The sequence below is a fragment of the Dermacentor andersoni genome, chromosome 8, assembly GCF_023375885.2.
Source record: "Dermacentor andersoni chromosome 8, qqDerAnde1_hic_scaffold, whole genome shotgun sequence".
In the NCBI taxonomy this organism is placed as follows: domain Eukaryota; kingdom Metazoa; phylum Arthropoda; class Arachnida; order Ixodida; family Ixodidae; genus Dermacentor; species Dermacentor andersoni.
This window is the reverse complement of record NC_092821.1, coordinates 105,712,540-105,856,718: the sequence shown is the minus strand read 5'-3', so window position 1 is coordinate 105,856,718 and position 144,179 is coordinate 105,712,540. Positions and strand designations below refer to the sequence as shown.

At 46.2% G+C, this 144,179-nt stretch overlaps 1 long non-coding RNA gene across 1 annotated transcript; it reads left to right on the top strand.

Moving 5' to 3' along the window:
• The first annotated feature begins 55,462 nt into the window (after nt 1-55,462).
• On the top strand, nt 55,463-137,415 carry LOC140212932 (uncharacterized). Its single transcript, XR_011889921.1, has 2 exons — nt 55,463-55,759; nt 137,222-137,415. It is a non-coding gene; the product is annotated as an uncharacterized lncRNA (long non-coding RNA).
• The last annotated feature ends 6,764 nt before the right edge of the window (nt 137,416-144,179 follow it).

Genomic DNA, 144,179 nt, shown 5'->3' with positions numbered 1-144,179 from the left:
TCGCTTAGTCTTCTTATGTAGTGTTCTTGCAATGTGCTTCACGGTGACAATCTCGTGGGCTTGAGCAACCCATGCTGGGTCGTTAACCAAGTACCCTCTCTGCCGCAAACGGGAAGGCAAGAAAATTTTATCGCCCCACTGCAGCCTAGGCTGATGGCCACTGTCGCGAGGCCGTTTCGACAATCGTCGCGAGAATTGCCGCTCCCGCGCTTTTAAAAAAGTAGCAGTTATTCATTCTCATTCGCTCGTAGCAGTTAGAGCGCGCATCGTCAGCGAAACGAGAGGCAGACAAAATAAGAATAAAAAAAACACGAACACGCTAATTTGTGAACGTGGTAGAAATTGCAAGAAAGTACTGCGGAATCAGCGATACTTCATTAGAGGCAGAAACTAAAAGAAAATGAGCGCCTAATTTTGGAAAGCAATGTGTGTCGTGAGGCTAGGGAGGGAACCAGAACCTTTTTTTTATGTCTGGGGAGCACGGACCTCTCTGCCTTTTCTGTAGATAAAATCTCTCCCTCTCAGTTTTATGACTTTACTAGATAAAAAATTAGAAAAATGAGACGAAAAAAACTTTGGATTTTTTTTTACCTCAGGAATTGTGAAGAGAAATAAATTTATCAAGAAAATGGATCTCCCAAGCAGAAGCTAAAGAGAAGTTCGACATGAAACGACTTTCGTTCGATGAGTCGTTGGCTCATGAAGAGGATAGTTTTTTTTTTTTTTGTGCATGTGTGTGGTGCGTTCCTTTCTCTTGGCAGGAACCTTTTTTCTTTCTTTTCTTTTCTGCTGATGGCTCATGAAGAGTATATATAATTTACACCACTTAGTTCTTTTTCTTTGCTGAAAGGCACCTAGGCTAAGGTCCCAAGTTTTTTTTCTCGAACGAAGGTACAATTCATCGCGTTTTTCTGGGTGCTTATCAAGATTTTTCATCTCATTTCATTTCATTTATTGAAGCCTTAAAGGCCCGGAGGCATTACATAAGGCGAGGGCAAACAAAGTGTGAGGAACTCTTCATCACGCTAAGGAGGCAAAAGAGGAAGGAGAGATCGTCGAAGAATAGAAATGGAAACAACGCTGAGGGGGGAACCGAGCAAGCGGTACTATCATCAATATCACTGTAAAGAAACCATAAAATACAACAAAATACATACTACGTAAATACTACTAAATAAATACTATGCATGAGAACGAATCACTATCAAATAATTACTTAAAAGGGGTCAAGTAGCAAATGCATTTTTAACAAACCATTCTAGGTGCAGTGGATTGTTAGTTACTCACGGAAAGTCGTGTGGTCGGCGGAAGAGACAATACAGTCGGGCAGAGTGTTCCACAGCGCTATTGCATTTGGAAAAAGAGAATCCTTTATCGAAGACGTATGGCAGGAAAGCGTGATCACAGGAAAGCGTGCTCAGTTTCACATTTGGCTTCATTTGGGGATAAAGTCGCGCCCGTTGCGTTATGGCGGTGCTGTGCTCGCGATATTTCGTAAAAGTTGAGCGTAATACATCGACATTCATAACGTGCTCAACTGTCGATTATTCGGGTTACGCTCCCGAAGCAGCTGCGACTGAAGGCCACGTTCTAGGAGGAAACGTTAACTCATTGCGAAACAACTAGAGGGTTTACAATAACAGCAAACTGGTGGACTTGCTGTCGGTTGACTTTGGCAAATAAAAAGGCTCACAGAACGTGAGACAGCGCTTAACAATGGAAGGAAGGACACTTGCGTGAAGTACAACTAAGCGTTTACTCGATGCACGGAAGGTATAAACGGAACGTACAAATGTTGAAAATGAAAAAAAATGGTTGTCCAGCCTAAATGTACCATAAAGCTACCAAGCAAACCCTATACGGGTTTCTCAGAAAGAAAACCTTGCCGTTGAACAAAAATTCGTCCTGGCCCGGGGTTTGTCCCTTTCGTAGGCATTCTTATTTTTACGTTTCGGGCTTCTGCAGTACTTATTTGCCATACTAAAATTGCATGCTTAGGACAGCCGAGAACTCCTTGTTCTTTAAAGGATAGATAAGAATCGCGAAAAGATAACCAGAAATCAGTCAAGTTTTCACAAGTGCGCAGCAGCTAAATTCACCATCCTGCACAACGACATTGGCATGATTCACGCACGAGTTTCCCAGGCAGACCTTAGGGATTTGCATCGGTTGCGGACGCAGTGTGCGGAGCCTCCATGTTACTCTTCTTGTTCAGTATTAAGGCGACAGACTTAAGTGGTTCCTAGCCCCGTTGGCCTTAAAGAACGCGTCATTCGGTCCAATGGTACAAAAACTATCATCATCAGCGATGGGTTATACCCCCTAAGCAAGCAAAAATGCGACGACTTATTCTTCTCGTAACGTAGAGGCTACGAGCACTCACTGAAGCGATGCGTTCAGTGCACACATTCATTGGAGTCACGCCTACAACGCACAGAAACGCGGCGTCTGGTCAAACGGCACAAAAACTGTCATCATCATCAGCGATGGCTGATACCCCCCTAAGCAAGCAAAAATGCGACGACTCATCCTTCTCGTAACGTAGAGGCTACGAGCACTCACTGAAGCGATGCGTTCAGTGCACACATTCATTGGAGTCACGCCTACAACGTACAGAAACGCGGCGTCTGGTCAAACGGCACAAAAACTGTCATCATCATCAGCGATGGCTGATACCCCCCTAAGCAAGCAAAAATGCGATGGCTCATCCTTCTCGTAACGTAGAGGCTACGGGCACTCACTGAAGCGATGCGTTCAGTGCACACATTCATTGGAGTTACGCCTACAACGTACAGAAACGCGGCGTCTGGTCAAACGGCACAAAAACTGTCATCATCATCAGCGATGGCTGATACCCCCCTAAGCAAGCAAAAATGCGATGGCTCATCCTTCTCGTAACGTAGAGGCTACGGGCACTCACTGAAGCGATGCGTTCAGTGCACACATTCATTGGAGTCACGCCTACAACGTACAGAAACGCGGCGTCTGGTCAAACGGCACAAAAACTGTCATCATCATCAGCGATGGCTGATACCCCCTAAGCAAGCAAAAATGCGATGGCTCATCCTTCTCGTAACGTAGAGGCTACGAGCACTCACTGAAGCGATGCGTTCAGTGCACACATTCATTGGAGTCACGCCTACAACGTACAGAAACGCGGCGTCTGGTCAAACGGCACAAAAACTGTCATCATCATCAGCGATGGCTGATACCCCCCTAAGCAAGCAAAAATGCGATGACTCATCCTTCTCGTAACGTAGAGGCTACGGGCACTCACTGAAGCGATGCGTTCAGTGCACACATTCATTGGAGTCACGCCTACAACGTACAGAAACGCGGCTTCTAATTACTGCGACCGACTCGAGATCCAGCGACTCAACCGCAGGATTTATCCTCCGCCTCACAGAAAGCTCAGCACTGAAGATGCCGTAGCTCTCCGACTTATTCAGACAAACACATTTCCTAACCTACACAAATACAGTAAAATGTTCCCACATACATATCGCGGCATCTGCCCCTGGTGCGGCGACACACGCCCTACACTCTTCCACATCTCGTGGGGGTGCGGGGGCAAACCTCAACACTTAAAGACGCCTAGCACGTCATTTGAGCGGTGGGAGGTACTGCTGACCGGCGATACCCTGGCGGGACAAGAAGCTCTCGTCCAGCAAGTACGTCGAGCAGCCATGGCCAGTGGAGTCCTGGAATGAGGACACCACCCACTCGACCTCATTGCAACCACCTCGATGGTTCGAATAAATGTTTTTTCTCTCTCTAGTCGAACGGTACAAAAACTGTCATCATCATCAGCGACGGCTGATCCCCCCTAAGCAAGCAAAAATGCGATGGCTCATCCTTCTCTTAACGTAGAGGCTACGAGCACTCACTGAAGCGATGCGTTCAGTGCACACATTCATTGGAGTCACGCCTACAACATACAGAAACGCGGTGTATAGTTGAGTAGTACAAAAAAATTATGTGACTTCTCAATGGCCCGTACTCATGTAAGCACGCAAAGAATGCAATGGCTCATATGCCCCCTCTCATAAAGCTGAGGCTACAAGCGCTCAGCAAAGCGAAGCGAACAGTGAATTGATTCATTGAAATCACCCATATAACAAACAGAACAGCGTACATTTCAATCCCCTGTAGCGAGGATGCAGCGTAAACTCAAAGAGAAGCATCACTGACGCGAGTCTGACCCCGCTCGACAAGCGCGCAGCCGCAGCTAAGCATCGAAAAGCAGCCGAAGAGAGCCGAACTTTGAAAACAGCAACGCGATGATGCGAACACGCATTACCACGTGTGCAGCAGGCTTTCGACTTCACGCGTTACAAGAGGGTGACATGCTGCCGAACTTTTTTTTTTGAGTGCTAAGCCTGTTATGATAAATCTCAAAAAGAAATGAAAGAAGGATGGCGATTAAGTCCAGCGGTGTCGTTCGGTAAGTTACTTGTGATGCCGAATATCTGGCTCGGGGAGCAATAGTGGTACGAGCAGGACTTCCGTGAGCAAGTCCATCCTTGGCGCACCGACAAGTACAAGTGGGAAGAGAGGGAAGGGAGCCAGTGCTTAGGCCGAGGTCGGAGTGTGGCACCTCCTATCTGAAGGCAAATCACTGCTCCTGCGCGCGTGGATAAATAATACTAACTCGCTCGCTCCTGTTCCGATATGTTGTCTGTAAATTTCTTTTTTTTTTACTCATTAGTGTGAAAATATGCGGGCGCCTTAAGAGATGTATAACCGTGTGCCGTTAGAAGGACGAATGCCCCGTATGCTTCTCGAATTTTTATTAACCGCTGCTCTCATAGACTCACTCTGTGTTAACCGTCCCACCGAAGAATGATGCGACGCGCCGTTTCAGAGTGCCAGCCGTCAACCCATCTCTGTCGTTAGATGATGCAGGATATTGAGTGTAGTCATTTCAAAGTTTTGTCGTCACGGCAAGAAGGGTGCATAAGTGCGAGGCCACGACAGTACCACTTTCTACGGGCACTGGTGACCGCGGATTCGTGCTCTACGAGCCGTCGGGCCGTCTTCGTACCTTATGTTTGTCGCAAATTTGTTATCGTGTCGCCGTCGTGCCACTGTCATCTTGCTTTCGTCCTCATCAAAGGCTATGGCTCCAATAGTGTGCCCACACGCCCCCAACCTCTTTATTTTGCCCGATATTGTTAACCCTGGCGAGAGACGCGAGATTCCTTACGCCGCCGTCTTGTCGACATTGTGCCGTCATCAACGTCGTAGAGGGCGTAAGTAAACTTCACTTACCCTACGGGAGGAAAAAGAAAACAACGTGGAAGAGAAATGGGAAGGGCGGTGGGGCTCGAGCAACCTGAGTCCTTTATTAAGTTTCCTAGCTTGGCACCATTTGTTCAGCACACGTCAGTTACATATCGGCGTGGCCACTATGCCACCCACCTAGGATGGCAAGGGGGCCACGGCGTGGCCCCCTTGCCATCCTAGGTGGGTGGCGGGTTCACTGAGGGATTAGCCGGGATGGGACGATGGCTTAAGAGTGGAAGATGCGTTTTCTTTTTTTTTTTTGCTTCCATTTGTTCCTTCGCCTATATCAATGTCGGAAGATGAGGGGAAATTTCGGCCCGGATACGCGAACACGCGACGCTCTTGTACACACGTTGGGAGTATTTCTTCGAGAGCTGTCTGATGTTTAGCGAAGGATACGTTAATGACGCGTCGAACAATGCTTATTGTGATCCACCGCTCACTGATTGCTCACGATTGCTCACTTATTGTGAGCAATCGCGACTGTTGTTTTATTTTCTTGATTATATATAGGCAGACGTTCTCGTAGCGTTGTCGGATGGTTGTTGTGCAAGGTGTCCTCCATCCCGTCTTCGATGATCGGTGAGTTCCTGGACGGATTAGCGCGCACGGTACGATGGCTTCGAGAGAAATGGCTTTTGTTTCTGTTTATTCCATTGCGCGCAGTAATGTCCTGGCTTGAGGGATATTTCCGTTCCGGATATGTCAAAATGCGGCACTTTTGTTCCCTTGGTGTTTGTACTTCTTCCAGAGCCCTCTCATGTTGTGCAGAGGATGTGGTAATGGGGCACTCAACTACGCACCTTTTTTGTGATCCAAAAGAATTCACAAATAATGGTTCGCTTATCGAATATTCGAAGAGGGATTTCCACCGGGGGATGGAGCCGGCTACTTCGTGTCGGGGGAAAAAATGAGAAAAATATGACAGGTGTTCACAAACAGTCATTGAGAAGGTGTACGCCACCAACAAAACCTTGCCGATGACTTGCAATTGTAGGATCGTAAATTAAAGCGAAACAACAACAACAACAACAATGACAACAAGGAAATATAATGAACTACGGTACAAATGGCGTGCCGCTAAAGAGAAATAAACGAAATCCGGCCTCACTGCTTCAAAACACGCAAAAACCCAGTGTGGTCCTGACCTGGCAATAACGTGACATTCAGTCTCTATCTTAATACCCTTCGACAGTATGAGCGTCCTCAACAAATTGTCTTATAACATCAAGTGCGGGCATTTGAAGAACATTTCTTAGTCTGCAGCCCCACAGCTTCTCCGTGCCCATACGTGTGAGACCAAGCCTCGCTAGCTTCAAATTGCATTCGGCTTCCCGGCTCATCCCGTTACCGGCACTGCAAAAGAATATTTTGCGTGTCCCCAGTTAAGTTGCCGCATTCAGAGTGAATCATTCCAAGTCGGCGTGTGCGATCTGGAAACTATTTAGGGCACGCGATAACCCTCTCACAAACGGCAAATCGCGCGTTCTGAAATGTCCGTTAAACTATCTCTAAATCAGGAATTCAATAACCCGGTAAATGTAATGGAAACCACAAGTATCCAGCCGCACAGCGATATGCGTAGCACAGTTCTTGGATCTACTGTACCATGACGATGAAGCAATTCAAAACACCTGAAGTGCGTCTAAACAAAATAAGTGTACACGACAAAGGCTCTGTGCGGAGAAGAAGGGTTAACACTCGTAAAGGGCCCTGCGGCTCATCATCTGTCCTGGAGCATGCCCACTTACATCGTTTCAGCAGCTAAACAAATGCCGGGTTTTTGTGCGAGAGGCCCACGCCCTCCTCCCGAACATCCAACCGCGGACTACTCAGTGACACAGAGAGGGGGGGGAAATGGTTAGTTACATACAATCCGATCTCCCTGAAAGCGCATGAAGTACGCTAAGAGTGCTCGCGCATAAGAAGACAACAGCGCCGCAGATGGGAGCTGTATCCGCATCTACATCAATACATAAGAACACGCGGTGCTTTATCAATTACGCTACTGCGGTATGCATCCTCCCGTCCAGTTTCTTGCGTATACTCGTGTACGCGTGCAAGATTATTTCCGATGATGATGTTATTTATTGGCATCCTCTTTGAAACGAGGCGGCTCAAATAGTCAGCTACCCTGCTTTTATTTGGGTTGTCATCTATTTTCGCTATATTTATCGCCATCGAGACTTTTTTGCCTAGCTGATGTCCTTCTTAACTGTCGTATTCCAGCCCTCTGTCACTATATTCTACCGTTACATACGCTTGCAGCGACTCCGGTCTGTAAGCTTCTTCCCTGCCTTTCTGCCACCAACACTCTAACCGCCTCTTATGTCGACTGCTCACTAGTTAATTCTTCCACCATCTTTGAATCCCAATGTTTCTGAAAAGTTAGTTCCCTGCGGGCCTCGCTTGGTGAATATTTTGGAATTCCATTATAATGTGCTGAGTCAATTCCAGGTTGTTGTTTTTTTCCTTGCGGTACAGGCATACCTCCTCCTGTGACGCATACTATCTTCGCGGTATGTCTTTGTCCTCCGGCAGCCAGCTAGCTTGGGGCTCAAGTGGCAAGCCGCTGGCCTGTGTCTTGTCATACAAACGTTCCCTCCTGATTTCTTTGATCCATTTTCGGAACCATTCATTTTCTTTTCGTTTCTATCGTTTGCTTCTAATATACTGTTTGTTTCTTTCACTTTGTTTTTGGTGACTCTCGGTTGTCTATTTAGACTTTCAATAATGCCGGACTTGGTTGTCAACTTTGTCGAACTCTTCGTACATTCCGTGTCCACGCTATTGAGATACAGATATTTGTGCGCTTATCGAGCCATTCTTTTGACCTGTGTTTTTTAGTCTTCTTTCGAAGCTAATTCGGTACGCACTTCTCGAAATTCAGACGAAGCTCAACTCATATCACCTTGCACTGCCTCGTCTGTGGCAAAGCCAGTTGGCCCACCGAGCTCTTGTCAATCTCCGACCCCGACAATATTTCTAATTCAAAGTACAGAATTGCACTTTCGAACGTTAGCCCTGGCACCATTACACTTTTCGGGATTCCTCGCACCACTTTGTATTTGTCCTAGCGCGCTGCTAGTGCTAGCCACCGACAACCACGGCCAAGGCGGCGTATGTGGAACATCCTCTTAACCGCACCTGTCACGTGGTACGTGAGCTTAAGGGTAGGCAAATGGCCGGCGAACGGAATAAGCTGTGCGGCTATTTCACTGCACATTTCACTTCCTTAGGTGGAGCTTAGGACACAGGTCCCAGACAGGATTATGTTTGAAGCTGCACGCATTAAAGGGATACCGTGGTAGGTGACGACCTAGAAATTGAATGCGACCACCACCGACAAGACCGAACTACGCCTGTCCTCTGTGCCTGCGTGCGCTCTGAAAAGTAGTTCCCAAGAGACGCCGATATCAAAAATTCGCCTCCACCATGACGTAATGGAAATAAGAAGAGGTGGTTGGCTGGCACATCTATGCAAATTACCTTAGGGTGTTGTATTTGCCACTGGATGCATAAAGTGCTATCTACTTTACAAAAAAAAAATGAAGACAGAAACACTTGAGGGCCGCAGACTACATTTCCAAATCTTTATTATAATAGTGAGGTTTACTGAAGAAAGCCGCGCATGCGCCATAAGTATGGTGGAGTCGCTCTGTCACCGGCAGTGCTTACAAAGTTATAGGAGAGTTATAGCTTGACGGGCAAACGTCTTACTATTTATGGATTACTGGACCCGTGGGTGGCAGCAGCAAACTCCGGTAGTGCCATCTTGTGACACTTTGTTCAACTGCAATGCGTTGGAAACATTTTTGCGTTGCGTGGGTGTTCTCGTCGAAGGGAAAAATATAAAGTACTGCGCGTCAACCATGATGCCGCTAACAACATTTGCACAAGCACTTAGGTGCAATGTGGTGACAGGTCTCAGCAGCACCAACTTTCTTTTGCTCTCTCTTGTTAAATTCAGCAACATAAGGTGTCGCAATTAGCGTTGTTACTCTCGCAGGGAAGTGAGAAGGTGGCGGGGTTTTAAACGAGACGGGATCCGCTTCAGTTACAGGCTTGCAGGAAAAGTGGGCTGGCGACTTGCAGGTCGCGCTGTTGCTTTTTTAGGGGGCCCAGGGGCGCTCAGGAGGCCAGAGTAGGTAGGAATGAAGAAGGTCCCCTAAGGGAACCTCGGTACAGCATCGCCGTCAATAACAGGAAAAAGGAGGAGAGAAAGAAAGAGAGCTCGCCATGCAATAGGCTACATAAACATGCAGGGCGACAGAAGAAAGGAAAAGTGGGCAGAGATCGAGGAGCAGTTAAATAGAGAACAAATCGGGGGTGTAGGTGGTTACAGAAACGCATCTTAGAGGATCGGAAGAGCCGCCAATGATTGAGAAAAATGTTTTGGAAGGGTGCAACAGAGCTAATTCGACAAGAAAGGGAGGGGGAGTTGGAATGCTCATCCATCAGGGAGCCAAATGGAAAAGAATAAATTCAAAATGTGAAGAGCATCTTTGGTTATCAGGTACAATGAGTGGGAAGAAAACTTGGCTGGGCGTTACGTATTTGTGGAGCGGAAATAATTTCACAGAGAAGAATAAAGGGTTAGTGGAATGCATAAGTGCTTGTATTAAGGGTTTCGGGAATGGTGCTGAAATTATCCTATTAGGTGACATGAATACCCACATACAGGATTTACATGGCTATACCGACAACAACGGGAAGTCAATGCTAGACCTTTGTGAGCAACAAAACCTCGTTATCGTGAATACAAGGCCTAAGTGTGAAGGGAAGATCACGTGGGAAGTGGGAAACCGGCAATCGACCATTGATTACTGTCTGATGACACAAGGAATTCATGATAAGTTGAGAGAAGTGGTCATTGATGAGGAAGGGCATAGCAGCATAGGGAGGGACAATAAACGCATCATTTTGAAAATGGCATATGTAGTTAGGAAAGAGAAAAGGAGTGCAAAATGGCCAGTCCTAATTTGAGCGCTCAACAAATTACAAATATAGTCACTAGAGTCGAGGAAGAACTTGGAAAATGGCCAAATAAAGAGTGGGAATATAGTGAGCTTCTAAGTGTAATAACGACAGAAATACGGAAAGAGAGACTACATGTTCGTCGGAAAGGAAAAAAGAAACCGAAAAGCTGGTGGAACAGGGAGATACGAGAAGCGATCGCCGAACGACAGAAAGCATCCCATGAGCACAGGCAGGCAAAGATGGCGCAGTTACCGCAGGATGAAGTAGCCAGTAAACGGGAAATATACAAGGAGAAAATGCCTATGGTTCAAGTACTGGTGCAAGCAAAGATAAAAGGTGAATTTGAACGTTGGTTGTCAGAAATACGTGAGAAAAAGATAGCCGCACCTAGAATATTTTGGAACCACATAAGATTATTAGGCAGGAAGTCAACAACAATACAACAACATCGCCTAGACGAAGATGGAAACAAACTGGAAGGGGAAGCGACAATAAATTACATTGTTTACTGCTTTTGAAAGGTATTCACCTAGAAAATACTGTTTGCGTTGAATATGAAGTGATGAGGAGCGAGGATAAAGGTGATATCAACAAGGGACTGAGGCAGGGGTGCCCTTTATCCACGTTGCTGTTTATTACGTACATTGTGAAGATGGAGAGGGCGCTAGAAGGAAGCAATATCGGGTTTAATCTACCATGCAAACATGCGGGTACAGTAGTAGAGCAGCAGCTTCCAGGTTTATTTTATGCGGACGACATTGTGCTGCTAGCTAACAAGCAAAGTGATTTGCAACGTCTGGCTAATATCTGTGGACAGGAAGGCAACAACATAGGTTTGAAATTTAGTGTTAGAAAATCAGGTGTTATGGCATTCAATGAAAACAGTGAACAGACAGTGGCGATACAGGGCCAGGAAATACTTCGGGTAACAGAATATAAATTGCTTGGTATATGGATAAACGGAGGCAATAGATATATGTAAACACAGGAAAAAATAATAACAGTGAAGAGGAAGAGAAATGCAGCCATAATGATGCACAGAGCGCTATGAGGATACAAGAGGTATGAGGTGCTCCGGGGTATGTGGGAAGGTGTAGTGGTTCCAGGAGTTACTTTTGGAAATGCGGTTGTTTGCTTTAAATCAGGGGGACATTTAGGACTCGATGGGAACCAAAGGTCCGTGGGACGCCTCGCATTGGGCGCTCCCGGGAAGACTACAAATGAAGCTGTGCAGGGTGATATGTGCTGGACTGGTTTTGAAGTGAGGAAAGCTCGCAGTAAAATTGATTATGAATAACGACTGAGGAATATGGAAGAAAGAAATGGGCTGGTAGAGTGTTGACGTATCTGTACAGGAAAAACATTGATTCACCGTGGAGGAAAAGAACTGTGAAGCTTACCAGCAAGTATGCGCCCTGTAGGGGGGGCAACACAGCAACAAACAACGTAAAGCGGAAAGTCAGAGAGGCTGAAATATTCTCATGGGTGGGGACAATGTTAAAGGAACCTGCGATGAATAACTACTTAAGAGGAAAAAGAGAAATCAGGAATGAAACAATTCAGGATAACTCAAAGGGAAGCTCATTACTTTTCGAAGCAAGATCGGTATGCCTTAGAACACGCACCTATAAAGCGAGATATAAGAAGGAAGAAGAAGCATGTGCTTTCTGCGGTAAAGCTGGGGAAACTATGGAGCATGTTTTATTAGAATGTGAAGACGTCTGCCAGGCGGTAGATTTAGGCACCACTGGCCTCCTTGAAGCCCTTGATTCAGCGAGAGCAGTGGAAAAGAATACATGTCCGCAATAGAGATTAGTAAGAGGCGTTAGGAAGATTGGTGGATGAAAAGTAGGGAAACGACAAAAAACGTAGACGTACAAAATCAAAGTTCGCAATAGCGGCTCAGAAAATTTGGTTGTGGGAGTTCATAGGTTTTCTTTTTTCTTTTTTTTTTTTATCCTAGGTAGGACATTAGGCAGTATAATAGCAAGAGCTTAGTGGTGCAACCCACGGCCCCGCTCCAAAGGGGACGCTCATGACACACGTCCATCCATCCCTTCCCGTAACGCGAACCGCTGTAGGTTTGCAGACAAGCTAAAACTATCTATCTATTAGGAACGTTAGCGACGCTGACTAAGTAACTGTAAGCGACGGCAGGCAATGTTAAGTTGGCTTTAAGCAATTTATCCACGCTACCACCTCCTCCTCCTACGCTCAGAGCCGGCGCCTGTCTCTTTCAGCTCACCTCGACACGGGGCGTAGGAGACAATACGGTCTGGCCATCGGGAGAAGGTCGCGGCTGAGCAAAGTGACAGGATGGCGCGTACGAAGGGGTTCAGGTGGAATTGCGAGGAAGCGGGGCGGAAGATTGCTTTAGCAGATGTGGCGCTTAAAAAAGATAAATAAAATCCACGAAGGCCCAATCCGGTTGCAGAGATTGCCGCAAGGGAAGAGAGCAGCTGCTCTCACTCCTGTTCGTTGTTGTCCTGGAGTCCGTGATTTATGGCTGCCGCTCGGGTCGCGGCCCTTCTTTACAAGTTGCGCGAAAGGGAGACGGAAATGAAAAAAAAAAGGAAATAGAAAAGCTTCACGGCCCTTTACACGACGGAGTCTGCAAACATTGCTTTATGAAGCCTCTTCGTCGCGTTCGAGAAATGAGTTTAAAAAAAAAAAAACAAGTTGCAAGAGCACCAACCGTTTCGTCACAAAACCACCTTCCCGTGATAGAAAACAAAAACGAAACAGAAGTGAAGTAAGGGTCACACGGTGAAAGAAGGTTAAAAAAAAAAAGAAGTTGGAAAGCTGTACGGTTTCCGGATCCATTCTCTGCCCGCGTCTACTCTTGGCACCTCGTTGGATATCCATGCGGCTTTTTCTCTTTCTCGTCTGTTTTTTGACGTGTCGCCGAAATCCCCCTCCGCCGACGCAACAGCCTGCGTGGTTTGTTTACTAGAGGGGCCACATACATGGCATTCAAGATAGTGTGGGGAGTGTTCTTATAGAGAACGCAGCAAGCAGCCAGGGCCGTCAGGAATCGCGGAGGCGAAAGTCGGAGTGCCAGAAAAGTTTTTATTTTTCTCTCCGGTGGCAACGACGATGGAAGCTACGAGGCACGAACCAAAATTCCAACTTCGAGATCGACGATACGAAAGGAAATGGCGCGCGAGCTCGATGTGGAGAAAGCAGGGGGGGGGGGGGGGGTCTAACCCGCAGCAGCCGGGCATCTGAGCGAAACGCTGCCACCAGTCGCTGCGCGCCGAATGGAGGACTAGCAATATCCAGGGAATCTCAGTGCATTCACAGATCCCGCTGCCCACACCTTTGATATCTGTTTTTCTGGCGTCGGCGCGAACGCCATTCACGTCTTCAGAGTCTCGTATACGTGAAATGCGAGTGACGTCAGCTTCGACCAGTTTTATTTTTATTCCTCCCCCGGTGGTGGGGGGACGAGCAGGAAATCGATAATTTTCTCTCCGCATGCGCGTTAGACATGGAGTTGGCGTCGTTAAGGTTTTCGTTAGTGTGGGAAGGAAAAGAATCGCGAGAATTCTGGAGCCCACCGATCACATCGCTCATTCAATTCAAGCGTGCTTGCGGTCGATGCTCGTCAGCAGGTGTATGTGCGTTCATTCGTTCTAAGTTCGCTCCATTGTCCGCGTCGTTTCTGCATACTCACTAGAGAATCAAATGCGAAAAAGGCAGCGACTAAAGTTTCCAGCATTTTCGATGCTACGAAATAAATCGAATCAACGGAATAGCTTTCGCCCCTTTCTTTTGTTTTGTTTTTTGAGGCGGTGATTCGGGTTAGTAAATATAGGAGACTGAGTTTGATGCGGACGATTTTGTATCTTCGAGATTCGCGGCGGTGCCTTGATCGGTGACATTTAAGCCCATTGATCGCTCTTTGCGGTGAAGCGCGGATGTTCTGTATACAGACGCAATCGAAAACAGTGCACTAGTGATGGTGAAGCGCCACGTTTAGCCCGCTAATTCACCACACTGCCGGCGCCAACGGGTTAACTATAGCACAAACTTTGCAGTTGTGTTTCTGACGTTTTCAGCGTTTTATCCTACGCTTAGCGCTTTATCCTACGTTATAGTTGCGCTTCTTCAAGATGGATAGGATCAATTCTGTCCAATTTCTTTATTTTTTAGAATCATGCGTTCCTGTAGTAGTTGCCTTGAAAGAGTAGGCCTAAAAACTGTAAATAGAACTAAAGCTCACATTTGCTTCGTAGCTTTCTTTTTATTCAACGGTGGTAAAATACGGGATATTTCAAGCTGAAGCCAAGGTTTTGACGAGGGTACTTGTCTGAAATTCTAACTGAAATTAAATTCCGGGGTGTTACGTACAAAAATTGAGGAACCATTCCACTCTCTGGTAGTGAATGACCAGCGAAGCTGTAGCATATCACACGCCACACATTACAAGGGCAAATGTATTTATTTTCATCCTTCGGTAATGGAAGTCACGATAGCTTTCTTATTACTGTGATAAACACTGATTGGTACGGTTACAGCCTAATACAGAATCTTGATCAAAGTCAAATCTATACACGGTCGTTGTTGACTAGTTGAGTGACTTGGATTGGTGTGGCACTTCGAACCAAACTTTTCTAGCACGAATTGAGTGAACCATTTCGTGTCCGGTTTTGAAATGCCCACGTTGAAGTTTCCAACGATGATCACAGGGGTGCTGTCACCACGGCTAACCCATGCAAAGTGCGCGGTCACGAACTTCTCGATATCAAACTTGGGTGTACCTGGAGATGAATGCACACTGGATATCGCAATTCCTTCTCTCCTTTGTAAGGCACAGGCATCCATCTCCAAAGTCGCTGGCACTGTCCTCCCGCTAGCCAAGAGCACACTTGTACGTACATTTTGTAGCCATGAACCTTACGGGGGTATGAGCCATTGCTTCCGGGGGTAGGAGCCATTGATGACGGCAGTTTTTGATATGTTGTTGTGTATGTTGTATGTGCGGGATTAGAAACAATGTAAGCACTGTTCGCTTCGCTTTGTTGAGTGCTTGTAGCCTCTGCCCTACGGGGCTACGAGCCATCGATGATGACAGTTTTGTTGACGCTCACGAACGATACGTGGAACCCTAGCCATTATGAAGCTTCGCTGTAAGAGAATTGTTCGCGCTGTCAGTGTTCCCGATGATTCGGCCTGTCTGGCCGGTACCATGATTTAATGAGCGCGTAAAGAAAAAGAAAAAAAAGAAATTCGTTTTCATTCGCAGAACCTGACGTTCGGTGCCATCTTTCCGGACACGTCGCTGCTCAGCCAGCAGCGCAAGTACCAGCAGAAGCTGCGCGACGGCGTCTCCTCCATGACCCGCGGTGGCCGGGGTGGCCTGCCCTTCAAGCAGCTGTTCTCCGTGCACGCCAAGGTGGTCCGCATGCCACTGCAGCCGACGCCTAAGTGAGTGCTGCTGATTGGCTGCAAAGTTGGAAGGGCGAAAGAGGAGGAAGCATTACCGAAGAGCGAGAGAGAGAAAGGTGCTAAGTGGACCGGGAAGGTATGTCTCTATAGCCAGCTGCTCTTCGTGGTGTTAAGGAAAATCATCCCTGAGGATTTCCGAAAGGTCGAGGGAGGTCCTTGAAAGGAAAAGATCGACTGTATATATAAGCGCGAAGTTACAAATGAAACTCACGCGGGTTTCTCAGAGACAAAGTTTTGTAGTTGAAGAAAAAGTCTTCCTTGTCCGGGATCTGAACCCCAAGGCCAACGCCTTTACGTGGCGGTCGCTGCACCGTCTGAGCTAACCAGGAGGCTACGAGATCGCAGCGCGAGTGGGCGAGTTAATCGACAACTCGAAGCGCTAAGGACAACAAACACGGCTAATCCTGCGAAATACCGCATGGTGTGCATGAAAGTCAAGATTGATGATTATTTGGCAAATACATACATACACACACGCACAACACGCATGCATATATATATATATATATATATATATATATATATATATATATATATATATATATTGTACTGAAGAAGAATGAGCAGTAGGCACTGCTTAGAGAAAGACAGACGACGACGACGAGTGCTTGTCAAGTTTTCACCCGTTTGCTGAGCGCGACTACGCAAGCGTTGTTCTGCGCGAAGCTTGCGCATAGCAGGGCGACCGAAGACTTCTTTGAAAGAATGGGTAAATGCTGTCCAGGTGGAGAGGTCGGATTCGTGATTCCGGAACCAGAGATTAGCGACTCCAGAAAGATAGAAGATGACGTTAGTCAGTTTAGCTTTGTCATCCCATTTGTTATGCGCACTCACGCGATCGTATGACGACAGCCAATCCTCCACGTCATGGTCGTCGTTGCCGCTGAAGACCGGAGGATCTCGTTGGCGTAGAGCACCGGAGCAGACGACAGGCGATGCCAGGGGAGGATCGGGCTGCGCGGCGTCCTGAGGCATGGCAGAAACGATAGGGAGCGTGTGGCTTTGCTGGCCACGTGGCACAGTTCTGCCGCCGGCGGGGTTGGTATCTTCCTGATACTGCGAGACGTCAAGGGAATACTACTGATTCCCAGTCCCGCTATTCGCCACCAGTTCCGCACTTCGCTCCTTCATTTCCTGTTCCCCGAAGCTTCAACACACGTCGGTCTCCATCTCCCCGTCGACGTTCCCTCTCTCCCATCGTCCGCCGCCCTCCAGCTGTGGAGGAAAACTAAAGGGCGCAGTTCCGGAGGCAAGAACGGCGATCTCTTCGAACTGCTCAAGCCCTCGTTTATTTCCTACGAACATCATTGAAGTTTTTGCCGAAGGTGTCGCCGTTCACGCGCTTGTCGACACGGGTGCCGCAGTGTCCGTGATTGCCGACCAGCTTCGCCGTATGCTCCGAAAAGTCGCGACGCCGTTTTCTGTCATTTCGCTACGTACAGCAAGCGGTGAGCCCATTGAGCCCTTACGAACATGTACCATCCGTGTCGCCATACAAGACAGTCTACACCACATTGAGTTCGTTGTTCTTTCCCGCTGCTCTCATGCCATCATTCTAGGATGGGACTTCCTCTTATCACATCACGCTGTTATTGATTGTGCCCGTGCGGAACTTGCGCTGACTCCATTTTGCGGCAGTCCTTCTGAAGATTTGCCTCCACCTTCTGCTCCGGTGTTCGTCACCACCGACGCTGATATCCCGCCTTTCTCTGCCGCCCTTGTACCCGTTTCCTGTGCTGCTTTCTGCGATTCCACAGTTCTTTTCACGCCATCTCAACTTGCTGCATGCCGTCATCCCTTCTTGCTTCCCTTTGCCCTCCTTCCCTTTCGCCACGGCTCCAGCGCACTATACGTTTCGAATCCGTTTTCGTGTCCATCAAGCTTACATCGTGGCGAGTGCCTCGGCTTTGCTGACACGAGCTCTGTGTACGACGTGCCTGATGACTCGACTCCTCTTCACGTTAACGCTATGGCTTTCCCTGCCTCTGCGCCTGCGCCTGCATGTGACCGAACATTTGCTCCATTTATTGATCCTAACCTCACTCCGAGTCCGCGCACGCAGATCGTTGACCTCCTTAACCAATTTCGAACTTCTTTCGACCTCTAAAAACAATGTTTAGGACGTACCTCTCCAGTCGTTCATCACATCGACACCGGCAGCCACGCACCGCTACGCCAACGTCCATACCGTGTGTCCGCGACGGAGCGCCGCGTCATCGATGAGCACGTAGGAGACATGCTTCGACGCGGCGTCATACAGCCATCACACAATCCCTGGGCTTTCCCGGTAGTGCTGGTCAAAAAGAAAGATGGGACTATTCGTTTTTGTGTGGACTATCGGCGTCTAAATAAGATAACCCGGAAAGATGTCTATCCTCTTCCCCGTATCGACGACGCACTGGACTGCCTCCAAGGCGCTGAATTCTTTTCGTCCTTAGATCTACGATCCGGTTATTGGCAGGTCCCCGTGGCTGACGCAGACCGCCCGAAAACAGCATTTGTTACGCCTGATGGCCTATATGAATTTACCGTGATGCCCTTTGGCCTCTGTAGTGCGCCTGCAACATTTGAAAGAATGATGGATAACATCCTCAGGGGCCTCAAATGGCAGACATGCCTTTGTTATCTCGATGAGATTGTCATCTTTTCCCCCGACTTTTCTTCTCACCTGTTCCGCCTCAAACGCGTGCTCACTTGCCTTGCCGATGCTGGACTCCAGCTCAACTTGAAGAAGTGTCGCTTCGCCGCCCGGCAGCTAGTCATCCTTGGTCACGTTGTTTCGAAAGATGGTGCGCTCCCAGATCCAACCAAACTCCAAGCCGTTGCCGAATTCCCACGACCAAAGACCACAAAAGAACTCCGCAGCTTCATCGGATTATGCTCCTATTTTTGTCGTTTCATCCGCAACTTCGCCACCATAATAGCGCCTTTGACGCAGCTTCTCGCGGGTAACCACGACCTCTTGGCCTGGCCGCCAGTTTGCGATGCCGCATTCACGACGCTGCGCCGTCTTCTAACCTCACCCCCCATACTCCGACATTTTGACCCAAGCGCACCGACAGAAATACACACGGATGCCAGTGGCGTCGGCATTGGCGCTGTTCTTGCACAACGAAAGACTGGCTTCGATGAATACGTTGTTGCCTTCGCTAGCCGCGCACTCACAAAAGCGGAAGCAAACTATTCCGTTACAGAAAAAGAATGCCTGGCTATCATTTGGGCCATAACCAAGTTTCGTCCTTACCTCTACGGCCGCCCATTCGACGTCATCACGGACCACCATGCGCTCTGCTGGCTGTCGTCCTTGAAAGATCCCTCAGGCCGTCTCGCTCGATGGGCGCTTTGCCTCCAAGAGTATGATATTCGAGTGCTGTACCGCTCTGGCCGCAAACACTCGGACGCGGATGCCTTGTCTCGCTCCCCAGCGTCAGGCCAGCCCAATCATCAGAAAGTACAAATATGCGAGTCCTCCCTCACCGCCACGGATATGCTTTCGGAGCAGCGGAAGGATCTATGGATTGTTGCCATGCTGGCTTTTCTGTCAGACCCATCAGGGCCTTCTACTGACCGTGCATTGCGTCGCCAAGCACACCACTTTGCTGTTACTGACGGGCTCCTATACTGCCGTAACTACTTCTCGGATGGGCGCAAATGGTTACTCGTGGTTCCTCGGCATCTACGTTCAGATATATGTGCAGCGTTTCACGGCGACCCGCAATGCGCACATGCAGGAGTACTCAAAACATACGCGCGCCTGCGAATTCGTTATTACTGGCGCGGGATGTACCGATTCGTCCCCCAATATGTCCGCTCCTGCCTCGCTTGCCAATGACGCAAGAATACCCCTCATGCCTTAGCTGCTCCACTGCAACCATTGCCTTGTCCAGGACGGGCCTTTGACAGAGTCGGAGTTGATCTTTATGGGCCCCTTCCGAGTACTTCAGATGGAAACCGCTGGGTAATAGTGGCGATTGACCATCTCACACGCTACGCCGAAACTTCGCCTCTGCCCAACGCATCTGCGCGGGATGTTGCCTGGTTCCTTCTGCGTAACATCATACTTCGCCATGGAGCCTCCAGAGAGTTGCTGAGCGACAGAGGCCGCGTTTTTCTGTCTGATTTTATAGAAGCCTTGCTCAAGGAATGCAACGTAATTCACCGTACCTCTACTGCATACCACCCGCAAACCAATGGCATGACTGAGCGCTTTAACCGCACTCTTGGCGATATGTTAGCCATGTACGTCGCACCTGACCAAACCAATTGGGACCGAATTCTCCCCTTCGTGACGTACGCTTATAATACCGCCACACAGACCACTACAGGATTTTCCCCGTTCTTTCTTTTTTACGGACGCGAGCCTTCCTGCACAATGGACACCATCCTTCCGTATCGCCCTGACACAACGGAGGCTACTACCCTGTCCGAGGCTGCTGCACACGCGGAAGAGTGCCGGAAGCTCGCCCGCACATTTACTTCGGAAGATCAGCAGCGACAGAAGCACCTTCGGGATATTCCCTCTTCTCCGGCACCCTATGCCCCTGACTCACTAGTCTGGCTTTGGGTTCCCGCTACCAGCCCTGGACTTTCACCCAAGCTTGTGTCCAAGTACCAGGGTCCCTACCGTGTCATCAGTCAAACGTCTCCTGTGAACTATATGGTAGAACCCCTTCAGCCGCCTTCCGATAAGCGCCGCCGAGGGCGCGAAATCGTGCACGTTCAGCGACTCAAGCCGTACTTTGACCCACCTGTGCTATCTTGCCCGTAGGTCGCCGAGACGGCTCCTCTTCCCCGGGGAGGCAATTGTACCGAAGAAGAATGAGCAGTAGGCACTGCTTAGAGAAAGACAGACGACGACGACGAGTGCCTGGAAGCCTTGTGCCTGTGTCGCCGAAGCTCTGTGTCGTCTCGCTGTGGTGCTCTGCTATCTGAGCGTTTTAGCAATCGAACCATAACGCCACTTCACATTATATATATATATATATATATATATATATATATATATATATATATATATATATATAAGCGCCGCGGTAGCTCAATTGGTAGAGCATCGCACGCGAAATGCGAAGGTTGTGGGTTCGGTTCCCACCTGCGGCAAGCTGTTTTTTCATCCACTTTAATTTCCATTAATTTATCGTTTCCTTATTTCATTTATTAAACACAAGTAATTTCCCCTATGTTGTCCTTGGTGTCAGTGTTTGTTGGCTTCTTATGATATGACTAATAAAAATCGGGACCCTCGGTTAACCCCCTCTCTTCTCGTTTATATATATATATAAATATATATATATATATATATATATATATATATATTCATGGATAGCAGGGTTCAAGGGGCACGACAATTAAAGTGTACAACAAAATGAGTGCTTACACACAATAACACGCACACACACTAAGCTAAGCTTCTCATCCCGTCTCTGTCTCTCCCACGACGTGACCGGCTTCCCACGCTTCAGACATATACACGCGTTTTTATGCTAGCGAATAAAAAAAGGCACTTGTAACCGAATGCTTCCCAACCTCTCTCTGTGGCTGCAGATGCATTCTGCGCCGGTTGTACGAGGACCTGCTGCCAAATAACGTTGTGGCCGTTCTGTACCTCACCTACCCTGCCGTGTTTGGAAGGAATGCTGCGTGGTGCAGTACGTGCTTCAGCTTCTCGGGTATCTCGGCGTTCCCGTCATAGCCTGGAACGTCGACAACATCGCTCTCGACCAGGTACGCTGGGAACGTTGGTGCTCAAAGAGGGTGAGGAGGAGGAATCTTGCTCAGCAGTGGCTTTTAGTGTGCTTCGCCTTGACGGCTTAGACTTTGCATGCACGTGGGCCGCCGTAGGCATTTAGAATAAAGCCTTCTCTAAGGATTCTATCTTATACGATCTGTTCTTCGCGTAGCGTTTTTTCTTGGGGCCTGTGCCTGCGGTCTTCACCTTCCAGCGTATAAAATCGCGTAGAAAGATTTTAGGGCCACATGTAATGTGTCCCATTCCTCAAATGTGACGTCCCACTATTCCCACTATTCTCAATAGGAAGTGTAAAGGCGGGCACGTTGTTTTTGCGATTTTTTGTTTTACAACGCTTGCAGAACGTGCTCAAAGAAGTAGCCTTTTACTGCCGCGTACGTATGTTTGACATAAATTTTGTGTTGTTTAGCTTGTATGTCTGTTCCAAGTGAGCTAAGCGACAAATTCAAACGTGAGAAGTGCTCCGTTTTTTCCGCGTCTTCCCAATGTAGTTCAAAGGGTGGGCTCCCGTTATTAAACAGTTGATAGTAGCAATCGTTCTAGTTATGTGTTGTATACGTGTCTCTGCATTTCTTTGCGCTAAGTTGCCACAGTCTAAACCGTGTTGCTGTGCTCTAGATTATATTACCAGCACGCGAATGTCGCCGAATCGTGCCCCCTGCGGGCAAGTCATTATGGTGCAGTCCCCTGGAACATTTAGGACATTATCCTTTTAGGACATTTAAGTTGCATGGCACTGCACTACGTTCTTCCATCTGCAATGTCCCCTTAAGCCATTCTACGAATAGAACTATAGGAGGACCCAGTACAGCAATTGACTTGAAATTTATCTGTGCAAATACTTTCAAATTTATTTTGTGGCCAGAAACGAACGTCTGTCAATATGAACTTCTTGTCATCCCGAGATGACTTGCAGCTATCAAAAAAAAAAAAAGAATTGAAAAAAGTGTCCGTGGATCATGGGGCTATGTATATAGCGACGACAGAAAATGCGAGCAGGAAACAGTGACGATGTATGAGAACGAGGCTCTGCCTCTTGAAAAACAAGCAACATGTTTTTTTTTTTTTTATCGAGAAAGCGAAACGCTGCTTTGAGCTTAAGGGCTTTACCAAGAAACTCCAGGTGCTCGAATTCTTTAAAAGCCTGTGTTTTTCTTTTTCATTTGAAAACCGTTGTTTACGGTTCCAGAAGCACGATACCGGGGCTCTATTGGTGGCGTTCTGTCACGTGTGAACAGTCCCAACCCTGGCATGACTGCAAACCATTAGTTCTCCGGGATGCCTTGCTTATGGTAGGGGGTGGCGGTGCCGGGGAAACCCCTTTGGTGCATCCATTTCTCAGCAAGCTATGACGGTGTGCGCGGGAAGACGGTAATCCATTATTTAGAACTGCCTGGGGGTGTCGAGTGAATCTGTCGTTCGTGCTGCCCCAGTGTGGAAACAACACGAACATGAATAAGTAGCCAATCGAAAGGGGGGCTGTCCTTACCGATGGGTCTGTTCGAAATCTGTCGACATTTTATACGGCGTGGTAACGTGAATAACTCGCACTGCATCATACTACAGCTGAGTGATTGTAAAACAATCGCGTCGTGGCGTCTTATCGTTCAATCGTTATATGCCGACGTCGCTTTATTGGATTCACCGATATACGTAACATTGTGCTGTTATGGGGAGCATTGGGCAATCAAGCTGCATAAACTCCGTACCACCAGTTACTCTAATCGAACTCAGGACTATCTGATAAGCGAACACAAAAACTGCTTAAATTCAGTATTTTTGTTGGAAGAGAAGCTAGACCTACAAGAAAAAAATAGGTGAAAAATGTAATCCCAGTAACTTCTTTTTCCGTTAACGTAGTGCTATTTTTCAATTCAATTCAATTCAGCTTTATTCAACATCTGCCAGATGGTTGGAGCACGGACAAAACGCCTGAAAAGGCTTGACTGGGTCCGTTTACGGATTGGGATTCGCGGATTGAATATTGGGAGGAACGCAGCCTGTCTCTCGCATAATTCAAATACACTTTGCGTGATCGGCATCTTGGAGTGCTAATTTTTGTAGTCTTGCAGCAAAATTCAGTCATCATTGATTAGGGTTCACACAGTTGGCGCGTAAAAACTTTTCTGGCAATCGGTTACGTGTCCGTGAGGTCGATTATTTGACAAACACGTTGGCAAATGTGTTCCCTATAGTACACAATATTCTCAAACGAACATAGAAGGGTGAATGTATGCCCAATTTAGTGTTCAACCAAGTGCGAGTAGTAAATTCCTTCAAGTACAGGCATTTTGCAAAAGCGTGCAAAAAATGTGCAATAGTAAATCCAACCAAAAAACATTCTTTCTTTTCGTCGTGGATATTCTCCCGCATGCAATAAGCATCAAAATGGTAGGCTTATTTGGAAGCAAATGATAGTTTGAGTGTCATTATTCCAAGTCCCAGCGTTATTCGGAAAGTTGTACAGAAGGACATTTTCTGTAATTGAATACGTAACATTTTCTTACGTTAGAATGATGACTTGCACGCGGTAATTTACCCACTCGGTTTTCAGAAAAGCACATGACCAAGTAGACAGCGATTAAATGGAAGTTATGACGATGATTTGTGTTGGCGTCCCCTTCGAAACGGGGCGGCTACAAATAGCCGCCTATAGCTTGCTTGAGCGAATCAGATATCGCCTACGTGCATAGCTCTCTAGAATTGGACCTCCCTCTCCTTGACATTTTCTCTCTTTATTGGAACCACTATTTCTATTTAAATCCACATAAAATAAGCCCCATTCGTTACAGCGCCATTGATAGACAACTAGAAAATATTGCCGCAAAATAGTATGTGCAGCCTATTGTAGTGCAATTGTTTTGTACGCATTCCTCCAAGGCTGTGGGCCATATGCACAGGCGACAGTGCTTTCCTTTTTGTCCCCCATCCAGCCTTTGAACACCGAACTACGAGCGTCATCAACGAAATATGCACAAGCCTAACTGTGCCCAAGTATCTACCACCGATGCTTTTACATGCGAAAAGCAATCTGAACGCAATCCCAATTTCTGGGTGTTGCTTCTGCCGTTAGTAGTACATGCCATTACTAAGACACGAAATGACAGACGGTAAAGTTTACCGCGGAGACGGTTGCGACGGTACTGATTAACACACCGGTCTTTGTTGATTTCTCCAAGCTTTGTGACAGATAAAGACTCCAGATTGGTAAAGCGATACAAATGGTGTATCGCTCATTCCGATGCACTGTAGCCGTCGGTCATGCCGGGCTGAATATGCGGTTCTGGACAGATCGGCGGATCCAGCCGCGTTCGGTCCGTTTCCAGCACTGGTGGCGCCCTGTTGGTTCGAAATATAATTCAGCCATCCTCCTCCACCTTGAGCGAGACTCGGTGCCTGTTGAACGACAAGTTGTCCTCATCGTCGTCGTCGCCCCCTCTTCCCCCCTCACCCCAAGCTTATAAAATTGCGATTCTTTACCGGAGCTAAATAAACGAGCCTTTTGTGATTGTCTCTTTCCGTCTCGTCCTATTGCGCCACATGTTACGTATTTAAATTTTAGCCGATTGTTGCTGTCTAAAAGCAGCAGACAAGTGAGACCCCAGGCTATGCTACAGCCGTCTATCCGAGGGAAGAGTTAGGAAGTCGCAATAACCCATCTCACTTTCAACACGCGCGCACATACCTCAAACACGAGAACACAATAACTTCACAAAAACGTTAATGTAATCGAGGCGAAAAAAATAAATGTGCAGGAGCGTGTATAAGCGCCCGCGCTATTTAACAGAAGTTTATGCGTACATTGTACAGTAAGAACACTAGTAATGGGAAGTAGAGATAGATAGATAGATAGATAGATAGATAGATAGATAGATAGATAGATAGATAGATAGATAGATAGATAGATAGATAGATAGATAGATAGATAGATAGATAGATAGATAGATAGATAGATAGATAGATAGATAGATAGATAGATAGATAGAGAAAGCAAAGACAGGGAGGTTAACAAGAGATAATTTCCGGTTGGCTATTCTGTACCGGGGAGGGAAAATGGATGCGAAAGATGAAACAAAAATGGTACGAAAATAAAAGAAAAGAGAAAACGAACCCCCCCCCCCCCCCCCTACACACACACGCACACACACAGACGTGCGCATACCATACAGAACTGTTTCTGTGGGCGCTGTCGCGCAGTCCGCGACGGCGTTACATACTGTTACGCAGTGTCAACGTCCCACTAATATATTCTACGTCACACAGTGTACAGTCACAATTTCTCACAAAGTCCGGCGTATATGGGAAATACCACTCTTCAAAGAGTCTTCACATCCAACACTCAAATGCGTAGAGTTTGCGACCATTTACAACTCGAATAAAATTTATTACCTGGCTTTCTTCATAAAAGTCCTGCAGGGGTGTCAAAGCACACTTCTGCCTGGCGGGGCATAACCATAGAGCAAGTATTTTTAACAAATAAAAATCACAATACATTACTATCGTTCATAGTATACCGAAAAAGTGGCTCCCTGTGTGGACCTCTGTGTCTTGTGGATGGATCGTGAAAGCGATTCACGCTGCAGGGTTGCCTGTGTCGTTGTTTGTTGTTTGCGGTTGTGGCTATGCTGAAGACATAGTCGGCCTGCTGTGCGTAGTCGTAGTCATAGCGCAGCTGCACGCGTTTCTGCTACGTGGCTTGCCTTGCTTGTGGCTTAAGAGAGCTGTTTTTCATGCTACCCGCTATGGACTGCCGCCGCTGCTGCTGATGATGAATTCTGGCTTGGTTGGCCTTCGTCCAGACGCAGGTACTACGTGCGCTACGCTTGGCTACATTCGGGGCTTGTATTGGCTACAAAACTGGGCTTGACCCGTAACCTTTGTTCTCGTCTAATATGCTGCACGATGAAGACATTGAAACGTTTGCTGATGCCTGCATGCGAAGCAAGGAGATAACAGAGAGGAAGTGGACACGTACCGACAGGCTTGTAACTGGCATGAGTACCGGGTGCACGCAATACAAACTGTCAGTGTCACGTTTTGGTGTATACTTCAGCGAGGCTCGTTGTATGGATAATGCCCGCTCCTGAATAAAATTTATTCCGGGTGTTTGCGGATGAAAACATAAAGTTTAAGGGAAGTAGTGTAGAATACAATTATGTTAGTCACTGTTGAAAACATACAATCGAGAACTTGCTTTAAGAGCACGCATAGTAGGCCTGCTCCTATGTGACTGTAACATCCTGGCTTCCAAAAAGCAACAGCAAGAACTAGCATATGATTCATTGAAAGCGGTAGCTCACTGATATAAAATAACGCAAATTCGTGCAGCCCGAAGAAGACCATTATGAACAGCTTAGTTCTGATTGGCGGAACAGTTATATTCAGTGACTTAATACGAATCTCAGCCTTCAATCTTTTAGAAGGAATGAATTTAGCTCAATGGGGATAGTAACTATTGGTTCAAAACTTTGTATCTCGAACGTTTTCAAGGTTGGCAAGACGGACGTTCCGGGAACATTGCGAGCACGCGGAAACTAAAGAGAAGTGAAAATTTGCATGGTTGCATGAGCCTTGTCACTTAGTTGAGCTTGTGAAATTTACTTGTGCTTGTTCTAGAACCCGCCAAGGACAACGACATAACGGTATCATGCGCTGCCATGGCGAAATCGAAAAGGCGTCATTTCCTTCGCGCCATGCAGCTACCGCTCACAGACGCGCATGTTTCGCCTCCCCCTCTTCCTTTTCCATCTGCTTCTTTCCCGCGTGTCGAATGAGGGCATCCCAGGCGCGAGTCTTTCAGCTGGCGCCATCTGTAGTTCGCCAAGTGGCGGCCATCTTCGCCACCCTGGAGCGCTGCTCGTGGTACCAGTTCGCCGTCATCACCACCAATCTTGGAGGACACGAGGACTTCGTTCGCGCAGTCCGGGACCGGCAGTTGAAAAGCAGTAGCTTCAGGGCAAAATACGGACGTCGCATATCTTAGAGGTATACCAAAGCGAAATGTATCTCAAGCTGTACTACTACGCTAACCTTGAACGATACTGTAAAAAAGCTAATCTTACACTGAGAAGAGACCTAATTGGTAAGCAAGAAAAGGTGCATAAAGGAAAGCCACCTGGCTACACCCCTTTAAAGATTCCACAGCAGTTCACCTGACTTTAAGGTTTTTTGGTGTCTCTGCTTGCGTGTAGCTAATACTACGTCAGTAAGGGTAGGCTACATTGTATTCTGAAAGAACCAAAAGCTAAACTTCAAAAGCCTTTACTGAGTCACAGTGGCCAAAATACGAAAAATATTATCTCAAAATTTGTGTCGTCGCACTGGCGTACTGGCCCTGAGGTTCTGGTGCGAAATTATAGGAGAAATGAAAGTTTGACCTTCATTTCCTCTTCTAATACTGGACCTATTATGGGGAAAAGGGCGGAGTTATAATGTTGAAAGAATATTTTATTACTATAAACTGATTTTGGTGTTTCGTTTCAGTGGCCCTTTAAAGGTACTGATATATATATTTGTGAAGTTGTCGAAGCTCTACAAGAAACTTCTCGTACATTTCTAGTAAGGTTCACCCCAAGTACGAATGCCGTGAAACACTTGTTGGATATTTTATTTGGTAATAAATATATTTTTATTGCGATACACACAAGGGGTTGCCCAGGCATCATCTGCATTACCGTGACCTCATTACATTTAGTAAAGCAATGGGCGGGGCTAGTTGATGGACGTTCATGATTGTATTGCGCTTAGTGTTACACTGACGGAAGAACTAATGGACGAACATAGAGGGAAAAAAATGTAGACGTACGTGGCACAATACGTACGACCCCATTTTGTTCTTTTATATCGGTTCATTAGTGCTTATGTAAGTGCAACCACCTGTCGCAATAAAAACATGAACGTAATTACACACTGGCAAAATTCGTTGACGTTGTGTCGCAGTAATGCTAAGTAGGACAGTATTGTTCAGCGAAGAATAAACTTTCTTGTGTCTCCGGCTCGCGTGTGGCAGTGGCAGTGATCGCAGTAACGGAGTGACCCAATGTATTGTGACGTCATGACGCATCCAGTTACTGCTATCATAACCGAGTCTGGTGCATAATAACAAGTAATATATTAAATTATGGCGCTCTCAAGCTCGTCAGCATGCTTTTTTTTTTTTGAAGAAGAAGCCGTCGTCTTTGTTGACTTCACGCGGATTTGACGTATCTGTGAATCTTGTAACCACCTAAAAAAACGAACTTTTGCGCCTACAGTGCGTCATAGCTAGTATCAAAGGCATCAAAATGTTGATCTCAACTAGACCAGGAGCGAGGACTTATCGCAGACTAAGCAAAATTATAGATACGGGCACAATTAGCGCCAATGTAGTCGAAAGTTAATCACATTGCACCATAGTTGTAAGTTGATGAATGCATCATTTACCACTCCATTAATTCCATGGATGATCATCTCGCCCTCCAAAGTGACCTTAACCTAATTTCCAGTTGGTGTAATAAATGGCAAATGACACTTCACTCGAATAAATGCAAGGTTATCTCTTTCAGCCGCAAGCATACCAATTCTAACTTCTCGTATCTCATAGATAGCATGGTATTGTCTCAGGCATCATCATATAAGTATTTAGGTATTCACCTCACGCATAATATTTCATGGGCCAGGCATGTCAACACGATTTGTGCTAAAGCTTCAAGGACACTGGGGTACCTGCCCAGGAACCTGCGGAATTCTCCTAACAATGTTCGAAAACTGGCCTATCTAACACTTGTGCGGCCACACCTAGAATATGCAGCATCCATTTGGTCCCCACATCAAAACTACTTAATAAACTTACTAGAATCCATACAAAATAGAGCCGCTCGCTTCATTACACGTAACTACAGTCCCCTTTCGAGCGTAACACAGATAAAACTTGATATCTCTCTTGAGCCATTACATATTCGTCGTTCAATCGCTCTTTTATGCTCATTTAATAAATATCGCCACTGCACCAGGCAATCTGCGTTACCGCTAGAAGCGCCGTCACGCATTTCAAGCCGTTTACATTATCAGTACAGCATCAAGCGCATATATGGAAGAACACAAGCCTTCAATTCATCAGCCCTTCCATGTGCCATGGTTCTTTGGAATGATCTTCCCGATAATATTGCATCCTTATGCAACCATCAATCATTCCATAATCAGCTGCGCGAATATTTTCAAGTGACATCGTGACGTTAAACCTTCTCTTGTGTAAAATATCGCACTTTTTGGCTATTGTGTTTTTGTAAACTCCTGCTTTATTATTTTTTTTTCTTGAGCCATGTGTCAGACATTTGTGCTGTATTGGTATACTTCAATTATTTTTTCTACTTTGCACTTATGTTTGTTGCTGCTTTTTTTGTACTAGCCCTGTGCAATGCTTTCCCTTTCCCTTGTTTGACCTGTATATTTTGCATTTCTTATAATATCCTTGTTCGTCCCCTTTACTCAATGGCCTCTGGGCCCTGTAAGGTATTGTGAATAAGTTTGCATTGTATCCGGGATCAGTTCACCTGGCTTCTCGGTCAACAAGAAGAAGAAGAAAAAGAAGAAACTTCATTAATGAATGGTTCGGTGGTTTTTGTACTGGAGCCTCAGGTGGCAGCTCGAAGTCCTTGGACTCGGGCGGCATCTTCGGCTTGCCGGACGGCCCAGAGCTGATCTGCCAGCTCTGTACTTTTGAGAGCCGCCTTCCAGAGGTGAAAAATAAAAAAAAAGAATGGTCAACCAAGTGTCGACATTAAAAAAGACGTCGACGTATTGAACGGGAAATACGATAATACGATACGAAATAAGAAACGGAGTGACTGAATATTGAACGTGAAGAAGAGACGAGAACAAACAGAAAAGAGAGATTTATTTGGTCTTCCATGTACGTCGACCTTGTCTTCTCTAGCCTCGAGACTTGGTTTACCTCTATTATCATTTGTGTCTGGTTTAGATAGTTTAGGCGTTCATGTGAGCACTTGTTTGAACATGGCATCAGTATTGCTTTAAAGGCTTTACACAGAATCTTTACACAATATCTCCTATATAAATGTATGGGAACGCAGAAATTTATTTTCTTAGCAACAAATTCCTTGAAACTGGCTAAGGTTGAAGACTGGGCGTGTTAGTGTAGGGTACTAGATGCTTGAATGCGGCGAGCCTAATTAGGTTTTTTGGTAGTTAAAGGCAAAGGTCAAAATCGGCGGACTGTAGGGGGAAGATTCTTGATTTAGGTGATAAATTATTTAACAAGTAGTCTTGAATATAGCAAAATGTAAATAAACGGAACAATCAGGATGCACCTCCGTAACTTAGTTATAAATGTAGAAGCACGGTTCTGTGAGAAGCAGCTCTTGAGACATGTAAAGTGGTCAAAATATAGGTATTATACACCGCACCGAATTATACCACCAATGTGTCTGTATGGCTGATGCAAAAAAAAAAAAAGAAACATTCAAAGCCATGCAAGAAATTTAGGTAAGCTGCAAGCTTACATACGTATATAGCATTTGTTAACTTTAGATGCTCTAACAAATGCAGCAAACAGAATGGCGAGGTCTGGTTTTGGGGCCGAGGGGGCGATTTGCAAACACTGTGATTCAAATAAAAAAGAAAGAGAGAAAGCAGACCCACGTTCGGAAATGTCGAAAAGAATTGAAGCACTAAATCAAAATTTCTCTTAAAGAAGTTAGTAGCATTTTGATTTATCAAATAAATTCCACGAACGTTATTAAAATTGATTGAGGGGTTGTTTCTAATGAGAACGTTCTCGTGCGTTTTTTATTTTTAATAAAGAAAGCGTAGTTGGCCGCGAGGCAGACATATTTGCATACCGACAGCCTTCATTTAGGGAAAGCACGTCCGGTTTTCCCGTTCAGCCACAAACAACGCGCAGATACTCGGTGCTGGAGATTCGCACCATTCGCGGCCTGACGCGCCAGGAGTTCCGCTGCCAGCTGGAACCCATCGCGGCGGGCGAGGCCCGCGTGATCCTGCTCTTCGCCAGCAAGGATGACTCGCGCGAGCTGTTCGCGGCCGCCCTGCAGCTGGAGATGACCGGCAACAACTACGTCTGGATCGTCACCCAGTCCGTCATCGGAGCCCACCCGGGAATCGCACCACCCGAGTACCCCGCAGGTCTGCTCGGTGAGTACGCGAACGAAGAGGCATCTCAAGAGTATACTTCTCGCTGGTTGCGCAAATTCGTGCGACAGTTGGGCAAGTTTAAACAGCGTGCGAATAGACCAAGGAAAGGTATTCTGTAAGAGTCCATCTAGTGGACACGTTCGTTTCGTCGGCTGTTGAAGTTCTGATTGGCTGAGCTGGTCTGCGCGTCCGTAGCCACGAGGCACAACAGCCAATAAGCACCTCAGCAGCAGACGACACGCCCTCTAGGTGGCCTATTACAGAATACCTCACGAGGATGAAGAACGCTTAGACACAGGACAGCGCTGGTCTGGTGTGTTAAGCCTTATTTTTATCCTCGTGTGTTCGCAGCGTGTAACACTTGCGGCATCTCGAAATGCGAAACTCAAATTGTTGTACAACTTCTCTTGACTTCTTGATACCTTCGGTGAACTTTCTCTTGGGCTGTACCTGAGTACCATGCATGATGTTTTATAGGAAACGTGCCAGGGAGTGCGGGAATATGATAAACGTAGTACATCGAGAGCTCTTGCCAATTATTGGTTCGCTTGAAATTGCCTCTAGACATTCTTAAATCTCGTATTTATCAATTTGATTAAATGACCTGCAATGCCTGATGATATGCATCAAGGCAGGTTCACACGACAGAGAATACACAACAAGAACGTGTGCGCATATATAGACAGATGAAATAGCAGTGGGAAGGCATGATAAACACGCAGCAAAACTGGTAAATAAGTTGGGATGATGCAACACTTATCAAATATTGAAAAAAAGCAGTATACTTAAACGCTTGTTAGGACTGGTTTAGGGCGTTGCAGAAGTACTAAATACCAGACGGCAGCTCCTTAAAAGCCGCTTAATTCCTTGCCTAACTATTGTTAACTGAGTCGTCAGAGCGCAATCCGTCATCCATCTACCAGCGAAAGTTATAATCGAATTGAATCGAACACGAGTAGACGGTAGCGTAGATTTCATTAGAACGTTTTCGATGCGAAGCTTTGTTTTACTTTATCGCCGAACGTCTTGCGGGCGGGCAAAAGCATCGCAGAGAGTAAAGAACAAAACATTCAGCCTAACCGCTTAGGTCGACTGCTGCTGTGAAGCAGGCCCTAAATTTATTCGTGTGCCCTTGATATGGGCAGCGATTGCAGCTTTCACTTCGCTTTAGGATGCGTTGGCTCACTCATCTCAACTTGACTGTACACCTCCTAGCCCTTTCCAGAAGAACACAGAGATAAAAAAAGTGCTTCGACACATCGTGAAAGAGTACTACATTGATGTGATCGGAAATAACGCGCGGCTACATAACAAAGCGATTGATAAATGTTCATTCTAGGTTTTGAACTTATTGAAGAATGAAAATTTTGGTCGGGCTCCCTAAATCTCATTCCTTGCTTTCTTTTTTTTTTCTCTGGAACGCGAGGGTTAGCCCATATTACATCTCGACATGGCTCGTTTCTTGATCCGCGGACGCATCGTCTGACTCCAGACACGTGTACCGCGGTCGAGTAGAATCTTGTCCTACCCCGTTCCACGCAAAGTACGTCTCCTTCATCTTTTGGCGCCCCACATTCTCGCGCTCCACTTCGCCTTTCGTTCCTCTCGTCACTTTTTTTACACCTTTTGATCCCCGACAGTAAACGCTTGAACCTTCTTGGCTTTCTTCTTTTGTTCCACTTCAACCCGCGGCGTTAAGGCCAACCGTGCCCAACGGCGGTGACGGCGACATTCCAGAGCCTTCGCGAGGACAATATTGAAGAACGTGATGGAGAATCATGGCTCGGCGAGTTGGTGGGAACTTCAGCACGAAATGACTGCTTAATGCTTGAAGAACAATTACAGCCTGGGATTTTACGTGCGGAAACGATGATACGATTATGAGGTACACAGTAGTGGCGAACTCCGGATCAATTCGGGCCACATGGATTCCTTTAAGATGCACCTAATGCATGCATGGTTACCGAGCGTTTTTACGCTCCTTCCCCATCGTAATGCTGCCACACTGCCGAATAATTTAAACGTATAAAAGCGGAAAAGGGAGTGAATTAGCCCAACTGTAAATGTAATTTCTTTTTATTGCCATGAAATCCAGTTTTCATGACGTGAGAGGGTCAGGCAGAGCGACACCACTTATTGAACCCGTGCAAGTTAGTTTAGCTTGTAAAGCAAGAGTATTGTTGATACACCGCCGAGAAAAGAGAGAGGAATTACCAGATGAACGATCACCTATCAGCGAACTTTGTAGTTCTTTAAGCATCGCATTAACCGGAACGGTGCTAAAAGAAGGAACGAATGAATAGCAGTGCCACCAAGAGCCATAATACAGCGAGGAGCCAAAGAGCGCCCAGTTCACGCGCGCATTGCGCTTCTCTTCTTCAGTCCTTTGGCATTGTGTTCTGCACTACACAGAAGGCACATGAAGGGACCACACGACCACACCTCTAGATCGTATCCTATCTTATGCTGTTCGTTTTCATAAAGTTCATGCAATTCAAGCGCTAAATCGCTTTATCGCTTTATCAAGCGATAAAGTTCAAGCGCAATTAAAGCAATACCAGAACAAATTAAATCCATGTAGCATCCGAAATGATTGCCTTGTTACACCAATATGACCTTTACAGTTCCCCTAAACCACTTTAATTATTGCAAAAAAAAAAAAAAACAACGACAACAGCAACGTGCTCCTCTTCTTCCTGGCTTTTTTCCGTTCCCGCTCTTCACACGTCGAGACGCCAACAGGGTCATCCATGTGACGTCACCAGGGCGAGAACTGTCGATTGGTCCATACATAAGAAAAAACAGCTACGATTGGTCTGGTAGCCCGGCTTTCTCATGCAAATACATGCCCACTCATCTTTGAGGTCTCGCTTTCCTGCCTTGTGTAACCAGCTGTTTTCACCTCGGTGCATTTGGCTGCAACTTCGCGTAGCCGATAAACGCGGAGTCGTGGTAAAAGGAAGCTGGTGGCGTTCTGAAACAAATAAATAGCTCCAACGTGACTTTCGGTATGGCCGTGTTGTTCACGTCTCTTTTGGAGAAGCACCCGGCTAGGAGAAGAGTTAGAATAGCAGCTTTGGTTTGTTGGTATTCCATCCTGGTGTTAAGAGCACAAAACGTAGAATGGACACGAGACGAGAAAACAACACCACAAGCGCTGTTTTGCGCTGTTAACACCAGGTTAGAGGAGAGATCGCCAGTGGGGAGGGTAGCGAAGGGGAGAGAGAAATGGCTCACTTGCGATGGAACGCACACAGTAGCTTAGGGGGCCCTTATGGGAGTGCGAAGTTGTTCACAAGCCCTCCAAAACTCGAACGACATTGTGCGTAATTCGTGCGCCTGTGAGAACTTCGGACCTATTACACTGCATGAATGGAGGAAAATGCGCGCATTGTTAAAGATGGTGATAAGTGATAAGATGGTGATAGGTGATAAGCAAGGATTGTGCACCGCAGGGTCTTTGTTGCATGGATTATTGTTCTAAGGTCTAAGCGAGTTTCCATCGTTTGCAGGTCGGACGCTGGACACAAAGATGCATCGATATCAAGGACGTCGTCTGGCCAGGAGAAGATCTGGTTTCACCAAAAGGAGTCCCGCAGAAATTTAATCTAAGGGTACGGCTCGTTTCGCAACCTCGTCGAGAATATAACGGACGAAGATGTTGAGTCGGAAAGCTCTAATGGACTCTTTTCATGAGGCGATGCTTGCGTCATAGCTACGACTAAGTTTACACGGGGCACCCTGGCGCCGCTTCCACTCAAAAATAAAATTGGTTCAGGAATTGAAACTCTGCGTCAGAATTCTTCGGCGCGTCACTGCCTCAACAGTTTGAGTTGCTTCGTTACGAATGAGATGTAGTTCCGAAAATATCACTCTTAATCGAACTGTTATCTTGGCTAACCGAATTCTACACATCTAGGAACATAAGCGCGAAAAACTAGTGGCGTGTTGTCGTTACCCCTTTGGTTTATTTATTTGTTTTTTATTTATTATTGGCACGTCCTTAGTGAATCCCTAGCTTTATCTTTTGGTCTCTATTTCTCTCTCATTTGCTCAAGCTTTTATTCCGAGATGGATTTAGGAATGCGAGATGCGACTATTAACTTAGCAATTCTCTCACCGACCTGCTTTTGAGGATCACGCCACATTTGTGAAATCGTAGCATTAGCCTGACGTCCTTGCCACTTTTTTTTTCGAGCAAGCTGGAGATGATTACGGATTGAGCTCTGCAGCACGTCACTTTCAAGGACGCTTTAAAGGAGTGCTGACATGGCGTTTCTGACTTTTCATTTTCTGTATCAGGTCTCATTTTTCACTTTACTACATCATATTTTTTGCGAACCAGTCCTGTTTTTACTTCCCAGGAGGTGCATGTGTCCTCACGCGAAGACGCAGAAGGCGGTGATGTAAAAGCACAACATCGTGACGTTGTAGAGTAGAAACAGACAGGGGGATGTTCTACCAGGATGGGTTTACTTTTCAAAATGCATGCTGGCAACATCAAAGCTGCGCTACGCACTCGAAGATATATTACGTGAAAAAAAAGTATATATATATATATATATATATATATATATATATATATACACGCACAAGTGAGACAGTTTTCCACTTGCACAGAATCAACACCTCAATATAGAAGCGCCGATAGAAATCTGTTGGCGCGAGCATTGTATGCGCGCGATTGATACATTTAGCACTCACTCCGGCTTGCTCAGCAGTCTGCGAGCCTGCTAGTCATTCGGCTGCATCATAACAGAAAACTGAATCCCGTGACCAAAGGTTTTTCTTTTCTTGCCCCCACGTGATCACCTTCTACGTCCTGAGGTCACACTCAAGTTCAACTTCTGTGAAATGAAACAGAAGCAGTTTGCGCAGAAGCTCAGAGAAAGTTATTCAGGGCGCCATTAGGTTTGCCATTATTCTCACCACGCAACGAAAATTGTAACAGATCTCTACGATTTTACACGTTACTGTATGGATAATATTTTTCTAGGATGTGGAGTTCCAGCACGTTTCTTTAAAGGAAAAAAAGGGGGGAAAGCAAGCTGAAAATGTAATCACATAAAATAAATTACTGATAAATCAACCATGCTTTGTATTTCAATTTAGCTTAGAAGTTTATGCTCTGAGTGATTGACTGAGGTACTGTTAGAGTCAGCGCATCTTGGGTCTATCATAGAAGCAGAGAACGTGTACTAAAATTGAACTACATACGGAAGAAATTCAAATGCCCACGCTGCACATATGAACATAGAAAATGTAATGATGTGCTCTAAATTACGTTAGTCAAATATTACGAATGAGAATTGCTTTGCACCCCTATTAATAATGTGCCTATTAATAAGGTGTTATAATCACGCACATCGATGAATGTGCTCATCAATGTCATGCATGCAGCATTTGCAGCAGGTAACTGCAACATCATGCAAACAAACATAGCTCGATCAATCTGTTATAGTTGGGGCAGTATTAAATTCGCTGCTGGTCACCGTCAGTTGAGGCAGAGAGCACGTCCTCGGCACAACGCTGACGTCACAGGTGACGTTCATGGAGGAGCGGCCTTTCCTGAACATCGGCCAGCCGGACAACGAGACGGGCGAATGCGAGAGCGGCCGAGCCGTCAAGTGCTGTGTCGTGCCAGAGGCAATGCTACAAGGGTTAGATGACAAGGTTAGATGGGTTAGATGACTACAAGGGTTAGATGCGCTTCCTCTAGCAGGCGCCACTGATTTTTGAGGCTAGGGTTTCACTGTACAGTTTCTTACAAAAGATTATGGATGAGGAACTCTGCCATTGGAGTCCAAGGGAGCTAAAAGCACGAAGGTCCAGCTCACGTGAGAATGATGGGCCGTACCTATAGATTTGCCTGAAACTCAGTTCCGTATGACTTGAGGTGGCTTATGGACGGCGTTATCGCCCGTGGACTTTGCACGGAACATCACGGCGACGGCGAAAATGCGGCTGGAGCGCCCATATAATTGCTGTCACAATAAAAATTGAAGAGGCAAGCACGCAATCTCGAACGTGAAAATAAAACTGCAAGTAAAGGGGTAATGAGATGTCAACGCGTCACACAACGACATAATATGTTGTTGATAGAACCTCGCAAAATAAAGCGGTAGTAGGGAATCATCACATCGTTAGCAGATACCATTTCCTTTTAGTTTCTTTTTTTTAAGATCCCCGACCCGTGAGGTTGCTCGTTTACTTAACTGGAAAAAATGTAATTAATCAAGTATGGCCATTGAGCGGTTCAGTGATCTTCGAAAGCAAACCACATCAGCAAGAGAAAGCTGTATGGCAAAAAAGGGTGAGTGCGTAGCACAGAGCCATATTTACGCAACAACCGAGAGTGTTGAACGCGAGCAGCATTTCCATCGCTCTTTTGAGCAAGGATATAAGCTACTCCTCGCTCAACAGAGCAATGTAAGACGAGATCAGTATGAATGCGTTTTCTTGTTTAGGCTGACAATGGAGAGCACGTCATTGAAGTGAATCCAGAATTAGTATATAAACTAAATCTTATATGTCGTCGCAGAATAACCATTTTTACTTAAGCATTATCTCTGTTTATGAGAAAGTAAAACATAACGGAGACCAAACTGACCCTTACTGAGGAAGCTATCGCAAAATTAACCTTTCCGGCTTGCTCAAATGAGGTTCTTGCTTATTATGTTTGCTGTGGAAGGTTTAATCACCTATGAATTTTACCAGTTTTACGTTGCTAAGTATCGTAATATCGCGGCCCATATTGCTTTGGGACGTGAAATTATGTGCTACGAGAAGTTTGATTTCACGCATGTGGGCGGCGCACGTGTTTCGGCTAGCTGACACGTTTTCAAACCAAGAGCACTATTGGGGTCAGTGCGACTGCCGATACGATAGGAGCAGCGAAAAATATCTGCACCAAATACAAGTAATGTCTTCTGTGACAGCGCTCCTTGCTACGGCTAGTATTTTTTACTTGCCCTTGAAATTGGCAAGAACGAGAGTGAGCGCCAAAACCACGGCGAGGCATAAGAAAGCCGAGCAGGCCAAACGCAACGTGTAGGTAAGAACGCACCGTACTTTTTGCTCTGATGGCTCTTACTTGGAAGTTAAACAGGATGCTTTTTATTCCATGTTGTTTATCACGATAAGGATTTAACGCCGGGCGATGTGAGAGTCTTCTCTGGGCACCACTTCTGCCACTTTGCCCGCTTTGACGCCCAACGTCAGCCTCTTCCGAGCGCGCTCGACGAACTGGACACTCAGCCCTTTACAGCGGCAAGCATACTTGGTGCATGATCTCACTCATCATTAGTGTGGAAAGCTGCGTGCGCTACAATGGACTCCCCAAAGCCGGCGATCCTGAAAGGGTGCATATAAGCATCATGTGTCTACTTTTGTACACGTGAGCTCTCTTTCTCTTTGCCTTTTCCTTCTCTAGCGTTATTTTAAATCTGTCACCTCCTCTCCCCCGTACAGGGTGGCAAAGCGAAAATCCGTCTGGTTCAGTTCGCTCTACTTTCTTGTTTTCCCTCTATCTACTTGATAACTGCTTGTGAACTCGCGCAAAGGTCCAAGCAACAGAGCAACAATATCGAGGTGGGGGCGGTTGTCATGAATGATTAAGGTGTCTGGTTGTGGACACGATAAACCATAAGACCGTTGAAAAGCCGTGAAAAGCCAAGAAATGGGCCGACCGGGAAAGAAAAAAACAAACAAACATGCTGATGGCTGGTCTCCGCGAAGTAATCGAATTCGCCTGTCCGCTTCGCTGTTGCGGGGCCGTTTTTCAGGCTAAGCACGCCAAGGGAGCCTGCTACCGAGAATGTCGCCGGCGTCGATTAAGTGGCGTCTTTCTTCCTAGCGCTTTGTGCCTTTCTTGTCGGCACTGCTGTGAAGGGAACGGAGACTTTACGGGAGCTTCAAGAACATGAAGAAACGGACCGCTGGTCGCCCTATACAGGCGCGCCCAGGGTGGGCCTCTGCCGCGGTTCTTTCAGCATCCTACTTGCCGCTCGGTGCTTTCGACCAATACGTTGTTCTTTAACCGTGAGCTCATGAAATATTCATGAACTGTGGTGCGCCTTCAATGGAGCCCTCTCGCTACCTGTCATTCAGTGCCTTCCAGCTCTTTGGGCGTGTGCTGGAAAAGTAGGGTGCATCTGTAGGTCTTTGTTTTCCGGATGAACGGGGACAGAAAGGATGCTGACAACCAGAAAACTACATCTTGCTGTGGAAAGATACGTACGTCGCTGCGAGGCTCAGACAGTTTCCACCTGATTTTGTGGTTTCGTTGTTCTTAAGTGGACAGGCGTGTTTGCAAACCTCGCTCCCTTGGTAGTTAGTAAAAGCCAGTTGGTAAACAACCTAAATACTGCTTTTAAACATTGCGCTGATCAATTCTTCGTTTTTGTATTTAGCATACAGGTTTCATGTGGTATGACTGTGTTTCTCATGTTTGCGGCATTGCAGAAACACGCCTGTAAGTTGCAGCGTTTCGCTTTAGTGAAAAGAAAGGGTGATAATATTGTCAAGCTTGCTCTCAATGTTCTCAAATATTTCCTAGAAGTTTGTAAGAGCTGTCTTAAACGATATCGCTGCACAAGGTTATGCAGCCCTGACGGTACGTTGTGCATAACGCATGTTTCTTATTTTGATTTCCTGGGACAACAAGCTTTAGTGAGAATCTGTAAATAGCATAAATATGTACGTGGGAAACTGTGCGTTCTTACCTTAGTTTTGTCTTGCTGTTTTGTGCTATTGCCTACCATTAGCTGGAGGGGACAGCGTAATCATTCAGGGTATCATATGTAGTTTCTCATGATAGGAACACCAACGTAAATGATGGGGTTAAGCTGCATCATTAGGTTCACTTCTGTAATATCTAAGATGTGGGCCTTCGTTTTACCAGAGGCTTCGTAAGCCATGAGAGGCACAAAAAAAAAAACGCATGTGCGCTGTGAAGCAACCTCAAGATTCACTGCTGGTGACACCATGGGTTTTGAAAGCATCTGCTCAGACGTGCTTAACTGTTTATCAATGAATCAGTGTCGTATGGCAGTCGAAAGAAGGCTTGGACACGCTCTGGAACGTTTTAATAGCTTTTGCCCCACGAAAGCGACCCCAAAAACGCGGAAGTAGCTTAACATATGTGACGTCACACTGTCGTACTGGTGCCGCATTGCATGCGCGAAGGCTAAAAGAACGGGTCTACTAAAGCGATACTTTCCTTGAAAGAGCCCTCAACGACCTTCCTTACCTGTCTTGCCGAATTCCTCACACTTAAACATGAAATAGAAACACGTGCCCGATGGTAGTATCGACTGTCTGTCCCGTCCTGGGAGCCCGATGCTCAAACGATTAGGCCGCAGTCGCACGTGTACTACTATCCTTGCCAAAGTAAACTAGTTCTTTGAGATGATCGTCGCCAGCGTCACATCGCGTAGCAGGGCCACGTGATAGCGCATGCGCGCGTGCCATGTTCGTTTACACCAAGCACGCATGAATCAAATGGGAAGGAAATTTAAAGCGTTTCATTACCCCTTCATGAAAGCTTCGCTTCGCGTTGATTCTAAGATGTGCATTGGATCTGCACAATTTTCTTGGTCCTCCCTCTTTTTTGTTCGCATCAGTGATGAACCTGCTCCTGGCAAATAGATGCAGATGGAGTCCAAAAGGATCTTCACAATTTTCTTGGATTGGATTGGATAAACCTTATTAGAGGCCCTGCAAGACGCACGTCAGCGCGCAGTTGGCGTCTTTCACGCAGGAGCCGACAGCAAGTACTTGCTTCACCCTCCCTTTTTTTTTTTTGTACTAGTGATGAACTTGCTCCTGGAAAATAGATGCAGAAGAAGCCCAAAAGGATCTGTACAATTTTTTGGGCCCTCCCGTTTTTCGTGCGCATTAGTGATAAACCTCTCCTGGCAAATAGATGCAGACGGAACCTATATATATATAAATGCATATCTCATCGGTCCAAATAGATTTAGCCTTCTCGTTTACAGTGTATCTCCAAACCCAGACTCCTTTTTCTCTCTGTCCTCGCCAACTCCACTTTGCTGCCATTGATTGAGAGGCATACGTACACGGCGCGTCGCGGTGAGACAAGGCACAAGGCAAGGCAAAATTTACTTCGTACTCGCCAAGCCGAGGGGCCCATCTGACGGTAGAGCGCTCGTTCGTGTAGCCGGCTAAAGGAAGATGACGAAGAAACCGAGCCGCACTCGGGCCTCATGATGAAATAAGTGAGCGCGATGGCGCAGCCCTGTGTGGCCACTTTGCGCTAATGGCGCTGCCATGTTGTACGCTTCTTTTGGCCAATTAGGCGCCGTAGTGGCTGATTTTCACCGTTTCTTTTAACTTTTTTCATTGTGTTCTATGCATCGTTGGCACTGCGCTGTGGAGCAGCTGTGTCACTTTCCCGTTTCCCGCGCCCTACTTAGTTGAGCCCTGGTTATTGCTTTTCTTTTCCCAGTTATTTAATGGTTGAAGATTACACCTACCCAGCATTTCGCCAGCACCGAACATGCCATAAGCATCAGCACCGTGATTATTTTCTGCACTCCTTTCAGTTCGAAAGCCTCTCCAGCGGTCTTTATTTACCCGTGTCTTGCGTTAGATGACTTTATTCAATAGCCTCCGCACTGCAAAATTTTATCAAACTCCCGTCCTCCACTGCGCTTCCTTTTTCTGAAGCTCTCATAGACCGCCTGCTATCTGCTTTACGCATTACACGGCTGGATCGACTCCATTTCCTCCTCATAACCTTAAATAAAATTTCGGCTTCCTCTCTCCCTTTCTTCCTCTTTCTATTCCCCTTTCCCCCACCCCCAGTGTAGGGTAGCAAACCGGATGCTGTTCTGGTTGACCTCCCTGCCTTTCCTACCATTGTTTTCTCTCTCTCTCTCTCTCTCGGCTACCTCGTTTGCTCGTTTATTCCCACCAATGTGTTCCTGTTTCTTAAAGTTGTATATATAAGCAAAAAAAATTTCGCTTCCATTACTTGACAGGCTATAAGAGTACGGGAAGTGAAAAGCGAAGGTGTTTGGCTGAACAGGTAAAGGCCAACTTGGAGCCTCGATTTTTTGATGACACGTGTGGTTAGTAGGATAACCTGGCTGCGATCTCTTCATCGTTTTCAGAAAAAAATCGGCTGCAAGGACATTTGCTTTCGACTTTCACCAAATCCTGATTCGATGGATGGATGCACATGCGTGAGTATTCTTGGAAGCCTTGTCCCTTTCGTAGTCGGACACTGCTTTCGTCATCGCAGCTTCGGTTGTTCTCCTGTAGAAAACCAGCTATTCAGTGTGCTACTAATCTCACTATCTTGTTTCTTCTTTCTTTTTTGGTCCTGCAGTTTTTGAAGTATTACCTAGGCTGCGCTACAAAAGAGTTCATCATTTGTCAGACAGTGCTATAGCATTCATGCGTCGGGCAACTTTTGTGACAGTGACGAAACCACAGTACATGTCCCCATCTACTACCCTTCTTTCCACGACGAAGGACAGACTTTGCGTGCCGCTTCAAACAAACAGGAGGACAGAGCATTCATTGTAGAATAGGGGCCATAGATCCGACCCTCGCGCGCTTAGAAAGCCACCAGACACCTTCTACACTCTTCGAGCAGGACAGTGCTCAGCGGGCGCCTTCGTACGGTGCACGCCGTTATGTCTGCGCAGGCATCACTTCTAAGCCTTTAATGTTGTGCCTGCCCGTTTTAAAAGCGAATAGCCTTCTTTGGCTCTTTTACCAATTTCGTAGATGGTGGTAGGTAGACGGTGGTCGGAGGTTGGTGTTTGGAGGTTGGTGGTCAGTGGTTGGTGGTCGGAGGATGGTAGTCAGCTGTTATTGGTCGGACCTTGAAGGTCAGTGGCTGGTGGTGAGTGGTTGGTGGTAGGAGGTTGTTGGTCAGTGGTTGGTAGTACGAGGTTGGTGGTCAGTGTTGCTGGTAGGAGGTTGGTGGTCAGTGGGTGGTGGCCAGTGGTTGGTAGTAGGAAGTTGGTGGTTAGTAGTTGGTGGTCGGAGGTTGGTGGCTGGTGGTTAGTGGTCGGAGGTTGGTGGTTGAAGCTTGGTTCTGAATGATTGGCGGTCGGAGGTTGCTGGTCGCTGATTCGTGGCCGAAGGTTGGTGGCCGGAGGTTAATGGTCAGTGGTTGGTGGTCGGAGGTTGTTGGGAAGTGGTTGGTGGTCAGAGGTTGGTGTTCGAAGTTTGTTGGTTAGTGGTTGGTGGTTGAAAGTCGGTGGTCGGAGGTTGATGGTCGGAAGTTGCACTTTCACCGACATTAGAAAGGCGCCTATGTGATCAACTGTTGTGTGGCGCGTTCGCTGTAGAACGCCAACTATTTTAGCGGATTGAGACACATGTGCTGTCCATCTGTACTACCACTGTGGATGTTCTGGTTAAAAGTTCTGTTCTCTACGTAATGGCACAATTAAACAACAGACCTAGCTAACTATCCTCACTGCATCCAATATACACCGTCAAGCAAACCATTTCCCTTAAAGAAAGGGAGAAGCTCTTCTTAAGCATTCGCTTGTTTGCTTGCATTGACAATCATTGTCTATGGTAGTTCAACAACTTTCTTTTCTTCTCGCATCACCGTTCACCAGTTTATAGGCCAGAAAAGCAGGTGGAACCTAGTTAACCTCTCGGCCTTTCCATTTATTACTCTCGCTTTCTCTCTTGCGTATGTCGATTCCTTTGTCTGTGTTTCACGTGCCTTTGTTCTTTTCAATGTCGAAGAAACTACGCCAAGTTCACACGTCGATGCGAAGGGAATGCTAACGTGACTGTCAGCGTTCACAATGCATGTACTGATATAGAAACCGAACGCGTCCCTAGCTGGGCACATGGAAGCAACTATTGAATGGCCTAACGCGTACAGCTTCAGAAAAAAAAAAAAACGCTATTGAGCTAAATTTTGTTGCCAAATTTTTTAAAGCAATAAGAGGAATTCCGAAGCCTGCATAACTTTCTTATCCGTATTTTAGTTAGTGTGGAAATACAATGGTGTTTATTGACTCTTTATACAAAAGGCAAAAAGTATTGCAAGGAAGTTCGTTCGCAATCTTACAACAGGAACTGGTTTCAGATCTCGTCTGACAAGATAGCCACCTGGTAATTTGGCATTGCGTCCATTAGCATATTGACGGGATGTTGTTCCTGACAACATAAATAAGTCATTAAGGATCTTGCCATTTTTATGCGGCTTTTACTGCCCACAATAAGCATTCAGTAAGGCGAAATAAGGTTATAAAGCAAACTTGTTTTCTTCGCGAGATAGAAGATGACGAGGAGGACAGTTGTTTCATCGGTGGGGCCTTGCACACTGTTAAAGTTTAATTTCAACAAGTCAAAAAGGACTTTCACGGAATATCTTTAATGGGAACAGTTAAAATAATTTTCGTTTATTCTGAGACTAGACCCGTAATGAAATTGTTCTTCACTGGAAATATGAAAACGGTTAAACAAATTTTCCAGTTTTACGTGCCTAAAGCAAAATATGAGATACGCCGTAGTAGTGGACTCTGACATGTGTTTGACTACCTTGTTTTTTTAGCCTACACCCAAACAAAACATAAGTGCTTTTGCACATCGTGCCCATAGAAATGCGGTTGCCGCTGCCAAGATACCATCCCCAACTTCGACCTCTGTAGCCAAGGGGCTACTTCGATGGGCCTGAAAATGCGATGCCATTGATGTTCGTGTAACTGATATTATATTCCTTATGGAGTAGGGTACGTACGTCCGGCATATAGACTGAGCGACCCCGCTCGACAAACCAGTTTTTTCGAGAAGAAGCTGCTCCAAATCATAGTGTGGTTATCACATTTGATCCCGTTACTGAGTGGCCTAGTTTACAGATGCTTGTGTTTGCCAGAGCTTCGATTTAATTTGGGCTCTTGAGCATAGTGGGGAGCTTTCTTGTGCTTCAGTGCGTATATGTGGGAATGTACTGCAAATGACGTTAACACTGCATTGATGGCACTATATTTCCATTCAGTAGTAAAACACGTCGGCAACCGGACGTTTTCTTTTAGAGAGAAAAATCAACAGTGTTTTCTTAACTGCTAAAGGCGTCATCCTGTTTGGGTTGGGATGTTCTTCAGTAAACTGTAAACAAGACTTCAATATCAATACTTGTTTTGTCATATCCGGTGAATAACTTTTCTCACGATCTGCTTACTGAATTACTTCTTTGTGTCGCTGAAAAATATAATAAAAATAAAAATGGCGCAATAATATATATATATATATATATATATATATATATATATATATATATATATATATATATATATATATATATATATATATAGACGTATAAGGCTGAAGTGTGAGGGTTTGCGAGCAGCTGGCACTACCTACAGTCCAAGAGATGAATGCGGGCTGATGCGAGCATTGCTCCATTCGCTTCGAAGGGATTCGCGCAATATTTTGTTCACATCGCGAAATCATGGACAGGCCCTGTTTAGGCGTGCACGTACGCATGGTGTTTCGAGAACAACGCCATCGCCAAGTGAATAGAAATGTCACCTGGATTGTAGAAACGTTGGAAAAAGCAGCGGCGCCGTCAACATGATCTACGAGAAAAAAATGGTAAGTTTCCCGTGTGTTTTGTTTGATATACTGCTGCTTCGCTTTTACTTTCCCACTACAGCCTCCGTCGCGGCTGTTTGGAAGGGGGGAGCACTGCGCTGGATGGATGAATGGATGGATGTTATGTGCGTCCCCTTTGGAACAGGGCGGTGGGTTGCGCCACCAAGATGTTGCTTGGTGGCGCTTTTCGGTGCCCTTGGCGCCGCCTAGCGGAGGACTGACGTAACGGCTTCTGAGAGTGCGCAGCCAAGTGGGCAGTCTCTCGCTACTGATGGCCATCGCCATGTTTATTGCGCAGTTGCGCTTTTTAGAGCGCAGCTCTTTGGCGTCCGTTCCTGGGTTTCGCGTCGTCGTCGGCGTTGTCGTCGGCCTCGTAACCAGCTCCGCCCCCCTTTCATCCCCCCAGCGCTAGCAGCGACCGACTGATACCGCTGGATGCCGCTGACGCCGCTAGAGAGTCAAGATAACGTGACTGCATAGAACACCGTCGCCGCCATGCAGAAAGAGGAGGAAAGGGTTCTTGTGTGGCGGATAGGGTGCTCTTCAGTTGCCGACGCGCCGGTTATTTCACGTAGGCCCCGGCACGTCGACGAATACGTGACCACCTTCCCACGGCTAGACCTGGTTCTTAGCGCTGCGGAAGCGAGGGTATCATATTGTTTGTGTCGGCATCGGCGGCGTTGTCCCTGAAACCAACTCCGCAGCTGGGGTTGACTCACTATCGGCGTCAGCGGCATCAGTCAGTCGCTGCTATCTCTTCCCTCCTCCCTTTATCGTGTTGTCCGCTTGCTGCGCGCGCTTCTGCCCCCATCGTTTGCCGCTGGGTGTACACGCCGCCCCCCTCCCCCCTCTTCCTGCGAGTCTCCGGTTGTCAAAGCGCCGGCTCGAACTTAATTCCTTTCTTCGCTCCTCCTCCAATGCAACCCCTGTGCGGTGGCAATCAGAGAGCCAGATCGGTGGCGGCGGATGTGTATATGTGCACCGCCCGAGCCGAAATTGCCGCTGCCGTTCGCCCTGTGCGGTGGCAATCAGAGAGCCAGATCGGTGGCGGCGGATCTGTATATGTGCACCGCCCGAGCCGAAATTGCCGCTGCCGTTCGCCACTGCGAAATTATCTTGCTGGTAGTAGCTGCCTACTTCGCCCCTACCGCACTCACGAAAGACGTCGTGCACTTCCTGCAACTCGCATTAACCGTCCATCGATCCACACCGATGTTAGTAGTGGGGGACTTTTATGTTGACATAAAGACAAACAGCAATTTCCTAACACTTATGCGGGAGAACATCCCGTTCCTCTCGCTCGTAACGCGTCCCACGGCTGTGACAACCTCGCGAGGCACTTGTATAGATCTCGTCTTTGAGAATCAAGCATTGGTGTACCAAGTCGAACATATATCAGTCTATTTCTCCGACCACAAAGCTTCCTTCATGACTGTCAAAAACTGTTAGTGGAGTCTTTGTTAAAGGAATACGTGTGAAAAATAAAAAAAAAAATTCTGTGATAGCGCATACATGTGTTGCTCGATTTCTTTGCCTCAATCTATCGAAAAGGTGAAACAGCTTATTTGCTGCGCTCAAATTTCGCATTAGGAAGTAACGTAATCGTCGGTAGTTTTTTTTTCTGATTCAGCCCGAAGATAGGGCTAACATGGTACCCATTTGGGAGGTTTTCATTTCGGCTGAGAGAACCAACTTGCTTGGTTTTCCCTGAGGTTATTCGCTCTGGCCTTGACATTGCTCGTTGCAGTAGTGGGAACATGAAGAGCGTATGAATTCTTTACCGCACCGCCACAGAGAGAGAAAGAAGTTCGCATCGCCAAACTTTTCTTCGTCTGATTGGTTTCTTCTTTTTAAATAAACCTTTCTCTTGCGAACCGCCGTACACTTTCCTAATTGTAACTGCTGTCTCGTCGAATATATTTGTGATTATATAGACAAAGGTTATATGAAAGTACCCACGAAGTGGCTTGTATCGACCTTTATGCTGATCCCGTATGTGCCCCCCCAGCTCTCTTCTGTCTCAGAAAAAAAGTAACTTCCCACATAAAAAGAAGTGCACATTCATTCTCGGCTCATAGACATCTCTAAGTACACCGTTAGTTGAATGGTTATTTATATCTAAGAAAGGTGTTGCTTTACTTTTTTTGATTTAGTTATTTGGTATGTGTCACTTGGGGAACGGTTGTTCTTTGCCAACCTTCCGCAGATACGTACGTGCCACTGTGACACAAGAGGTACAGGATGCCTCAATGCTGCTTGATAGTTGTGCATACATTACTGTACACACACCTGTAATCACCAAATTATACGCATCGCTGTTTAGTGTAAAGCACTTCATTAGTCGCTTTACTGAAGTTTGGCTTCGCATAGGCTCCAGCACGTGCGTTGGATATGCGTAAGTTCTTCTTTCTTTTTTTTTTTTTTTTTGAAGCTCTCAAGTGGTAAGCCACCTAGCATCGTACCCTGGTATGGGCCCAGCGGATTATCGTTCTGAAGGTTTCACTTTGTAAACCTTTATTGGTTGTGTTAAATGTTTACATTCAAATTTATTCCAGAATTAAAGCTGGCTTTTTTTTGCATGGTAGCGAAAATATTTCGTTCTTCAAGGGTCAACTCTCGGCGTGGTACCTATCAATATACATATGAACGAGAGAGCAGCCGACAAAGTAAGACCAGTGCCAGTGTTCACGTAACTCCATGCTTGCTAATATGTGATCATCTCTTCGCGTACAAGTTCTTCTGCGATACAGCTTGGTTCGTTGCGGCGACAGTGGTTTACGCGACTTGCATCGACATGTCCGAATAACGTTAGCTTTATTGCGATAACAATTATATGGACAGTACTCCAAGCGCATTTCTGCCGTCGCCGTCGCCGTGAGGTTCAATATGAGCGAAAGCGTGTACTGTTAGCCGGCGAACGCTGTTCAATCTCGTGTGCGCGAGTGATGAACGCGGCCCGGATGCGCGCCTTCTCCTGTGGTGCGCGAGGCAGTGGGATCAGGGGGGGTATTCTGTAAGGGTCCACCTAGGGCACTGTCAATTTCGGCCGCTGCTGATTGGCTAGGGTCACTCGTCTCCCCCTCTCTCGTACAGCGGCATCCAATCAGCAGCGGCCAAAATGGACAGTCCACTAGGTGGGCTCTTACAGAATACCCCCCCCCAGGTGAGGGAAGAGGGGCGTTCTTCTCCAGCGGCGGCTAAAGTGCCCCGATGTCCTCCTCGCCCGCCGCTCCGTACAGAGTGGAGACAACCGCGGCGTCGGCTATGCGAATCGTGGACGCCGCCATATACGCCTTCGGCGAACGCCATAGGGACGTGTTGCCGGCGCTCGTGTGTCTTGAAAGTGGTCTGCGAAATGGCTAAAGTATGCGCCCTGTTGGGGTCTCGGTGCTGGCGCCCGTTATTGCGAATGGGTCGCAAGCCCCAAGGGTAGCGTTGGCCTGGCGGCCTGGGGCACTGGAAGCATCCGAAGGTCCCGGCAAAGCATGAGAAGACTGGTAACAGAACAACTTGTTTATTCTAACATAGCAAAAGAGCGGCCGGTCAGGTCGACCGAAGTGGAGAGACGGGAGAGCACGTAACTCAACAGTACAAATCGGAGCCTCTCTCCTGGCGTCCGGGGGCAGCTGCTCTTATACTCTCGGCGTCGCGGGCCAGAAGGAAGGTCACGGGATGAGCCCACGCGACGGCGGAGCATGAGCCCACGACGGCGCGCACGGTCGAGCCGAGAGACATGGTGAGCCGAGTGTAGTGACGCATCGCCAACCCGCCGACGGACAGACCTCCTGGCACCTCACTTGGGGAGCTCCGCTCCCCGGCTGCCGCGCTTTGACAAGCGTGGGCACACACACACACACGCACATACGAAGACACGTGGCACTGAAACACGCCTGGACACGCTTGGCGGGGAGGCGTTGCGGCGGCGTCGAACGGGCCAAAATGTCCGCCGCTTTGAACGAAGCCCCGGCGTCCGTTGCATCCGCGCCGGCATTACCGCGCGTTGTAGGCGAAACGTAACAGACCGCCCCGCCGGGGGAAGGAGATCCCGATGGTCAGGGGACTGCATCCGCTGTCCGGAGGGATGTCGCTCGATGATGCTCATAACCGAAGTCGGGCGTCCTTGGGCGTTTCTTGAGCGCAGCGCACAGAGAAGGCCTCGTTCTCACGTTCAGGTGCACACAGGACACTGCAAAGTGACTTCGGGAGAGTTGACATTTTTGTTCTCGTTTCCGGCAAGCGTTAGAACTACGCCGAAAGTCAACCGCTCAGTCAGCAAGCACGGCACAACCCTCACTAAGCCCTGCCAGGCTCTTTCCCCTTTTATACTGCTGCCTAGTTCCTTACAGTAGTTTAGCAGCACTCAGAACGCGTCCACAAATCGGAAAATTGCACTAGAAAGCACATCATCACTTTGAAACACTACACGAAAGCAATAGGTTAAAAATCCTGCCTCAGGAAGAAAAACATCAGTAACAAGCAATTTTGAGGCTGATTCCCACGTTAGGGGCTTCGACTTAAGCCATCGGCGTTACCGTTGAGACTCCCCTTTTTGTAACGTACCTCAAAGGAATATTGTTGCAAAGCGAGGCTCCAGCGCAGGAGGCGGCCATTTTTGGGAGAGATGGTCTGCAGCCATTGGAGAGGGCAGTGATCCGTCTCAATGATAAACCTCGAGCCAGCTAGGTAACATGACAATTTCTGAACGGCCCACACGATACACGCACACTCTTTCTCGGTGGCGCTATACGCCTGCTCACGACTCGTCAGCTTACGACTAGCATACAGGACGGGGTGTTCTACTTCTCCATTTTCCCGTTGGCACAGTACAACGCCCATGCCTCGCTCACTAGCATCACACTGAACAACGAACCCTTTTGAGTAGTCGGGCGATCGTAGCACAGGCTGGCTTGTTAGGGCGCTCTTTAGGGCGCTAAAAGCTCTTTCCTTTGTCTCATCCCAGACGACTGTTTGCGGCTCTGTCTTTCTTAGAGCATCCGTTAGGGGAGACGCGATATCAGAGTACCTGGGGATGTACCTCTGATAGTAGCCGGCGACACCTAAGAACGACCGAATATCGGTCTTCGTGCGCGGTTGCGGGAAGTCTCGCACAGCGGCCACCTTTATTTCAGAGGGGCGGCGACGACCCCGACAAATCACGTGTCCGAGGTAGACAACCTCGGCCTGTGCTAACTGGCACTTGGGAGCCTTGACTGTCAAGCCCGCATCGCGCAGGCGGGTTAGCACTGCCCGCAAGTGCGCCATATGCTCAGGCCAGGAGGCGGAGAATATCGCTACGTCGTCTAGATACGGTAAAGCGAATTCTTGCTGTCCCCGCAACACTTTATCCATGAGGCTTGAAAAGCAGTATGGCGCGTTCTTCAAACCAAAACTCAAAACTTTAGGACGGAATGTCCCCATTGGTGAAATGAACGCCGCATACCTACTAGCCTCTTCTGTAAGTGGAACCTGCCAATAACCCCTGACAAGATCTAGAGTGGAAATAAACTGAGCGCTACTCACTCTCTCAAGGCGCTCCTCGATGTTAGGGATCGGATAAATTTGATCCTTAGTGATGGAATTAAGCCTGCGGTAGTCGACGCAAGGACGAGGTTCCTTGCCCGGTACCTCAACTAAAATCAAAGGGGAGGTATAATCACTCTCACCCGCCTCAATAACACCGAGCTGTAGCATTTTCTTTACCTCAGCCTCCATAATATCGCTCTGGCGGGGTGACACCCGGTACGCCTTGGATCGTACTGGCTCTGGGGAGGTAAGTTCTATGTCATGAGTAAGGACAGAAGTCCTACCAGGCCTCTCAGAGAACAGACCTTGAAACTCTTGTAAGAGCTGGTGTAGTTCGGTTTTCTGCTCAGGCGACAGCGATGCTTTACTTATTAAGTCACTAATGACTTGATCGGTGTCTTTCCTGTTCGTCACTGAGCCTAGTCCCGGAAGCTCGACCGGAAGCTCTTCTAACTTTCCCGCATCGGAAATTTCCTCTCCAGTATCTGGTGCCTTTAACGCTATAGGCTCAATTTTATTCAGTTCGGGCGTGCTCTGAATACCAGCTTGCTGCGCCTCTGACCCTTTCTCATCGTTCAACAACGTCGGCCCCGCAACTACCGCCTTTGCAGCGAGCTCCCGAACCTTCGATCTGGTTAAGGCCTGAACGCTAGCCTCACCAAACAAAAGCCCCTTCTCGCGCAGGAGGTGATCGGACCTGTTCGAAAATAGGTACGGGTACTGGGGGGGCAGCATAGATGACACTGCGGCCTCCGTCTCAAGTGCTCCGAAAGGTCCTTCAATAAGCACTTTTGCTACCGGCAGACACACGCTATGAGCTTCCACTGCTTGCTTGATCCATGCGCACTCGCCCGTGAACATATCGGGTTCTACGTAAGAGGGGTGAACTACATCCATTGTAGCTGCGGTATCGCGAAGCACTCGGCACTCTTTCCCGTTCACGAGGAGGTCTCGCATGTAAGGCTCGAGAAGCTTGATGTTCTCGTCAGTGCTGCATAATGACAAAAACACGACTTTTGGTTTTGTTTCTGGACACTGCGCCGAAAAGTGACCCGGCTTCTGACACGTATAACACACGCGCACTTGCCTCATCTCGAACCGCTTTCTGCGTTCGGCTTCGGTTGCCGCCGTCTCCTTACGTTCGGTCGGACTGCTTTCACTCGCATCCGAACTACGTGTGTCCCCCTTTGCTCTCATGGGCGTGAACTTTGGCCTCTCAAACTTGGAGCCAAATTCACCCTTTTGACCGTCCTTAGCTCCACGAGCCCGACGCGTCACAAACTCCTCGGCTAGCTCAGCGGCTCGAGCCACCGTACTAACGTCTGGCCTATCCAAGACCCAGTACCGCACGTTCTCAGGTAACCGACTATAAAACTGTTCTAGCCCGAAACACTGCAGAACTTTCTCGTGGTCACCAAACGCTTTCTCTTCTTTGAGCCACTCCTGCATGTTTGACATAAGCCTGTACGCAAACTCTGTATATGACTCACTTCTGCCTTTCTCGTTTTCCCGAAACTTCCGACGGAACGCCTCCGCTGACAGCCGGTACTTTTTTAGCAGACTCGATTTCACTTTGTCGAAATCCTCTGCCTCCTCTCTCTCCAAGCGAGCGACTACGTCGGCCGCCTCGCCGGGTAACAAAGTGAGCAAGCGCTGTGGCCACGTTTCCCGAGAGAACCCCTGCTTCTCGCACGTTCGCTCAAAGTTAACCAGGAACAAACCAATGTCCTCTCCAAGCTTAAACGGCCGCATCAGGTCAGTCATTTTGAACAATACTCGTTCTCCTGCACCGTGTGCCTGACTTCCATTACGAGCGCGTTCCATCTCTAACTCGAGACGCTTCATTTCCAAAGCGTGTTGACGGTCGCGCTCTTCTTTTTCTTTCTCTTTTTGTTCTTTTCGTTCGCGCTCCTGTTTCTCTTTCTGTTCTTTAAGTTCGCGCTCCTGTATTTTTGCCGTCTCCCTCTCCTCAATGGTCTCAAGGCATTCCGACAGCTCGTCATCCTCAGCTTCTAACTCAAGAATAGCCCTTAGCAGTTCTGGTTTTCTGAGTTTGTCTGAGACATCCAGACCCAACTCTCTTGCAAGCTCCAGCAATTTCGGTTTGCGCAACGACTTCAAATCCATGGCTGCTCTGAATGCTGCTTTCTCTACTGCCTACTATTGTCTTGCCGCAAACTAACCCGGCAGCAACGACAACCACAATTACCAGCTCTGTTTCTGACACTAACAAAAGCCTGGCAAAACTCAGAAGAAGAAAGTCCCGCACTCACCAAACCTCGCAGCCAAGAATTCAGCGCAGTCGTTCCGCTGCAGGCAACCAGTCATCACACAGGGCTCGTTGCACTGCTCCCGGATGGTCGTTGTGCTGCTCAGCATACATTCAACCGCATCTCTTCGCTGCTGGCCTCCGTTGTCGCGATCTCACCGCTGGCAACCAGTTGTTGGGGTCTCGGTGCTGGCGCCCGTTATTGCGAATGGGTCGCAAGCCCCAAGGGTAGCGTTGGCCTGGCGGCCTGGGGCACTGGAAGCATCCGAAGGTCCCGGCAAAGCATGAGAAGACTGGTAACAGAACAACTTGTTTATTCTAACATAGCAAAAGAGCGGCCGGTCAGGTCGACCGAAGTGGAGAGACGGGAGAGCACGTAACTCAACAGTACAAATCGGAGCCTCTCTCCTGGCGTCCGGGGGCAGCTGCTCTTATACTCTCGGCGTCGCGGGCCAGAAGGAAGGTCACGGGATGAGCCCACGCGACGGCGGAGCATGAGCCCACGACGGCGCGCACGGTCGAGCCGAGAGACATGGTGAGCCGAGTGTAGTGACGCATCGCCAACCCGCCGACGGACAGACCTCCTGGCACCTCACTTGGGGAGCTCCGCTCCCCGGCTGCCGCGCTTTGACAAGCGTGGGCACACACACACACACGCACATACGAAGACACGTGGCACTGAAACACGCCTGGACACGCTTGGCGGGGAGGCGTTGCGGTGGCGTCGAACGGGCCAAAATGTCCGCCGCTTTGAACGAAGCCCCGGCGTCCGTTGCATCCGCGCCGGCATTACCGCGCGTTGTAGGCGAAACGTAACAGCCCACGCAGGCCTCATCTTCAAAGCAGTCTGCGATGTTTGCAGAGTGCGCATAGTGCCGGTAGCTTCGTATGCGCTGTGCTTTCGACGTTTCGTTAGGCTCGCGGCTGCTGCAGCGATACATAACTACGGCGTTTTCACACACAGTTTCCGCTGTCATCGAGCGGGATGTGTTCGTTTACCTGTGCATGGGTGATACCGTGCTGGTTAATTTAGTCAAACCACGTTGACGAGCTAGTTGATTTGAGTTCGTGATAGAATGTGTAAGCGCGACCGAACAAGGACGTAGAAAGAAGCAGACGCACAAAGACAGCGCTGTCTTTGTGTGTGTGTTTCATTCTACGCCCTCTTTGGGCCCCGCTTACACATTCTATCATTGTTAATTTAGTTAGTAAGCGAATGTTTACAAGGGGTTACGGCTGAAAGAATTACTATCCTGACTTAGTGCAGCTGTTTACTAATTTGCTATCGCAACGCGTGCTTCGCCTTTCGGGCGGAACTGCGAATTAAAAAAAATCTTTATGGGGCCGATTATTGTGAAAATATGCCGCCAAAGAAACCGCGACTGTGGTTGGACGCGTTATCTCTCCAACGGCCCCCCGGCAAGTCTGTCGTAACGGATTATGTGAAGCGGCCTGAAGATAGTTTGCTGGACCGCGATTTCGGCTATCGCTTGAAGTGGGCATCATTCTGAACGACGTATGTGGGATGGTGTGATCATGGTATATGTGGCTCAAGTGAAACTGCTGGTTCTGGTCTTTTCGAACGCGCAAGGAGAACTGTTGTGTTGCTACGTGCTGTGCTGGTCGGTTCGTGCAGTGTCTGCAGTGAGTGGGCCTCGTTGTGTATGTCTTCGAGACATAAACGGTGGTGGGCCCGGGCACGCCCAGCAACAATTTTCACCGAAACGCCCCTTGCCTACTGTGTCGTGTCTGTGGTAAGTAAAAAGATACGTACACTTTTTGTTGACGTGTGACCATGTTGTATTACAAGTTGTCTATCTCAGCAACCGTAGGTACAGACTTCGGGTTAGAAAGAATTTATGTGCTTCCGCTGTCATGTGGGTTAATTACGTCGCACGAGCACTTCTTCGTACACAGAACTGCCGACTGGAAGGAGTGGTATGAAAAAAAAAAAGAAATAAGTGCCCTTATTTTTTTTCTACAGCAAAAGCTTCCTGGGTACTTTTTTATTGCCATGACAGCACCGCGGCATCGCATTGCACTCGCAATGTGTTTTGACGTAGCACGATTGCCAATAGCAAAAAGTTAGGATAGTTATGCTTCGAGGGGTCGGCTTTCTTTCAAAAAAAAGTTCATTCCAAAAGGGCACAACATACTTTGGCTATGGCGCCCTTCTGCCTGCTAATCTTGCGGGTAGGCGCTCTGCAACTTCCATGCCATAGTATCAGAGTTTCCTCGCCAAGATGTAAGCTGGAAAAAGAAGAAAAGAAATAAACGTACCCCAACAAGCAACGAACATCAGAAGAAATCTGCTTTCGCATAAAACAACTTCGTAAGTATTTCGTAGCGAGAGCAAGAATAACATTAAACTTGACTGGTATATTCACGCAACTTCATTTGTAACAATCTTTTAAATTTCACTCGGCGATGCCATCTGGTTCGCAGGCGCATCATTTGGCTGTGTGAAAAGGGCCATGAACGAAGGTCACTTCACTTTTGGTACTCCATATTATATTAACAAAAACAAATAGACATTACGGCCAGTAAGTAACATGTGGCATCCGCTGGTGCTGCTTTCGAAGAAACTGGCACGCGCATTGATGGCGCGGAACGTCCATAAAGAATGCATGGTCTCTCGTAGCTGCCAGGCTAACACGTCACCCTCGCCGAACTTGTAAACGGGCCTGTTTGCAAGTCTGCCCGTGCTTCCTGCGCACGTAATGAGACAGAGACATTGACGAACGACGATTTCGCGACAATAATGCGCGCTGCTCATTACGAAGAAGGCCATCAGTGATAAAGAAAGGGCTACGGCAGTGTCGTAGTTCAGCTAAAGGCTGAGAGTGGCGAGGGTGGCCGCCCCACCGTATATAGTACGAACCGTTGACGACCGCAAAATTACCCGAGGATGACTTCCGGAGGCCCTTGCGGAATCTTTGGTAACAGCACTCGTCGAAACGCAGCCTTAACGTTTCGCACAATCGATTACCGTGATGGAAGATCGTGTATTGGGGAGGGGGTGCGGAGGAGGGTGCGAAGCGTTTCTTGCAACGCGGTGAAGGAACGACAGTGCGAAGGTAACCAGAGGCATGTAGGTCATCACGGCAGAGTGGACCGCGCCAGCATTCGAGGAAGGGTAAACGTGTCTGTTGGTGCTCGCCAGATGTCAGTGCATTCGTTAAGTGGCCTTGTTAGTCTGCTAGAAAGTAGGGAATGAAGCCGGAACGTTTGATTAGGAAAAGTTGGAAGGGCGTTTCTTTCGTGCCTCAAGTGAGTTGGGTAGCAACAACGCGCTGCCGTCGTTCATTGAAGTCTGCCCCGAGCTTTTCGCCTGCAGAATGAGCTACGGCCAGCGCTAGCTTGGAACATTTGAATCGAGAGAAACAAAGGGATATTGCACGAGGTCGAATAATTTTACGAATGCGGTGGTGAATCTGAGTGTTGGCTAATTCGTGTTTTGAAAACCGGCATCTTGATCGGCACTTTCGCATGTCATTATGTGCCGGAACAGCAAACTGCACTGTGGGTGGAAGCCAGAGATCGGGGAGCTTTTATTTAAGGAATTCAGGTGCATTTTCGCAAATTTCTTTTTGTGACTCTTAAAGTGTCTGCTATTATATGAAAAAAATTACGTACAGTTATAGTGCACCTCCTCTTACAAACCAATCTCGTGTGCAGTCGACAGGAGATAGCTCCTAAGCGGACCATTGCTACTGGTAAGATTGATTCATCGGGACAAAATATATTGTCACGTAGTAGTGACGGCGAAGTAAGCAGCGCAACTGTGAATGCCGAAATTTGCGTTTTATCGGGCGAACCGGTGGGCCCTCAAAAACAGGCTACACCTAAAGAACAACGATAGCGGTGAATACAGTCGACGATCGTCGAAAATCTGATCGGCGGGGCAAGCACGTCGGCTTCTATACATAAGTCATTGAAGGCTACAGAATAATCGCTGGTGCCTGCGTGTCTTGCATAGAGTACTACATAATTCCTGTTGCGCTTACGATCAGATTACACAAGGCTCGGTGACAATAGACAATGGATATAACTATCGATAACGTTCGAGAAACTTCCGATACAACCAGGCGCGTCCTGCAGTGAGCAATAACGTTTAACCTCGCTTAGCCGCTGAACAAGCGGTTACCAGAGACACATGAACAGGTATGCGTGTCAGTATTGGAAATGCATTTTTGAAAGCGCAAATTGAGGGACGTAGTTTAATGCAAGGAGAGAGAGCGCAATACATCATTGTTTTGATTGGTAGCCCTGCCGGCAGGTATGTGACGCCAGGTGCTGAAACTCAATCCTAAGCCCTATGGCCTCGTAAGATTACAAAAAAAAAAAAAAAAAACGTGGGGTCCTGCTGCTGACTTAATTCGTAAGAAGGTGTAGTTTGTCAATGAAATGGGACCCACACATTATCTTTTGACCAGAACAATCGGACCATCTTGCGCGGAACACACAACGACCACTTTCAGCTTTCTTCTTTCGAGATGAATGTTTTCGCTTGTTCGCATCTAGCTCTCCTGTCAACTGACACGAAGTAACATGTCCCCTCCCACAAGGTCTTTAGGTCGTGGCTTAGGTACCAGCAAACTTACCAACTTCCGTTTCTCACATTAATAACGTGTAGGTATGTTTAATAGTAACGCACATTCAAACTAAAGGACGATACACACACATATCGCATACTTTCAGCTGGTTTATGTGAACCTGCTGGGGTACTGTGTGAAATGGTTTACAACCTTAACCGTGAATAATGGTGTAAGCCAGTCTATAGCTTATAGCCTTACACCAAAAAAAGGTCCAAAAACAAGAAAGGGGCTGACAGATGGAATAGCACACTGTGGTGTAAAGTTTGTAAACAGGGATAAGGTGCTTCAGAAAGGCTGGCCAACGTTTCGATAAGAGGACCTATCTTCGTCAAAGGCGGCCTCGTCATCTTCGGCGTGTTAGTTTTAAAGGGTTAGTGCAGTGACGTCACGTGCGGGTGTTGTCGCTGGCGGCTGGTTTTAAAGAGAGAGATTACCAGAGGAAACAAGCGCTGTCGTCCGACGTCTGTGAGCTTCATTCCCAAGACGAGGGGACAAGAGCGTGAGAGTGGGCACGCAGGGAGAAAAGAAAAGAAATAGAAGCAGAAAAACAAAGAAAAAAAAAAGAAAGGGGGGGAAGCCAGGGCGGCACCAATACAGACAAAAAAGAAGGGGGGGGTGAGAGTGACAAAAAGAAAAGAAAGAAAAAAAAATGAAATTTTTAAGAAATACGGGGGCTTAGGAGCGTGTTGGGGATGCGAAAGGTTAGAAGGTATACGTATTCCGGGGGAGTCATTGGCGGCATGTTTTTGAGGCATTAGAACGGCCGGTCAAGCGGTCAGTGCGCGAGTAACACAAAAGACAAAAAAAAAAAGACACACACACAAATAAAAAACGAGTTGAAAGTGACTTGAGTAGCATAGCAGTCATACGTCGAGTAATTTTGAAATAGTTAAGATGGCGACGAGGAGTCTGCGGTGCAATGTATGGGGTGACTGAAAGGCAGCGGCATGGTCTTTCAAGGGGCACTGCCCCAGTCGCTCAACGTAGGTGTCGTTACGGCGGCATCCAGAAATGTCGATACTCTGGGTTGAGGCACCGAAAAAGGCATATTGACTTCGGAATGTGTTGATGTAGGGGTTAAAAAAGAAGAAATAGGTTTAAAAAAAAGGGTTGAAAGGGAAGGGAGAGGGGGAGGGAGGACCGAAACCGGAATAACAAACAGGAGGGTGACGCGCGCAGGAGCGGGCGGGGGCAAGTGTACATGGAAGAAGGGGGTCGTACAGTTGGTATAGACGTAAAAACCTGAAAGAGTACATTAAATTAGGTAGTGGACAGGAAAAAATTTTTTCGAAATGGAAGAGTAGGTGAGGTTAAGAATTAAAGTTAGTTGGTGGCCTAATGTGTTTTGTGTCTTGGTTGATGATATGAGAGTTTCATATTTAAGTTACCGCTTTTAAAGATTCTAAGTTGCCGCGTGCCAAATTAATTCCTGTCGGGTGTAGGCAATTAAACTTGTGTATGAGGTATGATTCCGTATACTTCCTTTCGCGAGGGGAACGGAAATTTGTTTGTAGTATATAGAGCCTTGCTTTGTCAAATATATGACCATGTTCATTAAAGTGGCTGGCTACTGCTTTGGGTAAATTGTGTTTTGTGTCCGCGCGGTGACCATTGAGTCTTGTATTGATTTGTTGTCCAGTCTCACCTATGTATTGTTTGCTACAAGCGGCGCATTCTAGACAGTAGACTACGTTGCTTGATGTGCAGGTGAAAGCCGAAGTTACCTTGTGTGTGTAATTCGACGCTGTACTTTTTACTGTAGTAGTAGATTGAATGTGTTTGCATGTAGAGCACCTGGGGCGGCCACAGGGATTGGTTCCCAACTTCCTCTTTTTCTGTAGTTTGGCGTGCACAAGAACATCTTTAAAATTAGTGTTGCGTCTGTAGGCTACTCTGGGAGGGTCGGGAAAAATCTTCTTAAGTTTCTGGCTGCTGGTGAGAATTGGGTAGTATTTACTTAGGATGTTATTCACGTTTGGGAGTGCGTTTGAGAATGAAATCCGATGAAAGCCGATGAAATCAGGAAGCGACGTTCTCGTCGCCGGCGCTCCTCAAGGAAGGCTGTTGCCTCTGCGACGCGCATGCAACTTCCTACAACACTACCTCGTCCTCTACCGCCCAGGCCAGACACCGTGGAAAGTACCGCGAAGAACAAGCCACTGAGAAGACCACATCTGTCGAATCTTGGCCGGCTCTACCGAAACGACAACATTCACCAACAGAATCACAGCAAACTTTCACTGGACAACCCCCGACGTCTACTGTCGGTAATTTGTGCGACCAAGAGATGCATGAGGTTATCATGCTGCATTCGTTAATTAATACAGTGCGTATTATACCTGACAAGCTGCAAACGCCAGCAACTCGAAGTGCTTTGCAAATACTGGATGCACTAAATCTGGTGCTTGCTAGCATCATTTAAGCATCATGGCTCGACCAATAGTCCCCTTCCCCACTGAAGTTAAACGTGCGTCGATCTTTCAGTGGAATGCCAGGGGTCTAAGGACCTGTATAGCAGACTTTCGCCAATTCATTTTTACAAATCGCTTCCCCATACTGGTCGTTTGGGAACCAAATTCATCAGCTCCACTCAGACTGTCCGGTTACGAATCTTTTGTCTCGTCCACATGCCGTGCGAGCACGAAAGTAATCATCTACATCCGCACGGACGTTACATATGTCGCTAACGCGGTAGAGCCTCATGACGACAACCAATATGTATGCCTGAATGTTGAAAAGAAGGATGTGTCATTTACACTAATTGGAGCCTACATATCCCCAGCGGGTTACATTGACGGCGAACGACTTAAGAAAATATTACTAATGAACAATGGCCCCTGGCTTATCACAGGTGACATTACCGTGCATCACCAGCTTGGGGAAGCACTAAAATTTACTCCAGAGGATGCTTGCTTTCTTGCCGACCATTATTTCTGCTTTGTGGATGACGGCAGCCCTACATTTTTTCGAGGCACGACCTATAGTAGCTGCTTGTACTTTGGTATCACGGCTCTTTGCCTAGAGCGTCCAATGGTTTGCAGACATAGAACCACATGGAAGCGACCATATTCCAATACACATAAAGATTAGAGGAGTTGAGCAACGGTCCTCTGCTGTCTTGCGCACAGTTGATTGGTCAAACTTTAAGAAGAATATGGATGACGCATGTAGGGAAGGCCTTTCACACACTATCGAAGATGCAATCGCAGAGGTTTCGAAAACATCAATCTGCTCACTTACAACGTCAGCAAGGCGAACAGACTTGGACATAGAAGGGGAGAGGCTGCTTGCGGCACGCCGACAGGCGGAGAGGAGATATCGGCACACGGAGTTCGTCTTGGATGCGAGGGCCTCACGACGCATACAAAAGAAAGTCCAGCGTCTTATGGATAAATTGGAAGACAAACGATGGAAAACTTTGTCAGTCACTTGAACCCCGGAAATCGCTCTCGCAAATAGGGAGAAGGGTTAGGAGTCTTCGCTCATCTCCACATCAAAGGAAGGCTTTTACTGCTCTGGCCCTCTACCAACTCCGCTGGGAACTTCAATCGGATCGCTGGGGCCATGGCCATCATTACTGACGCAGCACTGAATGACATCCCTGAGGCACATGTACAAGAAATGAACGTGCTATTTTCACTCGTAGAGCTCGATGATGCGTTGGTGACCTGCAGGCGTCCTTCGTCACCAGGACCTGATGGCATCACGTATGCTGCCCTATGCCACTTTGGACATGACGCACGTGATGAGCTGCTCAACTACTACAATGAGTCTTGGCAGAACGGCGCTGTTCCTAAACAATGGAAATCGAGCCGCGTGATCCCCATTCTAAAACCTGGAAAGTCTCCGCTCGAGCTCTCATCATATTGTCCGATTGCGCTTTCGAAGTGCGTCGGCAAAGTGATGGAAAGAATGATTCTGGCTCGCTTGGAATGGTACCCAGAGCGATTGAAGTTCTATCCGGACGCCATGACGGGCTTTGGTCGAGGTCGCTCGTCCATTGAAAATGCCATTGATTAGGAATGGCCGAGAGCCCGATGTGCGACTCCTGTGGGTGCGAGGAGACCATCGAGCACCTATTGTGTACCGGCCCTCGCTACGACGTCCAACGCCTCTCTCTGCGGGCAACTTTACACCGACTGGACTCAAGACAGTTGACCGTGTCAAAGATATTCGGACCGTGGCCTCACCCGTGGCTGGCACGAAAAGCGATTCGTGTACTGGTGTAATACTTGAAGTGGAGCGGCTTAAGAGACCGTTTATAGTGTCCCTCTGTATAGTGTCCCTCCCACACGCATTTCGTGCTTACCCTCTCCCCTTTTCCCTCTTTCTATTGCCGTTTCCCCCCCACTGTAGGGTAGCAAACCGGGTGCTCTTCTGGTTGACCTCAATGCCTTTCCTGTCCTTGCTTTCTCTCTCTTGAGTTAAAGACCGAGTTACACGTTATTCACTTTTGAGGGAATAATTTATTTTACAGTGCAGTTCAGTGGTTTTGGCGTTGGCTGCTGAGACCGAGATTGTACTTTCGATCCTGGCTATGGGTACCGCATTCCGATATGAGCGTAATGTAAAGTACTCTCAAGCAGGTTGGAATACCGTAATTACTAAAAAAAAGAACATTTACTCGGAGTGCCCCACAACGATGTGTCCCATGAAGAGAGCGTGCTTTTGGCATGTATAATCCCAGAACCTAATTGGCTTATTAAAAAAGAGGCAACGACCCTGTAGTTAAATATATACGAACCAGATATGGGACAGTCGATTATAATCGTTGCGCGCATGTGGCCTACGGAAACCAAAAGTTATTTTTTCTTTAATGTCCCACAAGCCGCACTGACACACTTTTCGTTTTTCATAGCATATCGACTTCGCCTCAATAACAACTCTTGATCTTTCCTAGCTATTGAAACCAAGTTGAGCACAGCTGTCAAATTGGGCGGTGCACGTACACTTTTTTTTTTTCACTTGGCAGCCAGATGTGCGTTGGTTCCAAATTAAAAAATATTTTATTTTGCATTATTGCCTTGTTCCCGGACACGGTCATTCAGGCAACGACCGATTTACTCGATATATAATTTCCCCAAGGAAGGCGTAATTCTGTAAACTACTCCGACCGGACGTTCAATAAGGATTTACCTTATCGCTACATTTGGCGAAATTGCTCTTTCTAAAGTGATTCTCTATGCGCACACCTACATTGACTTTCTCGAATAAATCTGCTTTACTCGAACCAGTAGGGAGGCTTTGGTAAGTTTTTGTCTGCGTTGCCCATTATAAGATTGTTTCCCGCAGCCCCAGTGGACATCACAGTGCCTTTGGAATAGAGAAATAAACGTTTTGGTATGTTGCTCGCGAGGACAGCGCACTTGTTGAGGCATGCACGAACACTAAATCTTACAAATGTGAGCGCTCAACTGCAACTAAAAGTTTTTCGCTGGGCTAGAAGCATTTATGCTCGCGTTTCAATATAGCGCTCGCGTGGGTGAAATGAAGAGGGGGAGGAGGGAAGGTGGAAGGGACACATTAAGCGTAAGCATAGTTGCGTTTCACTCAGCAACAACAAACGTTCAACTGCAGTCCAGCGCTTATGTTCGTGTGATGCAGCGTTTGTCCTTAAGTGAAGTGCACTGAATTTGGAACAGTAATGGTAAACAAGTCATCACACCAACACATCCTTTGATGATTTGACGACGGCGTGATCAGACTTCATAAAAAGCGCACCTTGAACTAGCCAAAAAAAAACAAACAGCGCATATAACGCCGATCATGATTGCTTTGCTTGCTTACGCCATTCTTGTCTGCTAATTCGTCAATCGCCGCATGTGAAAAGTCTAGGAACGAAAGTTGCCGGCAATTTCGACATCCCCGAGTGACGAAATTTAAACTGTGACGGGAACCCGTCCGGCCGGACAAATACATGTTCAAGGACGCCAAATGAATCACCGAGCAAGACGGCCTTATACATCATCATGGAGGATGCGAGCGGCGATTGCGCACGTACCAGGCCCACGTTCAAGCCACCGCAGGTACGAAGCCACAGCTCCACACGTGCCAAGATGCAGGCCAAGGAAACTTTTAGGAAACGCGAACGACCAGCTACCACGTGAAAAAAATTTTTTTTTCTTTGTGTATTTACCGGTACAGCTTGCAGCGATTGTTAATGCAAGTATGTCAGCGAAGCAAGCTATTTTATGAAACAAGTCCAAAAGCACGAGTACGTGACGAAAACGCGCCTATCCTCGCCGAAAATTGCTAAGTCACTGGCCGCAATATGTACAGAGGAAGTGCATGTGTACCAGCTAAAAAAAAAGAAGAAAAAATAAACGCGCTTGCATCGGGAATCGGCATATCCAAACCCTTGGATTGATAGCGCTGCTAGCTAATACGGCAGTTTATTCAATATAAGAGTGTTGCAGTAGTGGGCGTCATCGTTCATCTCTCGCCAATAATGTCGGATCATGTGCGACAGTGAGCGCGACGAAAGCCGTTGCGCCGAAAGGTGGCCGATTAATCACTCGCATAAAGGAAAAGGACGGTTCTGTAATCACTTAAACACTGCACGCATGGAATAGAAATGACGACACGTGATCTTCTGGTGATGTAGACTCGCTGCTTCTGTCGCATACCGAAGTGTACTTAAACAGCGTGTGCAAGTTTTACTGGTTTCATTGCGCACAAGGCACAATAAAACCAGTAAGGGATAGAGAAAGGTCGTTAAGTTCAGTAAATTTTTGGGCTCACAGCTTCACTTCGCATTTTTTTTTATTTCGAATATCACCAAATGAATCCAATTAATCGGCCATTGCTTTTGCTGCGCCAGCGGCGGAGGAAAGCGAATATCGTCCCCTTACCCTTTTTTTTAACTTATTGTCGCCTTGCCTTAATTGTAATACTACACAAATAACATATAGAGCGAACAATGAAGAGATCACACCAAGTCCAACTGATCTTTACCATTGTACGTTGTCGTTGACTTACAGAAAACTCATTGCAAGAAACCTTCAAACACTCAGTCTACTGTATTGTACGTGCTTATGCGAACTACTTTCAGAAGAACCCGTCTTGGCGGCAGTAGTGGCCTTGGTGTTGCGCTGCTAAGCCCAAGGTTGCGGGATCGAATCCCGGCCACGGCGACCGCATGTCGATGGGGTGCGAAATGCAAAAAAAAAAAGAGAAAAAGACAGCCGCGTACTGTGCATTGGAAGCACGTTAAAGAACCACAGGTGCTCGAAATCAACCCGGAGTCCCCCACTACGGCGTGTCTCATAATTACATCCTAAATTTGGCACGTAAAACCCCAAAATTGAATCTTTTCTTTTTTTTTATTTCAGAAGAAATCTGTTGCTGACCTCTAATTCACCTACGAATGTGGTCTTTTCTATTTTCAATATGCCCCGCTGTTCTTCGCGAGACAAATTGCATAGGCTGTCCCAACAAGTCCACGTCCTGCCCCTAGATTGGCTTGCCATGATATGAAGGCACACAGAACTTGTTCTGCGTCGGCAAGAACTCGGTTCTAAATTAGGCCCATCGAGAAATCCACATGTTCCCTCTCTCAGCGTAACGCTGGTGTTATTTGGCGTCCTAGATCGTTTCGGAAATCGATATATTCAAAGCAGCAGATCTACAGCTGGCGGTCAAAACTGCACCGGAAGTCTGAGCGTCTCGTGAAAGCTCACGCCATTTATAACTTTTCTTCTTTTTAGCGATGGCAACAGCTGGGGCCAAAACAGACTGAGATTCTAGAATAGCGATATATTATGCATATGCATTATCTTTTCTGTGCAAACAGCAAAACTGGATGAACATTGTGCATATATCCATAGCAATTTGATGAGGAATATGCGGGCTCCGAAACACTAAACAGTTCCTTGTTTCGTGTTGCCGATGATATGAAATTTCTGTTGTTTGATTCTTGCTCGAAATGATTGTCGGAAGCGAGGACCATTAGATATTATTCAATTTCGGTTTATGAGGATTTCTTAATATGAAGACACCCTTAAAATGCACCGAGAGGAAAATAGGGAACGAGCAGGCTGACAAGTGCCACAGAAAGGGGAAGAAATGCAACAAATATGTAGGAATATTTATATTCTTTTCAGGGAATTTCGATATAGACCAAGTCGTTTAAAACTGACTCAAGACTTCCTAAGAAAAAATACGTTCTCATGCCTAGACAACACCTCCCGTGGGATCAAACGAACCCGTAATCATAGCACCGCGTCCCCCAAATATTTCATTAATCTTTCATAATTTGGTAGAAACTTCTTGCTGGCTAGTTGGTACATACTTGAAAGAAGGTTAAAACTGCGCGAGAACACGAGGACGGGCGGGGGGAGGGAAAACTGGAGTTGAAGGGCAGAGAGGTCAACAAGATTGGGTGTCCGGTTGGCTGCTCTGCTCAGGGCATTGGCATAAGGGTGTAAAAGATAAGAAGCAAGAGAATATTAAAAAAGAAGAAAAAAAAGGACCGCATCAGTTCGCACATTATACACTTTTCCAATGAGTTCCGTTTGCATCAAAAACCACACTAGCCCTTATAAAGCAATTCATGCCGGCGGCAGTAGCTGGGACCAGGGTCCAAGAATTCGATCTTCCGTAGGGGCGTTGTCGTTCCTATCGAGCGCGGTACTGAGGACTTTTCTTTGTGCATCGAAGCGACGACCGTGGCACAGAAGGTGCACTATCGTCTCTTGGCACCCGAAAGCTTCACGATGTGGACTTTTGGCCATGCTCATGAGCTAAGAGTACGCAATGGTAAAAGCTACTCCAAGCCATAAGCGATAGATGATAGGTACCTCCCTTCGTGGCCGGCCATGTGAAAGGCGGAGCTTCAGATGAGGATCCAGAAAACAGAGGCGCTGGTTTTTAAGGTCTGCCGAATTTCATTGAACAAATGTAATCTCGCGAGCAAGCTCACAGAGCTTTCCCGCTGTGTTTGTTCTTGACAGCGGGATAGCGCCGCAATCGGCACTGATGTGTGCCGATTGCGTCTGTTTGCTCGTTTCCATGGATACAGCAATGACTTGGCCACCATTTAAATACAAACTCGTGTACTGTATCAAATGCCTGATGGTAAATTTCTCGTGTGTCCTCGACAAGCCGTTCGTGGGGTCCACGGCGCAATACAGAGAGCAAACTCTTAAGGGTGGCCTTGGAATTGCAGAATATGGGCTCATTCCTGGGGCGTTTCCTGATCGATCAGTTGAATTGCTGCACGCAGAGCTGCAAGTTAGACAGCCGTCGTTGGTGTCAAGTTCGATGTGCTGAATTATATCACTGTTGCTTTTGCTGCGAGAAACAATGCAGCTGCATAACTGGACTGCACAACATCGGTGTAAACATGTAAGCGGTCACTGTGGACCTCAGGTAATAGCAATAATGCTGCCTGCTTTAATGCTGATGACGGTATTTGTGCCTTCTTGATGCTTCGAGCGAGAGCAGCACATACTACACCTACGCTAGTGGTATATTCACCTTCCTTCATAATTTGATTTTACGTGTTGTGCGGCGCATAACTTTTGTCACCTAACATCCAAGGTGACTTCATACAGCTGCATGCCGCCTTTGCTTTAAATTACAGCCCTTTGCCTCATCCATTTAAACTGCCCATTCATCTTATCGGTTGTAACTTCGGTGGCTGCAATGCGTCGATTCACAGCTACCTGCATTCTCAAAATTCTCGGCTGTGGTTGATTGATGACCTGCGATGAAAATTTGTGCTAGCAGCCAGAAGCGAAAGTTGACTTATGGATTGATTGACTGAGTGAGGGAATAATTCACGCAAAGAAAGAAATAAAAAGAGTAAAATCAATTGAACGAACGAATGAAAGAATGGCCGACTCACTCACTCACTCACTCACTCACTCACTCACTCACTCACTCACTCACTCACTCACTCACTCACTCACTCACTCACTCACTCACTCACTCACTCACTCACTCACTCACTCACTCACTCACTTTATTTCATTAATTCATTGAACCGTTCGTTCATTTTTGCATCAGCTTTTTTACGCGATAATTCTATATCTAATTACACGTCAGCGACTTCGCACAGCCTGTGTTTAGTTTCGGCTACTTTGTTTACAGCCACACAGGCATTAACGGATGACGAAGTGCTCCGATATCATTAACCTTGAGTGCCAAATTAGCGGCGCATCGACTTCGCATTTGCCAGCCGTGATGGCGACGATAAAGAGCGCAGATTAGCGCCATCCTTCACTGTCGACGCTAGCGGCCTGTTACGTCTTAATGAGCCCAAAGCATGCATTGCCGCTAAGCCCATAGGCGCTTGAGTAACTTACGCGGCAATCAAATAAAGCGACGCAACGTGTTGCAGCAGGACGGTGCCAGCTGCCTACTATGGCTTCTTTGTTTCATTCTTTTTAAAAGGCCTACAAAGCGTGTCCCCCCGCAAGCAAGAGAATTTGCTCGATTACGATGGTCCCCATTGGACCAACAATTTCGTTCAGAGGCCTGCCGCTCTGTTTCTATTACGCCCTTTAATGGATTTATTACGCTGCTGGCTAAGAAGGCAGTTTATTCAATATAAGACTATTGCAATTTCGGGCAGGGTCGTTTATGTCCCACTTACAATCTCGGCTGATGTGCTGTAGAGCACGCGGTTAAATCCGGTACACCAAAATGAGCGATTAATCTTTTGGTGGCGGGGCGGGCGGGAGGGGTAAGGGCAAATAGGGACAATTTTGTGATCCTTTCAACACTACTCGCTATTGTTTTCTTGCAGCATTGCGCAATGAAGCTTCGAAAACCAATAGCGGTCAGCTTCGCCTTTGTCATTTTATCTGGATGTTGAGCTGAGTAGTTTATGTTGTGTCGCGGTAAGCAGATGCCGCTGTTGCTGTGCGCCAGGAAAATCGTCACTACGACTGAGTGGCTGCGGTTCGGTTTTACAATCCGACGTTGCGTTCCCGAGAAGGGCAGCTGTATAGTGGGAAACGGGGCAACGGGGAACCCAAAGTTATCGTATATTGAGAGGTTCAGCTGCACATCGGAGTCACTTGAGTGGTCAAGGATGGTTCAGGAATTGGTTTACCTCATAGCCAAGAGCATTCCGCAGGGACGCCAAACCGACCTATTTAATTTATTCTTTTATTGAATTCATTTCCAATAGCAATTCTATGGACGCTCTAAGTGCATTCGGCTCTTCGGCGCCGACGCCAGTGTTGTCGTTCCTTCCCGCGGACGCACGGCGCACGCGCGGCTCGCGCTACGAGAGCCAGGGGTTCTCCAGAGACTTGGAGTTCAATAGCTTGGACGCGTAAACGCCGCAGCGCCGTGCGGCGCTTTCTTTCAACGGCTGGCACACGCACGCTGTAAGCGCATCAGCGTTCCTGCTGAGAGGCTACGTGTGCACTCTGAGCTGGGAAGTAAATGTCAATCTAATTAATTGCCTATAACTATCCGTACATACATAATAACTAGGCGCTCATTTAACGCCGACGCTCACCCGTCGGTCTGATGTCATGCCTCTTAGGCGCGACGCCTGCAACCCCATTGGCAGCGCTGCTAGTCACGCCACCGTTGTGAGACGCCTGGTAGCTGCTAAGGCGCTGTTTCTTCTGCCCGGCAAGTGTTACCGTGCGTGCACCCGCGCATGGCTAGAACAGGATGCGAGGAGTTCAAGCGCGGCGCTAAACATCTCTATTGCTGTTAGTGCTTCGTTTTTCGGGTGAAACTGCCACTTAAAAAAAGAAATTGTGCTACCTCAACATTACCCGTAGTGTAAGTAGAGCGAAATTTCCATTACACGCCTATAGTTGCGACTCAGCCGTATATTTAGTTCCAACTCAGGTGCGGAGGGCATCGCGAGGTTTGAAACCGTTAGCGTTATCGTTGTGCGTCGCGTACACCCAGCTCTAAGATGACACAGGGCTAGTTGGTTAAGGTTCGTGTTCTGGTGACCATCCTACCTTATTCGAACGACGTGCATTGAAATTGTCTCAGAGGGAGAGAGGAAAAAAAATCTTACAAAGCATTCACGCGCTGTAGGAATGGATAGTATGCCAAGCATTTTGTAGCTGGCTGGCTCTCCAATATCGTATGTGGTTTCTCAAAACGTTACCAACAGTACCAATGTGATTGTGTAGGGCAAGCAGTTGTGTGCGTGGTGAGTGAAGCGGGACGATGATCAGAGGGACGACCGTCGTATTACAGAAACGTCTTGATTTCAACTACGGCCGTTCGACATGACTTTGCGACAGGTCGATTTTCGGATACTACATAGTCGAAGGCAATGCCACGGACATGAGCCATACATACACGGATTCCCTACGCCATCAGCGACCTACGTATTACACACAGGCACGTACTAAAGTTCGTCCTCCGTTCTATGCTAAGACAACGTTAGAATGTGTTCGACCGGGGCCATCCACGAAGGCGTCGCAGTGCCATACTGCTTCTACTTAGTGTTAGCTTCTACTAGGAAAGAAGTGGGGAATCTAAAGTGTTATGCGATTGAAACGTGATACTCATAGCATGTGGTCTCCTGTTGCTTTTTTGTGCCACCGGTTGGCGCTGTGGACACTAGACTGATGAATTGCTGTGCTGTATGAAAGCGAGAGTGTTTGTTAGGCACTGTGAAGGCATTCGGCCCCTCAGCAGTAACCCAATGCTCAATGACAACGCAGAAAGCGCCAGCCACCATGTGATCTTTCTATTGCGTTTCAAACGCTGAGCGGTGTACGTGAGCTGATCCCGAAGGGTCTCGTAGCGCCAGCTGCCACGAGCGTAGAACGGGAGAAACTGGCACGTGACTGACGCGCTAATCGTTTGTTTGGCTTGAGCACGGGAATACTGTGTTTGCGAGTGTGGCGTAGTAGCTAGAGCTGCAGACTGCGGTGTTCGGAGAGAGAGAAACGTTCGGCTCCAGCATCGGACACGCTGGTTCCCTTTTTTTATTGAAGAGGTCGGAAATGAGGAGAAACGGGAACCTGCCTGCGTACTCAATGGAAAATGCCTGGGCCGAGTTAAGGAATGCTTCATGCTAAAAACGTAGCGTGGTTAACCAGATAGCAGACGTAGAGAATGCATAAAATGCAATAAACCACAGAGTGAAGAAGGAGCAGTTTAGTCAGAAACACCCCGGTCGGCTTACTGCGTTAGTGTTTCCTTCTTTTATCTACCTCCATTTCTCTCCCAGATTTGAGAAAACACACCAGGGCATGAAGAGTAACGCGAGTATTTACGCCAGTCATTTGCAGTTATTGTCGTTGCTTTCTGATTATTTTTTATTTGGTTTTCTGACGCCGAGCGCAATGTACCGTAATACTGACGCATGCTCAAATGTTCCACAAGACGCACATTGTGCGAATTTGCAGAAGCACACTGTTGTTTTGAACCGCGTGTCCAAGTGGCACCGTTTTTTCGTTCGCTGCCTGACCGAATTGCATTCCGACGGGAGGTTTCGAAATCGATCTCACTGCTAACCGTTAAATATTATGGCAATACGTTGCTCTAGCAAGATACGTTTCCTCATGAATCGTGATTAGTCGGAACATAAATTCGATTAGCATTCTTCGTCGACTTCAGGCATTTTGAGATGCCTGTCGCTCTATGTCTGTCTGTCTGTCTGTCTGTCTGTCTGTCTGTCTGTCTGTCTGTATATGTCTCTCTATGTCTGTCTGTCTCTCTGTCTTTGTCTGTCTATGTCTGTCTATGTCTGTCTTACGCCGACCTAGTGGCCCACGTCGCCTACCATCTTCGAGAACTATGTACGTGCTCGTGACGCCTTCATGGTCGTTCTAGCTTCATGACCTAGCTTCGTGATCTGATTCTCATGCTGCCGTTGCCGTTGTGCCTTCTGCACCGACCAAGTGAGTAGCCGAAATTCTCTAATAGCCTGGTTCACTAGGTATGTGCTTGTGATCGTGATGCCATGCTATTCATTCCATCGTCTGCATTCCGGCTTTGTAATCCAACTACCCTTATGCCGTTGTCGTCCCGTCATTGTCGTCACACCACTGTTATGCATTAGTTCTTACACTTCGTTGTCATGCCGTCGTAGTCGTTCCATCGTCTTCACTCCAGCCTCGTCTTCCGACTCTCATCATGCCGTCATCGCGACGACAGCATTGTTATACATGTTTCGTGTTACAATCGTCATCACGCCATTGTCGTCGTGCACGCGAGCTTGTCCTGTTGCTATATCGTTGCCATGCTGCCGTTGTCGTTGGGTTGTCATCATGCATTCGTCGTCATACCATGCTTCTTATGCCACAACGGTCACTGCATCTTCGCTATTCTAACTTCATTATCCGCCTCGCGTTATGCCGTCGTCGTGTCATCACTGTCCCCACACATTCGTCGTCGTCATACAGCGCTCATCATTCCATCGCATCGCTTCTTCGTCATTCTATTACGATTAAGCCACCGTTGTCGTGCCATCGTCATCATCATCCATCCGTTGTTATACCGTCGTTGTCATGCCGTCGTCTTCGTGCCATCGACGTCACACAAGGATCGTCATCTGACTATCGTCAAGTCCTCGTCGCCATGTGGTCGTCGTCGTCTCATTGTTCTCGTAGATTTGTTTCGTCATCGTCGTTATTCACTGGTGATGCATTTGTTCTCATACCATCGTCGTGATGCCGTCGTGGTCACTCTATTGCCGTTATTCTAAGTTCGTCGTTCAACGCTTGTCAAGCCGTCATTGTCATCATAGTCAGAGGGTCATCCCCATTGTCATCATGCCATCGTCATCATGCTTTCGTTTTACCACCGTCATCACTTGAATAACGTCTTCCCGTTGTCCTCATACTGTCACCGTCATAGTGTCTTCATCAATTAACAAACATCAGTCCTTCGTCATTTTATAGTAATCTTGCTTATTCATTTAATTGTCACTATGTGTCATTGTCATGCCATCCTTGTCATTGCGTTGCAGTCAGACAGTTACTATCGTGTATCTGTTGTCGGGATAGCCGAAAACGGACCTGAAGGAGCCCGACAGGCGAGACTAGAAATGAAATAGAGTTTATACTCTGTGCTAAGCCTGGCAACATACGAGATGTGTACGTGCTCGGCCAGGTGCGGTGCAGTGACCATAGGATGGTAAGAACTCGAATTAGCCTAGACTTGATGAGGGAACGGAAGAAACTGGTACATAAGAAGCTGATCAATGAGTTAGCGGTAAGATGGAAAATAGAGGAATTCCGGATCAACCTACAGAACAGGTATTCGGCTTTAACCTAGGAAGAGTATCCTAGTGTCGAAGCAATGAACGACAATCTTATGGGCATCATTAAGGAGTGTGCAACAGAAGTCAGTGGTAACTCCGTTACACAGGATACCAGTAAGCTATCGCAGGAGACGAAAGACGTGATCAAGAAACACCAATGTATGAAAGCCTCTAATCCTACAGCTAGAATAGAAAAGGCAAAAGTTTCGATGTTAATCAACAAGCGCAAGACAGTTGACATAAGAAAGTATAATATGGATATAATTGAACATGCTCTAAGGAGCGGAGGAAGCCTAAAAGCAGTGAAGGAGAAACTAGGAATAAGCAAGAATCAAATGTATGCGTTAAGAGACAAAGGCGGCAATATCGTTACTCATATAGATGAGATAGTTCAAGTGGCTGAGGAGTTCAATAGAGATTTATACAGTACCAGTGGCACCCACGACGATAATGGAAGAGGGAATAGTCTAGAGGAATTTGAACTCCAACAAGTAACGCCAGAAGAAGTAAAGAAAGCCTTGGGAGCTATGCAAAGGGGGAATGCAGCTGGAGAGGATCAGGTAACAGCAGATTTGTTGAAGGATGGTGGGCAGATTGTTCTAGAAAAACTGGCCACCCTGTATACGCAATGGCTCATGACTTCGAGCGTACCGGAATCTTGGAAGAAGGCTAACAGAATCCTAATCCATAAGAAAGGGGACGCCAAAAACTTGTGTGAACTTGTGTGTTAGACTGTAGTGTGTGGTAGGGAGATACGATCTCTCCAATTCTATTCACAGCGTGTTTACAGGAAGTATTCAGAGACCTGGATTGGGAAGAATTCGGGATAAGAGTTAATGGAGAATACCTTAGTAGCTTACGATTCGCTGATGATATTGCCTTGCTTAGTAACTCAAGGGACCAATTGCAATGCATGTTCACTGAACTGGAAAGGCAAAGCAGAAGGGTGGGTCTAAAAATTAATCTGCAGAAAACTAAAGTAATGTTTAACAGTCTCGGAAGAGAACGGCAGTTTACGATAGGTAGCGAGGCACTGGAAGTGGTAAGTGAATACATCTACTTAGGGCAGGTAGTGACCGCGGATCCTGACCATGAGACTGAAATAATCAGATGAATAAGAATGGGCTGGGGTGCGTTTGGCAGGCATTCTCAGATTATGAACATCAGGTTGCCATTATCCCTCAACAGGGAAGTGTATAACAGCTGTGTCTTAGCAGTACTCACGTACGGGGCAGAAACCTGGAGGTTTACGAAAAGGGTTCTACTTAAATTGAGGACGACGCAGCGAGTTATGGAAAGACGAATGATCGGTGTAACGTTAAGGGATAAGAAAAGAGCAGATTGGGTGAGGGAACAAACGCGAGTAAATGACATCTTAGTGGAAATCAAGAAAGAGAAATGGGCATGGGCAGGACATGTAAAGAGGAGGGAAGATAAACGATGGTAATTAAGGGTTACGGACTAGATTGCGAGGGAAGGGAAGCGTAGCAGGGGCGGCAGAAAGTTATTTGGGCGGATGAGATTAAGAAGTTTGCTGGGACAACGTGGCCACAATTAGTACATGATCGGGGAAGTTGGAGAAGTATGGACGTAACCAGGCTGATGATGATGATGATGATCTGTTGTCATGCCTTCATCATGATTCCAGCTTTGTCATCTGGTTATCGTCATACTATCATCACCACGCCATCGTCGTCGTGAACCTGTCGTCATCGCATTCTCCACATTTCGTGGTCACGCCGTCGTCGTTATGTCATCGTCGTCATTCAAGTATCGTCACCTCATTTTCGACACGCAGGCGTCACCATACCACATGTGTCATTCCATCAACGTCAGTTCTTCGTCATGACGTCGTCGTTAATGTGTCAGCGTCGTACAGTCGCCGTCGTGCCGCTATCGACCATGGCAAGGGAGTGCCCTACAAGTGAAGCCTCGCGGTGACCACTACATATGTTAAATGCAGTGACTTTAGGAATACGGTGTGTCACTAGATTCTTCTAAAGCTAATCGCGTTATCGACAGTCATCGTAAGATGACTTCTACCGCAATATTTTAGAGATAGGTGCATATCTGGGTATACAACAGCTTGTTTTTGTTTTATTTGAGAAAGTCTAAGAACTAGACTGTGTGCGGCAGATAGACAGATAGAGAAATTGGCCTTTTATATGGGCACCAATTTAAGAGGCGAACGCTAAGGCATTTATCCTCGCATTTAAAAAAAAAAAAAAGATTGTGCTACAAATGACTGGGTTAACCGATTAACAAAATGTTAATAACTAAATTTATGATAGTTAAGCTCGAAGCATAAGTAGAGAAAGCGGAATTCAGGTCGGAAGTATGCAGAAGTCAAGTCCATTTCTCAGAAATTTTCGAAGCACAACCCATTTCATGTAAGCCATCCCCGAACTTTGATGTAAACTGTGATGTGGTGGGTTTCTGAATTATGCAAGAAATATAAACAGTGATTAGTGCTACCGAGTAAGGAGTAGAATGCACTATACATAATGCGACTTAAAGAAAATACTGTGTAACAAAAATACAGGACATACGATTCATGGCTGCCACAATGGCAGCAGCATACACAAGGTTAGGAGAAAGAACCTAACTGCAAGATTCGGAGAAAGAAGACGTTGAACTGCGTTGGTTATCGGATGGCGACGTTGATGATCAAGAACAGTACGGTTGCCAGAAAATGTCCCCCTTATTTCCCAACGGCTTGAGTACGGCCATTATACGTAACGGTCTTTTACACGGTCGTTTTTAATGTTATTGCTTTGCTCCCAATGCTTGGATTTACGACATGTCTGCTTACCTCATTCACGTGTGTCCCGTGTTGGGTTTCTCCACACATATTTTTACCAAGCCACATGAAGAAAAAAGTTTTCTCTATGAAGAAACATGTGCCGCACCTGCGCATGTGTCACTTCTGTAATGGCTTCAACAAGAGCAAGCTCGACTTTTTGGAGCATCGTATTAATAAGTCTCCGGATTGCCTAAGCAGTTGAACAAAATTTCCCCCAGCATTTGAGACATTGCTGAATATTTTGAGCATGTAGCTGTAGTGCGAAAAGCTAAGTCAGGAACACGTCTTCGGTGTTGCAAGGGCTCGTATAAAACACCCGCCACCGGGCGTAACAGCAACATGCGGTGAGAGCTTGCCAGTGTAACGTTGATCCTTACGGGCTCGTATTATATTAGACGGCAAACATTGGAATGAGATAGCCCGCACGTGTCTTTTGAGACGAAAGGCGAATTCTGCTAGCACATATTTTGTGGTACGTTACGCTTCATGGTGAGCTATGAAAATATTCATTGTCCGGAACGCTGCTCCAACTGTGATCTCGAAGCATTTTTTGGGACCTGTAATGTAATGAATGAATGGAACCACGGATGGCACCAGTCTCTGATGTCTGCGTAGATACGCGTACATTCGTCCACTCAAAACACCAGGTGTATGGACGGGTTGAATGGCATATATAGATGGATGCGATGGATGGGATGGATAAATGAGATCGATAGATGTGATGTGTCGAATGTATGGATAGATAAAAAGGGTGGATAGGATTGATGGATGTGATGAATGGTTGGATGGGACGGGTCGATAAGATGAATAGATGGAATGACTGAATGGATGTGATGGATCGATGGGATGTGTGGATGAAATGGATGGATGTGACGGATGGGATCCGCGGCTGTAGCCTAGTTGTAGAGCACCCGGCGCGGCTGCGGTAGGTTGTGGGCTCGATTCCCACCGCCGCCCGGCACCCACTGTTTATCAAACGGGCACAACATGTGCCCCGGCCTGGTGTTCAGTTTTCTTCAGGGGTGATCGCAGACCGGTCTCAAGATATGGTCGGGTGACTGCACGCAACCGCCACATGCGCACACTCATTGGTTTGGTGAAAACATTAGACAGATTCTTGGCCAAAGGTAAATCTGTACAAGACCCTTGAGTAGTCGAGTGATTTGCATTGGTGTGACATTTCAAACCAAGCTTTTTCAGCACCAACTGAGTGAGCCAGTTCTTGTCCCGTTTTGAAATGCCCACATTGAAGTCTCCAATAGTAGTCACAGGGGTAGTGTCATCACGGCTAATCCATGCAAAGTGCGTGGTCATGAACTTCTCGACATCACCTTAGGGTGTGCCTGGATATATATACACAGTCGACATTACACTTTCGTTCGTTCTTTGTACGGCACAGAGATCCCCACAGTATGTGGCATTGTCCTCTTGCGAGTCCAGGGTGCGTAGTTGTACATTCATTTTCTCGTTTGCATATATGGCAAGGCCTCCAGCTCGTGAATCCCTGTGCTCTTCACAAACAATTCCAGTACACCGAGTGACTTGAAACCATGCATCTTGATTTATTTAGTTTGTTTATTATAGTTATTCCTCTTCGTATTATTATTAGGTGCTGAGTACTTAAAGCCTGCTTCACCACCACCGTGGGTCGGCTCCCGGATTGGCTCGCGCTCAACTTTTTTTTTATTGTTCACGCACGGACACGTAAAATACATACAACCATAGCCATATACAGCTTCGCTGTAAGAAGAAAACAAAAAAAAGTTGTGAGAAACCGGATTGAGAAGCGAAGACTTCGAGGAGCCGAGGAGGTCGAAATACTGGCGACGGCATCGCCCCCCACAGATCTAACATTCGGCGCAAAATCCCTCACCGCCCCCGTTGTCATGGCAGCAGCCTCGCCTTAAAGGTGGGCGGCTTCGGTGGCCCCGACAGCAGAGTACTTTTAAAATAAACTGGCTTTTCAAGGCCGGCACGCTATATGTTGGCGTGCCCTCATAGGATTTAGCGCAACTCGGGTACCGAGAGGGTATTTGCGCGTTGGGGACGCCAAGGAGGTACGCGCCCGCTCCAGAGTGGATGGGCTTTCCACTCAAGGTGCGTTCACAAGAACGCGATAAAGTCGCGTCAAGTCGGCTCGTTGGGCCCAAAATCGGTCTTCGGGGTTCATGTTAACGCTGGCGGATGCGGCAGAGTTAGCATCCAGGCCAGTTCTGTCGACTCGTATGCAAGCGATGGGTGAACGAACTCAACCCACTTGGCAAGAGGCATGCATGTCTTGTCGGACTGCGTCAGCTCGGCTTCTGACTTGACCCACCCGCGTATTCTTCCTGTAAACGAAGCTTCAATATCCTTTCAGAGATTTCGCATACGATGAGAATGCTGGCAACGGTCCTGAGGCGAAGAGTATTAGTATAGAGCAGGTACAGCGCAGTGTGTCATTAAAGGTGCTCACATCTCCGCGCCAGTGTGCGAGTGAGCAAACGAGTGATTGGTTTAGCGACTGAATGAAGCGGGTCAGAGAAAGAAGGTACGAAGAAACGTGCGTGTGGGAGGTTAACGGGAAAAAGCGTCCGTTCGGCTACCTTACATAGAGGAAGGGGAAGAGAAAGACCACAGGCAGAGGCTGTTCTCTCGCCACATGCGAGCACAATGAAAGTGTCATGTACCCGGTAAGATCGCACATGCCCTTCGGTGTCAAAGACGCAATAGGAGACTGCCTTGCTTTTTTTTCCTTTCTGTTTAAAGCCTCCGTGCTTGCCTACCAGTCTTACTCCTTGAAGCTACGAGCTGATATATCAACATGGCTGTTTTACGAACTGATCTATGCTCTCGTTCATACAAAGTAGGCGACGCTTAGAAGGCTAGGACAATTGTCTCACTACTCGCACTCGCGATCAAAGAAAGAAAGAAAGAAAGAAAGAAAGAAAGAAAGAAAATAGTGCGTGTCATATGAAAGAACGATTAGGTACGCGTCATGCAAATCGATGAATCATTAAGCCACATTTTTGTGCGACAAGATGAGACATGATTATTGCGTGAAAGGTGGCGAAGGTCTTGTCTTCTTACTACTGACCGAACGGAGGTAGACGCTCCTGCGACCAGCGGCCTCAGTGAATGCTTGGAAGTCATGAGCAATACATAGCACGTTTTGTACGGCGCAAGCGTAAAAGGTTCACAAATAATGGGTAATCTGACGTCACCTTACACGAACATACTCTGGTTTTCATAATATAAGTAATTGTTCCGGCAAAGCAGGCCCACAATATATACAGCTGTAGTGCTGAACGCGCGGTCGTCTATGACCACGCTACGTACTTGCGTTGCTCATTACGTATGCAACTGAGTACTGCAATACCAACGTGCCTAGACATCATCCTCATTTGAGACCACTTGCAGTCCTCCCGTCGTATCATCTTCCATCTTATTTTCCTCTTCCTATTCCTCCCCTAGGCACTCGTCTAGTTCACCTCCCTCCCTCTGTGGCCCGTGCTTTCTTTCCCCCTCCCTGGACATCCTAAAGAAAAACAGCATAAACTTACCTGTAGGTGAGTTGGAATCGATGGCGGTATCTTGTGTGTGCCTTGCGAGAACAAAGAGCAGTGATTTATACGAAAGTACTGGAAAATACGTCATGCCTTCATGATGTCAAGGGATCAGTGGTTTGGAATCGGAATGAAGGAAAAAGGCAGCCGCTTTCCATTTTCCTCCGTTAATAAGCAAGCTATCTTTTGGAAAAAAAATTAAATGCAGAGTCATTTTATTTCGTAATCTACTCACCCGAAAATATTTTGCCTTCTCCGCAGTCCTTTCAGAGGCGTAAATGGCAGAGTGTGATGGTTGGGCTGGTGCACGCGTAATGCCAGTGTTGTCAGGTACATTACTTATCAGCATCATGAGTGACTTCCACAGAGATAACGCCGACTTTACAACACTACGATCTCTCCGAGGACACCATATGAACTCAGATTGACAGTCAAACCCGCAAGCAAGAAAGAGAAACTCTGGGTCCCGGTTGCCGCGATTGCACAACTTTTCGCTAGGGAATCAGATATTATCGATCGCCGAACAAAAATGCCCCTCCCCCCTCCACCCCCAAAAGAAAGAAAAGCCTAATTAAAAGAAATCCGTTATGCCATTAGTACTTTTGCGAGCGGCGGACGTTGTTACCTCTTTCATAATGTCAAGAGGGCTCGCCTATGCTATCAGTTTCATAACGTTAAATTGTACCCACGAAGGCGCTTTTCAAAGAACGAAATTTTCCAACGTCTTATAATTAGTAGACGCCCATTTGCTCGTATGGCGCTCATGAACAAAGAGCCTCGTTCTGTAACCTTTACGTAACCCCCATATTTCATCGCGCGAGTGCAGCTTCATAAAATTTTCAAGCCCCGATTATTTGTTGCAGCAACGGCGCGCCAGGGGAGGATCCCAGAAGCCAGCGTTCCCACGGCTCGATCGGCGGGCGTGATAAGCCGCGCAGAGCAAGGCTTTGTGTGGGAATATGAGCACCAGTCTAATGTTTTCACACGGGATCTCTAGTTTCTCTGCCCCTATACGCCATGTATGCACTCTTGAAGAAATGTCTGGCTGTGTAGGTCCGTGCAATTGAACGTCAAAGGCGGTATGGTTGTCGCTGTTTGCCTACTGATTAACGAAATGCATAATTTTGTATACCCTGGATACACATGATATACGCCGCTGCCATCATGTGTATATAAATTGAAATGTTGATGCACTTAACAAAAAAACAAACTATTAATTGTGTGGACGCTTCGGCCGGAGGCCCACCTGTCTTGAGAAAGGTCGCTCTCCGGCCGTAACTTAGTCGCAGTGCTTGTTTTTAAAAACTGCATCGACTTTTCCATTAAAACCTTGCAGCAATCAAAAATATTCCTACCTCTCAGTAACACACACACACACACACACACACACACACACACACACACACACATATATATATATATCTATATATATATATATATATATGTGTGTGTGTGTGTGTCTGTGTAATATGTGTAGTAGAAATGATGGCACCACGCAGGCATTCTCGTAAACGAAAACCTGAAATTTATTATGCCTTGAGTTTCGAAAGTGGCACTGCTTTCGTCAGGTCAGTTTGAAACTTTCAATTTTCCAACTGTACTGCCGAAGAGTTCCACACTTGAAACTGGCGGGATACTAAATTTTAAGTTTTCGTTTAAGCAAACGCCTCCGTTGTGCCATCATCTCAATGTTATATGTAGATACATATATAAAGTGCACATTTATATTTACATTGTGCCATGATTTTCTCAAATATCAACTAGCCCATTCATCCCCTACCTTCTCCTTATGTACGGAGTGATCATTCTTAAGTTTTATGGAATTTTTTATAAATCGCCTGTGGCAGATCGCAGACTTCTTGTCTTTGAACGGGATTATTGAAAGAGGTGGACATTACCAGCACGGGGAATCTAGATATATATTGAACTAATTAACAAAGGTTAACTAATTCACATTCTGATAATTACTTTACGGCACACGTTGCGGTTTATAACGCACCTTGAGCTTATGAGTTTGCAAGGCGTGTCCACTTGGAAAGAATTTCCTGGATGACCAGTTTCGCGATACAATTTCTCAAAGTCTAGGACATATACATGGGCGTTCCAGTTAATTTTATCCTTCAAAGCTTAAAAGAGCGCTTTGTTGAAATCATGAGCCATTACAATCTGTGATGGTGCATGACCAGCAAAGCTTTTTTAGGACATGACACAAAGGTGACACAGCATTTTGGGCAAATGTACGAACTCATTTGTTGTCTTGATCCGTAGTCATTGTGACGAAAGTTACTCACACACATTTATTGTCTTGATCGGTGGTCATTATTTTGTCTCGATCGGTGGGTCATTACTTCTTTGTTTGTCGTGATGGTGGTGAGTATGGCTTTGTGGTCGTCATGGTGCACACTGATCGGCTCTGGCACGTGGCCCGGTGGGAAGTTCATCGTCTTGCTTGACGTGCCACTTGCGGTCCGCTTCTCCCGCACGATATTCGGTGGTGTTATTCGGCCGCCATTGACATTCCTGTTGCTGTTCCCTTCGTCTTTCCTCAAACGGACGTTGCTCTTCGGTAGTGCTAACTATATGTGGCCTTCCCATAGCAACTGCAGAACAAAACTGGAATTCGTTGCTCGGCAGCTGTAGGTTCCATTATTGTGCTCAAACGTGAACGGATCCGGGGATCCGGGGGAAAGTAGCCATGCATTTAACTGGAGCGCGGACCAAGAGAGCCCGCACTGTGTTTTTTGTTCACGGAGAACAAAAATACACGGAAACCTAGTCATATAGAGATTCGCTATGAAAAAGAAAGTGGATCAACCGGGCATTCTGACTGCGAGCTTGATGGCGCGTATCTCCAAACTGGCCTCGTTCTGTAAATTCGTTCCAAGTGGATACACCTTGCAAGCTCACCGGCTACAGTTCGTAGAGAAAGAGAGAAAGAGAAAACAAGGGTAGGAAAGGCAGGGAGGTCAACCAGAACAGCATCCGGTTTGCTACCCTACACTGGGGGTGGGGGAAAGGGGAATAGAAAGAGGAAGAAAGGGAGAGAGGAAGCACTGAGTACGTGTGGGAGCGACACCATACACAAGGACACTATAAACGGTCTGTTAAGCCCGTACACTTCAAGTACCGCACTAGTGCACGAATCGCTTTTCGAGCCAGTGACGGGTGTGGCCACGGTCCGAGTATCTTTGACTCGGTGAAAGATCTCGAGTCCAGTCTGCGTAAAGTTGCCCGCAGAGAGAGGCGTTGGACATCGTAGCGAGGGCAGGTACACAATAGGTGCTCGATGGTCTCCTCGCACCCACAGGAGTCGCACATCGGGCTCTCGGCCATTCCCATACGGTAGGAGTATGCGTTCGTGAACGCCACTCCCAGCCACAAGCGACACAACAAGGTTGCTTCGCCGCGGGGAAGACTAGATGGCAGTTGTAGTCGTAGCGTGGGGTCCAGTTTACGTAATCTGCAATTGAAGCCACTTGAAATCCAGAGATCTTGGGACTTCTTACGCGCAAGTTGGCGAAGTTCTCTGGCAGCGTCTGACCTCGCCAAAGGTGTTGGACGCGTCTTGGTATCTTCGTGGGCACACCGGGCAGCCTTGTCAGCTAGGTTGTTGCCGACGATGCCACAGTGAGCAGGAATCCACTGAAATATAATGTGGGGTCCACTTTCCAGAGCATGGTGGTGCAGTTCCCTGATTTCAGATGTCATTTGCTCGTAAGTTCTGTGACGTAATGCGGACTTGATGCTGTGAAGGGCTGCCTTAGAGTCACAAAATACGACCCATTTCTCTGTAGGCTCTTCGGTGATGTACATCATAGCGGCATGGAGAGCTGCAAGTTCTGCCGATGTAGATGAAGTCGTGTGCGACAATTTGAATTTAACTGTAACGTTCTTGGCTGGAACGACGAATGCGGCAGTTGAGCTGGTAGGTGAGGTGGAACCATCGGTATATATATGTATGCGATCATGATACGTCTGGTGCAGTAATATGAGCGTAAGTTGCTTCAGAGCCGGCGATGGATGTTTGGACTTTTTTGTAATTCCAGGAATAGCAAAATTCACTTGAGGCTGTCGCAGGCACCACAGGGGAGAGGAAGGCTTCGCCGCCGGTGTAAATGATGCCGGTATGTACTCATGATGAGCGCTAATAACTCGTGAAAAGGTCGCTTGAGGTCTCTCGGCTGGTAGGGAGGCCAAATGATGGTCGGGGATCCTTGACAGATGGCGAATGTGCGCTCTGAGAGAGTCGACAGCTACATGTGTCTGGATTGTATGGTCTCCTGCAATGGCGATTGTCGCTGCTGTTGAGGTGCAACTAGGCAGCCCTAAACACGTGTGTAGGGCTTGACCTTGTATGCTCTCCAAGGCGCGAAAGTTCGTCTTGCATGCATTTGACAATACTGGTAGGCTGTAACGAAGGAGTCCGAGAAACAAAGCCATGTACAGCTGCAACATAGAATGGACTGGTGTACCCCAGTTTTTCCCGCATAGAAATTGGAAGACCTGAGCAATGGCGGCTAGCTTCTTCTTCAGATAGACGCAGTGAGGGCTCCACGAGAGGTTGCGGTCAATGATGACGCCCAGAAAGCGATACGTGTTAACATAGAGTACAGCTTGACCACTGATGGTAACAGGATACGATGACATTTGTTTCCGCGTAAAATCAAGTAATGCGCACTTTTCAGTAGACACACTGAGGCCTTGCTCTCGGAGATAAGAAGCCGTCATGGTTGCCGCCCGCTGAAGCCTGGCTCTTAGCTGAGGGCGAGTCACCGCAGAGGCCCAGATGCAAATGTCGTCGGCGTATATTGAGACATGTACTGTCTGCGGTAGGTAATCCGCTAGTCCTACCAGGACGAGGTTGAACAAAATAGGGCTCAACACTCCACCCTGCGGCACACCACGGCAGATGGAATGGTCTGAAGTTGGGCCGTCTTCGGTCTGTAAGAAAAAACGCCTCTCAGTCAAATAGTCCCGAATCCATTGATACATCCGGCCACCAACTCCAACAGCCTCAAGTGAGTTTAGTATGGCCTCATGGGCGACGTTGTCGTATGCTCCTTTTAGATCCAGAAAAAGTGCCGCAGATAGGCGCTTGAGGCTTTTTTGATTTTGGACCCATGTTACGATGTCAATGACGTTGTCGATGGACGTGCGACCTCGACGAAAACCTGTCATGGCGTCCGGATAGATGTTGAATCGTTCTAGGTACCATTCCAATCGAGCAAGAATCATTCTTTCCATCACTTTGCCGACGCAGCTCGAAAGCGCAATCGGACGATATGATGAGATCTCAAGCGGAGACTTTCCAGGTTTCAGAATGGGGATCAAGCGGCTCGATTTCCATTGTTTAGGAACGGCGCCGTTCTGCCAAGATTCATTGTAGTAGTTGAGCAGCTCATCACGTGCGTCATGTCCAAGGTGGCATAGGGCAGCATACGTGATGCCATCAGGTCCTGGTGACGAAGAACGCCGGCAGGTCGCCAACGCAGCATCGAGCTCTTCGAGTGAAAATAGCACGTTGATTTCTGGTACACGTGCCTCAGGGATGTCATTCAATGCTGCGTCAGTAATGATGGCCACGGACCCAGCAACCCGTGCACAGAACTCTTCAGCCACTTGAAGTTCGGAGCGGAGTTGGTAGAGGGCCAGAGCAGCGAAGGGCTTCCTTTGATGCGGAGATGAGCGAAGACCCCTAACCGTTCTCCATATGTGCGAGAGCGATTTGCGGGGATCAAGCGACTGACAGAATGCTTTCCATCTCTTATCTTCCAATTTATCCATGCGACGCTGGACTTTCTTTTGTATGCGTCGTGAAGCCCTCAGATCCAAGACGGACTTCATGCGCCGATACCTCCTCTCCGCTTGTCGGCGTGCTGCACGCAGCCTCTCCAGTTCCATGTCCAAGTCTGTTCGCCTTGTTGACCTTGGAAGCGAGCAGATGGATGTTTTCAATGCCTCTGCGATTGCTTCTTCGATAGTGTGTGAGAGGCCTTCCCGACATGTGTCATCCATATCCTTCTGAAATTTTGACCAATCAACTGTACGCAAGGCAGTAGAGGAGCGTTGCTCAACTCCTCTAATCTTTATGTATGTTGGAATATGGTCGCTTCCATGTGTTTCTATGTCTGTAAACCATTGGACGCTCGAGGCAAAGCGCCGTGACACCAAAGTTAAATCCAAGCAGCTACTGTAGGTCGTGCCTCGCAGAAATGTAGGGCTGCCGTCATTCACGCAGCACAAATCATGGTCGGCAGCAAAGGAGGCAAGGCTCCTGCCTTTGGAGTCAATTTTAGTGCTTCCCCATAGCTGGTGATGCGCGTTGAAATCACCTGTGATAACCCAGGGGCCATTATTCATTAGTAATATTTTCTTTAGTCGTTCACCGTCAAAGTGACCCGCTGGGGATATGTAGGCTCCAATCAGTGTAAATGACACATTCTTCTTTTGGACATTTACGCAGACATATTGGTTGTCGTCATGAGGCTCTATCGCATTAGCGACATATGTTAAGTCCGTGCGGATGTAGATGATCACTTTCGTGCTCGCACCGCGTGTGGACGAGACGAAAGATTCATAACCGGACAGTCTGAGTGGAGTTGATGTATTTGGTTCGCAAATGACCAGTATGGGGAATCGATGTGTGAAAATGAATTGGCGAAAGTCTGATATACGGGTCCTTAGACCCCTGGCATTCCATTGAAAGATCGACGCACTTTTAAGTTCAGTGCGGAAGGGGACTATTGATCGAGCCATGATGCTTAAACGATGCTAGCAAGCACTGGATTTAGTGCATCCAGTATTTGCAGAGCGCTTCGAGCTGCTGGTGTTTGCAGCTTGTTCAGTATAATGCGCATTGTATTAATTAGCGATTGCAGCATATCAGCCACCTGCCTGTCGTGGTCACACAAATCGCCGACAATAGACGTCGGGGGTTGTCCAGCGAAAGCTTGCTGTGTGTCTGTTGGTGAATGTTGTCGTTTCGGTAGAGCCGGCCAAGATTCGGCAGATGTGGTCTTCTCAGTGGACTTGCTCTTCGCGGTCCTGTCCACATTGTCTGGCCTGGGCGGTGGAGGAGGAAGTGGTGTTGTAGGAAGTGGCATGCGCCTTCCTTGAGGAGTCTTCCTTGAGGAGCGCCGGCGACGTGAACGTCGCTTCCTGATTTTTTCGGCGGCTTCGCGATGAGATGAATGATCTCTCGCCATCTCTTTCAAGATGGCCATTTCCTTCTTAATATGTGGGCATTTCTTCGATGAAGCTTCATGTGATCCTCCGCAGTTGGAACACTTTACTACAGTCGCGCCACATTTATCTGCAGCGTGGGGCTCTCCGCAGCGGGGGCATGCTGCCTGATTTTCGCAGACGCTGCTCACGTGTCCCAGTTTCATGCATTTGCGGCACTGAAGAGGTTTCGCAATGAAAGGCCGCACTGCATGTCTGAAGTGTCCCACCTTAACATGCGAGGGTATATATTTACCCTTGAATGCTATTTTCACGCAGCGTGAACTGCCTAGCCGCTTAACATCAACGATGACCTCATCATTGGCTGGCTTGATAAGAATCGGCAAGTCGTTATTAAGGATGGCAACGTCTACGTCGTAGATAACACCGGTGACTACGTCAGATCCCAGAGGGATGTAAGAGCGCACCTGAATGCCATCGAGGTCCGTTACACTGCGTAGAGTGGTCAAAGCAGCCGCATGCTGGACATCAACCGCCAGAAGATTTTTTCGGGTGTTCACTCGAATGTCCGATATTTCGTTTGGCACCAGGGCTTCCAGTGACATCGACACAGATTGCCTGTTAAGTAGCCTCATGTTGACGTTGGGAAGCAGGGGCACAAATATGATGGTACTGGCGTCCGGCCTCTGCGGCTGTCTCACTGTTTGCGTGCTTGACGATGAGGACGTCCTGGTGTTCCTTCTCTTCGCTCTGCGGCTCTGCACAAGCTGAAAGTCGTCATCGGAAGTGTCCTCACTGCTGAGAGAGTAGACATGGGTGTCCTCGCTGTCGGTGTCGCTCTGCTGACCGATCCGCTTCCTGGAGGCGGCCGCCGCTGACGCCGCCGTCGCCGGCAGACGTGCGGGGTCGTCCACTTCCATTACGACTGAGCAGGGAGCGAGGACCAGCGCATGAACTTAGGTTTTCACAGAAATAAGGCGGAGCTAGAAAGAACAGCGCTGTATCAAAAGACACTTCGTCGTCTTTTTTCTACAGTTCGTAAATTGCAATGTGGGCTGTAAGGTAATCAATTACGAAGATAATTAGTGATTTTAACGTTAATTTATTGAATATATGTTTTGATTTTTCGTGAAAGTAATGTTCTCTTCCATGCATATTCAATCTAAAGATCTCAAGAATGAGTGCGGAAGCAGTGAGCTTGGCCGGAGGAAGCTGACTGCGCAGAAGAGACAGTACAGGAGAGTTGCCGAAGGCAGTGCTGTCCAGTGATATTACAGGGCTAATTAAACATCACGCATGCGTTTTATTGCCAAAATGAAAATTTCTCAACGTCCTTGCAGTTTTTCCTATATTAGCATGATCCGTTGCCCCTTATATTGTTGGCTTTTCTTTTTTAATAATTATGGCGTTAAATTGCCGGCTATATAGTTAGTGAGAAATATTTCCTGACTATTAACAGTCAAGGTGATATGAGAAAATCCTTTAGGGTTTCTGGTAAGGTTGAATGGTCTAATTTGTATGAAGATCTGAATTTCATACGACATTCCAGGTTTCCTTTAAAACACACCTGAGCCTGGAATACCCACTATTCAACCATAGTACCTGACTCTCAAGAGGCTTGCCGCTTATTTATGGCAGGCCGTTTACCTTCTACTATAGTAAACTGGGATACATAGCGCACGAACCACACAAGGACGAAGCAGGAACACGGGACAGCGCCAACATTGAACAATTGATTTATTGCAGCTGGAAAGAATATATGTACTCACAGGGAAGCCACTGCAAAAGACACACTGAAGGAAAAAAGAAAAGAAAAGCAGTCATGTGACTACTATGCCCAAAAATTCAAGCTCTTTCTTAAATAAAAGAAAGAATCATGAGCCATTAGCCAATCATGACCCAGTAAGACTGCGAGCTAAGCAGATGTGTAAGGATCTTAATTTGGCAAATGTTGTCAAGAAAATCAATGGCACTGACGGTGACTGCCTAGAGATGTTTTGCACCGCAAAGACCTATAAGGATGATTTTCCTTTTCGTGTCATTGTCTCTGAATCCGGGACTTCGCAGAAGTGCGTCGCAGAATTTTTACAAAATAACCTGAGACTCCTTCACGTGGTGGATCCTTACCAAAGATTCTTCAGCCGTAATCAACTTTTTCAATGGAACTGATGCCGAGTGTTTAACTGCATTCTCTGTCGACATACAGATTTGTATTATTATTTGCCACGTGAAGGTTCGCTGTCCAGCGTCGAGGCGGTAATAGATGAACACGGTGCTGTCCTTTTTTTTTAACGCTTGTGCTGTTAGTGGGGCAAGGTTTTTAGAGCTCTTATCATTTTATGTGAGATCCACGTTTGTTGAATTTGACACGTTTGTTGATCCACGTTTTGATCCACGTTTGTTGAGTGAAGGATTTTAGATATGTAAATGATTTGTTGGTATATTTAGACAGATCACTAGTTGGTCCGGGCTAGTTCTCATGTAGATTTCTGTTTTGACTGTTCAAACCCTGCTGTTGCTATTATTCTTGCCTCGTTCAATGAGCATTATAGGCCACTTACGTTCAGCACTGAATTTCGTGCACTTGGCAATATCAGGTTTTTAAACTTGCGTTTGCATTTTATAGCTGAACACGTGTGTTGGGTATGTGAGCCCAGAGCTAACAAGCCGCCCTCGAGTTACAGTTCTGCACACCCAAAACTCGTAAAAAGAAGTATCGTACGTTCTTTCTTGTCATGCGCTCTCTCCAAGTCATGTCCTCACTATCTGAATGAAGGCCTTAGTAAGCAGGTGGCTCGTCTAGAGGCAGCGAATTATCCGAGACGTATCTTGGTTGCTGAAAGCCTGCGTCGTCGAAGGAAGGTAACTTCACGCTTGAGCGATGAACAGTGAGCGGATGACGAAATACAGAAGAAATAACAAAGGGACAAACGAAAGGTAGCCGTAATTTCCTACTTTCATACGGTTTCCCACAACCTAAAAAAAGGTAGGGCAGCGGTCTGGCGTAAACGTTGTTTTTACAGCACCTAACATACTTTTGAGGTTGAGTTGGTTGAGCTGTCCCACGAGGAACTTAAGCCAGGTTGCGCTACCGCGCGTAAGGATCCTTATAAAACATGCACTCGTAACGTGGTGTATAAGATTGCACTTTCGTGTGGCAAGTACTGCGTGGGCCAGACGGGCGGATGTTTAAATGTGCGTCTGGCAGAGCATAGTAATAGAGTAGAGAGCATTGCTATAGGTGGGCATCTGGCTGCCCATTGTTGATAATGTGACGCGAAGGCAGCATGCTACCCTCTCTTAAAACAAACTGTTGTTGTCTATCGCCACATGAAGAAGTTAATGAGGGAAATTGTCGAAGCAGCTTAGATAGCCAGAGCAGGTGACGATTGTGTTCGCGCACCGTATAATCGTTTATGTAAGAAAGAACTTGACTTTCTTGGCATAGTAGTCACATGACTGCTTTTCTTTTCATCTTTCTTTTCAGTGTCTCTCTTGCAGTGGCTTCCCTGTGAGTATATATATGCTTACCAGCTGCAATAAATCAATTGTTGAAAGTTAGCGTTCGTCCCGTGTTCCTGTTTCGTCCTTGTGTCGTTCTTGGGCTATGTATCCCAGTTTACGACTGAACTACCAACACGCCCAAACTTCTGCCCTACCTTCTACTACCCTTAGGTTGCTAGGCCGTAACTTGCAACACTACCACACTCTAATATGGTGCCCAGGACGCTCAGACCTCGTAGGCAACGAACGGGCCGATTCTGTTGCTCGTGATCTTTGTAACCGAGCGGAGCAGCCCGGCTCACACGCCTTGCCTATGCCGAAATACCCACGCGAAATGTTGGAATCCCAGCGCTTTGACACGCCAAGAATACGCTTCCCCACACAAATACTTAAACAGGGAAGAGGTCACAAAGCTCAGAAAAATCCATACCGATGTTTATCAGCACCGCCTAAAACTTCACGCGCTGTAGCCTACACAATATCGAGCTAGATACCCCGTGGTGTGACGGTAGACGGACCCTTTACCACATTTCGTGGACGTGTGAAAGAATGCCGCCAGAGTTAGCTATTCAGCCTAACACAAACAACAATCATTAGCGGAGCAATGGGAGGTACAGCTCGCCAGCTCGGACCTGGGGGTGCAGAGGACACTCCTCCAGCAAGTGGAGCAGGCGGCCAAGGCCAATGGAGCCTCGGACTAAGGGAGCCACCCATCGCTCTTTGACCGCTTTTCCCCCACTCCCTTTCTTAATAAAGTTTTACTACTACTTTTCATTCACCATGCCACTACTGTTGTTTCCATATTCGACCACCAGGATAGTGGAAGTTGTGCGGTTACACGCCGCGTTGGCGCAGTGGCTGTAGCATACTGCTGCTTAGCTCGAGGTTGCGTGTTCGAACCCCTGCCACGGCGGCTGTATCTTTATGGCGGCGAAATGAAAAAAAAGTGCTCGTGTGCTTAGAGTTACCTACACTATCTAGTGGAAATTATTAGTCTTTCACAAGAGCGTTTCTCACAGGACCGTTGCCTCTTAAGGGCCTTAAGCCCCAAGAATAACTCACCCTATGCGATTGTGAAATATATACATATATTCATTACCCGGACCTCATTGATCGACAGACCACTAAACGAACGCAATACAAAAGTAGATCAGCTACAGTGCATTCCAATCGTTACAGAAATGTGTGTGCACGGTTATGCGTTTTTTGTTTTACGCTGTCTTTAGGTGCATATATGTGACTTTCCTCCGTGTTTTGGGGTCTATGTTCTATTTAGTGCTACACGACATCGCTCGACTTCGTTCACATGATACAACATAAATACGCATGAACACACGTTCCAGAGTCGCTCGTAAAACACTAATGAGCTTGTGGAAGTAGAACCAACGTACGTCGTTGATGTCACTTTCCAAAGACGACACTCACGACCACAAACTTTCTTGGCCTGCCCTCTCATCTTTGCATGTCCTCCTCTCCCTTACCTGTGTGGCGTAGCCAACATAATGCCTTTTCGGTTAACTTACCTACTGACCTTCTATCACAAATTTTATACTTTTTATTCTCCGACTATTCCAAAGTACGGTAACAAATCCACAGAAAAATCGGTAAACGTCGCTGCCTTTCCGCCAATCTTTGCCGTCTCCAAGACAGAGAATTACGAGCGGCCATCTTGTTTATGTTTACGACATAAATAGGAGAGTGGCTTGCTGCGAGGGACCAATACGGAGCCATGCCGTTCTTGCACACGACATGCACCAGTCTAATCAGCTGCGGGAGTTGTCTCTGGACAGGGCCTTTGCTTGTGTTTGGCTGAAATGTATAGTTCTTCTTTAGAGCCCCAACAAAGTTACTTAAAATAGACAAACATATATATTCTGGGCTTTTGCTTGCCGAAACCAGGATAAGATTAGGAGGGCATGCCTCATAACCGATTAACTTTGACCTCCCGGCATAAATAACGTGCACTCTATATCCATGGTACATGGGCGATTTTGCATTTCCCGCCCCATCGAAACGCGGCCGCCGTGGCCACGGGGTTCGATTTCGCACCCCTTGAGCTTAGCAGCTGAACGCCAAACCCGCTACGCCACCATGACAGGTGTAAGATGGCCTTTGGCGCCCTACGTAATTGTAAATCCTTGAGCTCGATTACTCGAAGAGAAGGATATAACTTGCACGATGAATCGAAATTCGTGACCATCTAAATGCCGAAATTTCACTCATTAGGTTTTCAACTAATCCCTTCACGGCACGCATGAAGGCGAAAGCCTTAGATCTCCGTTTCAAGGTCGCATTGTGAGGTACAGATAATGTCACGCACCGAAGGAAGGCCAGAAGAGAGCCAAAGCATGTCCGGTCATGTTCAATTTTTAAAAATGAAAATACAAGGAATGGACGTAGTCACCTTAAATTGGTGATGGCTACTCCTTTTCTCATAGCGGAAACAACAATATAAAGATATGTAGGAAAATGAAAAGAAATCACTTCATATGGTCATAAATCTACAGCACAGGCATACACGCCCATGAACATAACAGTATAAAAGTCAAATGCAAGTTGCACCACAATGAGTTCCTAAACAATGTCACAAACACACACAAACGGCCGTGATGAAATTGTTTTCTGACTAGGTATACGGTCATCAATTTAGTGAGTAGTCGCCGCCGGTCCTGTCGCTTTATCCGTTCTTGTCTTTTTCCCGGAATATTTACGATATCGAACTCAACTGCTTGTTGTTCTTTTTCTTGTTGCTGTTCATGTTCTTGTTTTTGTACTTGTCATTACCATTGCTGTTGTTCCTGTTTCGGTTGGTGTTCTTGCTCCGGTTCTTGTTGTTTGTCGAACTAAACAGTATTTCATTGAACTACGACCCATAGCAGGCGTAGTAGCAGTGTTGCGCCATATCGTGCAGGTTTTTGTTGTAAGAGCGAGAGAGAGAGAGAGGAATATAGGAAGGCAGGGATGTTAACCAGTCAAGAGTCTGATTGGCTGCCCTACGCTGGGGGAAGGGAGAAGGGGAAGAGAGAGAAGTAGAGAGAAGGTGTAGAAACGCGTATGGGCAGTACTTGAGTTAAAGCCGCTCGCGCAAACCAGACGTTCCGAGAAAGCACAAAAGTGCCTTCACTGCCTTCTGAGCCGATTATCGGTGGGGACGGTGCTCTAGTACTGTCTGTTCACTCAGAGGACGATCATCAAATTTCTTCAGTGTGATTGTCTTTGTGCTTGAAATTGAGGACAATGACAGTGGTCAATGTTCTCCTCGCATTCGCGAAAATCACATGCAGGACTATCGGCCATTCCAATTAGTGCTGAGTAGGCATTCCTGAAGGCAACTTCAAGCCACAACCGACGCAGAAGAGACGCAACTGCAACGGTAATAACGGATAGAGACTATACAAGCGATGCCTGGAGGCACTGCGGGCTATTCCAACGACTCAACTTGATATTACGCTGTAGATAGCGAAGCCGCTTGCAGGGTCCGCTCTTAATAACGCTATCATGAGCACTGTGCTGCAGTGAGCTCGTCAGAAAACAGATTCTTGTTTCCGTCTTAGTTAACAAACAAGAACAGAATAACTCATCAATTCTACGCTTTCATGACTTAACTGCAGCAGCTAAAATTGCACCTTTCCCAATTACCGAATGACGACTTTTAGTCAATATTGACCTCCTGCCCTGCTGCGCGTCTCCAAGAAATTTCAGGGACAATATTATTGACCGTGGCACGTACACATTTATGATGTAAGTTTCAGTCTCTGTGTTACTTGTGCGAACTGAGACATTCAGTAGTCAACCATATCTTTGTTCTAAAGCGTTTTCCTCGCATCTCATCTAAAAAAATTAAGCGTAGCATTAGGTACAAAGAAGTCCCCGATTACTCCGCTGTTCATTTGCCTATGAAGCTGTCATTACGGAGGACCATTTTACGTGCTCATCACTACATGCTGCAATAAAAAGAGAGATAAAAAAATGAAAGTTACGGACGCGATGGAACTAGGCTGTCAGTTTGCATGCGTGCTGCTCGCATAATGAGCAGGTTACAACTTTCCTTTCTCGGAGCAGTAGAAAATGTGAGCACACAATTCAACGCTGCTTAATCGATGCTCCGGTTGCGTCTGGAAGATAAAAAAAAGAAGAAATGTCATTGAAAGAAACGAGCGCTATGCTCTGTCTGACAGAGTGAGCGCTAAATATTGGTAGCGCACACAAAATAATGCACTCGGCTTGCCAAGCAACCCTCGCATTAAACGGACGTCGAGCTGCATTAACGATATACACTTAATGACACCAAGGTACTAATTTTTATAGGGCCTCTGTTGCAGCTCACTGCAGGTATTTGTGCATTTGAGAATAAGGTGACAGGAAATAACGATAGTGTCGGCTTTTACTACCTTCGCGTACTGTTCAAGGCGAAGGAATTATCGATGAACGTAACGCTTTGCTCTTCCCAACTATGCCCGTACATGAAGCGTGTGCCGACTGTGGCAAACGTTCATGGGCCACGTATCACTGAAGTACACCAGACACTCACTCTGAGCGAAGCTTTTGATGCGCTGTAATTGAGGAAATATAAAGGAAGAAGTTCTCTTCTCTCTCGCAATAAAAGTATTGTAGGTCTTTGAGTCTTCCATTATACGCACAACTGGACATTACGGTTAGATTTGTTACTCGTGCGGCAGGTTAATCGCCCACTCATCGTTCATAACTGACGCATGTAGCGTTCAAAAAGTCATCCGTTGGAGAAACGTGCCTTTACTGCATGGCGAAGAGGCGGGGCCGCACGCTGAGTGGCCGTAATAAAAGAGTTGTATTCGTTAACTCGCAAGGTTCCAAGACGACATAGTACCAGCTGCTCGTGAACACGTCTATGGACAAGAATGGTGGCTGATACGCCCGGCACAAGATAGCGCTGCGCGAGCTTATCACAGCTGCGTCCCAGATATACAACCGATACATGTGCATGCACCAGTGCGGATTAGGAAAGAAACCTCGGTAATTTATATTCTGGCTGAACTCAGAGGCACGGAAAATTCGCAAACTAGTGGCAGCGTTTCTGAGGAGGACTTCCTCCCCCCCCCCCTTTTTTTTTTTACAGAATCAACTAACAAGATTTTTTTCAACAAAAACTTGTTCTGTTGTCCCCATTGACCAACCACTGAGATGTGTTTTCTTTCTATGCAGAGAACGGGGAGACGTGTCCAAACAAACATTGTACGAAGCATACCAACCTGTTGCAAGTACTCCTCATTCCCGTAAGGCGTGCTTGATAGAGTAGTAGAACGTGCATTTCTTTACGAATATTACAAAGGTCGAAATGCAGGATCGAAGTGCACTTGGAAATCTAGAAGGCTCTTAAGTGATTGCCCTCAGAATTTTGTTGGGGTTCTCTGCTAACGTAAACCTCCGCATGTATTTCATATCGCTTTCCAACTCTTTCTATTCATAGACACCTTATTCGGAATCATTACGATGCGTGAAGGTGTAAAGAACCGATGGTCAAGCCTCCTTTATAGTGTACACGAATTCATAGGCTACCTAAATTTTACATTTACATCTACGCTTTTATGTGTCACATTCCGAAAATTTGACACAGGGCTTACGTAATGAATAGCGCCTAACTTTTAAAAAGAAGATACCTATCAGAAAAATGAGAAACACTGTGAGACATCTACATGCAGATTAAGCACAAAACTTATTGAGAGAAATAAGAAATATAGAAGAAATAAACAGGCAGGCAGAAAAGCCAAGTTCAGTTTCTGGAAAACCAGGGCTTAAGCGAAATACACAGAGAAGAACGGCACACACTTTTTGTCCAAACACTCATCTGCAAGAATTTGAACTACGCTACAGAAACTGGCCCCCTGGTTCTACCCTACTGAAAAAAAAAAACTAATTATGAGTTTGTACCAACGTTGAGACCATACCCTACTTTTTAAGACAAAGCACCCTGGGCGATTCATTTCGGTGCGCCTATTCATAATGATATCTCATTCAATTTCCCTTCGCAAACATTTGCCGTTCCTTTTGGCCGGGCAAATTTCAACAAGAGTAATTAACGCTTATGCACATGAAGAGGAGAATCCTCGTTGGAACAAAAAAAAAATATTGTTTAATGTCAAGGCGGATTCTATATTTAGGCTGCGTATTGTCATGCATTTCTTCCACACAAAATGTAAATTATGGGCTTTTAGGTGCCAAAACCACTTTCTGCTGCTGAGGCACACCGTAGTGGAGGACTCCGGAAATTTCGACCACCTGGGGTTCTTTACCGTGCATCTAAATCTAAGTACACGGGTGTTTTCGCATTTCGCCCCCATCGAAATACGGCCGCCGTGGCCGGGATTAGATCCCGCGACCTGCTCAGCAGCCCAACACCATAGCCACTGGGCAGCTACGGCCAGCTAACTGGCAAATAATAACGCACCCTCTCTAAAGATCCCTGTAAAAACCACCGTTTGGGAATGATTGACGACGTTAATGCGATTAGCAATCTGTCTCGCGATTGTGTGTAGTGAGTGATCTTAAGTTTTTGAGGTTGTGACGATCTTTATGAAGAGCGGCGCCTAACGCTGTGACACATATCCAGTCACCCACGAGCGTGTCAAAGAGGTTCATTGAAACGCAGCACACGCTCATTCGCACACATCAAGTGAACCCAGTGGTACATTTCCAGTGACACATACCTAGAAACCTAGGTTGGCAGGAAAAGAAACCCATTAGATCCAGACACAGACACCGAATTCTGCGTAGGGCATCCCGAGAATGAGAAATTAAAAGCAAATGGCAACCATTCCACTCTGTGAAGAAGGAATGGCAGCGAAAGCTGATCACAGTGAAAGCTCTCAAACGAAAAGCAAAGTGCTTTCGCTGTCATTCCGTCTTCACAGGGCGGAAGGGTAGCCCGTGCTCAGGATTGTCGATTTCGTTCAGCATCGCGGGAACGTTCTTCGTCGGCGGTCGTTTCGCGCCTGCGCCGTTTACATTCCCGTTGCTGTTCGTTCCGGCGCTCCTCGTGCGCATGTTGTTCTTCGGGTGTACGAACTGTACGTGTCCGCCCCATCGATAACGCAGCTGTCTATAGCGCCGATACCTCTTCTGCTTATATGCTGCGATAACCTTGACGCCACGCTATTGTTCACGGTGAGCGTTCTAATCTGTATCGCATTTCGACATCTGCGCCGCCGCACTGCACCCGTACGATACCACACAGAAACCAAACAGTGAAACCCATTGTGTATTGGTTTGTAAGAAGTCGCTAAGTCTGTTGCTGTTGCCGGACGCCGAAAGAACTACGGAAGGTTAGTCATATACAGCTCTCGCTGTAAAAGCAAACTAATTTCTTGGGCGTTGCATGCCAGAGCGACGATTTGATTGAGACATGCCGCAGTGGGTGACTCTGGATTAATTTTGACCACCTGGGTTTTTTTACCGTGCACCAAATGCATGCCACACAGGCGTTTTCGCCTTTCGCCCCCATCGAAATGCGCACGCCGCGGCCGGTATTCCATCCCGCGATCTCTTGCTTAGCAGCGTAAACCGAAAGCCACTAAGCAATCACGGCGGTCCTAAGAATGCTAATTCCAACAAAAAGAAGGTGCAGCATTACTCTGAGCATGATGTGTTATTTAGCGCCAGCAAATGGCTGCCGATGTAAGCAGCTTGCTTGCTAATAATGAACAATCAGAAACTTCTTGCGCGATAGTACAGACGTACAGACATCCCCTCTGTATCCTTGTGTTGCGAGTTAAATTGAAGGTAGATATATTCCTGAAATGCAACTGCTGTGCAAAACTGCGCACTGTTGACAGCGTTTAATTTTTAGAAGTGCTGCTCTTGGCCGCCAAGGTATGCAAATGCGCAGTCAGGACACCTGTCTTGTTCAAGGACCACGTCGAACAATAAATAAATGTGAATATTTTGCCCAGAAGGTAGACAGTCGCTTTAGCGTACGCTAAAGAGGATGAAGGCGAAAGCCTTCATCCTCTTTAGTGAAGGCTAAAGAGGGCTTAAGGCGAAGTGGGTTCAACCTTCACGATGTCGATTGGAATCCAGCTTGCATATATGGTCGGTTGGCCCATATATCTAAGTTAGGTTGGCTATGGTGTTGGGCTGCTAAGCACGAGGTCGCGGGATCGAATTCCGCGATGGCAATTCGGTCCCGCCATTTTCGATGGGGACGAAATTCGAAAATACCCGTGTACTTAGGTTTATGTGCACGTTAAGGAACCCCTGGCGGTCTAAATCTCCGGAGTCACACACTACGGCGTGCCTCATAATGAGATCGTGGTTTTGGCACGTAAACCGCCACAATTTAATTATATATTTTAAGTTAGGCCGTGGGTTCGAGTGCCTAGTTAACTCCGCCTTAAATACACCAAACGTGGTGTGTTCGACTCTGCACCTTCACGATGTCAATTGGAATCCAACTTCGAGATATGGGCGAACCGGCTATATCTCCAAGTTGATTCGATTGAACTTTTGTGCCATGACGCAGGACAACGGATTTTTCTATCCACGAGCCATCTAAGGCTTTCACCTTAACTATTCCCATTCCAGTAACTGCATACGGACACAATATACCAGAAGCCACCGATGGCTCGAACCCACTCACTTGACCGTTCCACTCGAACTCGCCCACATAATGGTCCCCGCTGCGAAATTGCTCCAGCTGCAAAGGAAGCAAATACCGGAAATATCTCGGTGCAATGGGATCTCAGCCGGCAAGCCAAATATCCCGGAAAAACAAACTTCGCCAAGGTTCGGGTGGTGAGTGTGCAGGGCAGACGGTCCTCCGGTGTTCCGCTCTGTTGGAACGCTGAACGGGGCCCGCACGAGATTCATGGCAGCAATAGAGCACGCATGCCCCCCCCCCCCCCCCCTCCCGCGTGCTCTGTGGTGAGATGCAGAGTCTGCGGGAAGTGCTTTGCGCAGTCCTCCAGTCTCAGGCCAAGGCTGTTGTCGCATGCTACACGTCTGTTCCGGGAACCAAGTTGGCCTTCGTGGCTTCCTCGTTCCTGCTGATTTTTCAGCCTCCTTCAGAGATTCTTGTTTTCCTGGTTCTCTTTTTCCCGCTGTTCACTATGTCGCCCAGTACCAGTGCATTTCTGTACAAGCTATGGGCTTGTGCGCTGGCGACTGTGATAGCTCACGGTCGGCAAGGCAATGCGCAATGCGGAAAGCATTTCAAGCATTTTGGGAGAAAAATCAAGCTTCTTTTTTTTTTTTTCCAAAGGCTTGATTTGTCAAAGCAAAGCCGCAGTGTAGAAAATGTTTTTACTGACCACTTACGACTCCGGCATGTTAAGGTGGTGATTTCAATTGCTGCTCTGTTTTCTGGATTGGGCAAAAAGAAAGAACTTAAAAACATACAACGAACTATTTACAGGTTTTCCTCATTGCAGTACAGTGACAAAAAATGTGGCGGTAGTGTAAGCACTACCCGGTACTCCCTCCGTTTGTTTAGTCCAGTCAGCGTGGCAATGATTGGGCAAAGCAAGGACTTCTCCAAGCTTCTACGCTGCAATATATTCTCAACACATTGTTACTGGTACTAACGCGCAAGAGCAAATTATTGATTGTTTTGCAGCAAGTTTTCATGACAAGTAATTTGACGTACAACATTTGAAGCCACAGCAACGTTCACTGACAAGAGGACGAAGTTGAGCCCTTTCAATCATTGTGTCTCCATATAGAGGCTCAATATCCCGAGCATTGACGACAAGAGAAATGTCTTGAGCCTGGCGCTGAATAAAAAGGTGATGATTTCTTCGCCAAAAATAAATGTCGTAAGTCACTTAACTACGGATAATAATTCAAAACTAGGGTAATTTAAGAGCTGAGCTGCCAGGTTTTACGAAAGCATGGTGTTCTAATAAACAGCTATGTATTCGGGCTCCTTTTTCGTGCTGCTTGTCGCCATCACAAGGTCTTGAACTTAATAATAACCCACGCATAAACTCGCAAGAATTATTTCAGTCCTTTTTATGATGTTGAGCTTTAGCTATACTTGGTGAGTGCCTGTAATCAAGAAACATTTGGTATTATGATGACTGGCTGGAAGTAACTTGAGTATTCAAGCTACAACTCCCAATTTTTCTGCAATATTTGCACCATATCTCAAAAAAAGTATGCATATTTGTAGGCCTTAGAAGCACTCAGTCCTATTTCATGACTGAAGGTGCTATAGAAATCCTTGTGCCGCCAAAACCATTCCTACGATAGCTGAAGTGACATACTATGAAGTGGAGCTGGCACTGCTGTCAGATTACCTACTGGTTGTTTAACCTCAAAACTGTTCTTACCGTAAAGAAAACATCAGGAAAGGGAAAGTAAATGAACTAAAAATTTGTGGCAGAAAGCAGTTTCTCAGGTCTACAACGAGTAATTTCGGAGTCCTGTGGTACTGGATATAACCACCATTAATCATCTCGCACTAAAGCCAGGCCTCACCACATATCTGTGATTACTACACAACATAGTCTTAATTTTTCATAGTCTCCTCCATTTTTGACAAAACATGTCATGCAACGATGTTGTAGATGACCTGTATCAGGTCTTTCGCACACAAGAAAATGTCGCAGAATGGCATACTGCATGTTTGTCTCGATCTCTAAAGACATGGAACAGTGAACATTCTAAAAAGCCTTGAAATAACATCTAACGATAACTTTGGTCTCCAGCTCAGTGACTTCCTAACTATAAACAGCGACTTATCGTAAACGCACTCATGTTACGTAATATGAATACACTGCTCTTTGAAACATTATTGGTTTTCTTTTATCGTTGCAATGTTGTTTACCCCACCCTGTCATACCGAAGGTACAGACTGCTTTTGCCAGCATTTGCCAGCACTTCATGCCGTCCTCATATGAAACCTTGCGACACCGTTTTTCGCATTATGTAGCACGGACTGAAACGACCAAAAGCAGAAAGCGTGCGCTGGCTGTGGAAATACTCACCTTTCGCTTAGATTCTGTGGTCCGTAATCTTTGGACACCGACAACAAGAAAGCTTAAAATTGGGGAATGGTTGGTATGCAGTGACGTCATCAGAAGAGCGCAAGGAACGCGAATATAAAGAAGGAAGTGAAGTAACGCTAGAAGCAAGGGCATTGTCGGCGCAAACATTGAGTCAGCATGGCGCAATCTGCGGCATATATGACAGCATGATAGGATTATGTTGGCGCTGCCTACAGTGTTGATTGAAGATTGTATGGTCCTTGTATGTTTATATATGTGTTCCTAGCGATTTTTTCTCGCGAAAACAAATCTTGCATTGAACAAATCAAAAAGGTCGAAAAAAATTACCACTCAGTGCATTTTCATCTGTTTATATGCTCATCCCAATCCGCATGTGAGTGGTTATGACTTTCTTTACATACTTATTGTGGTGCGACTTGCGTTTGTTTTTATATTTAATTATTTACGGGAGCACAGGACTGTGCGCTGTTGATTTCTCACCCTATGACGCGGTTCCTTGTCATTTTCTTACTACATATATTTTTTATATTGCTGTTTCTGCTATGCAAGAAGTAGTAGCCGTCAGTATTACAGCATAACTGTATCGTTCGTTTAGTTTTCTTAATATAAAACACCAACAAGGAAAGAGGTTTTGTGTGCTCGCTTGGCAACCTTCAAGTGGAAATCAGGTCAAAAGGTCAAATCAGGCCAAATCAGGTCCTGTTCGCTGTTTACCTGCCACACTGAGCCTACGAAAGGTTTCAACAGGAATCCTAAAAAAAGGATAAATGAAAAAGAAAAACTCGGGAGATTTCTCCTATTATACGAACCAATCTCACGCACAAACGCTATAATATGATGAAAAGAAGGAAATGTAGAACAGCGTGTAGTGGCTTGACGAGAAGGACGCCGAAAGTGTGTTTAATGCTTAAAAAGTATAATTCTATTTCAATGATGGTCCGCCATGCTTGCGTGCAGCAGACGGTACGGAATCAAAACAAGGGACGCGGACAAGAAATTACAGTGAGCGTACGTACGCCAGTCTTTCTGACACACTTCTTCAAAAGCGGGCTTACTAGTTTTATTTCCTCTATGAACTCCTTGGCTTATTTGTGGTTTGTTCATTCGTAGTACCCTGCTACAAAAAGAGTAATCGCAGAAGAGAAATCAATTTCTGCACGTTTGGTTTCTGTCGCTCGCAGTGATCTCTGAGGTCAACGTTTCTGATTTGTATGCGGCGCTTTCATCTCTGGGCCCTCAGGAACATCCGGTTCGCTGGCTTTCTTGTCTAACTTGTTCTCGCTCATTTTTCTCGCTAGACTTTGTTGCCTATTACAATCAGATTGCTATGAAAGCATCAAAGGCAAATACTACGCATGGTATTTCGTGTCCGTGGATTGATGAAACTGAGCGGAACATCACCAATAACGAGAAAAGACACGACAGGTAATGTAGCTGTCAAATGTATTCATTTATTTATTCATTCATTCAGTTGAGAACCTCTAACAACACTGGGGTTGTGGGAGACGCCATAAGAGACGGCTACGTATAAATGCTGACAGCACGGTGTTCTTGTTAACCTACCCGTAGAATCTCATTACATAAGGGTACTTGCGTTTCGCTCACTTGAAAATGCTGCCTTTATTGTTGCGAAAATGTTTTACCGACATTCAGGAACAGTTTTGTCATGAGAAACAGGCATGGTTTCTCAGGAGAGGTTCGAGTGCACTGTAATTTCCACTGGTGCAATACAATTTAGTTGGATTAGACGCACGGCATCAGAGGAAGAAAAACACCGACCATCCTACCAAATTTTGGCGCACGTCGAACTGGCGGAGGTCATCGACCTTTCCACCCGCGTCTACGTCACATGGCCCATGGACCAACTCTAAGTCACCGTGTTTGACGAACATTAACTTTTTCTGTCCATGATGTTCCCTACTGTAAAACAGGCCACGCCCCACAATTGCCGTTACTCTTTCTCTTCTTCTTTCCCCATCTTCATTCCCCCCATGCTGCGGCTGAGGGGTCTACAAGTGTGTGAGACAGTTACCAGGGATTTCCTATTTTAATAGCCACTGCCTCCTAAGTGTAAAGCCTAGGATTTCAAGGTATCCTTTTTTCCATATTTAGGCCGTTGAGGTTATTTAAATAATCTTACTAATTACAGTCTTCAACTGATTTATAATACGATGTAAGCCATATTTACTAACACAAGTTAAGTAGACCGAAGCACACACCATTCAAATGCATGGCGTCATGGCGAGATAGAGCAGGAACTTAAGCATTATCTCCACTTGCCTTTATCTTGGGGCCAGTTTTTTGCCAACGAAGACAATGATCATGTTAAGAGTGAACTTCTTCGTATTGTAGAAGGGTAGGAAATTTACGGATCGAGCCCCAATAAGTTGTTGTCTCTATAGTGTCTCTTGAAATCCTGGAGCAATAATGCTGTCTCAAATGTGCGACCAATGCGACAAAGGCGATGCTGGTCATTGCGTGGAAGAGAACCACGAGTGTCAAGATTGTCATTTCCGCCATCTTGGCTCCGTTGCAGCTGGCTTTAGAGAGCTAATGTAAATATCTAATCGTTTATGTTTCTTCTCACGGCAGTACCAAGGAAAGCTTTCGCTGGATGAACAAATGACTAAGCGCGCTGTCCCCACCAATTGCCATGACACCACTGTCACCAAGCTGTAACAAAAAAAGGTGATAAAAATGCAAGGAAAGCATGATGGTGAGGCACAGTCGTAGAAGGTTTGAAAAAGCTTTGTTCTTGTTTGCTACCAGCATACTTCTATCATGAAATAAAAAAAATTCTCTCGTCTTTGTGAGAATCGCTTTGCGTTTGGAAAGCATAATGTACACACTCTTGACCTTTTGGATGCTATCTATGTGATATTGATCAAACTACGTGCAGAAACTTTCTCATCTCATGTTCATGATCCTAAACTACTTGTTCGAAGTTAAAGTAATTTTATCTTTCTGCTGGAGCTTTTGCTACTCTCATAATGGTTGTGCTGTCTACCTTTATTTCTCGGCGTAGTTCGTTTAAAGGCTCCGTATACGTTTCCACGGATGCATCTTGTGTCTCTGAACCAACACTGCTGAACTTTCTCAACCTTTTCTCTCAGCAGAGATCTTGCCGAAATTGTGCGTTGAGTAGAAAACCAAGGACAACCTGATTATTTTATCTAGCCTTCCTTCCTTCTTTATCGCTTCTTATTGTCTTTCCATAATTGTGACTTTCGTCCCTCAGTCCGTCAATGTTTTTGTTAACCATCTTGTGCTCAACTGCAGTATTTTTTTTTTTACCATTGAAATTCCTGTCTCAAGATTTCTTCCTAATCCTAGACAACTCACAGAAAGTAACATGCCGGGAACCCAAGACAGCCTGAAAATATCCTTTAACTTTCGGCTATCCTTTCTTTCATCCCGCATTTTCATATTTCTCAGGTCCTTCTAATCCAGAGTATGTTAAAGCGAAGCTGTATATGGCTAGCCGATTCGTCCCCCCGTCTGTCGGTCGCCTGTAAAGTTAAAATTTCTCCGGCGCAACTCTATGTGCGTGCGCGAAATAAAAGAAGACAGAGAAGGAGGTGCGCGATTAGCCGAGGCCTAACCTCACGCTACCTGTCCTAAAATTTTCATTGACAAGACTGGCGTGATGAAAGCTGTGGGGTCAAAATTACTCTTGCCTACTCGGGAGCATCCCGAGTAATGCTATGGCAGTCGGGCTAGGTAGCATGACGTGATGGATCCGAGTGAAAAGGCCTTGTGCTATCTGGGTGGTGTTGGATTAGCTGCGTCAGTAGTGACGTGGCTGCTCTCCGTCTCAGCCGAGAGCGAGCGCTGCACTTTCTCTCCGGCTCTGAAATTGGGTATGGCAGGCGCCAGACATACTCCTGAGGAGCAGGCAGCTTTCGATCAGCAACGCCGCGAGCAGAACTGAGAACGAGCTCGTCTACGCCGTGGCCATGCTGCTACCCGGGCACAAGGACAGGCTCATGTAGTCGAGCGCAAGGAGAAACTGCGTACCAAGGATCCGGCAGCCTACCAAATCGTCGTTTAATGAACCGTTGGGATTAACCTTGTGATAAACAGCGGGGACACACTTTCAGGTTCGCTGGTTAACCATCCGTACGGAGTTCTTGGGCGGCTATTTTTATTGGGCTTTCAATATTTTTACGCATTTTTCCTTCGGGAATTCATTATATTCGATACAGGATACAAAACAGGAAGCCATGGCAATGCGTCCGTCTTCTTCCCTCATCCCTCACTTGCTCTCGCTATCTACCCGACTGTTCAATCTCTCTCGCTTTACATGCAATATTTTTTTTTACCCTGCGGATTCACTTAGCCCTATAACCTAAACAAATACAATCACAAAATTTCGCAAGAAATGCGGATCCCTCAATAAATAGCATGCAATGATTTGGCGATTCGAAGCTACCCTTCGGTAGAATGCAAATCGAATTATTCCTTATAGCCCGCGCCTGCGATTCTTTGTCGACAAAGAAACTCATTATGTAACACGACGCCTGCGGACGGCAACATACAAAAACCCCGTGGATCCGAGCTGCACTACTTGTGGTCATGACCATCCATTCAGTGACATAGGCCAGCGTTCCGCAACCCAATGGTTGTGTCAAGGCGAAATAAGGTGGCCTCGAATGAGGCTGCAGCTTTTTTTGCTTCATTTTTTATGACTGTGGGCACAATCTTTCTCTTATCTCAATTGACCGGGACAGACCCATGGATGTCGCAACGATGATGTACGGTTGCTAGCTGGGCGAGTCGGTACAAATGCATCTTCACTCACAGCGCGAACGAACCAACAGGGACAAAGAAGAAAGACGTAACACGTCTCGTGTTGCGTATTTCTTTTGTGTCGCTGTTCGTTCGTTCACGCTGTACGTGAAGACGCAGTGATGATGGCCGAAGTTCTGTCGTTGGTTCTTCTTTCTCTCTTTCATTTTCCTTACTACGTCCTCGTATCAGTAAGCAAGAAAGTCCAAACGTATGCATGTCCCACATGTAGCAATAATGCAGAGGTTAGTGCGTTTCAAGAAAACAAGGGGTCGCGCCGCGGTCACAAAATGATTCTGCAGCCACCGAAGATTGAGAGTAAAGCTTATCGACTTTGTGGCATGTTTTAAGCGTTACAAATGGACGGGCACAGCCGCTTAAAGATATGACGCTAAACGTGACAAATCACCCAGCCTTTGTCAATGCGCGCAACAGGAATGAATAAAAAAAAGGACGACTGCAAGACTTCGGGTTGGGAAGGGGGGGGGGGGGGGGAGGGCATGCTTATGGTCCTACATGAAGAACACACTCGGAAGCTTTCAAAATAATGAGCCTATTGAAATCAACGATCTCGAGCTTGGCGCATGAATGCTGACGGCCTGACATAGCTAGCCTGCTGTATATCTCACTTCTGCCGTGTCGTATGAGGCAGAAGATGTTGCTTAGTCAGCAGAAAATACGAGCCACAGTATGCATGTAGCAAAAAACGATGTGTTCTGCGGCAGCCTTCATGCTTTGGGACACGTAAAACACATTTACAGCCTGGAGTCTTAACAGCTCCTCCGGCAGAAACCTGTCTGGTCCGCCGTCATGATTCGCCATTTGACCATACCACGTGATCACGCGCACGTGAGTCGGCTGGGTGTTTCAATATAGTAAGTGGGCGTAAGTGAACCCCAATGCCAAGCGTTTCAGAAATGTAATTTAGCCGTTTCATGGTCTGCCTTAATTTGTTTCTATCACCGATGGCATTTGGTAATATTCCGTGCGCTCTCGATACTTCGTGACTCCTGATAAAGGTGCAGAGTGCTCAAGTTGTCGCGCAAGTCAGTCGTCTGCATTCAATACACTCTGTACTCAATACAAAGCTAACGCCTCAGGTGTTAAACGCCTCAGGTGATAACCCATCAGGTGAAATGGTGCACACGGTGCACCATTTCGCCTCCACATCGTCGTGAGTGCGAGGTCATTGAAGTCAACAGCCAGCGTTTTCATAAAGTTTCCACTATCTTGCATATTTTGACAAGTACAATATCAGTATAGAAAACTTGTGCAAAAGTGTAGTGCCTCTTGACGGGATGTCCTCCGGGCTCGAAAGAGAAAACGAATGAAATGCAATCAAGCACAACTGGTATTAATCTAGCACTTAATAAGTTGCCGCTGGTCGACCACTACACCACAGAAAGCCCTTTTCTACGAAGGCAAACACTATAAAGAATGACACGACAAGAAAAAAAAAGAAATGCAGGCCGGAAGACACATTGTCATGGTTCCAAAAGCAATGCACACCTCTCATGCTAAGCACCCTAACATTCTTGCTTTTTCCGCAGCGATCGAAGCCGCTTCGCCCAACTTAATTGCTTTTCACACAAGCGCAACTGCCACGGAGGTAACGTTATTGCGTTTCTCAGCAGGACATGCGGACAGTGACGAGGGAGAGTGTGAAGGCGAGCTGGGGAAAGAGATGACGTCGCTTTTTGATACTGAAGAAAACCAACGCCTGCTGGTGTTCATCCTAACGAGAATGAGCACGTATCATGATCATCCTCGTCTTTCCTTGTAATTAGTCTTTATACGAAGCGTTAATTCTAGCCAGGCGGGGAGCTTGGCAAGCAGTGACGCAACCATTGGAGCCCGCCTACTGGCGTAGGAGTAGCGGAATTTCTATTGCATTAGCAATGGCTACATCAGACTGCGGGTTCTTGTGAGAACAGAAGGCGGCTGGCGACCTTCAAGCGGAAGCAGTCACTGTTTTCTGGGAACAAAGTCGAACATTTCGAAGGGTATTGATTTCTCTCGCTTTTCTCGCTGATCTACATTTCTTTCACACTAAGGTTAGTCCTAAATTAATATAATCAGCAACATCAGTTTGGAAAGACTTGGCGAAAACTTTTCACGTGTCAGACCTATCGTATGTGGTCTTGGCATTAGGCCTGGAACTCAACTGTCGCTTAGGTAAATTATATTTTGTTTTTCAACGTACTAGATTGGTATCGTTCGGATTCAAAACCTACTGTCCCTTAATATTATAGTGGAACGTTCACGCATACACCGTTTTGGGGCCTTGTTAATTCTGACAAATCTATTGTGAAAAGTGTTATCATGTAAAAGCCTGAAGGTTACGTTGACCTGAATCAATTAACAGAAACATTTGCGTTAAGGGTATTAGGCGTTCACCTGCTACACACAGCCTTTAAGAAATTCTGGTTCATCCCGAAATGAAAGTTACAAGCACAGTTACGGCTTTCGAAGTATTTTTAACAAATCTAGCACTTAGGGGCACCTTGAAGGTAGACATGCGGGGCAGAAACTTCAATGTTAACAAACAGGCTTGCGAACAAGTTAAGCATCGCACAAAGAGCGATGGAACAAAAAAAATGTTAGTAAAAAAGCTAGTAATTTATTCTTAGAAGAGGTGCTTCGGCAAGCACATTGTAAAGAGATGCAAGGTAAAGGAAGCGTTGAGGTTAAAAGAAACGCAAGAAAAAGGTTTTTACGACCGCCTGAACTGCCATCGAAGATTCAGATATCTTGGAGGCGTGCTTTTTTAAATGTTTTTCGTGCTTAAGTATGTCGTAATCACAGAGCGGAGGTTGCAGCCTTTCATATACTTAGTCTTTATTTCATGTTATCTTTCGCAATTTTCTTTTAAAACATGTATCAAATTACGCCTATTTCGAGGGCATCTTAGTAAAGTACGCACTTTAGCAGTAAATCATTCTGCTTGCACTTCGGCACTTCCTGTTGTCCTTATGTTTTGCGTGTCCGAATATTTTTCATTGTTGCTGCTCGAGTCATCATCATTCAGACAAACTTGAACTAGCCGTTTAGCAACGTTGGTACTTTGTTACCTGTCAACGTTGGTATGGTAATTTGATTTCACCTAATTTTATTTCATCGAGTTCCTGCTCCGAAATGGTTATGCTTTTTCCGTTGCTTAAAAACAATAGAATGCCCCCCCCCCTTCCCCTTTAACCTCGTGCGATGGCAAAGAACGTGAATATGTTAGCTACAACTAAGGTGTTCACTCACTTGTAAGATATTCCTTGGCTGCTGTTGCTTACTAATGCGTTTATAATCAAGCCAATTTTCCTTTCTGCATAAAAGTGATTTCTGTTTTCGAATTCAAGTCTGTGTACAAGTTGAAAATAGATAGATAGATAGATAGATAGATTAGACAGACAGACAGACAGACAGACAGACAGACAGACAGACAGACAGACAGACAGACAGACAGACAGACAGACAGACAGACAGACAGACAGACAGACAGACAGACAGACAGACAGACAGACAGACAGACAGACAGACAGACAGACAGACAGACAGACAGACAGACAGACAGACAGACAGACAGACAGACAGACAGACAGACAGACAGACAGACAGACAGACAGACAGACAGACAGACAGACAGACAGACAGACAGACAGACAGACAGACAGACAGACAGACAGACAGACAGACAGACAGACAGACAGACAGACAGACAGACAGACAGACAGACAGACAGACAGACAGACAGACAGACAGACAGACAGACAGACAGACAGACAGACAGACAGACAGACAGACAGACAGACAGACAGACAGACAGACAGACAGACAGACAGACAGACAGACAGACAGACAGACAGACAGACAGACAGACAGACAGACAGACAGACAGACAGACAGACAGACAGACAGACAGACAGACAGACAGACAGACAGACAGACAGACAGACAGACAGACAGACAGACAGACAGACAGACAGACAGACAGACAGACAGACAGACAGACAGACAGACAGACAGACAGACAGACAGACAGACAGACAGACAGACAGACAGACAGACAGACAGACAGACAGACAGACAGACAGACAGACAGACAGACAGACAGACAGACAGACAGACAGACAGACAGACAGACAGACAGACAGACAGACAGACAGACAGACAGACAGACAGACAGACAGACAGACAGACAGACAGACAGACAGACAGACAGACAGACAGACAGACAGACAGACAGACAGACAGACAGACAGACAGACAGACAGACAGACAGACAGACAGACAGACAGACAGACAGACAGACAGACAGACAGACAGACAGACAGACAGACAGACAGACAGACAGACAGACAGACAGACAGACAGACAGACAGACAGACAGACAGACAGACAGACAGACAGACAGACAGACAGACAGACAGACAGACAGACAGACAGACAGACAGACAGACAGACAGACAGACAGACAGACAGACAGACAGACAGACAGACAGACAGACAGACAGACAGACAGACAGACAGACAGACAGACAGACAGACAGACAGACAGACAGACAGACAGACAGACAGACAGACAGACAGACAGACAGACAGACAGACAGACAGACAGACAGACAGACAGACAGACAGACAGACAGACAGACAGACAGACAGACAGACAGACAGACAGACAGACAGACAGACAGACAGACAGACAGACAGACAGACAGACAGACAGACAGACAGACAGACAGACAGACAGACAGACAGACAGACAGACAGACAGACAGACAGACAGACAGACAGACAGACAGACAGACAGACAGACAGACAGATAGATAGATAGATAGATAGATAGATAGATAGATAGATAGATAGATAGATAGATAGATAGATAGATAGATAGATAGATAGATAGATAGATAGATAGATAGATAGATAGATAGATCCTCAAGAATTGATTAAACAGAAACTCTAATTTCTTTCTTTGTTTATTTATTGCGACATTTATGTATTTATTTATTTATTTATTTATTATTCAGCAACTTTGATTACCTTCCTTCATATTGAACGTGTGCTTTCCAGTGAAACGTTTCGAGACCATCTGCGTACGCTGTAGCTGCTAAAGAAAATAAAGGGGCTTAAACACATGTTTATGGGCAACTGTTTCTGCGGGCCCTCGGGTAGTAAGAAAAAAAAATAGAGATGTCAATCGGTGTATTGAAACTTTTTTTTTTTTTACAGAGGCTAAGTACTTTATTAATGACTGGCTTATGTTTTTTTTTTGTCAAGCCAGGCACAAACACGCTTTACAGCTCTAAACATGACAGAAGTGTAAAGTCATCGCGATAAGTTTCTAGCCAGCAAGCAAGGTTTTCGCCCACAGGATTAAAAGGCGCTGAGAAAACGATACTCAGACAAGTGACTAAAAGCGTACGGCAGGTGGTAACTTTCCGTGCAACGGCACAACTAGCTGCCTTCAGCGCTTCCTATAGCCGAGAACCATGACCGACTTTCGCGCGTCACCACCCAGTCTCCGTCGAATCATATTCTTATTTTTTGCTCATCCTCTGATGGACTTTGACGAGGACTGCACATTCTGGTGCAGCAGGTTTCACATTTTCTTGCGGCGAAAGAGCGAGGCATGGTGAAGTAATCGACGAGCGCTGTTGAGAGAGCCCACGACGCGTATTCATCCATGGCATTTGTTCCTCAGTTACCGCCTCCCATAAGATTTAACATTCCGTTCGATATGCATTCTATGTACTCAAACGGAAACACATATCCGTTTCTGCTTTTATATTCTCCCATAAAATCAAGTGACGTGTTTGATGCCAGAGCCCGCAAAGTCAATCCTACGAGTACGAATCGGAAAGTCTTTGCCCGATATTTTTTATTAGCCAAAACAAGGCACATGCATGTAACTACAAATATAAGTACTGCACTACGCACATTACACTGTTTTTCAAATAGTCTCCAAACCGGCTTAGACATTTGTCCCATCAAAGCCCTAAATTTGACATGCCCCTGTCGTCAGTCAGCGACGCACGCGGTCTCCCCGAACGCTCACTGTCATGCAAGTCTTCACGACACTTTTGGGAACTAGCAACACCACCACATCGCACTTCCCAAAGCTAGACAGTATTCCCCGTACGTGGGATCCATTTTCGTGTAGATTTGGACGGGCGTTCGGCCCTTGCTCAGTAGAAAGCGAACCACACTTCGGGGCTCGTACGTCGTCGACATGATATGCACAACTGCCATCTTCGACAACTGAAAGCATCGCCCAAGAACCTACCGGTAGATAAGGCCGGGCCGGTCCACGAGAGGTCCACCGCTGGCAATGAACACGTTTGGTCCTATTCAAAAAGCAATAGGGCCAAAAACTTTCTGATTCGCTTTCTTATAAGGCTTGATGTCCACGAAAGAAACCATCGCCTGTTTAGTCAGCAGACGAGGGTTGTGTGGCCTAGCCGAAATAAATCGTCCGGCCTAGTAATCCCCCCCGCGGCGCAGATGTGTTAAGCGTCGTACTGCCGTCGTGTTGAGTTACATCTCTCCCATCCGCGGAGTGAATTGGTGATCACGACCGTGGTATGATACCAGTTCTGGATATGTGATACCCGTTCTGGCACGAGGACAACAATGACACGGCAGGAACTGCGAAAAGGATGACAACGGGAACAATAACCTTGGCGTCACGACGACTAATGGAATAAAATGAAGTGGCTTCTCTTATTCTCTTCGGTTGCTTTGCTTACGACTATCCTCGTAGGGCTTTCACTTTTGCAGTATTTCGTATTCGTTACTCGTTCAGGGCTTTCAGGTCGATTCCTTGTCAACGGGAGGTCAACGGGGCACTTCAGCTATTGTTAGTAACTCAATCGCTTCGTAGACCTCGCATCGCAAAAGCGTCACGGTTCGAGTACCGATCTCTTTCAGCGACTCAATCCTAAACAACGCGAAGAAAAGCCGTGAAGAGACTCTTCACAGCCGATTCCCCGGAGAAGTGACATAGGAACAGGAACTACTTCTTTGTGCGCATGTTTCTTGTATACTGCGTGCGCATGAATGCGTTGGTGTGTGCGTGCCTGTCAGAATGTGCGTTCCCTCCTGCACCGAGGGCTATGTTCTCGTGTCCAGAGTTCTTCGGTTCGGTTGGGTCATGCTCATCCTTTGTCAGTGTTAACTAAGCGGGCGTGAACGCACAAAGGAGATCTGCAAGGCTGATATGGGGTTTAGGTCAAGAGCATCATCAAGCAGCAGCGATCTTCAATGGCGAGTGCAAGTGTATAAATGAAACAAAACAAGACACACGCGTAGTAGCGCGAGCCAAGCGTACAATAACGCGCAGCTGCGCCATGCATGCGAGAAAGAAAACAAAAAGCAGAAATGCGGCCATCACCGAAACGCTCCAACGCGCTTCGCGAAAAGAAGGCACCACTCGTCCCCTTCCCTCTCTCCTTCCTAGCCTAATGCCTGCGATTTCTATGGCGGCCATTTTTCTTCTGTTGTCGTCCCCCCTCTCCACGACGCCGACGGGCTTGTGTTTCTCCTGCTGCACCCAAAGGGGGGGGGGGGGGCGCTGGATCGCTGGCCGGACAACGTTCCCTTTTCTTTGCGTTTGTCGCTCTGTTTTGCGCTTCCTCTGGCGTGTTTGGTTTTATATGTGCCGTTTTTGGCTGTTTTCATTCTACGCTCTTTCTTTTCAAGGTCACCACTCTCCTTTCTCTGCCATAATTTTTGTCTTCGTGCAGCAGTTCCTCATAAATTTTCCTGTCTCTTTTCTGTTTCTTGAATCTATCTATCTATCTATCTATCTATCTATCTATCTATCTATCTATCTATCTATCTATCTATCTATCTATCTATCTATCTATCTATCTATCTATCTATCTATCTATCTATCTATCTATCTATCTATCTATCTATCTATCTATCTATCTATCTATCTATCTATCTATCTATCTATCTATCTATCTATCTATCTATCTATCTATCTATCTATCTAATCCCTTTATTTGTCTCTTTATTTGATATATCTCTATCTCTCTATTTGTCTCTCTATTTAATATCTCTCTAGCTCTCTATTTGTCTCTCTGTTTAATATCTCTCTATTTGTCTCTCTATTTATTTTCTTTCTATCTCTCTATTTGTCTCTCTATTTATTTTCTCTCTATTTGTCTCGCTATTTATTTTCTCTCTATTTGTCTCGCTATTTATACTCTCTCTATTTGTCTCTCTATTTATTCTCTCTCTATCTCTCTATTTAATGCCTGTGTCTTACTAACTTTACCTACTTATCGTATTAGTAGTATCCGAAATGTTAGCTATACGAATGTTGCGCGTTTCTCAACTAAAAAGATAGCTGACAGAAATCGTTGAAAACGACAGTACAATGTGAGTTGACGTGAATGTAAGTTTTCAAGCAGTCGTCTACACTCGCACCAACGTCATTTGCAACAACAAAAGAATGGTAGAAAATAAAGCGAAACCGGAATACAGACGTTTCTGCATATCCTGACAGAGGGACCTAAGGAAACCATCGTCTTTTATATGCTCCATACGCTCCACACTCAAAAATTACTGCCGTGTAGGCCTACACAACGAAGACGTACTTCAGCAGTTAATGAGGCCTCTTTGACAGTTTCAAACGCTCTAGCTTGAAATAGATTAAAAGAAGCATTTAAATTCCACCCCGTTCTTTGTGTCACCATTTCTGTGAGAAGGAGAATACTCAGTTAAGTGATTGTATTGTGTTCTGTTGTTTCAAATGAGGGAACCGTGTGCCGTTTATAGATATTTTTTTTATCTGGGCTCCAGACTTCTAGGGTTTCGATTTTGGTTTGGCTGTTTGGTGCACTTCACAGTCAACATTTTCGCTAAAACTTATGGCGCACGTCTTTTTGAAGCCGTTTTAGGTAAGTGACAGTTCATCAGAACCTAGTCATTGCGCTTACCATTGCAACTTGCCTCTTGTGGTAAACTCAAACTCAAACACTTTTCAGCTGTCTTAATCTCATTGCGCGAACCCCTGGAGTAAGGATGTGGCCCCTTGCTGCTGACTTTACGAGGGCTCATTGTGTCTTACATCTAATAGCGTCATTTATTCGCATGCCAAAATGTCTTCTCAAAATTAAATAGTGGGGGAGGAGCTCTCACTTACTTTTGCGTAGTTTTTGACCGCGTACTCATTGCAGTACTGAAGGAAGTGTTTAAAGTAAGCCACTCAATGACAAGTATGGTATCAGTGGAAATTGAATTACTTTTCTTTTTCTTTAGTGCAGCACAGATGACGCTGAAGCAATAAACCATGTGTTGAAACACATTGTCTTTTAGCAAAACTAACTTTCACAATGTTATTTTGTTGACCAAGAAAGTAAGTTTTCGATGACTCTATATACAGGGTGTTTCTTTTTTAGCAGCACCAATTTTTTTAAAGATGGCCTGAGGCAGATAGCACAATTCTAACCCTTTATATAAATTAGTCGATTAGGTGGCCATTACTTCTATCAGAAATCGATATGCCAGTTGAATGATGAAAGTAATTACCCTATTAATCATTTAAATAATTACTTTGCGCCACAAGTTTGTATCCACGAATTATAGCCTCTCAGTTCGCACTGCGTATCCAGTTGGAACGAGTTCTCTGGACAGCACCAGTTCCCAGATATTCATTTTCAAAGTGCCCGACGAAATTCATCGGCGTTCCAGTTACTTGTTTATGCAACCGCTGTTTTATGAATTTAAGCACGAAAGTAACTGAAACCCCAATACATTTCGACGAAAACATTGAAAATTGATATCTCGGAACTGCTGCTGTCCAGAGAATTCGTTTCAAGTGGTTACGCCGTGCGAATTCAGCGGCTATAATTCGTAGATTGAAATAGGTGGCGTAGAATAACTTATTAAAAATTTAATTAGCGTAATTATGTTAATAATTTAGTTAAACATATGGATTTTTCGTAGAAGTAATGGCTGCCTCATTGATTAAATTAGATCAAGGGTTAGAACTATGTTATCGGCCATAGGCAATCTCTAAACAATTTGATGCAGCTAAAAAAGCACACCCTTATATACATGCTTCAATATCTGCGTTTCGCCACTTTCGGGCTGACGGTGCATTCGCGCTGAATTCAATGGCAAGAAAAATTATTTCCGTACAGGAGAGAGGCACAGGCATTTGTTTAGAACGGAAAGATTGGCCCCCACCTGTATTCCGACTTTCCTGAACATTTTCGCTTTTTAGAGAAATGTGGCTACTGAGGAGGAAAATACATCTGTCTTGAAAACAACGCATGCTGTCCATTAAAAAGCTGACATCGGCACGAGCCTAAATAGCGGCACTTATTAAGCATGACTTTTAGCAAGAAATATGTGCGGTACGCGGTCATCCACTGCTTAGGCTGTGGGCAAGCAGCACGCTTATCCGTGAAATTTTGTTTGGAAACGATATAAACAATACCATCCAGAAACCCGAGAGCACACTAGCAGCAAAGTAAGTTTTCTTTAAATCAGTTCCTATTCTGAAACGGCATCTTACGAATATAAAAAGGTTGTTGCTTGACCAAATAGCCCTACTATATGCATACAGCGCAACTGGAATGCACGTGAACAAAGTGAGCATCCCTCAAGTTGGCCACGGTAAAGACTTCCGCTTACCTACGAGCTTTGACAATAGTTAACCGAATCGCTGTTGTGTCTATTGAACATTAAGTGGCACGATCGGAATGTCACACCGTTTAGAATTGCAATTGACGGGCCTTTTCCTTCGGGAAAAGCGTGCCTCAAGAGCCGCGAAGAATCACATGAACCAGTCCTTGATTTATGTTGCCACAAGTGTATGACTTCGAGGTAGAACTAAGTTTAGAGTTCCCCATCTTTGATGGTTCAATTTTAATGTGGGCAAAATCGAATGCTCACGAAGATTAACACTGGTTCCCGAGAGGTTCTCCTTAAAGACCCAACTGCACAGGGAATTCTGCGATAAGTTTTTAACCTCCACTTTGTCCAGTGCACAGAATATATACACTACTTCTCCAATTTTGTGGACGAAATGAGCAGCTTGATGTCTCTAGGGGAACTGTCACTAGAGTCACCAGGTGGCAATTATTTCTAGTATTTGTATCTTTCGTTAGAGTATCATCAGAGCATCCTTGGATCTGTCAATGCGGCCTCATTCAGCAGCAAGATTTCATAAATCTGTGTCATTGAATGAGCAGAGGCTTTAAAGTTCCTCTAAGTTTAAATTTTTCACACCTCGCCACTATGTTTACCATGCTTGCTACAAATATATTGACAACGCTCGTTAGGCAGAAATGCATTCTTGCACAATACCACTTCTGAAACTATTATCTATTATCAATAGCCTTGCATTCGTTCCATAGGGCTTGCGGAAGTGATGGATTTCGAGTTGTGCAACACACCATCCATCAACTTTCATATTTGCCCCTACGTAATCTCTCCACATGTAAGATTAACTAGTGTGCGAGCCACAAACTTCACATTACCAGAGCACAAATTCACAACCATCACATTGGGTGCTCCAATCGGGATCTCTTTTTTTCTTGCTGCATCCGGCAGCTTGGGGCTCGAAACTGCATTAGTTCTTTCTTTTTTTGCGAGAGTTTGTTCATCCTTTCAGTTACGCCGTCAAGCTACCTCTTCGTCCTGGTTATATATGAAAAAAAGAAAGCGCATCACAAAGTCTGGGAATCGAATCCTTAGCCTTGGGGCCGTGTCCATCTCGGGAACTACATTTTTGCAAGCAGCTTTCGAGCTTGGTCATTTGTTATGTAGTCTTGAGGGTTCGGCAGATTCTGAGAATGGCAGTATTTGGTAATGTTTCGAAGAGACCACATCAACCGATGTTTTAACAAAAGAGAACACACACACGCACACACATGTACGCAGGCATACACACACACGTTTTGTACATCGCAGCGAAGACGCTATTCTAGAGAAGTTGACAACGTCCGCTGCCAGGGCCTGAAGCTGTCCCAGTAAATATACGCTTAGATCTGGACGAATCACTGGAGTGTGTTGGTTATCGTTTCGATGTTTGCATTACTTTTAAATAAAAACACTGCAGTAAAATATAAAGCCCTGCAGTAGCATTGACCTACCTCTGCGGTCGACAATTCTTTGCTTTCTGTGCAGAATACAACTATGCTGACGAAAAAAAAATAGCTCTATGAAAAAAATAAGAACATTGGCGTCCACCTATTCCCTCTAACAATACGGGAACCCACAGCATGAGAGGCTTTGTTTCCCCTCCAGCCGGGTCTCTTCACTGCTTTTTCCGTGCATCTAAATAAAGCTCTTTGTCCTTCCCGCTATGTTTTTCTTCCTGCATTCCCGGTGCTATTTAGTTTGTAGGTATCTTTCTCACGATTTCTAGGAGAGTAGTTTTCAGGCGGCGGTGAAGTGCTGGCTGTAAAACAATAGCTGCCATGCCCGGTTCCCTAGGATAGGTGAAAGCGTGTAATATCTCGTATTTCTTTAACTTTTCACATTATTATTATTTCCCTGCATTCTATTAGTTTCCTGTGCGGCGTTGCACGGACGCCAGTCAATTTCCTAAGTAAAAACACTGAGAGGAGGACGAGTGGTCTGGGCGATACCTAAACTACTGTCCCATTGTCTCTTCTGACCGAGCTCAGTGTTTTCATTCTGCCCACACCCCTTTGGCACGGTCTGAAAAACGGTCGCGTGCGACAAGCGGTTGTATGACCACGTTGCTTTTGTTCAACCGCGCGCAGGACAATAAAACTGAGGAACACGAAAACAGTTACAGATAAATGACACTTCTTTTATTCTTGACTTGCTTCCTAGTCACTGTTATAGCTTGGGCAAGCTGGTGTGACATTCTTTTTTCAACAGCGCAAAAGACAAGGACGAGACGAGTGCCCGTTCACAGCGCTGAGTATGTGCACATAGACAACGCCATTTTCGGTAACTCGAACCGAGGAAACATTCAGGTGCAACTGAAATGATCGCTGCGGTTACGTTAGGTTACGACAATGACTCGGACCCCTTGTATGTCGGCATGATTTTCCCCAGCTTAAGAAGGAAGCAGTACGAAAAGCTTGCTTCTATATTTATTTCTTCGCGCGTGTCTGTATCCCCGCTTTTGTTTTCTCATTTCTATTATCTTTTGCCACTTACCTTCTCTCGAAGTTTTCATGAGCTCCTTGTTTACCACGTGAAATTCCACGTGGTAACACGTGGAATTTCACGTGGTGAACAGGGTTCTTCCACTGAAAAGTGGAAGAACTCCGAAACACAAAACTCTGTCCACAGAATGTAAAATGAAACCAAAGAAAGGAATAGCAAGCTGTTAAACTCTTTCCCCGACATGTTCTCCTTTTCCCCCCATTTTCTTCGGCGGGCAGGGAACAACAGTAAGGCACAACAGGCTGACATGCAATATACAAGGCCTTGTCTTCAAATTAATACCATGCAATGTCGTTTTTGTTTTCTTGAAAAATATGTTATTAATACTCACGAAATATGCAGCGCAAGAATTTGCTCGCCTACTGTGAACGTATTATTGTTCAGTGCAGTAAACGTATGGTAATCCCATTTTACATTTTACGCCTGCGGGAAACATGGGCATGAAATCCTACATTTCTTTTAAGAGATGGCGCAGAGCCAATGAATCTGTACAGCCACTGTGTGAACCATGCTCTTACCTCCAAACATTGTACCGTGCAGTGCGTTTTTGAGACGCCGAGGGGGAGGGGGAAAGTGTAGAGCACCGTCTAATAGTACACGTTGCACAGATATGTATTGTTCACCATAATTTTGAGATTTCTCGTATCTTACGCTTGCCTGAATTCTGTAACAATATGCAATTTACGTGCTACAGCAGAGGGTCATCTGCAGTATTAATAGCCTACAAGTACAAAGCCACTTGTAGAAACTCATTTCTTTTACAGCGGCTTGGCGCGTACATCAGGAATCTATAGCTGATCGCTCAATCTTTTCTCGGATTTCCATACCATATTCTCTCTATTTTTATTTCTGCTTCGCCGTAACTTATATCCCGGCGCAGTCTGTCTGACAAGTTACATAGAGTCATAACAATTTCACATGCATCTGCAGTATTGAGAACTTGGTACAAAAAATACGCATACATGTTGAAAACGCCAGTGGGCAAGACGTGTAAATTTTTGTATCTCTGGCTCCCTTCAAACATGAAAAGATGTGCGGAAATATCAATTTTTTACAGCTTTCGTAGATTTGGCAAGAAATTATTAGAAATACGCCGTTGAAGATTTTTACAAATGAAAGACGTAATCGTGCGTATTTATTTCTCTTTTGTGTTGCTTTGGATTACTCAATTTGTTTATTTGGTTAAACGTGTTGTTGATAACGTAATTTGGTAGTGCACCCATGTGTGTCTGCTCCGGCATTGTCTTGCACAGTCTGCAAGAGTTGTTCTCTTGAGACTACTCTAAACGTGCATGAGATTAGCTATATGGCACAAAAAAGTTTCGTAAATGTACACCACACTAGTCGTAATCGTGTGTCGAGGTTTTATGCAAGACACATCTGGTGCAAACCAGTCTTTTGCAGAAGACAGCTGACAAATTCTTTCGCGTAGCAACTACTTTCTCCTTCTTTTCTCTCCTATCATTTACATCTTGCTTATACCTTGAGTTCGGCATTATTTTTCTTTTACTCCGGGCTTCAATAAGTATTACCTCGGGCACCGTAGGGCACACCCAAACCGCCACCTCGCGAGACACACCATGCGGTCTAGTAGAAGAACGACTGTGCGGCAGTATAGAATAAACATTAAATGAAAACGACGGCTGTGTTGGATAACCTGCGTTTGAGAACAACAATTTTCGTTTCGTCGTCTTTGCTATGTTGTCTTTATATCTTATCGGTAGCTCAACTACGTTTCTTTCCCCTTAGTGCGACTTGCCTCGTCGCCCGCAGTGCCAACGCAACCAGCACCTCAGGAAGGCAAGGGGTTGATGTGACCACCCAAACTCTTTTCATCGATCATCGCGGTACAATTGCTTGGCGTGTGGCTTACTTGCACACGAAGGACCTGCGTTCAATGCTCATTTGCAGCATGCATCATTTATTAACGCATCATTTTGTCGGAACTAGGGCTAAATAATAATAATAATAATAATAATAATAATAATAATAATAATAATAACAATGAGGATGATGATGATGATACTGATAATTTGAACAATAATGAAAATTGGAATGTTGCCCAAAAATACTTTAAACTACCTTTAATATAAATTTTAAATGAGAACAGAGCAGGTCCTCTAGCTAAGGCTTTGTCGACCTTCTAACCCGAGGACATACAGACTCATTAATATAGAGCTTCAGCGTAGGTGCCCACGGCTGAAGCGGCCCCATGACTAAAGGCTGGAGACAGGAGACTCCAAGGCTGCATAGCAACGCCGTGAAGCGTTGGAGTCTTCAGTCCAAATTCATGGCTGGTCAGGCGTCGGTTAATAAACTGGGTAAAATCTACAGCTGCTAATAAAAAGGCTCAGACCTTGACTTAACCTCTATTTCTCTGTAAAATGCACGATATTCTTTTTGAATTTATTTATATAGTTACTATTCTAATCTGCGCTGCTCTTGCCTCAAATACAGCATTGAGAGTGCACTCGAGTATTTTTTCGGCTTAGTCTTAGAGGCGATGGCACAAAAGCAGACAAAATAAATAAAGGTTGTCTACACTATGTCGGAATAACGACTCGTTCCTTATTCTCGCGTCGGGACTAAGTAATGCGTAATAAACTCTGTGCTGAACTTCGCCTACTATCTATTTTATGGTCACATACGGCAGTGAAACTTATTGGTATGGTTCTCTTAACAAAATTGGAATATTCTGAGAAGCAACACTAAATAAAATTGTCCCATGTTACCTCTAAAAACGTGTGACATACATTGTGCCAGCATTCACAACTACAGTCCCCTCAATCCCTTTAAAAATAAAAACACAGGTGAAAAGAAGGTGCAGCCTCCAGCCTCAAAAACCCAACTTCGTTCCCTTAAAATTAGTTCCTGCCCCTGCTTTACTTGTTTATTTATTTTCCTGCCTCCAACAGTGAATATTTTTCTTTCTGCATTCTAAAAAAAGCTAGAAAAAAAATGCTCGGTGCACCCGTATTTCCGCAAAGAGCAGCTTAAAGCACTGCGATAACAGAGCGAAATGTGGACGCCACCTTTCACCTCTCAACCAAAGGCTTCCTTCAACACTTTGAAGGCAAGTTTCGCAGAGCATAACGTTTTACTTCGATCGCTCCATCTGTCAGCAGTTGCACTTGTCTTGTTGTTTTTTTTCTCCCGTGACTCACAGGAAAGCAGTTGGTCTTCGCTGTTTTGCCTGAAAGTACCAGGTCTTTCTCGCTCCGTCTGTTGTTCGCTTTACTTATCGGCCATTCAACGAAGAAGCGTGTTCGCGCCATTTCAAACACACACACACACACGCGCACACACACACGCACACACATACACACACACACGCACACGCACGCACACACAAAGTCTTCTCTCTATCTCTCGCTCTCTTGCTCCCCATCTCTCAACATCTTTTCTTCGTATTCGCGTCCGGAGAGATGCGGCAAGAAAAACAGGTTAAGAACAGGAGCACTACCCAGGAACTCCTCACCCCTTGCGTGGTCGGTCTGTTTTGATTCGGCGCGAAGCAAATGGGGCGAATAGGTGGCGTCGTTAAGTGCTTTCACCTCCGGCATCGTTCCGCGCGCGTGATTTCTTCTTTCAGCATCTTTCTTGCTCTCTGTTTTGGGCTCTCCCCCTAAGGAGGAAGTCAGGCAAGGCCAGGAACGAAAGGGCACCACGCCTGAACCAATTGTCCGTTTCGGCTGCCCCAGCGGCATTTCATCCGTCGGGTCATCGGACACTGTGCTCTCTCGCGAGTACTTTGTTTTCCCTAGAAATTCCCCGTGTTACTCTTTCGATTGGCGTCAGTGAACATTGATATTTTCGCGAGAGACTGCGGATATGACATGTCGAATGTTCTTCAAGGATGCCAATGTGATAGTCATGCATATGCAGCTAGCATGTTCGCTTGTGTCTGTGTTTGTCTCTTCTTCTAAAGAAGTCATTACGATGACTCCTTAATTGCAATAAGGCCGTTCCAGAATATGTTAGCCGCTCGTTGGGAATAATCATCATAATTTAGTCATAGTTTCGACAAAGGGAAACGTTAAAAAAATGATAACGAAAGTAAGGCACTTACATGCGCATTGAACGCAGAACCTTCATGTGCAAGTAAGCCACACTCCAACCAACTATACCGAGGTGATCGACGAAAAGAGTGTGGTTGGTCACGTCCACCCCTTGCCCCCGTGAGCTGGTGGTTGCAATGGCACTACGGGCGACGAGGCAAGTAGCACCGAGGGGAAAGAAGCATAGTCGACCTAGCGCAAGGTATAAAGATAACATAGGAACGACGATGAAACGAAAATTGTTCTCAAACACAGGTTCTCCAACACAGCCGTCGTTTTTATTTAATGTTTACTCTATACTTCCGCACAGTCATTCTTCGACTAGACCTCATGGTGTGTCTCTCGAGGCGGTGGTTTGGGCGTGCTCTACGGTGTCCGAGGTAATACTTATTGAAGCCCGGAGTAAAAGAAAAAAAATCCTAACTCAAGCTATAAGCACGATGTAAATGATAGGGGAGAAAAGAAGGAGAAAATAGTTTCTACGGGAATGAATCTGTCAGCTGTCTTCTGCAAACGACTGGTTTGTACCAGATTTGTCATACATAAAACCTAAACACATGATTACCATTTGTGGGTTGCATATTGTCGAAAAGTTTGTGTGGTGTATAGCTAATCTGATGCTCGTTTAGAGTAGTCTCAATGGAACAACAACAGAACTTGGGTTGTATACAGCGCATACTTACGTAGTCGGCTGGCTTACGTAGTCGCGGCTATCCCATAGATAGTTGTGGTGGTGGTGGTGGTGGTGAATTGTAGCAAAAGGCGGGTTTAGCCTAGCGATCAAGGCCGGCAATCGCTCCGCCCGAGCGTCTCTTACAATACCGCTGAAGGGGTTCACCATATGTCCATCAAACCAGTCTCTCTTAAGGATTCGATAAGGAGACGTGAAGTTTCTTTGCGGACTATAACTGATCCCTCGGGAAATATAAGGTGTTGCTGGCACGCATGCGGAAGGTCCTTTTTTTTTTTGCAGATTCTTCAGAATAGCGTCCCTTTCATCTTGGAATTTCGGGCAGGACCACAAAAAGTGCTCAATGTCTCCTGTCTCGTTCTATGCCGTACAGTTCTGCGAATTGATTCGCCCCGTCTTAAATAACCAGGCTGGTGTACTAGCAGATCCTGTTCTTATTCGATATAGAAGTGACGCTTCCTCTCGGTGAAATTTCTTGGTTACGCAGGGCATATGCGGTGGAACCCAAAGCGACCCCAAGTGATTTTGAATGTCAGATTTTTTCACCTGATTACTCTTTGGAGCCTTGATTTGGGAGGATGATAGAGCGCTGCGTATGCAAGCGCATCAGTTTTTTCGTTGCCAGAAATACCAATGTGGGAGGGAATCCACAGAAACTTTACTATGAAGCCTTTGATGTTCAGTTCTTTAACGATGGCTAGTGATTTGCGTGGGGACTTGAGGGATGGCAGAACACGGTATAGTTGTTGTAATGCGGCCTTTGAGTGCGTAAGGACAACCACATTCTGCGGAGGTAAAGCATTTAGTTTGCGCAGAGTAGAAGCTATTGCTGCGCCTTCCACAACTGTCGACGAGGCTATAAAGTCTAGACTGCCAGACCACGTATATCTTAGAGAGGCGATATAGAATGCTGCTGCGCAGCGGTCTTCGTCTGCTTTGACAGAGCCATCTGTGTATAGTTGTAGGTGATTTGGGAAAGTCGTGTTCAAATGTTCCAGGACTTGGCTTCTGCAGATGGAATGCAGCTCTTTGATTGCAATCGTGGTACACTTAAGTTGCATGTGATGTCCTCGCATGTCCAGGGTGTTTCTATACTTTCCCTCTGTCTCGAGCAGCGCAATCCTAAGACGTGAAGCTTGTTCAGTGCTGCATAAAAATGTGGGCTTGGCCTGTTACCTATATGTCGTAACAGGGCTTTGCCGGGCGTAGACTCACTCAATCGTAGTAGCTCGATCATGAAAACCTTGGAAGCCAGAAGTCGCAGAGGGCGTGACTCAGCTTCGTAGAGCACTTCCTTGTTTGATGCTGGCTGAAGGACTCCAAGGCAAAGTCGAATACCGTTTCTGTGGATGGCTTCTAAACACTCGTATTGGCTATCTGAGGGTGACATCAGAGGTAGCTGATACAGGATCCGACTGGTAACCAACGCTGTATGTAGCCGTAGCATCGACGTCGGGTGGTGGCCCCAGCGTATGCCAGCAACTCGCTTGAGCACATGTAGCCTGGATGACGATGACGCCACAACGTGGTCAATACTGCGGTGCCAGAGTAGCCTGTGGTCTAAGGTAACGCCCAGAAATCGGACGTCGGTGACTTGTCGAATTTGGTATCCGTCCAAATTCCGCGTCAAGCGTGTAGATTTTCTTTTCATTCCATGAAATAGTACGAATGATGATTTCTCTGCTGATAGTGATAATCCAATGGTTGCCAAGTGGCCCTGAATGGCTTTTATTGCTCCCTGGGCTATTCGTGCGAGGTGGCGATGCTGGTAGCCGGAGACCCACATGCAGATATCATTGGCATATATAGATATCTTCACTGCTGTTCGATGGTTTAGTACTCTTAGGAGGCTAGTCATGGCGATGTTAAATAATGACGGAGATAAAACACTCCCCTGCGGCACGCCGCGAAATATACGTATTTCATCGCTCAAAGTGTCACCAGGACGAATTCTGATGCGACGACCATTGCGGAACGTATGTTTGAAGTGCAAGAGGTGACCCGTGACGCCTATAACTTGGAAATGGCTAATGATGGCTGTTTGAGACACGTAGTCGTAAGCCTTGGAAACATCCATGAAAACAGCAAGTGTCGACAGGCCATCCGCACTCTAATGTTCTATGTGGCTTAGCAGGTCCAGCACATTGTCTTCAGCGCTTAGACGTTGCCGAAAGGCAGTGATGCACGATGGTAGTTTTCGACCCTGCTCGACATACCAAGTGAGTCTTGTGCACGCCATCTTCTCCATTAGCTTCGCTGCACACGAGGTCAGTGATACCGGTCTGTATGAGTCCAGAGCTGCAGGATTCTTTCCAGGCTTCAGAACCGGTACCACCCATGCTACCTTCCATAAATGTGCTATAGCCCCACTGGCCCAGACTTGGTTAAAAAATGCCAGCAAATCACGCCGTCTCTCAACCGGTAGGTTAGTCAGCATCTGATTACTGATAAGGTCAGGTCCCACCGCACAGCGACGTCGGAGGCTGCCCATAGCTAGTTCCAACTATCTGAGGGTGAAAAGAGCATCCATTAGAGACGATGATAGCGGCGGAGGCGGGTTGGTTGTGCCGGCTGACCTGTCGGAAGAGTACATTTCAGCAAAGGCATTCCCAAGACAAGGGAGTGTCTTGCCTAACTTCAATGCAAGGGCTTCAAATGGCTTGTTTCGTCGAAAGTTTCCAGCAAGGTTATTAACGACCCACCATATCCTTGGAACTGGCGCGAATACCGACAGTCTTGCACAAAATGTTGCCCATGATCTCTTCTTAGTTTTCTTGTGTAACGTCGAATCACTGCGTTAAACCTTTTATATATAGTCTTCACTGGTGGGTCGCCCTTCGTCCTCATCAGCCTCCGTTCCACTCTTCTACGGGCAGCACATAGAATTTTGAGCTTTAGATCCGCAGCGGGGAAGTGGTCGGGTAGCTTCAGCTCAGCGGTAGCTAATCTCTTGCTACGTAGCATGTCCGCGAACAGGTCTCCAGATGATTCGCTTAGGCCATCCCTGTCTATTCCCAATGTGTCGCAAGACAGGATCTTCGGCCATTGCTTCTGTATCCAGCAATGTTAACAAAGACAGGAAAAGGGTCGCTGCCCATTCTATCTTTACTCGTCGTTGACTATGCAAGGATGTCCGCTGAGTGTAATGTCAAGTCAATGACACTGTAAGAGGCCGGTGGTCGAAAAAACGTTGGCTGTTGGTCATTTGCCCCGCAGAGTGCCTGGGTGTCTAATGCACTAACAATTTGCTTCCCACGTGCATCAATCGCCTTGTCGCCCCAGAGAGTATGGGGCGCGTTAAAGTCCACCCATACAATACTCGGAGCTGGGCAGCGGCTGCAGAGGTCTCTTATAATTTCTCCCATCGAGACCTTCAGGCGAGAGCTCACATATACGGAGGCCACGCTGAGGCTTCGGTTTCCCAGCCGCACTTGTACAGCAGTGACTTCCAAAGCACTGCTCCAAAGGTCTTGAACTGGTAGAACGTAATGTGGTATTTCACGTCTGACATATAGCATGGCGTTTCCGTTAGGAAATGTCGAAATACTTTGGTTTCCATGTGCGATATAAGCACCAATTCATCTGGAACTTGGAAGACCAGCCTCGGGCAATGCCAATATTATCAGAGGCATGTTGCATAAGAACAGCGAGAGTTCAGGTAAATGGCACGCGAAACCCGCACAGTTCCATTGCATAATAACTGGCACCTTTGAGCGAGATGGTGAACAATGTGTCCTGACCGCATCCATATTTCTAGGTGCTTTAAGAAGAGGCAGAGCTTAGAATCACTGACTCGAGAGCCAGGACTACTTCGAGCATGCCCTTAATCGAGCTCGCCGGCATCTTCTCTATGTGTGATCGCAAGGCCTTGAAGAGAGCACGTAGCACCTGCTGACCGTCCTCCTGTGGTGTTTTTTCATCGCAACGCGATTGGGGTCGCTGCAGTGCAGACACATAACTTCGATGTTCCGGTTGTTCAGCAGTCTTCTCGTCTACGAGGCCTCTGTTCATTGATTTACTGCTTTAGCCGGTTCGCTGCGCGATGGTACCACTGTGTCCTTGATTCCTGGAGAACGCTTCCGGCTTCGGAAATCAGTTTCCCTCTTTGAGCTCCATTTGAATTCGTCTGCCTCTCTGCGACTCTCCGTCTTTTTCTTGGTCATATTTTTCTCATCCTTTCCTGTTGGCCCCAAGATAGACGTTTTCTTTCGCTTTATTGCCGCCGCCCGTGTAGGACACTTGCTGTAACTAGCTGGATGACCACAACTACAGTTTGTACAAAGAAAGTTCTCACTGCACGCGCATGTTTTGAAATCATGTGGTCCTCCACATCTCGTACACCACTGCTCACCACCGCAGTACTTGGCCACATGTTCATAGCGCTGACACTTGAAGCACCGAGGTGGTGCCTCAACGTAGTCGATGGTCTCGTGTCTTGTGAAGCCCAAGTCGATCTTCTCTGGACGGTCTGTGTTTGGAGCGAACGTAAGAACCACGGTGCTGGTTCGCACCGTGGTTCGGAAGTCTGGTCACGTCACGTGACTCTCCTTGCATGGTAAAGACCTTGTGGGTTTAGGTATTCCAACAGTTCTCATCAGTGTACCTATTCGGTACTCCTCTAATAATAGATGTGTTTTGCAGGTACGAATGGGGCACTCGTGCTAAGACTGCAGTCCCTGAGATTGAGTTGCAACTGAGAAGGGAGTTCACATGCTCTTCTGTCTGAACATCTAGAAGCAGTGCTCCTTGAGGCCCTAAGACTACGGGCACAGTGTTAGGGTTGACGTTGAACACGACTTTCTATGTCCCTATATTGTGAACCAAAGCACGTGTTACATCGCTTTTCGTAAGGTGCCGTGATGTGCACTTTCGTGGGCACCAGTTCTTCACGGAAGCTTCGACTTTCATATGCTTTGGAAAGAAATTTTTCAAATTCGAGGTACGACTATGAAGGAAATTGTGATAAGGATGAAGAAAAAGATAGAAAAGCGGAATAAAGACTGAAAAGACAATATGACCCGTCTGGTTTGCTAGCCCATTCTACCTGCCCTGGTGGCATAGTGGTTTTGGGGATGCACTGCTAAGCCCGAAGGCGCGGGATCGAATCCCTGCCGTGGCGGCCGCATTTCGATGATGGCGAAATGAAAAAAAAAAAGAAATGCCAGTGTACCGTGCATTGGGTGCACGGTAAAGAACCCCACGGGGTAAAATTAATCCTCAGTCCTCCATTACGGCGTACGTCACAGCTTTCTTTTTTTTGACACCCTTCCGAAAAATGCGTTTAAGAGATGAAATAATAGGAGATTGAACGCAAGCTTGGTGCGTATCTAGATATGATAGCGGTAGGAGCTTTGCGTGGTAGTGTACGTGCGCATATCTCTTTCCAATGGTTACCAGGTCATTGCGGTATCATTGGAAATGATGATGCAGATAAGACAGCTCAGACGTCAAACATAGAAGACCGCTGCATTCCAACTCCTTTCCCAAGGATCGACGCTGCGAGACAACTTCTCATTCTAGCACGCACGCTCTCCTTAGCAGAGTGGAATACCGCACATACAAGGCGCACCAGACAGCACAGACTAAACCCTTCAATGCAACTCAGACCTCCGGCAGGACTGCACCGTCTCTTCTGTGTCGGTTGTGGCTTGAAGTTGCCCTCACGAACGCTTATTCAGTACTAATTGAAATGGCTGGTAGTCCTGCATGTGATGTTTGTGGACGCGAAGAGAACATTGACCACTTATATTGCCACTGTCCTCAATTTCAAGCAGAAGGGAAATCCTCGTCCAACACATTGAGGGAACTATATGAGCGTCCTCTATGTGAACAGACCGCACTAGAGCACCGTCCCCCCGATCATCGGCTCAGAAGGCAGTGAAGGCACTTTTGTGTTTTCTGTTAACGTCTGGTTTGCACGAGAGGCCGACTCAAGTATTATACGTACATGACTTTATAACCTCTCTCTCTCCCTTCTCTCTCTTCCCCTTCTCCTTTCCCGCAAAGCAGGGTAGCCAACCAGACCCTTGACTGGTTAACATCCCTGCCTTCCATATATCCTTCTCTCTCTTTTTTCGAAAAAGGCATAAAATTTCAAGTTGAAATTTACTGCATGTAGTATAACTACATTTAAATATGAAATATATATAGAAGGAGGTCCCATAGTCAGAGTGTAAGGGCTCGAGCTCCAGTTAATACAGCAGGAAAATAAGATTTAACTTTGAGCTTTTGCGTGGCGCTGTATCTTTAGAAGCAAGTGGTCGTCCAAACCAGCTGCTTTGTCATCTTGGCACAATTCCACATCAAATTAAATATGGCGGAAACGTACAGGCGAATTCATATAATGTCGACTTTTATTATACCTACAAAATTGCAATACTTAGAGCTCCGTCACTGAGACTCAGGCTTCTCTGCTAGTATACCTTTAATGTGACAAAGCTAGCTTTCCGACTCTTGACCCTCAACTGGAATGGCTGGTTGGGCTGTTGCATAATTTTATTCAATATGGTTCCTGTTCTTGCATCCACGTGTGAAAAAAAATAAAAACGACGACTCCGGTTGAATATTGTAGACGTCACCAGTACTCGTAATGCTACTACAATGTCGAAATACAAGGAATGAGCGGCTAGCGCGACCTGGACTTTAGTCACCCACACATGTGGACCGGTTGCCGCACCGACTGCCATGCTAAACCGACTCTAGTCACAACACCAGCACCGCCACTACCTTCGTACAATGGGCATTGATAATGTTGCTACTGCGGCTAACTCGGAATAATTAATCCTGTAAGACGTAGGCAAAACTTAGAAATCTTTGAAAACGTTCAATTCAGCCGGTAACACTAGAGGGAAGGTATTGCTTTGGATTTTGAGTCATGCTTTGTATTGGCAGTGCTTGTTTTCATTTTTTCTTTAGCTTTATTTTTGTCCTATTTTCTGACGCGCAGAAGGCAAAAAAGAAGGTGGTAAACGCACACGCACACACACGCACACACGTACACGCGCACATACGCACATACGCACATATATGCCCTGCGTTGAGTCATGCTCCTGGGCTTCGCTGTGATGTTTACTTCTTCTCATTCTCCCTCTTTCCTTCGTCTTCCCACGATGACCTTTCCCCTTTTGTCTTCCTTCCTCTTTATGCTCACCTTGACTTCCCCAAGGCCAATGAGCCATATAGGCCCAAACGGCTGCCGATAGTAAGGCCTCTTCCTGTCCAATCGTTGAAGAAATCCATAAGTCTTAATATTAAAGCGAAGCTTTCCATTCTCTACACTTCAGACCACCTAATGGAAAAGCGCATGATAGTCAAAGAATGCACACTGAATTTCCAATATTCGGGCCACCCCACTCCCTTTCGTCACTGAGCATGTCGGCATTATTGGCCAATGGTCCATAATTGGGTGGGCTCCACTGTGACACAAGGGGTAGCACAGTCGAGATCAAATGTCTAGGGACCACGGCATAAAAAAAAACAATATTTCTCCTAGCACAGCCGTGTAATGTAAAAATACTTCAAAGCATTACGCTGGAGGAGCAGGTGCACGTAGGCATTACTTTATTTCAGCCTTTTTGCCTAGACTGCGAAGAAAAAAAAATGTTTTTAGTGGCATCTCCTGTCCCCGAACTTTCGCTCTGAACTGTACATGATACCTAACTCTAGCTTGATACGTGTGTAACTCGTCTGTGCATACGCTTCTCATCGCCATTCTTCGCTCGACAAGCACCAAGCATTGCTTCGGTCCACCTGTCATATCTGGTTCAACCTCACGCAGTACGTTCATCCGCATAAACTGGCATTTACATGTCAGTACAACTTTTGTGAATGGTGTAGGGACTAAAGCATAACGATTTCGTGAGAATAAACGTTGCATAAAAAAGATTTAAAAATATTGTGGATAGAGGTTAGTTGTCTGGAATAACAGCTTTACGAAAGCTTTGTTTCTTCTAGATTCCAGCGTGTGCGTTGCACATGAGTAATTTTTTTTTGTCGAACTGTTCAGCGCTTCTACTCTTTGCGGAAGAGAGAAAAATGTTACACTTACGGAGATTCAATGGCGTTTTTTTAGAGTATAAATATAATACGTCAAGGTAATGCACTCACACTCGGGTAATACAATACCACTTCTGCACATAATATTGCAAGACCAGAAAGGAGAGGGAATGAGATAACTCTCGAAAAATCTGACATCTGCAAATGCAAAAGTCCTGGTTGTTTCAGCTAGTTCGAAAGCTCGCGGGACTTTTGGGGCATCAATCTGTGCGAGGTTGCGTGCCAGTTTGTTGCATTGCGCTTATAGCACCCTGTAGTTTTCCTGTTTGGCTTTTTTTTTTACTTTCTTTTCTTTTTCCCTTCTGAGAACGAACTTTAAAACAGAGTCCTTATTCCAACCAGGGTGCAAGCCATTAGACTGCTGTCCGCGGACTGACACCGGTCTGAACTTATCACACCAAGGTGGCGGCCCACTTGCCGGTGGAATGAATGCAGGAGAGTAATAGAAGGAAGTCAGAAAAAGAATCTCAGCCAGGAGACGCAAGACATAAATAAATAAATAAGCCCATGAGAACGTGCGGCAAATGGTTTGAGAGGTGTGATAGATCGTTGAGGATTAAGTTTCCATTTCTGGCCTTCTTTGTCAAAATGATCCCGGAGACGATACATTTGAGAAATGCGCTGGCGCTCGCAAGGGGAAATAGGAGTTGGGGCGAGGTCTAAAAAAAACATTGCATTGTTTCAGAAATGCTAAAGAACAACTTGAGAACGTATGGCGTGAACCTGCACACAAAATTGGGCACTTCAAAATTTTAAGGACGACCAAGCGGTTTTACTCAGGCGGCAGAAATGGCAGCGACACTAAAAAGAAGTGCTTTGATAACGAGCGGAGTTGTTTGAAAGTTTGTGAGATTTTCTTGTTTTATTGGGACAATACGGAATATGCACGGTAAGATCCGTGTTATCAAATTACGCGGCGAAACTGCGCAGTAGCCTTTCGTTTCATTTTAAACGATCCTGTGTCTGGAAGCAAAAAAAGAAGAAAAAAGAAGAAAAAAAAAAGAGAAATGTTGTTCACAAAAAGTGCAATTTTCACTTAGGAGCTAAGACAACTTCAGCATACATTAGGAGGTCCTCATTTTGATGAGTAGCAAGAATGGGAAACAAAATTAAGTTTGGTTCAGAGCACCTTTCATTTTCGTTTCGGGTTTTCTATAGCGATATTGCATCGGTTTAGTTATGCAATATCGCTTCATCATCAGACACAACACGGCATAAAATTAAAAGTTAGCGTCTACGCTGATATTGAAAACGTTCCTCTTATTCTTGCATTTCTGTGAAAACTCATCTAAGCTACTTCGTTCTGCAATAAAACACCCCTCCAGCGATGATAAAGGTGTATGAATGTACTCCTTTTCCCTAGTCCTCGCGTACAGGCTTTAAATGTTCGATAAAAGACACAGTGAAATGCATTCACAGGCACCGTGTACAGTGCGTTAATTCAAGGTAGCGTAGGAACTGCAAAAGTAAGGACAGATTAGCGACGATCAGGGGACCAATTTTTCAATTCGATAGGGCTGCTAATCAGCGCAGAAATAAATTCTGTGGACACAGTGTGTAGGAATGACCACGCCAAGAAAAACACCTCGAGAGCAGACTAACCTAACAAAAAAGTTGGCGTTCCGACCAAGTTGCGCACATCTTAAGACATTGTCGGCTAAATCTGAGTTGCAGAATTGATTGACTCGCATTCATTCTTTATGCTTTTCCAGTGTCCGCTTTTCACCAGCCTCTGTTGCAAACTTCTTGCTCGGCACGACATGTACCTACGTGTGTCGGAACTTTCCTAAATACTGTCGCCAATTAGATAGCGAAAGATGGGGAGCGAAATGCAACAACGCCCGTGTTCTGTGCATTGGGTGGAAGGTAAAGAAGCCCGGGTGTTGAAAATTCATCCGGAGCCCCACACTACGGCGTGCCTCGTAATCACATCTGCATTTCGCCACGCAAAACCACAGAATAATTTTTTTTATCATTTGACAGTGAAAGAATCTTCTGTAATCCGACTGCATGCGCGAAGCGAATACTTTTGTGCATTCTGGAACGAACGCGAGTAGAAGTGATTATGCTGCAATATGGGCGATGAGTCGTGTATCAACAGCGCGACGCTCTTGGCCCGCACATGATATTTCGTCTGCGGACAACTCTGCTCGCCGCTGCAGTTGTGCTTTGAGGTCTACTTGTCTTTCTTTAATTTTTTAAAGGCAGAAGTTCACCCAAGAAAGAGTTAGGTTAATGACGCACAGTTTTTGGTGCTGTCTCTTTCTTCACCCCAATTACAACATGACTTATGGTGGAGGTGCTGGCTCGGGAATCGGGTTGGTGATGACATCAAAGTGTTGTCACGGAAAACCGTCACGTACTGAATTTTTTACAACCATAAGGGAAGAAGAAATTCGAAGTATATTAAAGCACGGTATCTCTTTACCTCGTGGCAAGAAAAATTCATTCCATAGCTCTTAAAGAATAGCTGAAATTGAAAGTCTGGACGAAGTAAGAATTTTGAGCAGTTCTCTTATTGGCTGGAAAATTTTAAACTCTACTATAGGCTTATATAAATACAATTTGTTTTCATTTATATTATTTTTCTATGTTGTACTTTCGCGATTGTGTTCGTTTGTTTTAGTTAGTTTGCTCTTCTTTAATACATCTCTACATTGTTATTATTAACCGAGGGTCCCGTTGCAGTCTTGGACTTTGGGACCCTCGTCTGTATATTGTATCTTTCCAATGCATTGTATTTAAAGAATAATAAACTGAAACTGAAACTGAATCCGCATTGCTCAGAACTTTAAGCTGTGGAATTTGAAGGCGTCACGCCCTTTTCTCGGGATTATGTAATGTTATAAGCTCCTTGCTATTTTTAGGCTCCCAATATGGCCACTTGGTGCGTGTGCGTACCTAATTTACTCCTAGGTTGGTTTTCGTTCTGCCACCAGATTATAAGGTAATAGCTTAAGTTGTTACTCTTTCTTTGAATACATCGGTTCGTGCAGCGGGCACAGGTACGCATATGAGAGAACATAAGGCTGTGTGGCAGTATCTATGCCACGCGTCTTTTATATATATACGCGCAGCATTTCTTTATCATTTCCTCCTGTTACCTGGTTTTGTTGACTCCGAAATAGGGAGAGCCAGCTCAGCAATGTGAATATATACGCGCAGGTAACAAATAGCTCACCGACAGCTTTTTTCGGCGACTTCTTCGAGAAATGCAGAACTAAAAAATGTGTTTACAAAGAAAGATAGTAAGGACGCCGCATTTCCCTTCAACGGGAGCGTTAAAAAACATGCTAAATTAACAAAAAATATAGTGACGTTTCGTGTCGTGAACGCGGGTCTCGTGGAAGCATATGGCTGCTGTTTCATTTTCGTGCATTGCGTGCAGCGTGGTTTAGACATTCGTTGATTGTGCGTAAGTGTTGCGGTTCTTTTTTTCTCAGCCGTATCTTTTATATTCTTTGGGATTCTTGGGGAGCTTCCTGGGCTCGCCTAGCCCACGCCATTTGCCAGTCTTGTTCAGCTCGTGTCCGGAGCTTCCCGACGACTCAGGGTTGTTTGAATCGCTTTCAGCCTGCTGCCCATGGCGTTGCTGTTCCGTACTTCTCCCTCGGCGCTCGGCCTCTCGATTGCCCGACGAACCCCGTAGGTTTAGAGTACGCACAGAGCTCGTAGCAAATGTCAGACGAGGAGAACCCAGCGCGCCTCCGCCTACCCTCCCCCTCCGCGACGCTTCTCCTTCTTTCTTCTTTCTCCTCCCTCAGCTTCGCGCTCCTCCGTGTCTTCCTACCATCCCCGGCGCGCGATCCTTCTCTCCAGCTCTAGAACCCTCTGCATCCGAAGCACCAAAACGTCATGAGAGCCGCCGTAGTGCAGGGCTTCGAATTAGTGTAGGCTCCCTAGTGTCCTTACCGTTCACCTTAAGAGGAAGCTTTAGCTCGGACCCAACTCCGACAGGGCCTATTCAAATGCATGTAAAACGCAAAAGCGTTTTTCTGAGATAACCCCTGCACCGATTTTAATGAAGTCTGTTGCATTTGAGAGGGAAAGTTAAAATCTAGTTACTTTTGGAAGCGTAATTTCAATGTAGGGCTTGAGTGTTGTTTAAAAGATTTTCAAATATTCGGCTGCTCGAAAACAATACAACGACGAATTTTACAAATTCGTAGCTCTGCATCAAGAACAGATATCGCGGTTCTGTAAATGGAATCCATTAGACCATTGAAAGCGGACGAACTAGATATGTCATTTTTCAACTTACGTGAATTGTTTACGTTGGTAACAAGGGTTCTGCAAAAGCTGTATTTCCATATTACTAAATTTTTTTGATATTCATATGTAACATATCAATTTTGTCGGCTTTAGATGTACTATTAGCTGCAATTCACAGAGTTGTATTATTATTTTTTGTTCTTGAGTTGCAGAGTTGTAAACGTGATAGTTTCTTTTTCTGAGGATTTTCAATTTTTGGCAATTTTTAATAAACTTTGACAACCTAACTCGAGAATTCGACACCAACAGTCATTAGAGTTGAAATTTTTCTTTTAAATGCAACAAATCTCGTCAAATTTGGTGCTGTGGTTGCCGAGAAAAACGAATTCTCCTTTTACATGTATTTATATAGGAGCACCTGAGCTAAAGCTTCCACTTACGCAGGCGTTTTCGGAGATGACCCTCATCGGAGTGCGGCAACAACGGCCGCAAGTCGAACCCTGGACCTCGTGTTTGGCATGAACAGTTCTCGCTGCGTAACAGATGTTTGTGAACAGTGAAAACCATCAATTCATTCATTACGGTCAAACAATCATTCCTTAATCACAACAAGGAATACAGAATTGAAAATGGTGAAATCATGTTCGTCTCCGCCCTTCATTCTTTTATGCCACCTTGTCAGAAGGCTCAACTCACACAGCAAAAGCACTAAATCGCTAAATGATACGTGTCATTTACAGAGCCGTCCACACATTGCAACAAAACAACTATAACCGGACAACCTTCACTATCCACTCCGTCGAGCATTTTATCAACCTCGAGTGTCCCTATAAGCTACTCGCCGGAGGACACAGCAAATGTCATCTACAAAACTATCAATGGCGGATCTGGCCACACTTTCCTTGTGATTGAAAGGTGCATTGCAAACAATAAAACGAGAGAAAAAAAAACAAGCATGCAGTGTTCACTGGCACGGTGCATACGCTGCCTTCTGTCATTGGTTTTCTGTGTGTGCTTTGCACCCCAAAAAGTATAGCCCACTCGAACCCTTCTCCACGCTTCTATTGTGCCTCTTCTTGTTTTTTGTTTTGCTTTGCTTCTTGCTAAGACGAAAAAGCTGGAGGCCTGCTCCTGACTTCCAAGTGATGGTATAGCCACTCTCGTCCCCAGCGTATCGAGTCTCACGTCTTGAGCTCATCAAGTTAGAGAAGGACGACGCCCCGCAGTGACCTACTCTTTTTCAGCGCATGAAGGCAATATCACGTGCAGCAGAAGGCTGGTTCTTTTGTGCCATGCAACAATGTGCCGTCGACGGCAACCCCGAGAGAAGCCTAAGTAGCGCGCTGACTTGCAAGCCACGACTTTTTTTTTGCAGTTCTTTCTCCTGCTTTACACCTACTTGCAAGGTTCAAGTGGTGTTATTCGGTGCTTTATACTGCATTCTGTATGAGCAGCAGAATCAAACACTTGCAGACGCATGTTAGAAATACAGTTGCAATACAGTTAGAATGCCTCTTCGGAGTAGTGAAAATAGAGAAAGCGTACTGAGCCACTCACAGCACATCACAAATAAGGTGTCTGTTTTGACCCTCTAAGAGTGAAGAAATCTCTCGGCAAAGCAAAATGTAACGATCGAAAATGGAAAGTGAAGATCGATATTCCTTCTTTTGAACCGGCAATGAGATAGGCTTCATCGGAAACTGAGGAGGGCAGCCCTACTACTAGCAGAGACTGATGCTGAAGTTGGCAGGGATGGAATACGTGTCTAAACTGTCCCTTTCCAGTGGCGCAACTACATGCCTACCACTTGACATGGAGTTTTCCAGGCTTTGAAGCGGAACAATCCCGACTCCTTCTATAATCTGACCTCTGCTACCGTGTCACTACCAGCTGTGATCGACGAGTACGTAACAGACTGCACAAGACACTGCTTGAATGCATGCACGACGCAGGCCTTACAGTACAGATAGTAACACGTGTACATATTTATCATTTTTCCGGGGACCGCATAGCACCCGCTGAGAACTTGTCACTCACTGTAAGACGCGCCTGCTTGATTTTGAATATACTACAATGTCATCGTTGATTCTATCGGTTGCGTATGTTCTCGCTGAACCTTTCGTAATCAAATATTACGCGCGAGTCGAATAGTGTTGTACTTTCTAGAAGATATTCGAGCCCCAGTGATTACACTGGAAATTTTTCCGAGCCGTTCATAGAAGCCGACACGCTTGGCGCATAGATCAGATTTAGACTATTGCCGACTGTGCTCACCGCTATCGTTGTGCCTCGAGTGTCACTTGCTCCTCTGGGCGCAGGCTCGCCCAATAAAATGTTAGTTTCGCGTTAGTTTCGTCCCAATAATAAAAAAAAATGTTATAAAAGAAACGCCTATGTCCCGTGCACTGGGCGCACGTTAATTATAAGGGGTGATCAAAATCACTCCGGAGTCGCCCGCTGCGGCGTGCCTGATGATCAAATCGTAATTTTGGCAGGTAGCTAGAACCCCGGAATCTATCTAGAAGCTGTAAAAAGAAATTGATAAGAAATATGGAAAACAAAGGAAAAGCACGCAAGTTGAAGAGGGTTGGGGATAGAGGGCACAGAACACGTGATTTTCAGATGTTTTACAAATCTCCCATTCATAATTTCTAACCCGAGAGTATATACGTGATGCACGCTTCGTTGCGACCGGCCTTCGCCACGAAGTCATCGCGCATTTTTCAACCTGTGCACGTGCGGAACACGCCAGCTTACGAAACACGCGAACCCTGTTGACGTGGATGGCAGCAACACCACGGTTAGCGAAGTATTTCGTCTGCAACGACGGCAACATAGTCGTTTGCCCGAAACACACTCTCCTTCAGACAAATTGCTTCACCGAACTCGTTTTAACGCCAGGGCCAGAGTAGGCTCCTTGTCAACCCGAAGCGGCAGCCTAAATTATTCTTAGACATTTATGTTTACTGTAATCTACACATTAGAAATGCATGAGGGCGTGATATTGTTTACAGTGTGTACGGTATTCTTCATTTCGCATTATCTGACTACCTTATGAATATATACATGTATAAGTATTCATTTATTTACTTACGCTTGTACATAAGGTAACATAGTCCAACCGTTAATGTCGAGTTGTCATGTATCCGTGGAACCTTGTTCTTTGTCTCACAGTTTCACTTGAGTATGGACGCTTTAATAATTTCACCGGTGACACTACTGTACTAGTGAGACGTGTAACAACAGCGAAATGTCAAATGTCATCTTACTATGACGGTTAAGCATTAAAAAAAGAAGTGTTGGTGTTTTATGTGCAAGAGCCACGATCCGATAACGAGGAACGCCGTAGTGGGGTACGCTACAGAATAATTTCCATTGTCTGGTTTTTTTCCCTAGGTCTTTTTTTATGTGCACCTAAGTGTAAGGACACCAGTGTTCTTGCATTTAGTCCCCTCAAAAAAAAAAGCGTCAAACCCGCCACTTTGAGCCCAGTGGCGCAACGCTACAAGCACTGGCTACCTCGGCAGGTCGTAGTCGAGCTGCACGAAAAAACAAAAAAACAAAAAATTTCCTAAAGGTCAAAGCGCTCTATCAAACGGAAAGACCCGAAACAACACAGCCTGATACAAAATGTAGTAACTCCGTTTTCACTGCAATCTTCTCAGCCTTTGATAATTAGCGCAGCCCTGATTTCCCGCATTTCTTACGGGGGAAAAAGAAGATAAGTGATAACAAAAAACGCCAGCGAGATGCTGTTAATGTGATTTATTGTTCTGTCTGTCACAACTCCAATGCTTTCTTTATAGAGCAAGCATTCTTGCTTGGGAGGGTTTCACTGGGGTTGCACAGTGCCGCGCCGGTGCTCACAATGGAGACTTAATTGTAGCGATTTATCCAAGCGCCGTTCCCATTACGGCCGCCAGGTGAATCGTCGGCTGACAGAGAACTTCGTTAGCGTCGTGGAAGAATGGAACGCTGTTCGATCGCCGCGTTGTTCGAACGGCGGTGGCTCGAACAGTTCGCTCTTCTTTCGCTATTCAGAAATATTCCGGCCCGAGTTATGCGACGTCCCTTATCAGCACTGTGCTAGACTTCAAAGCCGACACGCGAATGTACTCGCTTCAGCTTGGCCGGGGGTTTGAATGCACTAACATGGGGAGTGTCGAAGGAGAACGAAGTGTATGCAGGTGAAGTGCGGGAAGCCGGTCATGGCGGTAGAGGTAGACAGGGTATGAAAGGCCTTAGAAGAGCGCGCGCGCGCGCGCTTGTGTGTGTGTGTGTGTGTGTTTGTGTTTTAGTATTTTTATCTATTAAGTATTAGTGTTTTTCAGCTTACTGCCGATGCTCGCGACATAGACAAAATATGCCACGTGACATACCCGCTTGCACGCCGTGATTGCAGCGCTCCAAAACTGTCTGCGTACAAACAAACCTAGCACCTAGCCGGGCATGCTGTTAAAAATTATGGGGTTTTACGTGCCAAAACCACTTTCTGATTATGAGGCACGCCGTAGTCGAGGACTCCGAAAATTTTGACCCCCTGGGGTTCTTTAACGTGCACATAAATCTAAGTACACGGGTGTTTTCGAATTTCGCCGGGCATGCTGTCATAGGACATATTACAACACCCTTTGAATTGCGGTACTGGGGAGTCGATATTAATGTAATTCTTCTTCGGTTTTCATCGCATTTACCGATGGTCACTTCAACTGGTAAGTCTGTACTAGTGACACCAGACTGCGGTATACTACCAAACGTAACACACATGTGAAGGTCATACTAATTGGGCGTCTACAAGCATGTCGCACTCTTCATTATGACTGTGCTTATAGTTTGACTACTGTTCTTTTTTTCTTTCATGTATGTCACCTCTCCTTCCTTGTATCTCCTTCCCTGTCATAGCCATCAGCGACGGCTAAGTGGCTATGGTGTTGCGCAGCATAACACGAAGTAGCGAATTTATTTCCGACAACGACGATAGGATGACAGTCGAAAGTAAAAATTCTCGTGAGCAAACCTTTCGATGCACACTAAGAAAAACTCCACGGGATCTAAATTCATCAGGAGCGCCCTACCACACGGTGTCCAGGCGTAATCGACTGAGCAGTTCCAAGACATAAACTTCCCTACTTCGCTCTTTCTTTCTTCCATTCACATGTATACCGTAGCACATGGCAACCGCTCAGGCATTACACTAGCTACGCTGCCTTATTTTTTCACAAGGTTCTGCTCAAGCCGCACGCACACGCACACGCACGCACGCACACACACACACACACACACACACACACACACACACACACACACACACACACACACACACACACACACACACACACACACACACACACCTGGGGTTCTTTAACGTGCGACACACACACAAACAAGATCGCAGCAGACTCGCACGAATGAGCTGCACTCCTGACACCGACGCGCAGACTTCTTTTCCAAATGACTCTTCTAGGAGGCCTGGCAAAGGTACGCACGCCGTTCCTTCCCCCGATTGCAAATACTCAGTGCGGGGGAGCCTTCTTCGTTAGCAGTTAGCGGCTGTCGCCATCGGCATCGCCTTTACCTCCCCCCCCCCCCTTCTTTTTCTTTTTTATTCTTTCCTTCTTCTTCAGACCGAGATAGCGTCTCATAGTACCCGAGGCGACGGGGCCGAAGTCTTCCGCGAACGCCCATTAAGAGGAAGCTTTAGCTCGGGTGCTCCTATCTAAATACATGTAAAAGGAGAATTCGTTTTTCTCGGCAACCACTGCACCAAATTTGACGGGGTTTGCTGCATTTAAAACAAAAACTTAAAATCTAGTGACTGTTGGTTCTAAATTTTCGATTTAGGTTGTCATTTTTTTATAAAAAATTGGCAAAAATCGCAAATTTTCAGAAAACGAAACTATCAAGTTTACAACTCCGTAACCCAGCAATAAAAGATGATATCGCAATTCTGTGAATTTTATCTGATAGCACATCTAAAGCGGACAAAATTGATGTGTTACACATGAACCTCAAAAAATGTGTCAATGTGTTATTACAACTTTTGCAAAACCCTCGTAAATAACGTAACAAATTCATGTAATATGTAAAATGACATATCAAATTTGTCCGCTTTGAATGCTCTAATGGATGCCATTTACAGAATCGCGATATCTGTTTTTGATGCAGACCTATTAGTTTGTAAACATCGTGCTTCTATTTTTTTCAAACTTCTGAATTTTTGAAAATCTTTTTAACAATATGCAAGCCCTAAATCAAAATTCCGCTTCCAACAGTCACTAGAATTTAACTTTCTCTCTCAAATGCAACAAATTCCATTAAAATCAGTACAGCGGTTATCTCAGAAAAACGTTTTTGCGTTTTTACATGTATTTGAATAGGCCGCGTCGGAGTTGGGCCCGAGCTAAAGCTTCCTCTTAACGGCCATTGCCGGCCCGAGGGGTTAATTCATTGGCACGCGACGCTAGGATGTTGTTGTCTCGCTATAGACAGACCCCCATATGCGCGGGGGGTGGGGGGGGGAGGCCACTGGCTGCTACCCGCTCCTATACACTTCCTGGTACGAAACGGCGGCTATACGCATGCTCAGCGAGTCGGGCGTTTGCAATTTCTCGCCGGTAGCGCGCACTGCACGGTTTCGTAACTGCTCACTGAGTGAGAAGACGTTGGCAGCGAGCCATAAAGCGCACAGTGTTGGCCGTTTGCAGTCGTGTTTCGCGAGGTCCTTCGTCTGAAATAACGGTCGCCGGAGAACAGGAAGAGAATGCCTTTACGCTACGGGCGTGATGCATGACCCTCCTGTCGCCGGCGGCTTGCGTTTTCCCCGGGGCGGATGCATTCGTTTCGCAACGCTGTGTTCGAGACACTATGGTGCTTTGGGGACATGCTGACACAAACACACAAAAATATGGACACACCGTGCATTTCGGCAATGAATTAATCTATCTATAGAAAGAAAATGTGTCGAGTCGAGCGGCACATCGTTACTTTTGTAATAGCATGCGTATTCTATATATACCAGCCTAACTTAAGTATTACACGAAAAGTGAAATAGATGGAGATAACCTTTATTAGAATAAAGATGAAGAAGTTGGACTGAGGCGACGTTACATTACAGCTTGCTACTCCACAGCGAGTAAACGTTTTGGGGAACGACTTAGAGTAGGAGGCATAAAGTTGAACGTGAAGAAATTTATAACTGCTGTGGAGCCTGCTGATCGTGTGCCACCTGCTCATACATATTTCACGCACATGCGCCTCGACGTTTAGTGTATGAGAAGTATAAGATCCTTTGTCTTTCATCACCAAAATACTTATACGTAAAATGCTACCGCACTAACATTTCTTATGCACCATATGTGTATGCTTTAATCCGCACTGTAGTGTGAATGTACAAACAAACATG